Raw genomic sequence first — 144,179 nt, forward strand, 5'->3', positions numbered from 1 at the left:
ATCAGAGGAAAATTAAATTTTTTCCTACAAGTTTTAACCAGTGCTCTCCTGGACGCTGATAGAAGTTACACGACTTCTCTAACTGCTGATGAGAAAAGGTATTTAGCAGTTTATATTTACTAAAATCATTGCATTTCCATGTGCTGTGGGGGACCAAATATTGTGAATGCAGTGTTCTGGGTTTCGTAACACTTTCAGTGGCCCTTGGTGAAGGGAGAAGTGACCAAATAAAAGTATGCTGAGGCATCTTTTGGTGTTTTCTATAAAACACTAGCCTTATTTTGTAGCTTGTCTTAGCCTATTTCCACTACAGGTTAACATTTTGTAATATTACAGACAGATGAATTCTAATGAGCTGATATGGCTTAGTGCAGTTTGTGCATTGTTCTTTAATCAACCAAATAAGTAGATGAATACTATATTAATTAGGGCTTTACAGTATTTTTTCTGATTAGTAGATATGTTATAAATCATCATCCCCGCAACAAATCTGATTACTGTAAGAGACTATTTTGCGTTAGCTAATAATATTATTACAAATTACAGGCCAAATCTGATTAACATTTTTCAATTATCACAGTAAAGTGTACAGAGACACAATGCTAGAAAAACTACATACAGCACACATTCATTTTTTAAAAACAGGTGCCCTGCAAGGTAAGTTTAGTACTTAAGAATATCTTCATTCATTGTGTTTGGTTCCTTTTAACAATGCCTGCATGTTGGCAGGCCCACCCCACACTGTTCCAAAAATCTCTTTCTCTGTCCTCAGAGAATCCTCAAATAACTTCTCTCTTCCAGAAGCTACTACTTTTTTTACAGCTCTGTTCACATCAGCTGCTCCTTTTGTGTAGGATGCTATCCATTTTTGGGCTTCTGCCAATGGTCCATCTGTACCAGAAGACAAAATCTCATCAGCAAGACCAATATTCAGTGCGTATTTAGGATGAACACGGAGAGCACTGCTGAGTAGTTTCAGGGCATGTCTACTTCCAATAAGCTGAATCAATCTTGTTGCTCCGCCCCAACCTGGAACCAAACCCATATGTTTATGGACAAATCTGATTTCACTATCTTCAGTCATCAACCTGCAACAGAATATAAACTTTGTGTTATTGTCTGATGAATGATCTTGTACTACAATATAATGTAGTGTTTTAATGCATGTAATACACAAAACTATACTGTATATCATATTGTTATCAAAGTTGCCTAAAGTTCAAAAATATCTCAGATTACAATGTAAGGGAAAATACAACATTTTGCTTTGTCACCAGTACAGGAAGAGACACCAGGTCTTCAAGTGACATCTGGCAATAGTGAGGGTTCCCCTTGTTTCTGGTAGTTGTCCCATTACTTGTACTACTTACTTACTGGGGACAGAAAAATCTCAGATAGTTTTAGTTGCAATCATTCTATACTCTAAAACTTAGAAATAGAATGGAAGAACTCTAATACCACAATGTACCTTTAGATTGACCCAGTGTTCTGCTGAAGCCCCTATTCCCCATCCCCTGCAGCATAGATATTTGGGAAAGGGGCTCCAGAAGCATATTGGGTTAGTAGGCACTTAGCTCAAAGCAGGGTGCTCAACATTTTGAACAGCATGGGCCACTTAAGTGATTTATTAACCGGTTGCAAACCACAATGAAATGAAATAGTTCAGAATTGAATTTTTTTTATTTTGAATTGCATAATGAACATTTTCCTCCTGCAGCTGCTGAATGCCGGCAGGAAGGAGAGGAGGAGAAGCCGAATTTCACTGGTTGCAGGAGGAAAATGGAGAGGATCGGTTCCTTTATATGCTGCTTCCACCACCCCTCCTGTCCAAGTGTAAAACAGAATGGAGGTTGCACTAGCCCCCTGGAGCACAGGACAGGGTAGCCATTGCAACCCCTGATGCTACATCAGTTGTTGGGGGGGTGGAAAAAAACACATCTCAACAATAGGGTTTTACCACCTTACTAATCAATCCACAAATGCAAATGAGCCCTTACTGTTCTGAGTCCTTCTAAGTCTGCTTTCACACTGATGCACTGCGGTTTACCTGCACCACGGGTACAACACAATGCACCTGCGGCTTTCCTGCAGGGTAGCTGTATTTTGTAACAGACTTCTATTATATCTTGCAGGTGTGGCACACTTTCTGATATCGCACCAAACATGCAGGATATAATACAAGTCTATGGCTCGGTGCAGTTGACCCGCAGGTGCGCTGCGCTGCATCCATGGATCAGTGTGAAAGCAGCCCAATAATTATCCCTTTTTACAGGTGCAAATATGCCCATTGCAAAGCGCAGTGTAATTATTAATACACTTGCCTTCTTTTCCTCTTCCAGTTTCTGCTGACATTTCTCTCCAGGCTGCTAGAAAGGTCCCAGGTGAAGTGCATTTGGTATCACTCTGTATGGGACAGGAGCCAACACTACAGAGGAAGAAACAACTTATGCAATTCCTGCTCCCTCTGTGGCTGCCAGTGTTGGTTCAGTGCACTCTGATGCTGTGCAATGGCAGGTCAGCAACCCCAGATTACAATCAGTGGGTTGCCAACCCTGGGCATGCCCTTCCCTGGTTTGAGGTTGAAGGCAACTTCAGAGGGCTCCGCAGGCCACAGTTTGAGCACCACTGGTTTAAAGGAAGGATATGGGAATGGAGGTGCCTGCTGTACAGCTGCAGACATTGTTTCCAGTTTTAAAAGAGGAAAAGTTTAATTTAGGTGATAAACAGAGTAAATCTAAACTGAGTGAGATTTAGTTTGCTAAACATCCGAGTATCCTAAACATTTTTATTTTGTCACCCTAATTCATCCTTTTTTGCACATCAGCGTTGCTGATCTTCTCCAGCCTCTCCTGTCTACTTGAACACACTCCAGTGTAAATTGCACATCATTGGTCCGGACTGATTTACCGATAGTAACAATAGACTATGCCTGAGCAATGTGCGTCAGCATTGCTGCTTATGGTCGCAACCAGGGGCACATTCAACAGAGTGACATCACAGAAGCACAACTTGTCACTTATAACACAAAGTACCTGGACTTGAACCCCTTCATGGTGGGATCACCAGGTATTATTGAATCCTGCAGGTTTTTGCAGATTAAAAACAATTTTTAAATTTAACCTGTTAAAGCTTGCATTGGATTTTAGTTATATTTAAATCAACTTTCATTTTAAGGATTAAGTTAAGGTTAAATATTATGGAGCAGATTGGATGTTAGGTCTGTTTTTTTTTTTGCAAAGTCCCATTGTGAAGACTTCCCTTTACTTTCAGTCCTGGAGACATAACAAAAAAATGAGAGCAAATCTCTATAAAGTGAGGGAAATCTAGACAGCTGTTAGAAATTGCTGTCTCAAAGTTTTGAATTTTCCCTCATTTTTGCCCTGTGACAATGGTCAACATCACATATAGAGGAAATCTTCCCAGGGGCAACACAGACAGCAGTAAAAACCTGACAGGGTTTCTTCTACACTCTAGAAAACAAATTTCGATTTACCTGTAAATTTCATATCCTGGAGCACAGTACGGGACACTGGCTAGATATTCACAGACTCTGGGTTATAGGCTGCAACCTTCGGGTGTTTGGACACTGGCAAAGCTTTTCTGGGCATACTCCTATAATCCTACCCCACTCTGAAACCTCAGTTTTTTTTAGCAATCGATTCAGAGTTGACCAGTATAGACACATCCCTCTGTGATGTGATGGCTGTTTTAAAGCCTAATCTGAGAAAGTCTGACATAGTTGCAGAAAACTCTAACGTGGTCAGATACACAGCTCACTGTATGCCCAAGATACAGCAACATTGCCTGCCGGCCCCACAGAGTGGGGTCCTGGCACGGTTCCCAAGCTGTTACTGAGGTTGCATGGATTTAGATGTACTCCTTCTATTGTTTTAGTAGAAGACAGTGAGGAGTTAAATAATAAATTAGTAAAATGATTTCTCCTTAAACTGGTTGTAAGGGCTCAAGGTGTTTTACCTTCATGCAATCTTATCTGAGCCTCATCTTGATCCAGTGCTGGCTTGCCCGAGTCTCTCCCTCCTCATTGACTGAGACAGCAGTGGTAGCTATTGGCTCCCACTATTGGTCAATCACAGCCAGTGAGCCAATGAGGAAAGAGCAGGAGTGAGGCCAAGTTGCGTCTGTGTGTTTATGGACACACAGGGCAGTGGCTCAGGAGCGAGCCTGCTCGGGTGCCACCATAGCAATCTGCTTGCTATGGGGGCACTAGACAGGAGGAAGGGGCCTGGAGCACCGATGAGGCACTCGAGAAGAGGAGATTGAGGCTGCTCTGTTTAAAACCATTGCACAGAGTAAGTAGGTATGACATAACATTGTTTTAAAAAAAAAATGAGCAGCAAAAGCTGAAGCCTCATACAGTGCAATAAGGTTATAGGGATACACCCAAACGGCACGTCTAGCAAAGCTTTGCTAATACCCAATCACCTGATGGTAGCAGCCCAGAATTTATGAATATCCACCCTGTGTCCTCTACTATACGATTAAGTGAAAAATGTTGGTGTTAGATGCAATTTTAGGTTTTAGATTTTGGGTGAGAGCAGTGTTAGATGTTAGGGCCATATTATGAAAAAATACATTAGAAGTTCAGAACGTTTGTAAAAATATTTTATTCTCTTTGCTGAAAATCCTGCTCCAAGAACTATCAGCACCAGGCTCTTGCCAAAAACTTGAGCTGGCATTTTTTCTGTTGTTGTTGTTTACTCTTAGTCTTAATAAGTAGGGAAGCCAGGATCAGGGCCACCATCTTGGAGCTTGCCCCTTTAAAACAAGTCAGCAATGGAAGTTCACATACTTTAATAACAAGATCCTTTTATTCTACTTTCACAGCTAAACTAAAACTATGTGCAGAAAATCAGAAACTCAGGACAACATACCTGAAATCACATGCTGTACATAACTCAGCCCCTCCTCCCAATGCTTTTCCTTGAACTAGTGCAACACTAATGAGTGGCAATCTAAAAAAGCAAAAACAAGTATATCAGATTTAATTTAAAGCAGAACTCCAGGCTAAAGCTTCTTTATACGTTCTTGTTGCGGATTTCCTACCTGCACTGAATATGTCATCCATCTTCTGGTTCACTCAGTAGTTGCTCTGAAATAGCCTATTCATTTTCAAATCAAACCATTAATTCTCTTTGGTTTCCTGTTTGTAAGACTGCTATGCCTCCTATTCCCCCAGCCACTGGTGTTGGCACATCCCTTCTGTAGTTCTTTCTCCGGGAGGCAGTGATATAATTCAACCCCACTTTCATAGGTGGGCAGACCGAGACTCTCAGACACATTTAACATGTACAGGCCTAGTGTACCCACCCACATTCAACGCAATTCCCTGTGGTTGATGAGAACTGTAGTTTCCTTTTACTGTAAAGAGAGATGGGAGGATATGATGTAAACCTCTTATGTTACACCTCCACCTTGGCAGTGCAGATGCTGTTATCTTTTAAATTACAGAGATGAGGTCATGAAAATTCAGCTAGACTTTTCAATAGCAAGAAATTTTACAAAATGTATTAACTATTTTGTATAGGGTGTACTAATGGGTGTTTTTTTAATATCCCAGAGTTCTGCATTAAAGTGAACTTGTGCTTTGCCTGTAAAGGACAAAGAAACAGGTTCACGTAACTTCCAATCTCACCAACAACATTGAGCAGCTTACCTTCAGCATTGTCACGTGGGTAAGGAGTAATAGGCTACCCACCTCTGGAAATACCAGGTATTTCTCTTTTCCAGTAGTCAGAGAGTGCAAGGAAGGAAAGTACTGTATGTGCAGCTACAGAGGGTGTACCGGAACCGACCCAGTCTGCGCTTGGGTACTTCCATCATAATACCGCTTACCCGTCCGAACACCGACCACAGACACCACAGCCGACCAAACAAGACTAGATGACACCAGTCTGTCTGAACATGGAACTCTTTATTTGAAACTCGAACTGGCTTTTTATACACTCAGGGGAAAATCCCCCCTCCCTGCATAAGGACACAGAGCTGGACAATCTACACTTAGCAACAAGAGATACACAGGTATTCAAACTTCACACCAATAGACAGTCCCATCAGGAGAGAGGGCTGCTGAAGACACCCCCCCCCACTAAGCTAATATACATAAACACATACATCCCATATTAGTTGGCTCCCAAGCAAGACACACAATAGAACAATGGGATGCAGCCCCATGGCATTAAACAATCAACAACCCCCACTCCAATATTAGGACAGATCACCCTGTACCTCTAACACGCACAGGGTGATTTACACATAAGAGGGATATGGGGAGCTGAGACAGGGATCTCCCCACCTCTCCAAAGTGAGCTGGATTCCATGGGCCCCCCACCCAAAGTGACTCCCATCACAGAGGGGATACATTAAATTTACTGGCTGTGTAGTCCTGCATGGACAAAGAACAGGTTCACTTTGCATCCTAACCATGCTCAGCTTTTAGTCATGAAGCCTCCCACTTTTTAAAATGCTGTATAAAACTACAATATAAAACCTGTGGGTGGGGGTAGTTAGTTAATATATTTACCTTTTGCCCAGTTTTAGTACTGAAGGGGGTGATATCATCATCCTGCTGACAAGATCTCTTGGCATGCTGAGTAGACCAAAATATCATGAGAATATACTGCAGCACAGTGCTTGATTGTGTTCTCACAAGATTTGGGCTACTCAAAACTCCCTGGGCTCTCGTCAGAGAATTACTTGGTGCTGTGGCCAGAAGCCAGGGGATATGTGAGCATATTATCTATTTTGTCCCCCCACAGGTTTTTCTTTTGCCATGAGATGCAGAGTTTTAAAAAGGGGGAGGAGGCCCACACTAAATAACTGGACCTTATTTTATAGTGTCCACTTTGAAATACATAAATGAGCTTGTGTAAATACCTTAATACTTCAGTTAGTTATAACAAAATAAACAAATTGTAGAGACTAACTGCCACTAATCAGTATGCCTACCACTTTTATAAAACATTGTAGCATCGCTAATTTGTACAGAGAAAAGGCAGAATGCTGTGTTGTTTAAGGTAATCATTTTGCCTTGTTACACCTGTGGTTGGGGGGGGGGGGGGTTAGTAAAACCAGGCACATGATTTTTACAGTCCTCCTCAACCATCTTCCACTCCCACCCCTTAAGCTGCAAAGGCAGTGAGACGGAGGTGGGTGGTGTACACATGGCATGTGTAAGCAATCCCTTTCTTTTAATTTTTTTTGGTGCCCACAGACATCAGGGACTGTCTGCTCAGTCTTACTTTGGTCAGGCTTGGAAATGTCTATATTGTATGACTGTACACTTTCCTGACAACAACTCGCACCCCCTGCCTAATTTTAGATGTAAAAGTCAGACAGATGAATTTAAAAAAAAAAAAAACAGTATATAGGTTTTACTAAATAAGATAGATCAAAATGGGCAACACACTTAGCACTTCTGTCCGTCTGGCAGTATTAGGGTCGTTGGTTCAAATCCCAACCACGGCACCACTTGGAGTTTGCATGTTCTCTCTGTGCCTGCATGGGTTTCCCTCTGGGTACTCCGGTTTCCTTCCACATTCCAAAGACATGCCGGTAGGTTATTGGTTCCTGTATAAATTGGCCCTAGTATGGGTACAGTGAAGGAAATAAGCATTTGATCCCCTGCTGATTTTGAATGTTTTCCTACTCACAAAGTAAAAATCGATTGGTAGGTGTATTGTAAGACTGAGAGACAGTATAGCAACAACATTCAAAAGAAATGCATGTCTAACAAATTATGCACTGATTTGCATGTTCATGAGGGGAATAAGTACTGTATTCGATCCCCTTAACAAAACATGACTTAGTACCTGGTGGCAAATCCCTTGTTGGCAATCACAGAGTTCAGACATTTCCTGTAGTTGGCCACCAGGTTTGCACACATCTCAGGAGGGATTTTGGCCCACTCCTCTTGGCAGATCCTCTCCAAGTCATTAGGGTTTGGTGGCTGACGTTTGGCAACTCCAACTTTCAGCACCCTCCACAGATTTTCAATCGGATTAAGGTCTGGAGACTGGCAAGGAACTTACTGTGCTTCTTCTTGAGCCACTCCTTTGTTGCCTTGACCATGTGTTTTAGGTCATTGTCATGCTGGAACACCCATCCATGACCCATTTTCAATGCCCTGGCTGAGGGAAGAAGGTTCTCACCCAAGAGTTGATGGTACATTGCCCCGTCCATCGTCCCTTTGATACGGTTCAAAGTTGTCCTGTCCCCTTAGCAGAAAAACACCCCCAAAGCAGAATGTTTCCACCACCATGTTTGACAGTTGGGATGGTGTACTTGGGGTCATAGGCAGCATTCCTCCTCCTCCAAACACGGCGAGTTGAGTTGATGCCAAAGAGCTCAATTTTGGTCTCATCTGACCACAACACTTTCAACCAGTCCTCCTCTGCATCATTCAGATGTTCACTGGCATACTTCAGACGGGCCTGGACATGTGCTTTCTTAAACAGAGAGACCTTGCAGGCACTGCAGGATTTCAATCCTTGTCGGCGTAGTGTTACCAATTGTTTTCTTGGTGACTGTGGTCCCAGCTGCCTGGAGATCATTGACAAGATCCTCACGTGTAGTTCTGGGATTATTCCTCACTGTTATCATGATCACTGACACTCCACGAGGTGAGATCTTGCATAGTGCACAAGACATAGGGAGACTGACAGTTGTTTTATGTTTCTTCTATTTGCTAATGATTGTCACCTTCTCAACAAGCTGCTTGGCGACAGTTTGGTAGCCAGGTCCAGCCTTGTGTAGGTCTACAATCTTGTCCCTGACATCCTTGGACAGCTCTTTGGTCTTTGCCACGGTGGAGAGTTTGGAATCTGATTGTTCGATTGCTCCTGTGGACAGGTGTCTTTTATACAGGTAACAAAATGAGATTAGCAGCACTCCCTTTAAGAGATTACTTCTAATCTCAGCTTGTTACCTGTATGAAGGACACCTGGTAGCCAGAAATCCTGCTGAATAATAGGGGATCAAATACTTATTTCCCACATGAACATGCAAATCAGTGCATCATTTGTTAGACATGCATTTATTTTGAATTTTTTGTTGCTATTCTATCTGTCAGTGTTACAATACACCTACCATTTGATTTTTAGACTGACCATTTCTTTGTGAGTGCGCAAACATTCAAAATCAGCAGGGGATCAAGTACTTATTTCCTTCACTGTATGTATGAATGTGAGTTAGGGACCTCAGACTGTATACTCCTTGAGCGTTTGGGACTGATGTGAATGTACAATATATATATATGTAAAGCACTGCGTAAATTGACGGCGCTATACAAGTACCTGTAATAAAATGAGATTCCATAGTTGAGAGAGCTTATCTAAATTAACTTTCATAGATGCATTTCCATCAAAGCTTACCTCTAAACTTTAAGTTTTCAGTAGAATAAGGAATAGTTAGAACCCTGGTAAAGTTTTTTTTTTTTAATTTGAAATATGGCTTCAAAATGTTAGTTTATTTCAATCTGCTAATCCATCTAACACTACCCTTCCCCCAAACTGACAATGCTGATGTCCAAATGTTTCTCTGTTGCTCCTTCATCCAGAGTGTACGCATTCTAATACATAAGTTGTGTTATGGACCAGATCAACAGGTGAAAGCAGGGGGGAAAAATCTAACAAAAGAAAACTAATGCAGCCACCTTACCTAATGATTGGTAGGCTGCAATATATTACATTTTTGTTATGAGTTTAACACTGCTTTCGGTTGGCCATAGATACATGAGAGAGTACATGTAGTCAAATTCAATTGACTTCACGCAAAGTGTCTGCAGCTGGGCCCCAAAGTAACTGTTCATGCTTAGACCAATGGAGAAAGAGGAGGAAAGTGTACTAAAGACACCTCCTGCGATGGATTATCAGGTAATGCAAATTTTTTAATCTGTCTTGATGCTCACATGTGATTCATGGTACCCATTCTCACCTCCTTGTCCAAATTATTATTACTATTATTATACAGGATTTATATAGCGCCAACAGTTTGCTCAGCGCTTTACAATATAACGGGAGACAATACAGTTCAATACAAGAGGGATCTGAGGGCCCTTCTCCTTGGAGCTTACAATCTAGGAGATATAACATATTGCAGCTCCTTTCACTCTGGCAAGGCAGAAAACCTGCCAGGTTTAGAAGTATAATTTGTTTTGCCTAGCTTTGGCAATTTACTGAATTTTAATTTTACTGTATTGGCCTGGTGTTTACTAAAGAACGAACAAAGTCCTGGGCAATCTAGTGTTCAAAAGATCAGGAATAACAATAGCCTGTTTTGAACTTGACTGCTGCTTTAAAAAGAAAATTCCAGGTATAATAATCGTAAATAACTATGGAAGGTAAAGACTGAGGGGCAATTGAAGCCTACGAGGCCAACTAATTCAAGTAATGTGCAGGGACCAGAAACAGTCAGTTAATGACAGCACTATGCAACACACTCAGGGTTTTCAGAGTTGTATTTTGAAAAGGACTGCACAGAGATAAGTAATAATAAACACATTACACTTACCTCCTGCAGTCCTTTTCAATGATACATCCTGGAGTTGTCCTTTAGTTACCCCCTAACTATAGTTCTTTACTGATCGTGATCACTCCCTTTTACTGTAACCCTGTGAAACCATTACAATGGCAAAATTTACTGTAACCCTGTGAAACCATTACAATGGCAAAAACAATGCATACTACCTCTGTAGTTTCGTCAGAGTGTTCTGAATGAACATACACATCATCACCCCATCCTAAAAAAAAAGCAAAAAACAAAAAAAACAGCTGTATCTCAAAATGTAAAACTTGTAAAAAGTAACATTTAAGTACACTAATTAAACAGTGTATTTGCCATAGCAACCATAATATTTGGGCACACTGTAGACAGTATTGTAAAACATTAATGCTAACTGGTTGCTACATATTACTGCAATTTGCAAATAGTAGTCATGGCTCTGCAACGCAAAGTAGTTTAATATGTTCACTTGTGTTATTTCTGAATCCAGGCATATATGGGCTAATGTTTTGTTTGATTTGCAAACAATCTGACCATGGAGTCCGGCATAGATTTTGAGGGACCTCATGTCAAAATTAAAAGGAGGCATGAGGCCTGCATGCTCGGATAAAAGTCTGGCATGGATTTTTTGGGGGACCTCATCCATTTTTTTTTTAATTTTTGGCATAAGGTCACCCCCCCATCAATTGGGGGGGGAGAAGTCACAGTAAAATCTTTTCTAAAAAATGGTATGAGATCCCCCACAGATTCCATACCAGACTCTTATCAAAGCATGCAGCCTGGTATGCCAGGAAAGTGGGGAGCACGAGCGTGCCCCTACTCATTCACCAAGAAAAGTCAACTAAAATAAACACACAACACAGTTTTTGACAAGTCCATTACTAAAAAAAAAAAAAAGGTACATCCATCATCAATCACATCATCCAGCGATGTAGGTCCACGTCAATCGCAATGAACTACAGCCACCAACACAAAAAAAAAAAAACATCACCTGCTGAACCCGACCGCTGCCGCCAATGACAGCTCTGCTAACCCACAGCTGAAGTACCGGTAAATGATGACCTTATGAAGTAACTGACCACACACACACATACAATATTGGGAAACCCCTCCAAATTATTGTATTCAGGTGTTCCAATCACCTCCATGGCCACAGGTGTATAAAATAAAGCACCTAGGCATGCAGACTGCTTCTACAAACATTTGTGAAAGAATGGGTCGCTCCCAGGTGCTCAGTGAATTCAAGTGTGCAAGAAGTCCGTCCATGAAATTTTCTTGCTACTAAATATTCCACGGTCAACTGTTAGTGGTATTATAACAAAGTGGAAGCAACTGAGAACAACAGCAACTCAGCCGCGAAATGGTAAGCCATGTAAAATAACAGAGCGGGGTCAGCGCATGCTAAAGCACACAGTGTGCAGAAGTCGCCAACTGTCTGCAGAGTCAATAGCTAAAGACCTTCAAACTTCATGTGGCCTTCAGATTAGCACAACAACAGTGCATAGAGAGCTTCATGGAATGGGTTTCCATGGCCGAGCAACTGCATCCATGGCTTACATCACCAAGTGTAATGCAAAGAGTTGGATGCAGTGGTGTAAAGCATGCCGCCACTGTTTAAGCATGTTCTTTGGCGTGACTAATCACAGTTCTCTGTCTGGCAATGTTTGGAGGTGTCCGGGTTTGGCGGTTGCCAGGAGAACGGTACTTGCCTGACTGCATTGTGCAAAGTGCAAAGTTTGGTGGAGGGGGGATTATGGTGTGGGGTTGTTTTTCAGGGGTTGGACTTGGCCCCTTAGTTCCAGTGAAGGGAACTCTTAAGGCATCAGCATACCAAGACATTTTGGACAATTTAATGCTCCCAACTTTGTGGGAACAGTTTGGGCCTTTTTTGTTCCAACATGACTGCACACTATTGCACAAAGCGAGGTTCATAAAGACATGGATGGGTTTGGGGTGGAAGAACATGACTGGCCTACACAGAGACCTGACCTAAACCAGATGCCACCTTTGGGATGAATTAAAGCGGAGACTGCAAGCCAGGCCTTCGTGTCCGACATCAGTGGCTGACCTCACAAATGCACTTCTGGAAGAATGATCAGACATTCCCATAGACACACTCCCAAGCCTTGTGCACAGCCTTCCCAGAAGAGTTGAAGCTGTTATAGCTGCAAAGGATGGGCCAACTCAATACTGAACCCTACGGACTAAGACTGGGATGCCATTAACCACTACCCGTCCACCCTAAAGCAGATATACTGCTACAGGGCGGCACAGGTGCACAAAAGTGTGTGTGTGTGTGTTTCCGGGTAAAGGGCGCACGCATGCCCTACCTGCACCACCATTTGAGGCCGTCAATGACCGGACCCTGGCCAGTGATTACTCGTCAGCACCCGGTGATTGCTGAGCATCTCCGACGTGGGGGCCAGGGGTGAACTGTTAGTAAACAAAACAGTTCTCCTCCCTTTCAGCTCGTGCATGCAAAGCAGTGTGCTTACAGTGAAGCACTAACACAGGACATGATGTGCACAGCACACAGTTAACCCTTTGATCGCCCCACATGTTAACCCCTTCCTGCCCAGTGTCATTAGTCCAGTGTCAATACTTTTTATTAGCACTGATCACTGCATTGGTGTCACTGGGGATGTCAGTGACACCAAGTCAGTTCCCCCCAGTGTCAGAATGTCCCGCTATAAGCCGTTAATCGCCGCCATTACTAGTAAAAATGAAAAAAAAAAAATCCCAGTATATATACCGCCATGTGTAACCGCTATAACGTTCACGTAAACCAATTAACTTACAGGTTTTGGGATTTTTTTTTTCTAGCAAAGACATGTAGCAGAATATATTTTACTGGACATGTTTAATAGCAAAAAGTCAAAAATACAGTTTTTTTCTCAAAATTACTGTTTTTTTTATTATTATTTATTTATAGTGCAAAAAATAAAAACCGCACAGGCAATCAAATACCACTAAATGAACACTCAATTCAAGGGAAAAAAGAACGTAAATTTAATTTGGGTGCAGCATTGCATGACCGCGCAATTGTCAGTTAAAGTAACGCAGCCCCATAACGCAAAAAATGGCCTGGTCAGGAAGGGGGGGTAAATCCTCTGGAGGGCAACTGGTTAAAGTTCATGAGCGTGTAAAGGTGTCCCAATACTTTTGGCAATATAGTGTGTGTATGTATATATATTTATTTATTTATTTCAGGTACTTATATAGCGCTGTGAATTTTACACAGCGCTTTACATATATATTGTACATTCACATCAGTCCCTAACCCTCAAGGGGCGTACAATCTAAGGTCCCTAACTCACATTCATACATACACATACTTGGGCCAATTTAGACAGGATCCAATTCACCTACCAGCATGTCTTTGGAGTGTAGGAGGAAAAAGGAGTACCCGGAGGAAACCAGAGTACCCGGAGGAAACCCACGCAGGCACAGGGAGAACATGCAAACTCCAGGCAGGTGGTATGTATGTATGTATGTATGTATGTATATATATATATATATATATATACACACACACACACATACATACATACATACATACATACACACACACACACACTATATACATTGACCATATAGGGATATGTCTGGGCGACCCCGCCCCTTTGTTTCCTTTAGCGGAGCTGTCATTGAGTGCTGTTATACAATTGGGTTCGGCTGGATTTTTTTTTTGGGAGGCCCTAGTTCATCAGGATTGATGTGGACCTACAGTTGTGTTCAAAATAATAGCGAATAGTGAATAAAGCTCAAAATCCGTCTAATAGCTTTTATTTTCATACACACAAATGCATTGGGAACACTACACATTCTATTGTAAATCAAAACATGAAGAAAAATATATCAAATTTGTGTTGTTCCTCTAAAAAAATGGAAGAAAAGTGAATATTAGACTGAATTGCTACTACATCCTCCCCACTATCCAAAACACTGTCAAATATCACACTCATTTTATGTTGTCCTCTTACTTTTGTAATAAAAAAAAATTACAAAAAAAATGTAGTTTTATTACTCAAACAAGTACATTATCTAGATCAGTGATCTGCACGACTTTCTTTGCTCAGGGGTGGCCAACCTTTTGAATTTCCTGGGCCACAATGGAAGAAAAAGAATTGTTTTGGGCCACACATAAAATACACTAACGATAAGGATAGCTGACGTTTACTGCTCATCAGCTATCCTTAACGTTAGTGTATTTATGTGTGGCCCAAGACAATTCCTCTTCTTCTAAAGTGGCCCAGGTAAGTCAAGTCAAAAGGTTGGACACCCCTGTATTAACCTATTTGTTGCCTTAAAATGTAAAAATCATGGTATACCAAACTTAAATACACCTTGTTTTTGTGCAACCCAGTAAATAGACTTTACAGAAATCAATGCTACAGAAAATAAATTGCTGTGTAAAATGCCTCAGCCATTTGACTGTTAATTTTGGCTTCCATTGCCTCTCACTGCTGAAAATAACAAACATTATGACAAATTGCTTTGTGAATCAAACCTAATCACTGAGTGGCTTATTGTTTAATTATTTTTCTTGCAGATATCATGCAGCAACAAATTAACCTATAGTGCATATCTGTGTATGAAATATTATACAGAATGGTAAGAAAGTAAAGCACTCATGTACAATTACTTACCTGTGGATTGGTAACAGCTTTAACGGCATTTAAGTCTGAACCAGAACAGAATGTGTTCTCTGCACCATAAACAATAAGTCCTTTCCCTTCCTGCCAGTTCTCCAGATCACTAACACATTCTGATAATTCTATCATCATTGTTCCTGCAACACAAATTCAATATTGGTTCCAAAATCAAGAAAGAGCTCTGGAGAAGACAGTACATAAACATCTATTGAAAACAAGGCTATACTGCATGGTAAAACAATATTTATTTTTCAATTGAAAATTTCTAGTCTTTGGAAAACCCTGGAAAATCAAAGTTATCTCTAAAACCCTGCTAAGTTTATGGAGCTCATAGAAAAGCTGAGAAATTACCTGAAACGTCTGCTTATGATATCTGTACTCCATATGTATATCATACACAATATAGGTGAAGGGTGCATTGGCTCATTTTTGGGAGCTGGTTGTTAGTTTTGCCATTTCTCTGCATATACAGTCCCAGAAGCTTAATAATGCATAAATAAGTCCAACGTATTGCACAGCTTTTATTACAGAACAGATGCCAGTTCATCTTTCTCTGGGTTTGGATCATATATTTTGCTTAAAAGAGAAGTTCACCTTTTAGAAAAAAATAATAAATGCACATTTTTTTGCTAGTAAAAACATGTTCATTTATTATTTTTGTATACAGGAGCCTGGAAAGCATTGCACCAGAGATCAGTAGATCACTGATGTCATGCAGGTCTCCAGCAGACCTGTCAGAACATCTGCTTGCTATACAGTATGTACGAGAGAGCAGATATTATGACAGGAAACCTCATTGAACTACCACAGCGCTCCACAGCCCCATGGTAGTTCACTGAAAACTACAAACCGACAGCCGCTAAGGAAGTCCGTGAACTAATTATTCGGCCGTGTGGCCATGGCCCTGCTGTTTTGACAGATATTACGGGGAAACTTCTTCCCGTGCGGTCGGGGGGGGGGGGGGGGGTGGCGGCTATGGGAACATGTTACATGCTCCACCCTAAAAATGTTCCCAAAGGTGAATTTATTTTTTAAGGTTGAGTTTAAAAAGCAGCTGTAGCAATGGCCCTGCTATATGATAAGTGTAGCTAATGGTTAAAGTAATAATAAAAATAATGGTAAAGTATTTTGATAATACTTGTTTTTCCATGTACATGAAATTGTGCATTACAATGACAAGTCTGTTAATATATACAGGTGCACTTCCGAACAATTACTAATTCTTATTTCCTAGTCTGTGAAGGGTAACCAATAACAGAAATTGATACCACATGCTAATCCTTAGTGGGCAGGGGCAAATACAAAAGGTACAAGTGTGAATACGGACCATAAAATGATCCAATTAATAAATAACATAAAATGCAAAAAAATTATTACAGCAAAATAAACTCTGCAATCTTTATGGGCAGTGCACTTGAGGTCTGGACCCAGCAATGTTGCGGCTAAACTCAATGAACCGGCTGATGGCCTAGGGTTGGAGATGCATATAACAGATATAGACATATGGTTTGTTGTGGAGGCTGATGGTGGACAGATCCTTAGGTGGGACCTTTGTTCTGGTTTGCATACATTATGTTACTTAAATGATGATCCTGATGTACTGATGGCTGATCTAATTTTTTGAAACCCAAAAAATGCCAGGGCAGTACAAATACCTCCAAAATGACCACTTTTCGCTCATTGAAGTTGTCTTTTTGTCATTTTGTAGAAAACGAAGAAATAAGAAATTTTTCTTTTTTTCCCTCATACTTTCACCAATGCAGTACAGTGCCATCATATAACTGGTGTGGCGGTGATCAGGGACACTGACTGGTGACAGTATGTGTAAACAAAAAAAAAAAATTATATATATTTATTTTTACTATTCCTGTGACCAGAGCAAAACATGTAACATTGTACTACTCTGTGCAAGTGATCAGGATTTTCTTTTTCTTTTTTTACATCATTTTTTTACTGAATGAAATTGATTCATTCAGTAGATTTTGTTCTGATCAGCTGTGATTGGCCATAGCTGATCACGTTACCTGCTACAAGGGTTGTGATTGGCCCAGTCTGTACATGTGATCACTTTGACCAATCACAACTCCCAGCACAGTTGTAAGCAGTGAATGGCATTTAAGGAAGCCATTTATTGTTTACACATGATTGGTCACAGCGATCACATTACACTGGCAGCGAGCCAGTGTAGTGATCTGTCATCGGCCGTATCCTGTGGACACAGCAACAGACAGCATGGATTCATGAAATATAGACGTTGTCAAACAAATCTGATTTCTTTTTATGAGGAGGTGAGCAAAACCTTGGACAGACAAGTAGCTGTGGACGTGGCATACTTGGATTTTGCAAAAGCGTTTGACACAGTTCCCCACACACAGCTGATGTGTAAGGTGAAGTCTACAGCAGGTGTATGCAACCTTGGATCTACCTGAACAACATGAAAGAGGTTCAGCGCCATTTAAAGAAAAAAAAAAACTAGTAAGGCCTAACTAAAGAGCAAGGAAAATGTGGAAAAATATAATAAAACAAATGTCACTGTAAAAATACAAACTAAGCCTACCTTAAAATGGACAGTGTCAGCCAGTAGGGCAGTGGATGGTGTCAGTAGAGCAGTGGATGGTGTCAGTAGGGCAGAGGTTGGAGTCAGTCACTAGAGTAGCGGACAGTGTCAGTAGAGCAGTGAACAGTATCAGTAGGACAGAGGTTGGTGTCAGTAGGGCAGTGGATGGTGTCAATAGTTTTTTTTTTTTTTTTACATTTTTATTTTTTTAATATTTTTCACAATTTCTTTAGGAGCCCTGTTGAAAGGGGAGTAGTTGGGGGAAGGACCAGGCAGCAGAAAATAAAGAGGAACAAGGTTCCTCCTGCAGTAGCTGTACGCAGTAGCTGTAAGCTGGTGGGAGGGTGAGGAGGAAAGGACAACAAAGGGGATTGTCGGAAGGCAGGTATTTTAGAAATCTGAATTCCCAGCAATTGGCTGGGGATTGGGATTTTTCTGCACCCCAGCTACCCTAGCAGCCATATGTTGGGCACCAGCATAAGGCTGCTTAGGCAGTTGCCTTAGGGCACCAGGGTGGGGACAGAAAAATCCCAATCCCCACCCACTTGTTGGGAATTCAGATTTCTAAAATACCTATCTATGGGAGGGAAAGGAAGGGGAGGTAGGACACTGCTGGTGGTGGGGAGGGGGGCTAAAGGTCACTGCTATGGGGGTAAGGGGGCCATAAGATAATACTGGTGGGGAGGTGAAGGACGGTAGAGGATAATGCTATTGTCCATAGCAATGTCCTCTGCACATCCTTCCCCCCCCCCCCCAGCAATGTCTTCTGCCCCCCCCTTTCCCCCAGCCTCCTCCGCTGCTGCTGTGATCGTCAGTGCACAACAGAGAGTGGAGGACAGCAAAGCTCAGGATGGAGGGTGGAAGGAGGAGCTGGCCAAATGAACTTTTCATATTAAACCACAGGTGATTGGTTGCTAGTTCGGTCCTAGCAACCAATCACCTGTGGGTTAATATGAAAAGTTCATTTGGCCAGCTTCTCCTCCTGTCATCCATCCTGAGCCTTGCTGTCTTCCATTCTCTGCTCTCTGCTGTGCACTGAGAATGTCACAGCAGTGGAGGAGGCTGGGGGAAAGGGGGGGGGGGGGGCCTGTTTGCGGTCTACCTGTCACCTGCCCGCGATTGACAGGTAGACCAAGATCAGTAGGTTGCTGACCCCAGTCTACAGACTTGGAAAAATCAGTATGTAAATGGATGGAAAACTGGCTAAAAGACTGTATTCAGAGAGTAGTGGTTAATGATTCATACTCTGAACCTTGGGGTACACCACTAACAACCCTAGACCATTCAGTGTTGGGACCCTTAATTTTTAATATATTTATAAACGATATAGGGTCTGGGATTAAAAATACAACTACAGTCTTTGCAGATGACACCAAGCTGTGCAGTGGAATAACGTCCTTACAGGAGGTCTCCAATTTACAAGCCGACCTCAATGCACTGTATAATTGGGCAACTATGTGGCAAATGAGGTTTAATGTTGATAAATGTAAGGTTATGCACTTGGGGGCTAAGAATATGCATGCATCATACATACTGGGGGGGGGTACAACTGGGGGAATCAATGGTGGAGAAGGATCTGGGAGTTCTGGTAGATCACAAGCTTAATAATGGCATGCAATGCCAAGCTGCGGTTTCTAAAGCAAGCAAAATCCTCTCTTGAATTAAGAGAGGTATAGACTCCAGTGAGAGAGATATAATATTTCCCCTGTACAAATCATTAGTAACACCTCATCTGGAATATGCAGTTCAGTTTTGGGCACCAATTCACAAAAAGAACATTGGAGAACTGGAGAAAGTACAGAGAAGGGCAACTAAACTGATAAGAAACATGGAGGAGCTCAGCTATGAGGAACGATTAGAGGATCTGAATTTATTCTCTCTTGAGTAGAGATTATTAAAGTGTTACTAAACCAACAACAGTAAAATTAGTCTGTATATGCAGTAAAGCATGCTTGTTATGCTCACTGTGGAACTTGAGGGTTTCACCTTCTGCATTGCGTAAAAAGGCTGGTTTATTCCTGTCTTCTCTGATCCTCCCCTTCTTTTACTGTCCCCAATCCAGCTGCCATAGTACAAAGCAGCAGTGGCAAATCTGCACATGCTCTGTTTGGTGCTTTTGCTAGACACACATTATAACTGGATACTAACATTTATAGGTAAAGTTGATCCAGGAAATATCCAATTCCCTCTCGGGGGAACAGGAAATAATTTTTTTCCCCTGCAGGAGCAAATTTGATCATGCTTTGCTGGGTTTTTTTTCCTTCCTCTGGATCAATTGTGGGTATAGGATTATAACTTTTTTTTTGGTTGAACTGGATGGACTTTTGTCTTTTTTCAGCCAGACTAACTATGTAGCTATGTAACCTGTACATATTAACATGTCATTTTGTATTCAAACACATAGTGTGCTGCATCCCATTTACAATAATCACAAAAACATCTCTCTATACATACAATTACAAATTTGCATATTTCATAAAGAATTATCCATCTGTACTTGTGAAACTAATATGCAGATCACGCCTGACAAACCACATTAATGAGCGAGCATCCATCATTCATAATTTGTGAACTAAGTCCTCCTACCTGTAAATGCATTCATTCGAGCTGGATTATCAATGCACAGCTCTGCAATTCCATTTTCTCTTTTAATGAGTGCCACTGATCCTCCTGTTAACAGAGCTAGCTTATTTTTAATTTCTTCTTCTTTAAAACCATGGCTGCTGTTATACAGAGACAGGGATCTGTGCAGATGGCATCTTGCTGCAGAGCTGTTCAGCATGCATCTCCATATGGAAAGGGCCATAACTACAAATATATAAATATTTCAAATATTAGGGTTTGGGAGTGTTTGGCAAAAGATATGCAATTATAGTTTTACATTAGAATTCAATATGTACAGAAAAATGTAACAGAAGCAGACGTGCAAGACTTAGTTATGCTGGAAACTTGCCCGTTTTGCAATAAACAAACATGAATCTGAAATGTGTACTGTGATTTGTTTGCAAAGAATGTCATAGTATAAAATACAAGACATAACATAGATGTTCTGAGGGTGATTATAATATAGTAAGTGCTATGGAGAGGTTCGTGTACAGTGCAGTACATTTCATAACAAAATGTGTGTCTGATATAAAATGTCACTCTGGTATGGATGTTATTAGCCAACTAAACAAACATGGTAACCACCCCAATCTATGACAGGCCTTTACAGAAAGGTACACACAACAAACAAATAAAATTATATATATATATATATATATAGCAGTGGATATATTAAAGTATCACTATATCCAGACTATGAAAAACTCTCATTACATGGTATATAACAGAGAGTGCACAATCACAAAACCACTAAGGCATTTGTTTTCTGTAGAGTGAAATATCCTGCCTTCATCTGTCCCTCTCATCTTCTCTGTGTTCCTATTGCAGCCTGAGACTGTGCAGACTAGCTGGTGTCCTCTTCTGAGCATGTCCCAGTTTCAGTTCCCTGATAAAGCTCTTAATATCCTCCTTTCTCTTATCAGTGCAAGCCACATAACTGTAGAGTTACACATGTCAGCGTATACACAGTGGTAAATGACACTCCCCTCCCTCCTTCTCCATGTCCCTCTTTTGGTAAACTCTACAGAAGTGGGATATAGTGTGCCGATTAATTAAATTCACTAAGAAATTCACAAAAGAACTTGGTGTTAATATAATACAGTACTAAATATAATAAATGTAATTGCTAATACCTGTAAAGTAAAAAACAAACCTTGGAAACAGATGCTGTCTGAACAAAATAAAAGCTAGTGTAAAACTTCTTTGACTCGGCTTGCCCCATAATAATGCACAAAAAAAAAACCACACAACCAACACTGCGGCCCTCCACTGATCTGGGCTTTATGGCAGAGTGGCTAGACAGAGGCCTTGCAAACTCCAAGCACAGAGGAAAGACTCTTGTCTAGCCACTCTGCCATAAAGCCCAGATCAGTGGAAGGCTGCAGTGATGGTTGTCCTTCTGGAACTCTGTCCCATCTTCACACAGGATCTCTGGAGCTCAGTCATGAGTGACCATTGGGTTGCTGGTCACCTCTCTTACTAAGGCACTTCTCCCCCAATTGCTCAGTTTAGCCGGGCCACTAGCTCTTGTTAGAGTTCTGTTTGTGCCAAATTTCTTCCATTTGAGAATTATGGAGGCCAGTGTGATCTTGGGAAACTTCAGTGCAGAAGATTTTTTTTTTTTTTTTTTTTTTGTAGCCTTCCAATAATCCTGTCTCTGAACTCTGCAGGCAATTCTTTTGACCTCATAGCTTTTACTCTGATACAGTATGCATTGTCAGCTGTGAGGTCTTTTATAGAGAGGTGTGTGCCTTTCCAAAGCATGTGCAATCAATCTAATTTACCACAGGTGGACTCCAATCAAGGTGTAGAAACATCTCAGCAATGATCATGAAAAATGGGAGGCACTTGAGCCACATTTCAAATGTTGTTGCAAAGGGTCTGAATACTTATGACAATGTGATATTTCAGTTTTTCCTTTTTCATACATTTGCAAACATTTATAAAATTCTGTTTTCACATTGTCATTATAGAGTACTGAGTGTAGATTAATGAGAAAAATAAATGTAAACAACTATAGTATCAGGCTGCAACATAAAATTGAAAAGGGAGAAGGGGGTCTGAATACTTTTAGAATGCACTGTATGTGAATGAATTATGGCAATTAACACTTCTATGTTTAGGATCACTTTAAGGGCATGTATGCCTGGAGGTTTCACAATGATATGACTTGTTATGCATTTTCACAAATTTGAAATCGCATGTTAATTTGCACCCTATTGTCCGCAATGGAACCGTTCAAATCGGTGCAACTCAACTCCGTCAGTCGCACCAATTTTGAAAGTGGTTCCTGCACTACTTTTTGCAGTTTTAGGTGCGATTTGCATAGACATCTGTGCATGAAGTCGCACAGATGTCTTCCAAGTTGCACCTGAAGTAACACTGACATTCAACTTTGAAATTGTGCAACTTCAAGTGAAGTTACACGGTTTCAAAGTCGGATCCGGTGTGAACCAGTGCTTAATGCTCATCCTGTCTGTGCCTGGCAGATTAAATTAGCTCTCACCTGAACCAACACTAGGTTAAGAGACCCAGGGATTGTGGGATATGCAAGATACAATATAATAGATTTTTTTTTTTAGTTTAATAGCACTTTCATTTTTGAAATGCATACAGAAAGAATAAACTACTTGTTTGGTTATCAGTTTTTCACCCACTCACTAGCATGCTATTTCACTACCTTTTGTCAGTAATGTGATGATCTGGAAAATGATTTTGCTTACCTGTTTGAAATGGGTGTGACGTATTCCCAAGTACACCCACTGTAGGGTCCTTGCTGTTCCTTACATGCAGAAATTCTAATTTAAAAAAAACAAACATTTAATAACAATAAAAATATTAGTGATAATGTGGGGAATAACGTTTTAACAAAGTAAGTGGCCTAATTTTGTCATTTAGTCTTGAACATGAGCTGCTTTGACACACTGGGTTATGACCGTTACCTATGTTGTCTTTAAAATGCATTTAATGCTTTAATAAATACACTGCATGCGGAAGCTCTTTTGTGCTGTCTTCCTTGCTTGCTGAGTCATTTATTGCTGGGAGATAACAAAGGATCTGCAGATACAAGGAACAAAAAGGGCAGAGTTCTACTCACACTGCACACACTAGGAGACAGTGTTTCTGAGATTCCCCAGAGAGTGATACTGCCTAGCTGTGTGAGGTCCAGTAAGTGAAGTATATTACAACGCTTGGTGGGGGATCAAGGGATAAACAGGAACACATTTTCCTGCAAATAAAACCATAGAGCAATAATCATTTCCTTTACCTTTAATACTGGTGAGGAGAATGACCTGAAAATGGTCACCTATCAGGTTATGTTTTGCATTCCCATTGGAAAATTAACCCTCAGCTCTTGTTCTGTTGGCAACACGTACATAGTCATTGAAAAAAGACACAAATGCATCTAGTTTGAGCAATAGAAAATAAACAAATAGAAAATGTGCAGTCCTAAACCCACAGTTGATGCAGGGGAAGGCAAAAACCCAAATAAAACATGATCCAACTTACTCCAGGGAGGTAATTCCTTCCTGATCCCCCAGGAGGCAAGTGGATCAAGTACCCTGGTATTATTCACTATAAATGTTAGTTTCCAGTTTGTACATTTAGGAATACATACAGCTTTTTTTTTTTATATTGGAAAATGTCCTTTGTAATGGCCCTGAAAAACTCTGCACCAAATTCACTAAATACACCACCACCTATGTATTTATACATGTTGATCATATCCTCCCTTAAAATATTAGTAAACCCAGGACCCTGCATTCACTATATCAGGTCACAGTACACAAAACATGGAAATGCAATTATTTTGTGAAAATAAACTGCAACATACCTTTTCTCATTAGCAGTAAATGGCAGTCTTGTGACTTCTATCAGTGCCCAGCCAAGCACTAGTTAATCTTGTAGGAGGAGTTTTTATTCTCCTCTGACTGTCCTATGAGGCTGCATGACCCCTGACCCTCTGTCTAGACCCTGAACCCTGCATTTACTATATCAGGTCTTCCACAGTACACAGAACATGGAAATGCAATTATTTTAGTAAATATAACCTGCTAAATACCTTTTCTCACATGCACCCTCCCCAAAAAAAAAAAAAACAAAACAAAAAAAACCTCTCTAGCAACACACACCAAAGAGAGCTTGTGCAGATTTGCCACTGCTGCTTTGTACTATGGCAGCTGGATTGGGGACAGTAAAAGAAAGAGAAGGGTCAGAGAAGACAGGAATAAACCAGCCTTTTTACGCAATACAGAGGATGAACCCTTCAAGTTTCTCAGTGAGCATAACAAGCATGCTTTACTGCATATACAGACTAATTGTACTGTTGTTGTTTTAGAGGGGAGGAGCCTTGTCATGGCGGCGTAGGAGAGCACGGAGCAGGTGCTCTCCGAATCACCTACACCATCCCAGATGCCTGCACAAGAGTGACCCGGGGACTTACCCACGAGCGACGGCTCTAGAGCGGGTCCGGCGGCCCGGGAGTGGAGAGAGGAAGGTGTGCTGGGCGGCGGGGCTTGCTGCAGGAGGTCCGGACTGATGTGCGGGGCTGCTGGGAGAGCGGGGAGTCACGGAGCAGACACGTGGGAAACCGCAGAGCACTACTGGGAAGGGGAGAAAGCCGGCCGGCATCTGAAGTGAGAGTGAGGACGCCGGCTCGCTCCCCCCTTGCAACATACAGGAGAAACCACTTGTTTAATGGATGACCTGCTCCCCGTGTGTGTTAAGTTTATACACAGGGGAGTAGGGTCTGAAGAAGAAGACCCAGAGGAGTCCCCCTGAAGAGAGCAGTGGGAAGCTGAAGCTAGCAGCTGGTGGCTCGTGGCTGCCTCACCAGAAGAAAAGCAACCAGAGGGTGAGTGTGAGCAGCACGATCTAGCAAACTGTGATTATATGGTGACTGTATGTTTAAAGAGGGGTAGACTCCCTGGGGAAGATTGAATATAAGAGGAACTAGCAGCCCTGGAAGAAGAAGGAGAGCATAGTGGGAAAGTAGAAAATAAGTACGTGTTGAAATCTAGATACCTGGTCTGTAGCTGTTAAACCAAGGTGGTTCCTGTATTTAACTGAATAAAACCCACAGAAGAGATGAAGAATAAAAATGTTAATAGTAGTGGGCTAAAGGGGTCCCAAGTAGGCACAATAAAAAAATATACGTCTCAAGGTAATGTGACGCCAGAAAGACCTCAAGATATCGGTGATAAAAGTGAGCTGGAAACGAGCTTGGAAGCTAGCCTGAGACTCTCCCTGGGAATAAAGCATAATAGCCAACAAATATCAGAGAATGTGGAGAGGAAAGATCTGGAAAGTGAACTACAAGTACCAAATAAGAAAGAGATGGCAGATATGTTCAAAAGTCTAGAAAAAACAATAAAACAAGAACTGACAATCATACAGAGTGATTTAGGGCAGTTGCTATTGCGGATGGAGGAGACAGAGGAAAGAATTAATAATCACGCCCAATCTATCTCTGGTTTAGAAAAAAGGACAAAAGATATTAAGAAAGAGCAAAAAAGACTGCTGTATAGGATGGAAGTACAGGAAAACAGGGAGAGAAGGAAGAACTTTAGGGTAAAAGGTATCCTGGAGTCCGTGAAGGGAGAGGAAGTGAGAGACTTTATCTGTAAAATCCTAAACTCCATAAGAGATAGACCAGAAACAGAACAGGTGAATCTGGAAGAGGTTTTTAGAATTGGAAGGATTCAACATGGAAATGGAGAAAAGAAATCCAGAGACATAATTGTCCAATTCCAAAAGACGTGTGATAAAGAAGAGATATGGAGAAAGATTAAGGGAAGATCAAATATTAAATATGGAGAAATAAATATACAGATATTTGCAGATTTGACGACAGAGACACTTAGGAGAAGAAGATCTCTGAAACCCCTGTTAGAGCAAATGAAAAAACAAAATGTGCACTATAGATGGGGTATTCCTGAGTGTCTAATCGGATGGAAGAATGGAGTTACAGCCTACTTGAGATTTCCTGAGGATTTAAGAGACTTTTGTGATAGACTTGATTTGCAAATTATAGAAATTTCTGGTTGGGAGGAGGAGGTAGGAGATAGTGGGGCCAGAGTAAAGGAAGACTGGCAGTTAATTGGGAGAGGGAGATAGAGGAGGATTTTTCTTTTTTTTTTTTCCTCCCTACTTCCTGTTCGCTCGAATGAAGTACATCTTAGTGGAATCATCTTGAGTTTATGAAATAGACAAGGGGCATCTGGGGGGGTGGGAGGTGGGAGAGGCCGTTCATGGGAGGAGCTCAACCCCAAGGTACAAAATCTATGAAGGGTTTAGATCCTCAACAGATTTATAGGCAAACTACAAGCCTAAAATGGGTGGGAGGGAGGGAGGGAGGAGGAGGGGGGAAGGCAAGCTACAGGCCTAAAGCGGAAGGGAGGGAGGGAGGGAATTGGAAGGGGAGGGGGGAGAGGGTTTTTTTAAAACTGACATCTGGCATAAAAGAAGAGATAGAGGGAAATGGAAGAAGAAAGGAGATGGTAAAATAGAAAGACGACAAACAAAATATGGAGGAAATACAGTTCATAACTCATAATGTAAATGGGCTGAACTGTCCAAGTAAAAGATTTAGGTTATTTAGAGAACTACAGCATAGAGCGGCCTCAGTGGTATTCTTGCAAGAAACGCACCTCGAGTTAAAAAAAAATCTTAAGTTGAAATCTAGATACCATCCGGTTTGGTATTATGCGGATTCCCCAATTAAGAGAGCGAAGGGGGTGGCTATAGGATTTGCAAAAAATGTTAGGTTTGAACTAGAAGATAGGAATACCGATCCGGATGGGAGGTTTCTGTTTTTGAAAGGCAAATTGCAAGATATCGAGTTTACGCTAGCAAATATATACTGCCCTAATAGGAAACCAGAGATGTTTTTGAAAGGGGTTCTGAAGAAATTGATGGATTTCTCTAAGGGATATTTAATAGTGGCAGGAGACTTCAACCTATGTATGGACCCACAAATAGACACAACTTCTACAGTGCCGAGAGAGAGAAACAAGTCGGTGAGAATATTGAAGAAGGTGATGAGAGAGAGCCAATTGGTGGATAGCTGGAGAATAGCAAATAACAGAAACAGAGACTATACCTTTTATTCTAACACTCATAAAACATACTACAGATTAGATTATATATTGATAGACCATCGTCTCATCGAAGATTTGTCTAGTGTTAAGATAGAAGTAATGACCCTTTCGGATCATGCCCCCGTTGCATTAAAATTAAGATGGGGAGGGAGGTCGTCGGGAGGACTAACATGGAGGCTGAACGAGGCACTTCTCATGGATCAAGATACTGAACGGAAAATTAGGGAGGAGATAGGGAGATTTTTTGAGGAAAATGAAACGGGAGATGTATCAAGGGCTACAGTGTGGGAGGCGCACAAAGTATACATCAGAGGAATCCTAATTGCGATTGGGGCAAAGAAAAAAAGGGAAAGGAGAGAAAGGATTAGTGAGCTTTTAAAGGAAATAGCTGAGTTGGAACTCCTACATAAAAGTAATATAATGAAAGAGATAGAAGAAAAAATGATAAAAAAGAGGAAAGAATTAGAGAAAGTATTGGAGGAAGAAAAAACGTGAATTTTTCATAAAATCACGGGAGAAAGATTTAGATGGGGAGATAGACCGGGAAAATATTTAATGAGAACTTTGAGGAAGAAAAAAAATAGAAACTATATAGATAAAATAAAAAATTTCAAGGGAGAATTAGTCCACTCAACTAAAGAAATTGCAAACGTTTTTAAGGATTACTATAGTAAATTATATAATATTGCCCCCAACGACCCTATAAATAAGATCAAAAAGGTAAACGAGGAGAAAAGAAGAGAATATCTAAGAAATGCAGGATTACCAAAATTAAGCGAAGAATTATTAAACTCCTTAGAATCTGAAATCTCACAGGAAGAACTAAAAACAGCATTAAAAAGCTTTAAGTCGGGGAAAAGCCCGGGCCCAGATGGGTATACTGTGAGGTACTATAAAAAATATAGTGACTTACTACTACCTAAATTAAAGAGATATATGGATGCGTTGGGAGGAGAGATGGAGATGAGACAGGAATCCCTACAGGCCCAGGTGGTTTTGATACATAAGGAAGGTAAAGATATCTCCCAGTGCTCAAGTTATAGACCGATATCATTGCTGAACACAGATACGAAGTTGTATGCAAAGGTTTTAGCGAATAGGTTGAGGGATCTGATGCCAGATTGGATACATGGGGACCAGGTGGGCTTCGTCAGAGGAAGGGAGGGTCGAGATAATGGGTTGAGATCCCTGATGCTTATTCAGAAAAGTCGAACGGGAAAAAATCCAGTACTGTTGCTCTCAATAGACGCGGAGAAGGCGTTTGACAGGGTTAATTGGAGCTTCATGATGGATACGCTAGAGGCTTTGGGACTGGGTAACAGGATGAGGAGATGGATTGGAAGACTGTATGAAGGACCTTCCGCGATGATAATGGTAAATGGAGAGAGATCAGAGTCTTTTTTAATGACAAATGGAACTAGACAGGGTTGCCCACTATCCCCATTGTTGTTTGTTTTATCATTGGAACCCCTGCTATTAACAATCAGGAAAAATATAGATATAAAAGGGAATTAACGTAGGAAAGATAGAACATAAGGTTGCCGCATTCGCGGATGACTTATTGTTCTATATTGGTAACCCCAGGATAAGGCTTCCTAACCTAATGAAAACATTGAAGGAATATGGAGAATTGGCAAACCTAAAAATTAATCCGAGTAAAACAGAGTTATTAAATATAAATCTTCCAAAGAGCGAAAAAGAAATGATACAGAGAGAGTTCCCCTTTATATGGAAAGATAGAGAAATAAAATATTTGGGAGTGAAACTTACTTCTTCACAGAAAAATCTTTATAAAGCAAATTATATACCATTGTTAAATGAGATTAGGGAGGAATTGAAGAAAATAGGAGGAGGAAATCCTTCGTGGTTAGGTCGTATTAACTTAATAAAAATGGTAATTCTCCCTAAGGTTTTGTATAAACTCCAAATGATTCCCATTAAACTCCCAGGGACATACTTTAGAACAATTAAGCAAATGGTAACAAGATATATATGGAAAAATAAAAAACCTAGAGTATCACATGAAGTGCTAAGTAGAAATAAAGAAAAGGGTGGGGTGGGAATGCCGGATCTCAAAAGATATTATAGAGCAGTGATCCTATCAAGAATTTTTGATTGGTTGTTGTCGTTTTAGTAACACTTTAATCATCTCTTCTCAAGAGGTAATAAATTCAGTTCAGCTAATCTTTCCTCATAGTTGAGCTCCTCCATGCCTCTTTTTGGTCGTCTCTGCACTTTCTCCAGTTCCACAATATCCATTGTGAAGTGGTGTCCAAAACTGAACTGCATATTTCAGGTGAGGTATTACTAATGATTTGTACAGGGGCAAATTTTGTCTCTCTCTTTCTGGAGTCCGTACCTCTTTTAATATAAGAAAATATTTTGCTAGCTTTAGAAATTGCAGCTTGGCATTGCATGCTATTATTCAGTCTATGATCTACTAGAACACTCAAATCCATATCCACCATTCACGGGGGCAGTTGGTGACGGAGTAGGTCCTCCGCACTGTAATATAAAGGGGACTGCACTGTAAAGGGCACTGTATTGATTACAGTGCCCCTTTACAGCACAGTCCCCTTTATATCACAGTGCCCCTAGAAATCTAATCACAGTGCTCCCTATATATTCAGAGATGGCCAAATCCAGCAAAGAGACATCCCCATCCTGCAAAGAGACATCCCCACATCTCAAACTACAAAGAGAGGGGATTTCTCTTTGCTGGACAGGAATGTCTCTTTTCTGGATGGGGATGTCCCTTCTTGGACTGGGCTGTCTCTTTGCTAAGTTGGGTCCAGCAAATAGACATCCCAATCCAGCAAAGAGACAGCCCAGTCCAGCAAAGAAACAACCCCGTCCAGCAAAGAGACAGCCCAATCCACCACTGCTACAGATCTGTCACAGTGTGCCCGCCAGTGAAGGAGAGAGGCCGCCGTTGTCCCTTCAGTGTGGCTGTGTACAGTGGCTGGCCAAGGAGCTGTCTGTATGTCCTTGGCGCAGCTTCCTGCTCTTCACTGGAGCCTTCTCTGCCGCTCCTCCTGTCGGCCTTGCTTTAAGCATAGCCGCACAGTGGGAGGTGAGTGGCGGCCGTGGTCTGTGTTAGTTCTGTCCAGGTCGCGGTCGCTGCTTACCTCCTGCTGTGCGGCTGGTCATCAACAGGTCACTCTTCTAAAGCCCGGCGGCCCCTGCCCACTGAGCAAATGCCCGGTGTGCCCTATGGCCAGTCCAGGCCTGCTTCGATGACATGTGGGTGTAAGCCATCTGGTACAGATGACTTATTCATGTTTATTTTGTGTAAATGTTTCTGGACCATATACATTTTTCAGCCATGTCAATACTATCCCCATTATGGACTTGAGCTCCCCCATTTTCCTTTGTATACACAGAGCTGAAGAAAGTAATAAATTTGCCTTTTCTCCTTTTAAACTCAAAATTATCTTGTAAAGGGTTTACATGCTCAAATGTGACCTTTTTAGTATTAATATATTTGAAGACCTTTGGGGGGTTTACCCTACAATCTTTTGCAACCTGACATTTATTTTGCATTTCTGCGGCATTTATTTCCATTTTACATTTTTACATATTCTGTTGGGTCATCCTGCATTGGTCAATCAGCTGAGGAGGAGATGCCAACACCAAGGACCTCACAGACAGAACGCTGCAGTGAAATAAGTATTGTGACTTTAGGTCCACTTTAAAAGTGCGCTGTGCAACTTCCTGTTTATCTGCTTCCGGTATGACAACTTACATTCAAGCTTCCAAGGTAGTTTTGAATCTGACCAGTGAATCAGTCTTTCTGTATGTGAGACTACAAAATGAGTCTCTGGTGGGGTGTTAGGGAATTCTTACATTGCTTCACAAACAGGGGTTCTCTGAACTACTGATCACCAACAAAGGGGACTGCAAGGAGTGGTACACTACAGCTAAGTATGGATGAAAACCTTTAGCCCTGAGCAAGTCTGTTTAAAGTATATGCCCACCAAAACAATATTTCTAATTTTGGATAGAGTAGGGAAGGGTTAGAACTCTGTTCTTACTGCTGCTAAAACAAATTAGGGAATCACATTTAGAGCATACAACAAACAATAATAGAAAAATTGCATGCAATGAGATTAAGTAAAAAAACATCTGTAATTTAAGTGTTTCTATGGCCATTTTTCATCTCATCAAGCTTTGTTTTGTTTTTTTGCTGTGTCCCTTTGAGGTGATTTTCCTGCACTTCCTATCCTAGAGACCCAACAACATAAAGTTGTTCCTCTGGTGACAGTTGTAAAATTATGGATTCCCACCATTTTCTTTCTCACCAGGACAAACAGATGGTGAAGCTCCTTAGAGGGGACAAAGACTGCAGTAAAACAAACCTGACAGAAGTTCTAAACCCTGTGCACACTATGCAAAATAAAAAACATATTTTGGCCATAGATACTCGTTAGCACTCTAATCTACCGAAAGATTATATCTGAATATCTCATTTAGTCCAGTCACACTAAACTAATGAAAACTGATTTCTTATTAGATCACGGAGACCAAACTCTCTGCATCATATGATTAACTATAACCCACAATAACTGTGTAACGCAGATGTACAAAAACTTGATCCAAAGTAAACTGCAGCAAATATGGAGCTGGTAAAAATAAACAAAGTCATCTGATTTGTTCAACGGAGCAAAAGCTTTAAGTCGCATTCACACTTGTGGTTAGGGCCATCAGTGCCTGTCCACCGTTGTTCACATGTATCCACCCATCCAAAAGTTAATGTACCTGAGGTTAGGGACAGATGATCAGCTCTAAATGCAATCTGTCCCTAACTGCAGGTAACTGCTGGGTGTGCGAATACATGCAAACATATTCAGCTCCTGTCAGCCTGTCTTTACTTTACACAGGTGTCCTGCCCGCAGCTGTTTGCAACTACCTGTTATTACAACCACAGGATTTTGCAGATTCTGGCAGCAGGGATACGCGGATGGCTCCAATTGCACATATGAATGACACCTTAGACTAGTGTTTCTCAACCTTTTTTCAGTCAAGGCACCCTTTAAAATGCTGCATAAATCTCAAGACACCCCAATCTAAAATGTAAAAACCTATTCTTCACACATCCAGTACACCCAATGTTAGAGTTGATTTATTCCTCCAAAGCAAATACACCTTTGAACACTGGTACTGACTAGTATTCCAGTGTTCCTCTCTCATTTCTAACCCCAGTGCTGACGGGGAGGGCCAAACAAGGATGATGTGCATGCACCCAACGTCCTCCTTATCAACTGATGATGTCATTGGTTGTTAGGATGTTGGCAGCTAGAAGGTTATAAAAGTGCACAATGAAATCTTTGCTAAAAGGCAGGATTGATCCACCTGTTGGCTTGTATACAATTTTTCGGCATTTTGCCAAGGCACCCCTGAAGAAGCCTGAAGTCACCCTGGTTGAGAAAGGCTGCCTTAGACTATATCTGTACATTAGCCCTCTTAAGCAACTAGAATTCAACATAGCAAGAATCACTATCGAAATGTTCCTAGCAGTTTAGACGCTGTTGCCACAAACCACCATTTACCCGACAGCTGAATACATGCAGGCATTCTGTATTTCATATACGTATAGAAGCCCACTCTGCGGCTGCAATTCGAGCTACACTGTGATGACATGTATGTAGATGCAGTCAGCCTTTACATTTGAGAAACCAACACCAGAAGTGTCGATTTTATGTCAAAATAGCAGCACCAATATCTCTTCTTAAAGTTACCCTGTCACTAAGTAGAAAAATGATTAAAAAATTATACCTGAAAAAGAAGACTGTAACTACTTACCTTTCCCACTGTCTGTACCACCAAACACTACTCTGAAAAAAACCAACACTGATCCAAAAAAAAAAGCCAGACTTGTAAAAGAAAGTCAAAATATACCTTTGATGCCAGATGCCACTGAACTCTGCTCCAATCAGCCAATCTGAGATTGTGGATTTGGGGTTTTCAAGAGCTGTAAGCCATAATCATCACAATTATGACAAATCACGGCTTGAACTATCTTGCTTTGCATGTAATGAGTCTATCTCATATATTAGTTGCACCTTTTAAGTTGCATTACTGAAATAAATGAACTTTTGCACGATATTCTAATTTTTCAAGTTTCACCTGTAGTTAGTATCAATGTTAGTTAGGCGGCAGGGGAGAAGAGGGACTACTGGCAGCTGCACTATAGGAGCCTATGGGTGACAGCCATGGCTGGCTGACATAGGGGATAAAGTGATTGAACCAGAGCAGGCTGAAAATATGTAAGTATATAGTTAGTTAGTATCAATGTTAGTTAGGTGGCAGGAGAAAGGAGGGACTATTGACAGCTGCACTAATATGTGTAAATTAATTGGTTTACATGAAAGTTATAGAGTTTACAAATGGTGGTATATATACTGGGATTTTTTTTTTTACTAGTAATGGCGGCAATCAGCCACTTATAGCGGGTCTGTGGTAGCCATTCTGACACTGGGGTGAACTGACTTGGTGTCACTGACATCCCCAGTGACACCAATACAGTGATCAGTGCTACTAAAGCACTGACACTGTACTAATGGCACTGGGTAGGAAGAGGTTAACTGTGTGCTGGGTGTTTTATACCATGGGGCTGTGTCTGTGTGCTTCACTGTAAGCACACTGCTTTGCATGTGTATACAGTGAGGGAGCAGTGTAAACAGAGAGGCTGTCACTATATGTCAGTGCCGGTTTTTAAATGCAATTGCCAGCTTTTTTTCTTCACTATAGCTCAGATAATGAGCTGTTACTTTCCCTGAAGCTAAAGGAAACTTTGTTTCTTTTAACTCAGGGAAAGTGAAAGCTCATTCTCTAAGCTATAGTGAAGAAAAAAAAAGCCGGAAATTGCATTTAAAAAACATGCCATTTTTTAAATGTAATTACTGGCTTTTTTTGCCTTCACTATAGCTCAGAGAAGGAGCAGTTATTCTCGGAAGGCTAAAAGAAATAAAGGGACAGGGTCACCCAATGACATTACCCAGTGACCCTGCCCCTGAGTTTCCTTTAGCTTCGGGGAAAGTGACAGCTCATTCTCTGAGCTATAGTGAAGAAAAGAAGAAAAAAAAAAGCCAGTAATTACATCTGAAAACCGCGGCACTGACATATTGACAGCCAGTCATTGTATACACTGCTCCTCTCCTGCCTTTCTCTGCTGCCCCCCCAGATCTGCAGTACAAACAGTCCCCTGTATCGGCACCTGTATCAGCTAAATTTTGTATGCCGATAGGGCTATTTTCTGCCAAAATATGTTTCGGTGGCCGAAATTTCCGTGCATCCCTACTAAGGATGACCAAAAGTTAAGGTACTGAATTAAACAGAGTAGGATGTGGTGACAGGGACACTTTAAAATAAAAATATAATTTAAAAAATAATGAAAAATAAAATGTCGATTTTTTTATTTTAAATAGAGTAAGGGAGGTTTATAACCATTAAAAAACTTTTTTGTGTCCAACTGGGGAGATTTTCCTTCACTTCCTGTCCCATAGCCAAAAGAGGAAGTGGAATGTGAGTGAGGGAATCCCTGGTTGTCACCAGAACTAGTGTCCTCACTGAAAGATTTCCCCTGTATTTCTGTTCTGGCGACAACTAAAAATTCAGGATTTTCTTTCACTCTCAATGATAACAGTAAACTTTACAAATAGAGAGCACCCCCCCTAAATGGAGACAAAGCCCCCTAAAAACCTGACAGGAGTTCTAACCCCTCTCCACTCTATCCAAATCTTAAATAAAATACCTTTAGTTGTGCATTAAGGGGAGCTCCACCCAAAAGGGGAAGTTCCGCTTTAAAGACTTGTCCCCCGCTCCCCATTAAGGATTGGCACCTTGGGGGGGGAGCCGGTACCCGAATTTGACAGGTAACCGCTCCCACTTCCACTCCAATCGCCTAGATGATCGAAAGTGGAAGGTGTCCTCCCTCTCCGTAGTGTTTTGGGGCACGTGACAGGTCCCAGAAGACTACAGGCCCATCCAGGAAACGCAGGGCTACTACGGCATGCGCAGTGGGCACCCAGCTGTTGAGCCACAAGCTGTCACAGCCGGGTGCCCACACTGAAGATGCTGATGCCCAGGGAGAGACAGCTGGTAAAACAGGCTGCAAGGGACACACCGTGGGACCGAGGGACAGGTGAGTGTGTGTTTTTTAAAAGTCAGCAGCTACAGTTTTTGTAGCTGCTGACTTTTATTTTCGGACAGCATGAGTGGAACTCCGCTTTAAGATATAACTAAAGGCAAAACTTTTTTTTAGTTTTGGATAGAGTGGTTAGAACCCATCAGGTTTTTATTGCTGTCTGTGCCCCTGTTAGAGAGAGTTGCCCTATTTGTTCTGTTCACTGTTATCATTGAAAGTGAACAGAAAAGAAAATTCCACATTTTGGGTTGTCCCCATAAATGTGAGGGGGAAGTCTTCCAGTGGAAACACTACTTCTGGTGACCTGGGGAGATCCCAAGGGATTCCCTTAATTTGCAGGAATTTCCTCTCACTTCCTGTTTAGGTATGGGACAGGAAGTGAAGATAAATATCCCCAAAGGGACACAGATGGCAAAATATAAACTGACATGAGTTATGACTTCCCCTTACTCTATCCAAAATGAAAAAAAAGCTTTTGCTTATAGCTTTGCTTTAACACATTTTCTTAAATGCTGTCCCATTACAGAATCCTAAGGAGTAATATGAAGTGCCTGCTATCATTATGGCTGCACAGAGTAGATGAGGGCTCCAGCGTGTAATGCTGCCAGAACTGACACCTTTCCTTGTCACTATTACAGCTAAACAGCACACTATGATCCTCATTCCAAAGTCAAAGCACAATCCTGCCCTCTTAGCCCAAACACTCACCGCGGTGCAGCAGAGAAATGTGTCCGGCTGGAAACTTGCGGTGTACAGAGAGTTCCTACTGAACACTGACTGTCCTCGGGGAGGAGGTGTGTGTGCTGCAATGCTGGCATAGTGCTGTCAGGGGCATGCTTCAACCCTCACACCACAGGAATGGGAAAGGAGCATGCTCTGAATGTTATTCTATTCAATATCTTTTGTTTAACCCCTTCATGCCTAAGGGTAAAACAAATCTAAATGCCTAAGCACAATTCTGCAACATTGACATGCTAGTAAAACTACATATCATCACAACTACTTTGTACATCCAGGTGGATTATACCGCGTTTTTTCAAGACAAATTGGGCTGTCATTTAGTAGTAAATGGTAATGGATAGCTCCTGATTTTTTTTTTTATTATCAAAGGAAAACTGGCCCAAAAAAGTAAAAAAAAAAAATCATTTTTTTTTATTTAGCTCTGTGTTTCTTGTTACTACCATAGCCTACCACCAAAGAACAACACAAAATAAATTCTCCAGCTCTTGACGATCACAGCAATACCATATATGTGTATGTTATTTGTTGTTTGTACCCATAGCACAGCCCAGAAACAATAGTGCACATTTTGTTTTTGTCCTTTTTTTTTTACCTAAAACACATTGACACTGACACCAATTTTTTTTAATCCTGACCTTTGACCCTGACCTTGACCCAAACACTACCCCTGGCACTGAACTAGATCAAACCTTGATCTAGGCATTTTTCTTTATTCTTTCTTTTATTTTTTTATATTTATTTATTTTATTTTTTTTAACCTCCTTAGCCGTTTTCCCGAGTGTAGCTCGGGGTAAAATTTGAGTACCAAGAGCGGTAACCCCGAGCTACACTCGGGTTTACCATGCGGCGTTGCACAGGGGATCCCTGCAGCACTTACCTTGTCCTTCGCTCCCGCGATGTGTCCCCTGCAGCATCCCCGGCCATCTCCTCCGGCCGATGCCGGCATCCGACTTCCGTGTTCCGGTCTCTGTGATGTCGGGATGTACGGCGCCGGAAAAAATGTCATTTTTGCTGTCATTGCTGTTTCAATGCATTTCATATATATTTTGTCCCTACTGCTTTGTCCTGTGCCCTGCCTGCATTTTGACTGTTCTTTCTGCCTGGAAACTTAGAAAAGTCCATGGCGTTCAAAAAGCGTCCCTTTACGCCAAAAGCAGTTTTAGAACAGCGATAGTAAATCAGAACCACTTGCAGAATTGAGTGATAATGATTCGTGGGGAAATTCGTCATCAGACACTGAAAACGATTTTGCGACTTTGCTCAGCGATGTGCGAATTTGCCTCTGTATTTCAAATTTCAGTGTTTTTGGTTTGATTATATTATTGAATTAAATTTATTATTATTCTATTATTATTTTTTATGATTATTTATTAAATTATAATTTATGATTTCGTGTTTCAAGTTTTATCATACCCGGAATGTTTAATAGACTCTTGTTCGGACAGATTTCAGTGAGTTATTCCTAAAAATTACAGCCTACAATAAAAAACTACATATTTCCATGCAAAAAAATGGTACCGCTTTCAGCACAAAAAATCGGAAAGAATCATACCGCCGAAGAGGTTAACAAACATTTTTTTTTCTCTCTATGCCAGGAGTTAAAGAGATACAATATATCTCTCTCCTCCATTCATAGAGAGAGAAAAAAGCAAGGGGGCCGGGCTGTACAGTAACTGATCACTGTGATAGCCAATCAGCAGCTATCACAGCGATCATGTGACCTGGAATCAGGAGTACCGGGTGCCGATCGTTAGAACGGGACCCGGGGCTCTCAGTGACACTGTGGTCTTTGTGCTGGGAGCGCGCCGAGCGGTGCGCTCCCAGCACAAAGACAAGTACGCAAATATGCAGCCCCACGGAAAAAAGCCCAGTTCCGTGAGGCCACATATTTGTGTGATGTCGGCGTCAATGGGTTAACCACGTGCCCTCCTGAGGATTTACTCCCCTTCCTGACCAGGCCATTTTTTGCAATACGGAACTGCGTTACTTTAAATGACAATTGCGCAGTCATGCAATGCTGCACCCAAATGAAATTTTGTCCTTTTTCCCCCACGAATAGAGCTTTCTTTAGGTGGTATTTGATCGCCTGTGTGTTTTTTATTTTTTGCACTATAAACAAAAAAAGACCGTCCATTTTGAAAAAAATTAACATTTTTTACTTTTTTGCTATAAAACATCCAGTAGAAAAATTTAAAAAATCTAATTTTGTCATAAATTTAGGCCAAAATGTGTTCTGCTACATGTCTTTGCTAACAAAAAATCCAAATACGTGTAAAATATTTGGTTTACGTGACAGTTACAGTGTCTTCAAATGGCGGTATATATACTGGGATTTTTTCTCTCTTTTTTTTCTATACTAGTAATGGCGGCAGTCAGCGACTTACAGCGGGACTGCGGCAGGCATTCTAAAACTGGGTGGGAACTGACTTGGTGTCACTGACATCCCCAGTGACACTAATACAGTGATCAGTGCTAATAAAAAGCACTGACACTGTACTAATGACACTGGGCAGGAAGGGGTTAACATCTGGGGTGATGAAAGGGTTAACTGTGTGCTGTTTTACTGTATGTGCTGTGTGTGTTTTACTAGGGACACATGCTGTTGTGTATTTCTCAGCTGTGCAGAGAAATACACAGCAGCATGTCCATGCTGGCAGGGCCTGTATTGTTTACAGACAGGTCTCTCCACTGTCACTGTTTCTCGGCATTCGCCGGGTGTGGGCAGGGAATCTCCAGCAGGAACCTGGTGATCGACATCTGTAGCCGCCAATGGCGGTGCAGGTATGGCAGCGTGCGCACCTCCTACGCGGAAATGCAAAATCACGTATATATACATGATTTTGCACAGCCCTGCACCCCTGCAGCAGTTAAGCGTTTAATGTGATAGACATTTCTTTATATTGTTCTTCCCGTTTACACACTGAGCAGCTAAGTTAAATTGCTTAGCTCAAACTACAACACTGACAGGGGTACTTACAATGCCTTTAAAACCAGCTGCAAAGGACTAAATGTATAAGTCCTGAGATTTATATAGCCACAGCACATAGATATGCTGCCATGAATAGGTACCAGGAAAGATAAAGTGTTACTAAGCCACAGCACATAGATATGCTGCCATGAATAGGTACCAGGAAAGATAAAGTGTTACTAAACCCACAACAATAAAATCAGTCTGCATAAGTATTAAAGCATGCTTGTCATACTCCCTGTGAAACCTAAGGGGTTAATCCTCTCCATAGAGTAAAAAGGATGTTTGATCCTGTCTTCTCTGATTCTCCCCTTCATCTACTGTCCCCAATCCCTTTGCTGATAGAACAGAGCCTTGGGGCAAGCTACACATGCTCAGTTTGGTGTGTATTGCTAGAGAGTTTTTTTTTCTTGGGGGAGTGCATGTGATCAGTACAGGGCCAATTAGCACTGTCCAGACACAGGTCAGGGATCCTGCAGCCTCATAGGACAATCAGGGGAGAATGAAAACTCCTCCTACAAACTTTAACTAATGCTGTGCTGGACACTGATAGAAGTCACACAACTGCTCTAGCATATGATGAGAAAAGGTATGTAGCAGTTTATATTTACTAAAATAATTGCATTTCCATGTTCTGTGTACTGTGGGAGACCAGATATAGTGAATGCAGGGGCCTGGGTTTAGTAACACTTTACGCAATTTGGAATTTACACAGCTTTTACTTTCTGACTACCTTTCTGATCACATTTCTTGAGGTACTAAAGTCCAAGTACTAAAGTACTAGGTCCATGGAATATTTTATTTTTTTCCGCAAATTTTTGGAAAATTACACATTTTTTTTTTACACAAAGTTGTCACTTAAATGATATATTGCTCATGCATGCCATGGGTATATGTGGAATTTCACACCAAAACACATTTTGCTACTTCTCCTGAGTATGGGGATACCACATATGAGAGATTATTTGGCACCATAGCTACATACAGGCCCCCAAAATCCAATGACCACGTACAGGCTTTCAAAGGACATTTTTCCTCATATCACTTCCTCATTACCTATCACAATTTTGGAGGCCCTAAAATGCCAGGATAGTACAAACACCCACCCCAAAGGACCCCTTTTTGGAAAGTAGACACCTCAAGGAATTTGATCAGAGGCATGGTGAGTAATTTGCAGATATCATTTTTGTCACAGGGTTTTGAAAAATAATAAATTAAAAGAGAAAATACATTTTCGTTTTCTTTCTTCATTTACCAAAAACTTGTAGCAACAAATGTGATCTGCAAAATACTCAGTATGCCTCTTAGCAAATACATTGGAGTCAGGCCTGGACTGCGACAAAAAAATAGGCCTGGTCACAGTGCTCCCTATATATTCAGAGACATCCCAATCCAGCAAAGTTACATCCCCGTATATCAAAGAGACATCCCCATCCAGCAAAGAGACACAGCCCGTTCGGCAAGGAGACAGCCTGTCCAGCACAGAGACAGCTCAGCTAGCAAAGAGACAGCCCATCCAGCAAAGAGACAGCTCTTCCAGCAAATTGACATCCCGACTAGCAAAGAGATAGCCCATCCATCAAAGAGACAGCTCAACCAGTAAAGAGACTGCCCATCCATCAAAGAGACAGCTCAACCAGTAAAGAGACAGCCCATCCAGCAAAGAGACAGCTTAATCAGAAAAAAGACAGCCCATCCAGCAAAGAGACAGCTCAACCAATAAAGAAACAGCCCATCCAGCAAAGAGACAGCTCAACCAGCAAAGAAACAGCCCATCCAGCAAAGAGACAGCTCAACCAGCAAAGAGACAGCTCATCCAGCAAAGAGACAGCTCAACCAGAAAAGAGACAGACCATCCAGCAAAGAGACAGCTCAACCAGCAAAGAGACAGCCCATCCAGCAAAGAGACAGCTCAACCAGCAAAGAGACAGCCCATCCAGCAAAGAGACAGCCCATCCAGCAAAGAGACAGCGCGTCCAGCAAAGAGACAGCGCGTCCAGCAAAGAGACAGCTGTTTTACCTGCTCAAAATTAAGACTACAGCTCACTCACTATCATACTAGATAGGCAAAGACTAAGTCTTTTGAGATAAAATATAAAAAAAGTATATTTATTGATATTTAATATTCCCTATTACAGGTTATAGCTAATCATATATAGAATAAATCATAAAGCGTAAGCATCAATACATCACCGGATATTGTCGCATCACTCGTCGCCTCGATTGGGGGACTTCCAGCAATCAGCGAGGAGGAAACCGGGAAAACACCACAAGACACGTCTGCCGCACCAAGATGAAGTCTCGTTTGCTCCTCAGAAATCCCCCCTTCTTATAAGACAAAATTGTTATTTTACTTGTGTATATGCGCAGTGTGTAAGTTCCGCCATGTTAACACAGCATGGGTTCATGTTCAGTTGCTTGTTCTCACGGTGTGTCCTATCTCATGACAATCAGTCATAATTACAGATAAAACCAGTTTCATCCACCTTTGCACAAATAAGCCTGAATTGTAATAACCTGTTATACCTATAACACTGCAAAACCAAGACCTGTAAAAACCTATTATACCGGTAACAGAAAAACCAAGTGTTCAATTATAATCTATACACTCATTCTATACAGGCTTGTCACACACGTATCACAATAGGTCCTTAATTGAACACTTAGGTTCCATATGTTACCATTAATACTCTTGTTTTTTTACAAAACAATTTATAGGCTATAAAACAATTCTAAAGTGATAATAAAATTACTATAATATAAATAATTAATACAGGGTGTATAAAAAAATTTAAGATTCGTGTTGCAGAAGGAGAATAACCAGTAAATAAATTTTATCAATGGTGTGAAGTTGCATCAGCTATGCTAGAGTCCACCTTGACAAGCTTATCTTTAACAATAGTAGTCCCTATCACATGCAATTCATTTGATTTGTTTAGCAATTTAATATGTTTCCTAACTTCAGATGATTGGTTAATAATCTTTTCCAACTTTGATAGGTTAAAATTCCAATTAGGCACTTTTAAACTAATATGTCTCCAATATGTCTGTACATCCACTTCAGTGTCCGCTTTTAAAATAAAGGTTTCATTTTTCCAATGTACTATTGTCATATTACTTATACATTCTGAAAAGGGGACTTGCATATTCGGTACGGCGGGCACGTTTGTGATCATACAGACAGTTTGGGGTGCAATTTCAATCATATATTTATATGTCAAAGGTAAAATGATCTATATACAAATATTTACAGTATTTTGCAATAAACAAGGTTCATATATAGCAGACTGCAACTTACATATCTTTCCCTCTAAAATATTATCACAGAAGGAAAGATCGTGCGTTCTATTTTTATTATCCATATGTGTGCCATAAAATTCCGAAGTCTAATAATGTAAATCTCCGGGAACTCCTAGAATCAAAGGCATTACTACAAATTTGCACATTATATTAGATTTGGTTACATTATACATATGGATTGTTCCCGAACAGAATGGGGTTTATTTACTAAAGCTGGAGAGTCCAAAATCAGACTCCCTTCTGCATAGAAACCAATCAGCTTCTAACCTCAGCTTGTTCAATGAAGCTTTGGCAATGAAACCTGGAAGCTGATTGGTTTCTATGCAGAAGGGAGTCTGATTTTGGACTCTCCAGCTTTAGTAAATAAACCCCAATGTGTCATTGCAAGCCATCTTTTGAGATTCCAAATGTATCCAAAACTTTGGATCAATCGATTGATTAAACACGGTCCTCCATATTTGTTCATTTTCGGCCATCAGCATGGCCTGAAAAATTGCTTTCTTTCTGTTGTAGTTGATATATTGTTTGCAGTGAATATACTGTCTAGTTTACAAAATTAGCAACATTTTAATCAAAACCATAATTGAATATGTTAGAAGCAGCTTGTAAATCGGCCATTATAGTATCTACTCCGGCACTTATTTTAGCTGGCTGCCATATAGTGGGCATCCATGTAGTTTGTAATGTTAAAACATAATTTAATTTGTTACCAGCATTATGTAATCTATTGGCTAATGTTTCTATATTAAAACCATTTAAAGTCTCTGCTAATGTCCCATAACCTCCAAGTATGGTATCATACCACGTCCGTTTAGTACGTGCAGGTTTTGGACAGTTCATAATCCGTGGAAAAACAACTTGAGCATGTATTATAGTCTTTTGGGCATGTTGCCCTACTTTTTCACAAGTAGATGGGAGTCTTTTGATATGATCTGAATCAACACGAGATGTATTAATGTTAACACACACCAGATGTTGTGCCTACCAAGTTCTGTATGTTTTGTATGACTGTGCTGTTGGTACACGTTATTATTTTAGTTTCATTTAAATAGAAAAGAAAATTAGTTCTGTGCTTAGTACAATTCTTATACAAGATGTCTTGGACAGTCTTATTGTGAAAAAGGAAAAGGGAAGAATGTTGGCAACAACTAATATTTACTTGAGCCGTTATATTTACTTTTCCACTTTCTTTATGTAATGCATACGTTGGATGGTATCTGCTTCTGGCCGGATTAGGAGTCCCAGTCCACATGCTTTCGTCGAAAATAATATTTAAAATATTGCAAGCTTGATTAGCAGGACAAGAAAAAAAAATCCTGTTGCCGGTTTTTGGTTGAGTTTTTCCATCTCCATCCCACCTTACTTTGATGAGTGTCAGTCATTTTAATGGTGTAAACTTCCTGCGCTCTGAATAAAACCTAAACTAATCAATGAGAAGCTGCTGAAATGAAATCATATCCCAATGATCCATCAATAACTAAAAGTGTGAACACAATGCTGCGCTACTCAAACACATAAATACACCCTTATAGTGAAAAACTAAATAAACAAATAAGTGAACTGAAAAACACTCAGTGCTGGTATCAATAAGTGCAATCATGCAAACCACAACTAAATAAAAGGCCACATGTAAATGTGATGAAAAACCAAAACTGGAAGTGATAAAAAACTCAATATGTGAATGTTAATACATATACAGAACACTCTCCTCCAACTAAAACATCAACTAGGCTGAAGGAAAAAATAGGAATAAATAACTGCTATATACTTATAAATTTAGATCAATATAAACCCCAAATACGTGAAACATAAGCATAATCAATGTGCTACAGTGAATAAAAAGTGGTGTAATCACACACAATAGACGACCTACTATATAGGTCTGTGCTCAAAACGTCCACAAAACATGGATCACAAAAAACTTTGCATGGAGATGACACTCGTACTGATAGTGTGACAGTGGGCACAGCTGTTGACAGACGACACTCCAACCACTGGCTAGATGAGCCTCTCACCTTAGAAATTCGACCCTTGCGGGTCAAAGGGCTTTAAGGATCCCTCACTCAGATCCTCCAAGTCTGCAGCAACTCCACTGATCTGCCTCCACCGCACACAAATCCCCCTCACCAGGTCAGCACCCAGCTAATGGCTCCTCTCCAGATAGGGTCAGGTACAGTGCCAACAACTCATCCAGAATAAAAAGCATATGCTTCCATAGTATATGGAATGAGGAAGCCCTGAGGAAGTCACATGACATTGTGACACAACGTGTCAGCCTGACGTAGTGACGCACTTCCGGCGTGGATGCCATCTTGGCACACCCTGCAGTACACCCATGCCTACAAACTACACCCAAAAGCATGAGGTTTTTTGGGCTGTGATTACTGCAATTACATATGAGTGCGCATTTTATTTGTTCTATTTTAACTATGGGAAATTAAACTTATTACACTATGGAAGAATATGCTTTTTATTCTGGATGAGTTGTTGGCGCTGTACCTGACCCTATCTGGAGAGGAGCCATTAGCTGGGTGCTGACCTGATGAGGGGGATTTGTGTGCGGTGGAGGCAGATCAGTGGAGTTGCTGCAGACTTGGAGGATCTGAGTGAGGGATCCTTAAAGCCCTTTGACCTGCAAGGGTCAAATTTCTAAGGTGAAAGGCTCATCTAGCCAGTGGTTGGAGTGTCATCTGTCAACAGCTGTGCCCGCTGTCACACTATCAGCACGAATGTCATCTCCATGCAAAGTTTTTTTGTGATCCATGTTTTGTGGACGTTTTGAGCACAGACAGTTGGTCTTCTATTGTGTGTGATTTCACCACTTTTTATTCACTGTAGCACATTGATTATGCTTATGTTTCACGTATTTGGGGGTTTATATTGATCTAAATTTATAAGTATATAGCAGTTATTTATTCCTATTTTTTCCTTCAGCCTAGTTGATGTTTTAGTTGGAGGAGAGTGTTCTGTATATGTAGTAACATTCACATATTGAGTTTATTATCACTACCAGTTTTGGTTTTTCATCACATTTACATGTGGCCTTGTATTTAGTTGTGGTTTGCATGATTGCACTTATTGATACCAGCACTGAGTGTTTTTCAAATCACTTATTTGTTTATTTAGTTTTTCACTATAAGGGTGTATTTATGTGTTTGAGTAGCGCGGCATTGTGTTCACACTTTTTGTCAGTCATTTTAGTTCCTGGTGTCTAGGCTTCAACGGATAAGGTGGCCGATCACCCGATACCAAGGATTCCAAGGGCGATGACATGTTTTAGCTTGATCTGTAATCAGAAACAAATTTTAGCTCTATTCTTTTAAATAATATTTTTCCTGAGAAACATATTTCTATTTTTTTATTCCAGGTCTCATGATTACAGGGTTCGGTCCTTGCCAATTGCTATTATTTTTGCAGGGGCAGGCGGATCTTTCTCGTCTTCTATTTATATTTCGGCTCCTACATTGATTCGTGGATTTGAATCCTTTATTTTTCTACACTGTCAATTCGGTTGGAGCCTGTCCTTTCTCCAGTTGGGCCACGTATATTGGTATTAATAGCAATGGTGCCATCCTTTTTCCCTTATCGATAGTTAAGGATTTTCTTCCTAGATTGATCATAATTACCTTTATTTCCCCTTGATAATCTGAGTTAATCACTCCTCCGATAATTACGGTTTCTCTAAGTGCAAAATTAGACCTGGTTGATATTTGTCTAAAATGATTGTCAGGTATCTTATAATCTATTTTAGTAGGGATGATATCTACCTTTCCTTGTCCTATAACAATTATGTCTATCGAATAAAGATCCAGACCAGTTGATGTGGATGTTCTTTTGTATGGTTTTTGAGCTTTTTTATTTATTTTCCAATATATTATAGTTTCAATTTTTGCTGCCCCAAGGCTCAAATTAGGGGTTAACATTTGCATTAGAAGTGTCATGAAATTAGTAATGGGTCTATTATTTATTATCTGTAAGACTTCTGTTAAATTATCCTTTTATTGGCTATACGATTTTGTTCCTGTTAACTTCTTCAAAGTGGATTTTAGTAATTCGTTCATTCTCTCTACAAGTCCTGCAGCTTGTGGGTAATAGGGTATATGATATATTCATTCAATATTATGTTTCTTTGCATATTCCTTTATCTGTTGTCCTGTGAAATGAGATCCATTGTCAGTCTGAATCTGTAGGGGAGTACTATAATATTGTGTGATAATTTCCAAAGTTCTCAGTGTACTCCATTGAGTGGCAGATTGACAAGGGAAACCAATCATTAATCCTGAAAATGTGTTTACTGCTGTGCATACATATTTACATTTTCGGCTTTCTGGGAGAGGTCCAATAAAATTAATCTGCCAAATCTGTCCAGGTAACTGTCCTCTCCCTATATGTTTCATCACAGTATGTGGAATTTCCATCTTTTGTGTATGTTGACATATTGGACATTGTGCTATTGTTTGCTTAATGATATCTAACGTTAGAGGTAGAGATGAACGAATCGAAGTAGGTGAAGTGGAATTCGAGTCGAATATTGGAAAATTTAGGGCCGAATCCGAAAAATAGCCTACTTCGGACGCGCGAATCGAAATTTTTCCTAAAATGGCGGCGGACATGTGCGGCGACGGAGCGGGGATGTCTGGGAAGGCGCGCAGACAAGGCGCGCTGACCCATAATGCATTCCTTAATGACATGTGATCGCATTAGCCAATCAGCAGCCAGGCAGCCAGCACTGTGTAATGGTCGAGCTATAAATAGCGGCCATTTTAGAATTCTTCATTTGCCTCCAGTCATTCAAGAGAGGCAGACCGCTCTGTATTAGGGACAGAGTTAGGGCCACAGAAACGATACTTGGGGACAGAGAAACGTTACTTAGGGACAGAGAAGCATTACTCAGGGACACAGAATTGTTAATGAGGGCCACAGAATCGTTACTTAGGGCCAAAGAAACGCTAGTTAGGGCCACAGAATTGTTACTCAGGGACAGACAGAATTGTTACTGAGTGCCAGAGAATTGTTACTTAGGGCCACAGAAACGTTAGTTAGGGCCACAGAATTGTTACTCAGGGACAGACACAGAATTGTTACTGAGGGCCACAGAACTGTTACTTAGGGCCACAGAAACGTTAGTTAGGGCCACAGAATTGTTACTCAGGGACAGACACAGAATTGTTACTGAGGGCCACAGAAGTGTTACTTAGGGCCACAGAAACGTTAGTTAGGGCCACAGAATTGTTACTCAGGGACAGACACAGAATTGTTACTGAGGGCCACAGAATTGTTACTTAGGGCCACAGAATTATTACTCAGGGACAGACAGAATTGTTACTGAGTGCCAGAGAATTGTTACTTAGGGCCACAGAAACGTTACTCAGGGACACAGAATTGTTACTGAGGGCCACAGAACTGTTACTTAGGGCCACAGAAACGTTAGTTAGGGCCACAGAATTGTTACTCAGGGACAGACACAGAATTGTTACTGAGGGCCACAGAATTGTTACTTAGGGCCACAGAATTGTTACTCAGGGACAGACAGAATTGTTACTGAGTGCCAGAGAATTGTTACTTAGGGCCACAGAAATGTTACTCAGGGACACAGAATTGTTACTGAGGGCCACAGAACTGTTACTTAGGGCCACAGAAACGTTAGTTAGGGCCACAGAATTGTTACTCAGGGACAGACACAGAATTGTTACTGAGGGCCACAGAATTGTTACTTAGGGCCACAGAAACGTTACTCAGGGACACAGAATTGTTACTGAGGGCCACAGAACCGTTACTTAGGGCCACAGAATTGTTACTCAGGGACAGACACAGAATTGTTACTCAGGGACACAGAATTGTTACTGAGGGCCACAGAACCGTTACTTAGGGCCACAGAAACGTTACTCAGGGACACAGAATTGTTACTGAGGGCCACATAACCGTTACTTAGGGCCACATAATTGTTACTCAGGGACAGACACAGAATTGTTACTGAGGGACACAGAATTGTTACTGAGGGCCACAACCGTTACTTAGGGCCACAGAATTGTTACTCAGGGACACAGAATTGTTACTGAGGGCCACAGAACCGTTACTTAGGGCCACAGAATTGTTACTCAGGGACACAGAATTGTTACTGAGGGCCACATAACCGTTACTTAGGGCCACATAATTGTTACTCAGGGACAGACACAGAATTGTTACTGAGGGACACAGAATTGTTACTGAGGGCCACAGAAATGTTAATCAGGGACACAGAATTGTTACTGAGGGCCACGGAACCGTTACTTAGGGCCACAGAATTGTTACTCAGGGACACAGAATTGTTACTGAGGGCCACAGAACTGTTACTTAGGGCCACAGAATTGTTACTCAGGGACAGACACAGAATTGTTACTGAGGGACACAGAATTGTTACTGAGGGCCACAGAAACGTTAATCAGGGACACAGAATTGTTACTGAGGGCCACAGAACCGTTACTTAGGGCCACATAAAAGTTAATCAGGGACACAGAATTGTTACTGAGGGCCACAGAACCGTTACTTAGGGCCACAGAATTGTTACTCAGGGACAGACACAGAATTGTTACTGAGGGACACAGAATTGTTACTGAGGGCCACAGAACCGTTACTTAGGGCCACAGAAACGTTAATCGGGGACACAGAATTGTTACTGAGGGCCACAGAACCGTTACTTAGGGCCACATAAACGTTAATCAGGGACACAGAATTGTTACTGAGGGCCACAGAACCGTTACTTAGGGCCACAGAATTGTTACTCACGGACAGACACAGAATTGTTTCTTGAGGGACACAGAATTGTTACTGAGGGCCACAGAACCGTTACTTAGGGCCACAGAAACGTTAATCAGGGACACAGAATTGTTACTGAGGGCCACAGAACCGTTACTTAGGGCCACGTAAACGTTAATCAGGGACAGACACAGAATTGTTACTGAGGGACACAGAATTGTTACTGAGGGCCACAGAACCGTTACTTAGGGCCACAGAATTGTTACTTAGGGACACAGAATTGTTACTGAGGGCCACAGAACCGTTACTTAGGGCCACAGAATTGTTACTTAGGGACACAGAATTGTTACTGAGGGCCACAGAACCGTTACTTAGGGCCACAGATTTGTTACTTAGGGACACAGAATTGTTACTGAGGGCCACAGAACTGTTACTTAGGGCCACAGAATTGTTACTCGGACAGACACAGAATTGTTACTCAGGGATACAGAATTGTTACTGAGGGCCACAGAACCGTTACTTAGGGCCACAGAATTGTTACTCAGGGACACAGAATTGTTACTGAGGGCCACAGAACTGTTACTTAGGGCCACAGAATTGTTACTCAGGGACACAGAATTGTTACTGAGGGCCACAGAACTGTTACTTAGGGCCACAGAAAGGTTACTCAGGGACACAGAATTGTTACTGAGGGCCACAGAACTGTTACTTAGGGCCACAGAATTGTTACTCGGACAGACACAGAATTGTTACTCAGGGACACAGAATTGTTTCTGAGGGCCACAGAACCGTTACTTAGGGCCACATAAACGTTAATCAGGGACACAGAATTGTTACTGAGGGCCACAGAACCGTTACTTAGGGCCACGTAAACGTTAATCAGGGACAGACACAGAATTGTTACTGAGGGACACAGAATTGTTACTGAGGGACACAGAATTGTTACTGAGGGCCACAGAACCGTTACTTAGGGCCACAGAATTGTTACTTAGGGACACAGAATTGTTACTGAGGGCCACAGAACCGTTACTTAGGGCCACAGAATTGTTACTTAGGGACACAGAATTGTTACTGAGGGCCACAGAACTGTTACTTAGGGCCACAGAATTGTTACTCGGACAGACACAGAATTGTTACTTAGGGACACAGAATTGTTACTGAGGGCCACAGAACCGTTACTTAGGGCCACATAAACGTTAATCAGGGACACAGAATTGTTACTGAGGGCCACAGAACCGTTACTTAGGGCCACGTAAACGTTAATCAGGGACAGACACAGAATTGTTACTGAGGGACACAGAATTGTTACTGAGGGACACAGAATTGTTACTGAGGGCCACAGAACCGTTACTTAGGGCCACAGAATTGTTACTTAGGGACACAGAATTGTTACTGAGGGCCACAGAACCGTTACTTAGGGCCACAGAATTGTTACTTAGGGACACAGAATTGTTACTGAGGGCCACAGAACCGTTACTTGGGGCCACAGATTTGTTACTTAGGGACACAGAATTGTTACTGAGGGCCACAGAAATTGTTACTCGGACAGACACAGAATTGTTACTCAGGGATACAGAATTGTTACTGAGGGCCACAGAACTGTTACTTAGGGCCACAGAATTGTTACTCGGACAGACACAGAATTGTTACTCAGGGACACAGAATTGTTACTGAGGGCCACAGAACCGTTACTTAGGGCCACATAAACGTTAATCAGGGACACAGAATTGTTACTGAGGGCCACAGAACCGTTACTTAGGGCCACATAATTGTTACTCAGGGACAGACACAGAATTGTTACTGAGGGACACAGAATTGTTACTGAGGGCCACAGAACCGTTACTTAGGGCCACAGAATTGTTACTCAGGGACAGACACAGAATTGTTACTCAGGGACACAGAATTGTTACTCAGGGACACAGAATTGTTACTTAGGGACACAGAATTGTTACTGAGGGCCACAGAACCGTTACTTAGTGCCACAGATTTGTTACTTAGGGACACAGAATTGTTACTGAGGGCCACAGAACTGTTACTTAGGGCCACAGAATTGTTACTCGGACAGACACAGAATTGTTACTCAGGGATACAGAATTGTTACTGAGGGCCACAGAACCGTTACTTAGGGCCACAGAATTGTTACTCAGGGACACAGAATTGTTACTGAGGGCCACAGAACTGTTACTTAGGGCCACAGAATTGTTACTCAGGGACACAGAATTGTTACTGAGGGCCACAGAACTGTTACTTAGGGCCACAGAAAGGTTACTCAGGGACACAGAATTGTTACTGAGGGCCACAGAACTGTTACTTAGGGCCACAGAATTGTGACTCGGACAGACACAGAATTGTTACTTAGGGACACAGAATTGTTACTGAGGGCCACAGAACCGTTACTTAGGGCCACAGAATTGTTACTCAGGGACACAGAATTGTTACTGAGGGCCACAGAACTGTTACTTAGGGCCACAGAATTGTTACTCAGGGACACAGAATTGTTACTGAGGGCCACAGAACTGTTACTTAGGGCCACAGAAAGGTTACTCAGGGACACAGAATTGTTACTGAGGGCCACAGAACTGTTACTTAGGGCCACAGAATTGTTACTCGGACAGACACAGAATTGTTACTCAGGGACACAGAATTGTTTCTGAGGGCCACAGAACCGTTACTTAGGGCCACATAAACGTTAATCAGGGACACAGAATTGTTACTGAGGGCCACAGAACCGTTACTTAGGGCCACGTAAACGTTAATCAGGGACAGACACAGAATTGTTACTGAGGGACACAGAATTGTTACTGAGGGACACAGAATTGTTACTGAGGGCCACAGAACCGTTACTTAGGGCCACAGAATTGTTACTTAGGGACACAGAATTGTTACTGAGGGCCACAGAACCGTTACTTAGGGCCACAGAATTGTTACTTAGGGACACAGAATTGTTACTGAGGGCCACAGAACTGTTACTTAGGGCCACAGAATTGTGACTCGGACAGACACAGAATTGTTACTTAGGGACACAGAATTGTTACTGAGGGCCACAGAACCGTTACTTAGGGCCACATAAACGTTAATCAGGGACACAGAATTGTTACTGAGGGCCACAGAACCGTTACTTAGGGCCACGTAAACGTTAATCAGGGACAGACACAGAATTGTTACTGAGGGACACAGAATTGTTACTGAGGGACACAGAATTGTTACTGAGGGCCACAGAACCGTTACTTAGGGCCACAGAATTGTTACTTAGGGACACAGAATTGTTACTGAGGGCCACAGAACCGTTACTTAGGGCCACAGAATTGTTACTTAGGGACACAGAATTGTTACTGAGGGCCACAGAACCGTTACTTAGGGCCACAGATTTGTTACTTAGGGACACAGAATTGTTATTGAGGGCCACAGAAATTGTTACTCGGACAGACACAGAATTGTTACTCAGGGATACAGAATTGTTACTGAGGGCCACAGAACCGTTACTTAGGGCCACAGAATTGTTACTCAGGGACACAGAATTGTTACTGAGGGCCACAGAACTGTTACTTAGGGCCACAGAATTGTTACTCGGACAGACACAGAATTGTTACTCAGGGACACAGAATTGTTACTGAGGGCCACAGAACCGTTACTTAGGGCCACATAAACGTTAATCAGGGACACAGAATTGTTACTGAGGGCCACAGAACCGTTACTTAGGGCCACATAATTGTTACTCAGGGACAGACACAGAATTGTTACTGAGGGACACAGAATTGTTACTGAGGGCCACAGAACCGTTACTTAGGGCCACAGAATTGTTACTCAGGAACAGACACAGAATTGTTACTCAGGGACACAGAATTGTTACTCAGGGACACAGAATCGTTGAATTAAAGAGTATGTCAGACAACATGCAGAGGAGTGGCAGAGGAGGCAATGTTTTAGGAGCGAGCAGACGTGGCAGCAGAGGAAGGGGTCGAGGCAGCACTATTCGCAGCCAGAGGCCAGTGCTCCCGGTGTCATCCAGCGGTCGTGTCTCCACCAACAACCCTGCCGTCATCGATTGGTTGGCTCGGTCGTCTTCCTCTTCCCAGGTCACCTCTGACACCTACAGCCAACGGTCGGTGGGTACGTCAGACACAACCGTTAGTTGGCATGGCCCGGGACCAAGCCCACTGAAATCACGTGTCCTCTACCTGCCCCTGTCCTTTGGTGTTCCCTCACCAAGCGAAGTATCGCATGCTGTGGGCTCAGCCCCACTGTACAGTGAGGAAGAGCTAACAGAGGGCGGTCAGGAACGGGGGGAGACATCCGCCTTTTCAGCAGCCAGGCGAAGAAGTAGTGGCGAGGAGAGTGGCTCGGTAGCCGGTCTAGAGACAGGTCTGTCTCCTGACCCACACGCAGCCGAGGGGGCTAGTAGTGAGGCGGAGACCCTACTTGATGATGAGGAGGTTGATCGCACTTGGCAGCCTCGTCGTCATCAGGCAATTTCTTCCGCATCATCAGGAGAAGAGGGTGGCAGCTTGGCAGCGAGCAAAACAGTCGGTGGGTTGCCCAGGAGACAGCAGCAGGGTCGCAGCAGTGTCAGTGGAGCCAAACGGCCACGGAGTAGAGCACCAGCTCCACTGCAGCCTACCACCACGGCCAGTAGTGGTGCCGGTGTGCACGGAGGAAGCAGCAGTCAGCCAGTGAGGAGTATCGGGGGCAAAGTTTCCTACTCGGAGGTGTGGCAATTTTTTGTCAAGCCGCCCGAGGAAGTAAACGTAGCCGTATGTCGACTATGTGGCCAGAAAGTCAAGCGTGGCCAGGGGGCCCATGTTGGGACTACAGCGTTGCGGCAGCATATGCAGCGTCGCCATTTGGTGGCCTGGGAAAATCGTGATAAAGATACGGCGGTTCTGCCCGCCCCAGCCCCCGCTCCATCACCCGCTCCGTTACTTGCTCCGTCACCTGACGTCAATCGCCCTCCATCAGCCAGTCAAGGCTCCAACACCTCTGCTGAGGGGAGTTGTCGCTCGTTGGCATCTTCCGCTCGTTCAGATGCTCCTTCTCCTGCTACTCCTCTTCACGGATTCCGTCAGCAGTCTTTCTTGGAATCCGTTTCCAAGAGACAACAGTTTGCGAGCACACACCCGACGGTGCAAAAGCTGAACGTCCTCCTGTCCAAGTTGCTGGTGCTGCAGTCCCTCCCTTTCCAAGTGGTGGACTCAGCACCTTTCCGAGAAATGATGGCTTGTGCCGCGCCGCGGTGGAGAGTGCCAAGCCGTCATTTCTTCGCCAAAAAGGCAGTGCCAGCCCTGCATTCACATGTAGAAGAGATGGTGGGCCAGTCTTTGAGCATGTCGGTCTCTGCCAAAGTGCACGGCAGTGCCGACGTGTGGAGCTGTAACTACGGTCAGGAACAGTACATGTCATTTACGGCCCACTGGGTGAACGTGGTGCCGTCACAGCCGCACCAGCAACTTGGACAGGTCACGCCGCTTTTGCCTCCACGTTTGCACGTCCTTGGTCCGGCAAAGATGTCCGCCTCTACCACCTCTTCTTCCGCCGTGTCCTCAGCCGCCACCCCCGTGCCAAGTCCCATTACCCGACCGGCATATCACATGAGCAGGGCGCAACGGTGTCACGCTGTGCTGCACCTGGTATGCCTTGGCGAACGTAGTCACACAGGGGAGGCACTTCTCAGTGTAATGAACAGAGAAATCGACAGATGGCTGTCTCCGCGCAAACTCAAAATCGGAACCATGTTGACCGACAACGGAAAGAACATGTTGTCTGCTCTGCGTCAAGGAAGGTTGTGCCATGCGCCATGCATGGCTCACGTGTTCAATCTGGTTGTCAAGCGGTTCCTAAAATCCACCATCCCACTGCAAGACATCCTTAAAATGTCACGTAAACTTTGCATGCATTTCAGCCATTCCTACACCGCAAAGCACACCCTCCTTGAGCTGCAGCGGCAGAACGGAATTGCACAGCATCGCCTGATCTGCGACGTTGCAACAAGGTGGAATTCAACCCTACACATGTTAGACCGCCTTTACGAACAGCGAAAGGCCATCACCGATTTCCTGATGTTACAAGCGGATAAAGGTACTCCCCTGTGTAACTTTGATGTCAGCCATTGGCAGCTCATGCGTGACACCTGCCGCTTGCTCAGGCCCTTTGAGGAGGCCACGCTATTCGTGAGTCGGCAGGACTATGGGATGAACGACGTCATTCCTCTGTTGCACGTCCTGGAACAAATGCTGTTAACAATGGCTGGTCAGGGTGCGGTAGACGTGGCGCACAGATCTCAACGCCACATGACCCCTGTGGGGGCAGGACAGGAAGAAGAGGAGGAGGTAGAGGAGGACATTTGTGCTCAGGAATTATTGAGTGAAATGGGTGGTTTTTCCACTCAGCGGACAGGAGTGGAGGAGCAGGAGCATCTGGTAGAGGAGGAGGAGGAGGAGACAGAGGACCCAGACGCACCGTGGCAGTATGCTGTGGAGATGGAGGCAGGGAGTCCCTCGCATTCCTTGGCACAAATGGCCCATAGCATGCTCGCTTGCTTGCGTAGCGACAGCCGAATAATAACCATCAGACAGAGGGATGACTTTTGGCTGTCCACCTTGTTGGACCCTCGCTACCGTTCAAAAATGGTGGCCTTTTTCACACCTGCTGAGAGGGAGGCCAAAATAACGTACTATAAAAACCACCTATGTAGTCAGTTGGTCTCTGCCTTTGTGCGCCAACGTCCATCCTCAGACACTGTGGGCCCTGTGCGCTCGCGTTCCGCTGCCATGGCAGCAGGGGAGGGGTGGGGTGGTAGGAGCAGTGGCAGCTCCACCAGCAGCGGCTGCCTCAGTCTGCAGTCGATGATGAGTAGCTTTCTTCACCAGCGCAGTGAGGAAACTATTAACCAGCCGCAGCAGCAGCAGCAGCATGTTATGATCCGCCAGGTGGTGCCTCAGGCTGCCAACTGACAGACCTACTCAGAGCGTGGGGTCTAAGCCCGGGCTGTGCTTTCACCAGAGCCCCTGATGGTGGGGATGGACTTGAAACAGTCCCGGGCCAGGTCACGACCTCCGAGCAGGCCCGCCAGTGGCTGAGGAGACCCTTGGGGACAGGTACCGGGAGAGCCAGATATGAAGAGGATGGCGGCCCCAGCAGGGTAGTAACGGATTGTGGGCCCGTGGGGGTAAGCGGGGTACAGAATCGGTAGGCGAGAGTAGTCGGGTCACACGCAGGGTCAGCAGGGAAGTCAATCCGTAGAATGGTCAGGGCAATCCGGGTCAAACGCAGGAGCAGGCAGAATAGTCAGGACAATCCGGGTCAAAACGCAGGAGCAGGCAGAGTAGTCAGGACAATCCGGGTCAAACGCAGGAGCAGGCAGAATAGTCAGGACAATCCGGGTCAAAACGCAGGAGCAGGCAGAGTAGTCAGGACAATCCGGGTCAAACGCAGGAGCAGGCAGAATAGTCAGGGTCAATCAGGGTCACAGGATAGGTGCAGGAACTCAGGATCACAGAAGACCTTGCGGCAATCTGTGACAGTGCAGGGCATCTTTAAATAGTGCGCCCTGCACTGTCATTGGCCGGCTAGGACGCGCCCCCGGCTGTCATTGGACGCCTGAGGCGCGCCCGCGGCTCCTACTGCGCATGCGCGGCGTCCTGTCATCTGCGGCTCGCCGGGACCTAGTGCCCGTGTCCCGGCGCGAGCCGCCGCCACTGCGCATGCGCGAGGGACGGAGCCGCGATCGCGGACCCTGGAGCCGTGGTCCCTGACATTGCCCCCCCCCAATGGGCACCCTCCGGGAGCCCCACTGATCTCTCCACCGCGGGTGAGCACGAAAAAACTCCCGGATGAGCCTGGGTGCGTGGACGTTCTGGGCGGGTTCCCATGAGTTCTCCTCAGGGCCATACCCCTTCCATTTTATCAGGAACTGTGTCTGGCCCCCCCTCCTTCGGCAACTGAGGATAGTCTCCACTTCAAATTCCTCCTGGTCACCTATAGTGACTGCCTCGGGAGGTCTGGATTCACGGTCCGGGAAGGGATCTGGTCTGGAAGGTTTCAGGAGAGATACATGGAAGACAGGATGTATTTTGAAGGTCTGCGGAAGCTCGAGCTCGTAGGCCACCTCGTTAACCACTCGTTTTACCGGAAAGGGGCCGATGAACTTGGGTCCCAGCTTCCTTGAAGGACATAGCATCTTCAAGTTGGTCGTTGCCAGCCAAACCTGATCCCCTGGTTGAAGCAGTAATTCTCCTCTTCTCTTTCTGTCGAATGCCCTCTTACTGTCCTCTTGGGCTTTAGCGATGGCTTCCTGAATTGTCTTGTTATTGACAGAAAAGAAGTTCAAGATGTCTTGAGAAGCTGGTACCGGATTCTCAGGCATCAGATCAGGGAGGAATGTGGGATGATACCCATAATTGGAAAAGAACGGGGATTGACCCGTGGCTGAGTGACTCGAGTTGTTGTATGCGAATTCCGCGGAAGGCAGCAACGACAGCCAGTCGTCCTGAAGGTAGGATGTGTAGCACCGTAAGTACTGTTCCAGCGTCTGGTTTGTCCTTTCAGTTTGGCCGTTGGTCTGTGGGTGGTAGGCGGATGAAAGCGACAGCTTGATTCCCAGCGATTTACACAAGGCGTTCCAGAACCTGGAGGTGAATTGAACCCCCCGATCTGATACTATATCTTCGGGAACACCATGAAGCCTAACCACTTCCTTGATGAAGATCCGTGCCGTTTCCGGTGCTGATGGGGTCTTCTCCAGGGGCACGAAATGTGCCATCTTTGAGAAGCGGTCAACGATCACCATTATTGCAGTGTAGCCCTGGGATGGTGGAAGTTCGACCACGAAATCCATGGCTATCATTTGCCAAGCCCGCTTGGGTATGGGTAAAGGACGTAACAATCCCCATGCCCTGCTCCTGGAGGGTTTGTTCCTTTGACAGGTGGAACACGTTCGGACGTACTGCTCACAGTCCTTGATCATGTCTGGCCACCAGAACGAGCGCCGTAGCAGATCCAGCGTCTTCGTTACCCCGAAGTGGCCCGCCATAGGATGGTCGTGGCAGTGCCCTAGAACCAGGGTTCGCACTTCTTCTGGGACCATGATCCGGTCTTCCTTCCAAATTAGCCCACCGTGGCTCTGGAGGGGTGATTCTGACGGAACTGGTAGTCCTACAGAAGCATCAAGAAGTCGAGAGCGAAGTTCCGTTTGTAGAGCGAGGAAACTCCCAGAAGGTAAGATGGTGTCGGGTGGCACAGCGTCGTCGGGGTCCTCAAACATGCGGGACAGAGCGTCTGGCTTAGTGTTCTTAGTACCGGGTCGGTACGTTATATGGAATGAGAATCGAGAGAAGAAAAGCGCCCATCTCGCTTGGCGAGGTCTCAGTCGTTTTGCCGTTCTCAAATATTCGAGGTTTTTGTGATCTGTGAATATTAGGATTGGGTGTGTGGCTCCTTCCAGTAAATACCTCCATTCTTCTAGAGCAGTTTTAATGGCCAGGAGCTCCCGATCTCCAATGTCGTAGTTGCGTTCCGCTGGAGTCAACTTCCTGGAGAAGAACGCCACAGGGTGCAGAAGTTCCTTGGTACCATTCCTTTGGGACAAAACCGCCCCTACAGCATTTTCGGAGGCGTCCACTTCCAACACATATGGGAGAGAAGCATCTGGATGGCAGAGAATGGGAGCAGAGGTGAACAATTCTTTGAGCTTTTCGAAGGCTGCCTGCGCTTCGGGAGTCCACTTAAAGCGGACCCCTTGTTTCGTCAGTTGCGTGATCGGGGAGACCAGACCGGAGAAGTTCCTAATAAATTTCCTGTAAAAATTGGAAAAACCGATGAAACGCTGTACCCCCTTTTTGTCGGCGGGTATTGGCCAATCTAAGATCGCCGTGACTTTCTGGGGATCCATCGCGACCCCCGCGGAAGAGAGAACCAGTCCCAAGAATGTGGTTTCGTGCTGTTCGAAACAGCATTTCTCTGCCTTTGCGTATAGCCCGTGTTGACGCAACCGTTCTAATACCCGTATCACATGACCCCGATGAACCTCCAGTGAAGGGGAAAAAATTAAGATGTCATCCAAATAAACCACCACAAAAATGTCAAGAAGGTCACGAAAAACATCATTGATAAAGTGCTGAAAGGTCGCCGGTGCATTACAGAGCCCGAACGGCATCACCAAGTACTCGTAGTGACCGAATCTCGTACGGAACGCCGTCTTCCACTCATCCCCCTCCCTGATACGGACAAGGTTATAGGCCCCCCGCAGGTCTAACTTAGTGAATATCGTTGCCGATCTCAATCTCTGGAGGAGCTCGGGGACTAGGGGTAAAGGATAACGATTCTTTACCGTTATTTTGTTCAGGTCACGGTAGTCTATGCAGGGCCGTAATGACTTGTCCTTCTTCTCTACGAAGAATAACCCGGCCCCGGCTGGGGATGTGGATGGACGAATAAATCCCTTCCGAAGGTTCTCATCAATGTATTCCCTCAGTACTCCTGATTCTGCTTCGGACAAGGGAAAGATACGGCCGAAAGAGATTTCAGATCCGGGTAGGAGGTCTATGGGGCAGTCGTAGGAACGGTGCGGAGGGAGAACGTCAGCTCCTCGCTTACTAAAGACGTCTAAGAAGTCATGGTAGGCCGGGGGAATAACCTGGGAAAGATCGGTGTCACCATCCAAGCACAGGAGGAACCGGGGGACTACGGATCCTGTGACGTGGCAGTGACTTAAACAGTAGGGTGAGCAAAATTGAACTGTTCCCTTTTCCCAGTCAATCTGGGGGTTATGGGCCCTCAGCCAAGGGAGGCCCAGAATGACTGGAAAAAGGGGGGATGCGATGGCATCCAAACGGAGGAGCTCCTGGTGATGGTCTGCCATCGTGGTGAGAATGGGTGGTGTCTCCTGGTCCACCACCCCTGATTTTATACGAGACCCATCTGCCAAGAAGATATTGAACCCCCTTTCTTTGGTCTGGAGAGGGATTTTTTGCTGGTGGGCAAAAGTCAGATCGATGAAGCAACTACAGGCTCCTGAGTCAACGATTGCGGTCACCGACAATGTTCCTCCGGGGAGCTGTAAAGACACAGGAATGGCCAGGTAACTCGACAGATCATCCCTTCCTGCGGGTAGAGAAAAAGAAACGGGCGTGGACTTACTCATTTTAGCAGGACAGGAGCGCACCTGATGACCAGCTTCCCCGCAGTACAGACATAGGTTCTGTGATAGCCTCCTTTGACGTTCCTCGACCGATAAGTGAGAACGGGCCAATCCCAGCTGCATGGGTTCCGGGTTGTCCCCTGTTTCCGTGCTTCGCGGATGGTTCCCTGGGGTTGGAGCTGTATCCCTGGAAGGAATCCATGCCACCCTTTGACCCTGACCGCTCCTTTCCAGCCGACGTTCCCTTAGTCTACGGTCGATTTGAATGGCCAACTCAATCAGTTTTTCCAGGGAGTCAGGTAGGCCTACTCGCGCTAGTTCGTCCTTGAGAGGCTCAGACAGCCCGATGCGGAACTGGTGGCATAAGGCCGCATCGTTCCATCTGGTGTCGCCCATGCAGCGCCTAAAATCGGACGCGTATTCTTCGGCTGTCCGGCGGCCCTGCCGCAGGGAGTATAGAGTCGCTTCAGCGGAAGCAGCTCGCTGAGGGTCGTCATACAAGACGGCCATGGCCCGAAAGAATTCGGTCACGGATTCAAGATGGGGGTCGTGCTTCTCCATCAGACGGTGAGCCCAATCCTGGGGCTCATCCTGAAGGAGGGAGACTATAAACCCCACCTTGACGGTCTCAGTGGTGAACGTGCGGGGTTGTAAGTCAAAGTATAGGGTGCAGGCGTTCCGGAAGGCCCGGAAGCGGCTCCGATCACCACGGAACCGTTCCGGCAGAGGAACGCGGGGTTCAGGAGCTGGGGATGTGGCAACCGCTCCGGATACCGGGTTAGCGGGAGGTCCTGCAGGTGGAGGACTCTGAGCAGGGGGAGTCAGGGGGGCTATTGACTCCATGCGGTCCTCCAGTCGGGCGCAGCGACTGTGGAAGTTCTGAAAAGCCTGGGTCAAGGTGGCCAGGTGCTGACAAATATCCTCTAGGGACGCCGGTCCACTTCCTGGCTCTGTCATGGCCGCAAGGTACTGTTATGATCCGCCAGGTGGTGCCTCAGGCTGCCAACTGACAGACCTACTCAGAGCGTGGGGTCTAAGCCCGGGCTGTGCTTTCACCAGAGCCCCTGATGGTGGGGATGGACTTGAAACAGTCCCGGGCCAGGTCACGACCTCCGAGCAGGCCCGCCAGTGGCTGAGGAGACCCTTGGGGACAGGTACCGGGAGAGCCAGATATGAAGAGGATGGCGGCCCCAGCAGGGTAGTAACGGATTGTGGGCCCGTGGGGGTAAGCGGGGTACAGAATCGGTAGGCGAGAGTAGTCGGGTCACACGCAGGGTCAGCAGGGAAGTCAATCCGTAGAATGGTCAGGGCAATCCGGGTCAAACGCAGGAGCAGGCAGAATAGTCAGGACAATCCGGGTCAAAACGCAGGAGCAGGCAGAGTAGTCAGGACAATCCGGGTCAAACGCAGGAGCAGGCAGAATAGTCAGGACAATCCGGGTCAAAACGCAGGAGCAGGCAGAGTAGTCAGGACAATCCGGGTCAAACGCAGGAGCAGGCAGAATAGTCAGGGTCAATCAGGGTCACAGGATAGGTGCAGGAACTCAGGATCACAGAAGACCTTGCGGCAATCTGTGACAGTGCAGGGCATCTTTAAATAGTGCGCCCTGCACTGTCATTGGCCGGCTAGGACGCGCCCCCGGCTGTCATTGGACGCCTGAGGCGCGCCCGCGGCTCCTACTGCGCATGCGCGGCGTCCTGTCATCTGCGGCTCGCCGGGACCTAGTGCCCGTGTCCCGGCGCGAGCCGCCGCCACTGCGCATGCGCGAGGGACGGAGCCGCGATCGCGGACCCTGGAGCCGTGGTCCCTGACACAGCAGCATCAGGTGGACCTGGAGCAGGACCTCAAACAACAGGCTTGGGCCTACTTGGACAGCACCCTGCCAACCGAGGTAGACAATCCCCTTGACTACTGGGCAACGAAACTTGACCTTTGGCCCCAACTAGCTGAATTTGCCCTTGAAAGGCTGTCATGCCCGGCCAGTAGCGTGGCATCGGAGCGCGTGTTTAGTGCGGCAGGAGGTATTGTAACTCCGCGGAGGACACGACTGTCCACCCAAAGTGTGGAGAGACTCACGTTTGTGAAAATGAATCAGGCGTGGATTAGTCTGGATTTCAAACCACCAGTTCCTGACACAACTGACTAAATCCGCCATGAATCATGCCTCAAACATGTGCCACTTTCAGGTCTCCTCACACACTGCTGGTGTGTTCCATTTTTTGTCATAGGGTGCTGGCAGATTACGGGCCTCCCATAGCTGCTGCCAGGCCCCTAATCTGCCATGGGCCCCTATATACCGCCTCCTCATGCTGCTGCCAAGTCCAGAGTCTGTCATGGGTCCCTGTACGGCCTCCCATTGCTGCTGTCTCCATCGCCACACTCTGCCATGTGCCACTTTCAGGTCTCCTCACACACTGCTGGTGTGTTGAATTTTTTGACATAGGGTGCTGGCAGATTACGGGCCTCCTATAGCTGCTGCCAGGCCCCTAATCTGCCATAGGCCCCTATATACCGCCTCCTCATGCTGCTGCCAAGTCCAGAGTCTGTCATGGGTCCCTGTACGGCCTCCCATTGCTGCTGTCTCCATCGCCACACTCTGCCATGTGCCACTTTCAGGTCTCCTCACACACTGCTGGTGTGTTGAATTTTTTGACATAGGGTGCTGGCAGATTACGGGCCTCCTATAGCTGCTGCCAGGCCCCTAATCTGCCATAGGCCTCTATATACCGCCTCCTCATGCTGCTGCCAAGTCCAGAGTCTGTCATGGGTCCCTGTACGGCCTCCCATTGCTGCTGTCTCCATCGCCACACTCTGCCATGTGCCACTTTCAGGTCTCCTCACACACTGCTGGTGTGTTGAATTTTTTGACATAGGGTGCTGGCAGATTACGGGCCTCCTATAGCTGCTGCCAGGCCCCTAATCTGCCATAGGCCCCTATATACCGCCTCCTCATGCTGCTGCCAGGTCCAGAGTCTCTCATGGGTCCCTGTACGGCCTCCCATTGCTGCTGTCTCCATCGCCACACTCTGCCATGTGCCACTTTCAGGTCTCCTCACACACTGCTGGTGTGTTGAATTTTTTGACATAGGGAGCTGGCAGATTACGGGCCTCCCATAGCTGCTGCCAGGCCCCTAATCTGCCATGGGCCCCTATATACCGCCTCCTCATGCTGCTGCCAAGTCCAGAGTCTGTCATGGGTCCCTGTACGGCCTCCCATTGATGTTGTCTCCATCGCCACACTCTGCCATGTGCCACTTTCAGGTCTCCTCACACTGCTGGTGTGTTGAATTTTTTGACATAGGGTGCTGGCAGATTACGGGCCTCCTATAGCTGCTGCCAGGCCCCTAATCTGCCATAGGCCCCTATATACCGCCTCCTCATGCTGCTGCCAGGTCCAGAGTCTCTCATGGGTCCCTGTACGGCCTCCCATTGCTGCTGTCTCCATCGCCACACTCTGCCATGTGCCACTTTCAGGTCTCCTCACACACTGCTGGTGTGTTGAATTTTTTGACATAGGGTGCTGGCAGATTACGGGCCTCCCATAGCTGCTGCCAGGCCCCTAATCTGCTATGGGCCCCTATATACCGCCTCCTCATGCTGCTGCCAAGTCCAGAGTCTGTCATGGGTCCCTGTACGGCCTCCCATTGCTGCTGTCTCCATCGCCACACTCTGCCATGTGCCACTTTCAGGTCTCCTCACACTGCTGGTGTGTTGAATTTTTTGACATAGGGTGCTGGCAGATTACGGGCCTCCTATAGCTGCTGCCAGGCCCCTAATCTGCCATAGGCCCCTAAATACCGCCTCCTCATGCTGCTGCCAGGTCCAGAGTCTCTCATGGGTCCCTGTACGGCCTCCCATTGCTGCTGTCTCCATCGCCACACTCTGCCATGTGCCACTTTTAGGTCTCCTCACACACTGCTGGTGTGTTGAATTTTTTGACATAGGGTGCTGGCAGATTACGGGCCTCCCATAGCTGCTGCCAGGCCCCTAATCTGCCATGGGCCCCTATATACCGCCTCCTCATGCTGCTGCCAAGTCCAGAGTCTGTCATGGGTCCCTGTACGGCCTCCCATTGCTGCTGTCTCCATCGCCACCCTCTACCATGTGCCACTTTCAGGTCTCCTCACACTGCTGGTGTGTTGAATTTTTTGACATAGGGTGCTGGCAGATTACGGGCCTCCTATAGCTGCTGCCAGGCCCCTAATCTGCCATAGGCCCCTATATACCGCCTCCTCATGCTGCTGCCAGGTCCAGAGTCTCTCATGGGTCCCTGTACGGCCTCCCATTGCTGCTGTCTCCATCGCCACACTCTGCCATGTGCCACTTTCAGGTCTCCTCACACACTGCTGGTGTGTTGAATTTTTTGACATAGGGTGCTGGCAGATTACGGGCCTCCTATAGCTGCTGCCAGGCCCCTAATCTGCCATAGGCCCCTATATACCGCCTCCTCATGCTGCTGCCAGGTCCAGAGTCTCTCATGGGTCCCTGTACGGCCTCCCATTGCTGCTGTCTCCATCGCCACACTCTGCCATGTGCCACTTTCAGGTCTCCTCACACTGCTGGTGTGTTGAATTTTTTGACATAGGGTGCTGGCAGATTACGGGCCTCCTATAGCTGCTGCCAGGCCCCTAATCTGCCATAGGCCCCTATATACCGCCTCCTCATGCTGCTGCCAGGTCCAGAGTCTCTCATGGGTCCCTGTACGGCCTCCCATTGCTGCTGTCTCCATCGCCACACTCTGCCATGTGCCACTTTCAGGTCTCCTCACACTGCTGGTGTGTTGAATTTTTTGACATAGGGTGCTGGCAGATTACGGGCCTCCTATAGCTGCTGCCAGGCCCCTAATCTGCCATAGGCCCCTATATACCGCCTCCTCATGCTGCTGCCAGGTCCAGAGTCTCTCATGGGTCCCTGTACGGCCTCCCATTGCTGCTGTCTCCATCGCCACACTCTGCCATGTGCCACTTTCAGGTCTCCTCACACTGCTGGTGTGTTGAATTTTTTGACATAGGGTGCTGGCAGATTACGGGCCTCCTATAGCTGCTGCCAGGCCCCTAATCTGCCATAGGCCCCTATATACCGCCTCCTCATGCTGCTGCCAGGTCCAGAGTCTCTCATGGGTCCCTGTACGGCCTCCCATTGCTGCTGTCTCCATCGCTACACTCTGCCATGTGCCACTTTCAGGTCTCCTCACACACTGCTGGTGTGTTGAATTTTTTGACATAGGGTGCTGGCAGATTACGGGCCTCCTATAGCTGCTGCCAGGCCCCTAATCTGCCATAGGCCCCTATATACCGCCTCCTCATGCTGCTGCCAGGTCCAGAGTCTCTCATGGGTCCCTGTACGGCCTCCCATTGCTGCTGTCTCCATCGCCACACTCTGCCATGTGCCACTTTCAGGTCTCCTCACACACTGCTGGTGTGTTGAATTTTTTGACATAGGGTGCTGGCAGATTACGGGCCTCCTATAGCTGCTGCCAGGCCCCTAATCTGCCATAGGCCCCTATATACCGCCTCCTCATGCTGCTGCCAGGTCCAGAGTCTCTCATGGGTCCCTGTACGGCCTCCCATTGCTGCTGTCTCCATCGCCACACTCTGCCATGTGCCACTTTCAGGTCTCCTCACACTGCTGGTGTGTTGAATTTTTTGACATAGGGTGCTGGCAGATTACGGGCCTCCTATAGCTGCTGCCAGGCCCCTAATCTGCCATAGGCCCCTATATACCGCCTCCTCATGCTGCTGCCAGGTCCAGAGTCTCTCATGGGTCCCTGTACGGCCTCCCATTGCTGCTGTCTCCATCGCCACACTCTGCCATGTGCCACTTTCAGGTCTCCTCACACTGCTGGTGTGTTGAATTTTTTGACATAGGGTGCTGGCAGATTACGGGCCTCCTATAGCTGCTGCCAGGCCCCTAATCTGCCATAGGCCCCTATATACCGCCTCCTCATGCTGCTGCCAGGTCCAGAGTCTCTCATGGGTCCCTGTACGGCCTCCCATTGCTGCTGTCTCCATCGCCACACTCTGCCATGTGCCACTTTCAGGTCTCCTCACACTGCTGGTGTGTTGAATTTTTTGACATAGGGTGCTGGCAGATTACGGGCCTCCTATAGCTGCTGCCAGGCCCCTAATCTGCCATAGGCCCCTATATACTGCCTCCTCATGCTGCTGCCAGGTCCAGAGTCTCTCATGGGTCCCTGTACGGCCTCCCATTGCTGCTGTCTCCATCGCCACACTCTGCCATGTGTCACTTTCAGGTCTCCTCACACTGCTGGTGTGTTGAATTTTTTGACATAGGGTGCTGGCAGATTACGGGCCTCCCATAGCTGCTGCCAGGCCCCTAATCTGCCATGGGCCCCTATACCGACTCCTCATGCTGTGACATTGCAACAAGGTGGAATTCAACCCTACATATGTTAGACCGCCTTTACGAACAGCAAAAGGCCATCACAGATTTCCTGATGTTAAAAGCGGATAAAGGTACTCCCTGTGTCACTTAGATGTCAGCCATTGGCAGCTCATGCGGGACACCTGCGCTTGCTCAGGCCCTTTGAGGAGGCCACGCTATTCGTGAGTCGGCAGGACTATGGGATGAACGACGTCATTCCTCTGTTGCACGTCCTGGAACAAATGCTGTTAACAATGGCTGGTCAGGGTGCGGTAGACGTGGCGCACAGATCTCAACGCCACATGACCCCTGTGGGGGCAGGACAGGAAGAAGAGGAGGAGGTAGAGGAGGACATTGGTGCTCAGGAATTATTGAGTGAAATGGGTGGTTTTTCCACTCAGCGGACAGGAGTGGAGGAGCAGGAGCATCTGGTAGAGGAGGAAGAGGAGACAGAGGACCCAGACGCACCGTGGCAGTATGCTGTGGAGATGGAGGCAGGGAGTCCCTCGCATTCCTTGGCACAAATGGCCCATAGCATGCTCGCTTGCTTGCGTAGCGACAGCCGAATAATAACCATCAGACAGAGGGATGACTTTTGGCTGTCCACCTTGTTGGACCCTCGCTACCGTTCAAAAATGGTGGCCTTTTTCACACCTGCTGAGAGGGAGGCCAAAATAACGTACTATAAAAACCACCTATGTAGTCAGCTGGTCTCTGCCTTTGTGCGCCAACGTCCATCCTCAGACACTGTGGGCCCTGTGCGCTCACGTTCCGCTGCCATGGCAGCAGGGGAGGGGTGGGGTGGTAGGAGCAGTGGCAGCTCCACCAGCAGCGGCTGCCTCAGTCTGCAGTCGATGATGAGTAGCTTTCTTCACCAGCGCAGTGAGGAAACTACTAACCAGCCGCAGCAGCAGCAGCAGCAGCATCAGGTGGACCTGGAGCAGGACCTCAAACAACAGGCTTAGGCCTACTTGGACAGCACCCTGCCAACCGAGGTAGACAATCCCCTTGACTACTGGGCAACGAAACTTGACCTTTGGCCCCAACTAGCTGAATTTGCCCTTGAAAGGCTGTCATGCCCGGCCAGTAGCGCGGCATCGGAGCGCGTGTTTAGTGCGGCAGGAGGTATTGCAACTCCGCGGAGGACACGACTGTCCACCCAAAGTGTGGAGAGACTCACGTTTGTGAAAATGAATCAGGCGTGGATTAGTCTGGATTTCAAACCACCAGTTCCTGACACAACTGACTAAATCCGCCATGAATCATGCCCCAAACATGTGCCACTTTCAGGTCTCCTCACACTGCTGGTGTGTTCCATTTTTTGTCATAGGGTGCTGGCAGATTACGGGCCTCCCATAGCTGCTGCCAGGCCCCTAATCTGCCATGGGCCCCTATACCGCCTCCTCATGCTGCTGCCAAGTCCAGAGTCTCTCATGGGTCCCTGTACGGCCTCCCATTGCTGCTGTCTCCATCGCCACACTCTGCCATGTGCCACTTTCAGGTCTCCTCACACTGCTGGTGTGTTCCATTTTTTGTCATAGGGTGCTGGCAGATTACGGGCCTCCCATAGCTGCTGCCAGGCCCCTAATCTGCCATGGGCCCCTATACCGCCTCCTCATGCTGCTGCCAGGTCCAGAGTCTCTCATGGGTCCCTGTACGGCCTCCCATTGCTGCTGTCTCCATCGCCACACTCTGCCATGTGCCACTTTCAGGTCTCCTCACACTGCTGGTGTGTTCCATTTTTTGCCATAGGGTGCTGGCAGATTACGGGCCTCCCATAGCTGCTGCCAGGCCCCTAATCTACCATGGGCCCCTATACCGCCTCCTCATGCTGCTGCCAGGTCCAGAGTCTCTCATGGGTCCCTGTACGGCCTCCCATTGCTGCTGTCTCCATCGCCACACTCTGCCATGTGCCACTTTCAGGTCTCCTCACACTGCTGGTGGGTTCCATTTTTTGTCATAGGGTGCTGGCAGATTACGGGCCTCCCATAGCTGCTGCCAGGCCCCTAATCTGCCATGGGCCCCCGTACCGACTCCTCATGCTGCTGCCAGGCCCGTAATCTGTCATGGGCCCCTGTTGTCGCTTGTTGGCATATTCCGCTCATTCAGATGCTCCTTCTCCTGCTACTCCTCTTCACGGATTCCGTCAGCAGTCTTTCTTGGAATCCGTTTCCAAGAGACAACAGTTTGCGAGCACGCACCCGACGGTGCAGAAGCTGAACGTCCTCCTGTCCAAGTTGCTGCTGCCAGGCTCGTAATCTGTCATGCGCCCCTGTACCGCCTCCTCATGCTGCTGCCAGGTCCAGAGTGTGTCATGGGCCCCCTTACCGACTCCTCATGCTGCTGCCAGGCCCGTAATCTGTCATGGGCCCCTGTACCGCCTCCCCATGCTGCTGCCAGGTCCAGAGTGTGCCATGGGTCCCTGTACGGCCTCCCATTGCTGCTGCCAGGCCCGTAATCTGCCATGGGCCCCCGTACCGACTCCTCATGCTGCTGCCAGGCCCGTAATCTGTCATGGGCCCCTGTACCGCCTCCTCATGCTGCTGCCAGGTCCAGAGTGTGTCATGGGTCCCTGTACGGCCTCCCATTGCTGCTGTCTCTATTGCCACACTCTGCCATGTGCCACTTTCAGGTCTCCTCACACTGCTGGTGGTTTCCATTTTTGTCATAGGGTGCTGTATGGCCTCCCATTGCTGCTGCCTCCACTGCCACACTGTGGCTCCACACTCTGGTTTTGGCCCCGTGACTGCCCAAATGAGTGAAGTGTGCGGTGATTCTAAGATCGACGGCACTCATCTGCATGTCATACTGACTGACAGTATTATTTCTCTTCCCCAGCAGACTCCAAGGACATTTAAATTAAAGGTACAGTGTTCTGCACTAATATTAAGTCTCTCTGAAGCCTAGAAACACCCTTTTTTAAGTTAAATTCACAGCGAATATATTCGACTCGAATCAAAATTTTTCCACGAATTCGCCGAATCAGTCGAATCGAATTTTTGAATACTTCGCTCATCTCTAGTTAGAGGTATGCCTCTCACTTGTGCCCACCTGTAAGTGGCTTTTTTTTTTAAATGTCTATTTTTTTGGTGAGTCTAAAGGGCTGTATTCTGCAGCCATATTTCTTGAATTTCAGCTTCTCTTTCTGCATCGGATGTTTTGGATATAGCTGCAGCAGTGTCTGCTTGAGAATTAAACAAACATTCTAATGAGTCAAAAGAGACATGAGCATCCACATGATAAACAGTTACGGTCATGTTTTGAACAGAACTTTCAATGTCCTGCCACACCTTTTTTCTTCACATTTCTTTACTATGTATTTTTCTCAACATACACATTCATTCCATCCTTATTAAACATTTTTCTAATTTTTATTAATATAGTTAAATCCGGGTTCTTTAAAGACATGTTACAAATGCACATGCAAAATTTAGCAACAACATAGAATAAAAAAAAACAAAATCAGCATATCTACTTTTTTAAACCATCAAGCTTGTAAAACATTTACCAGGTTTCTATGGTTCTCTATGACTTCATAGCAGTCTGGGGTCTCAGCAGATATGTTATGTATTCATATACAATATTTATAGTCAGTAGTAGACTCACACAACTCGGTCAATGCTATATTCATTTGTTTTATTTTCATTTCATTCATGAGCACCTGTTTCCTATGTTGTTTCTTGTCTACATCCTTATGTTCTTTTAATCTTATTTCTGCACTCTTCTTATCAACCTTTCTTGCTGACAGCATTTTTTGCTTATATAATTTTTATAATACTTGTGTATCTTTTTCATCAATGTGTTCGTTAGGAATTCTGGCTTTAAGTAAATCCTGGAACATATCTTTCCAGGACAGGTGATTATTCATATTTTTTTTCTGAGGGGGAGGTGAGTTATTGTTCTCTTTTATCTCCAGAGGAGGAAGATTTAATCCATTCTTCCATATCCTACAATTCAGTCATCTTATCCACTATCTCATTCCATCTACTGTTATTTAATGATATTAACAATGTCATGATTACATATTTATACATGATTACAAGTTTATACATTCCTAATTATCCTATTTTGGGCAGCTGAAGTCGTGGAAATATTCAGATATCTATTAGTTTTATCCATAACCAATGCTACCTTTATAGCTTTTTTTCTTACACCTTTTGTTTCTATTTTCTTTCTCCTAATAATTGGATATACTTTCCAGGTTAAAATGAGGGTTTATTTTAGGGTCCGGGTAACCAGGTCCTCCCGGACAGTCATCCCAATTATCATCTGATGAGGAATTCCATACATCAGCATCCCATTTATCCAGATCCTAATTAATTATGGCTGCTGCTATTGTCCGATGGATTTTTCCATGGTTCACTCTTCCCCTTCTTTACCTATACTTTATTTGGGCCACTTTTACTGCTGCTATCTCAGCTATATTTTGATAATGTTTTAATTTATTTTTCAACAATTTTTGTCTACATTGCAGAAGAACAATTTTACCTTCTTGTCTTATAGTTTTCTGCTCTAGTTGATGGAAATTCTTTATTACCTGATGTAATTTCTTATGAATCTTCCTGTATGCAGTTAGCAAAATCCAACTGCGTCTGCCTACAGCTACTACATCACCTGCCTTGGCAGGGATTCCCTTGAGTACATTTACAACATCAAGGGGTTCTGTCTCTTTTAGTTTATTCTCCTATGATTCAGCCAAACTTTGTGTAATTAATTCTTTAGCAACAGTATTATATGGAGCCTCGGTCCAGCCGGATACCTTCACTTTTTCTTCACTTTGTCTTTATTTTTCTTCCTAAACATTGTTAGTTTTTTTCAAAATGTTAGTTATGTTAGTTATATGTATAGGGGATGTTAGTTATATGTTTCAAAATTTTGGCAATGTGTCAAATGGGCATGACTCTGGTCAGAGGTTCCTTTTTTTTACTAGTTGAACCTCCCAAAGTCTCGTTCCTCTTTTAACATCTATGTTAAAAATATACTAATTCAAAATTTATGGCAAAGTGCCAAGTGGGCATGATTCTGGTCAGAGGTTCCCTTCTTTTACTAGATGAACCTTCCAAAGTCCCATCCCTTCTTTAACATCTATGTTAAAAAATATACCAATTCAAAATTTTTGGCAAAGTGCCAAATGGCCGTGACTCTGGTCAGAGGTCCCACTCTTTTACTAGTTGAACCTCCCAAAGTCCCGTCCCTCTTTTAACATCTATGTGGAAAATATACTAATTCAAAACTTTTGGCAAAGTGCCAACAGGTTCAAATAAAACATCTGAATGCACACTTCCAATTTCCGTCCTTAATTTTTCAATATCACTTTCTGGTGTCCTTCTATAAGCATTTGAACCTTATTGGCAAAAAGCCAATTTTCAAGATTTTGCACGAAGACTCTTCTGCGCAAAAGAGGTCTCCGCTGAAATTCCCAAAACAAAATACTTTAAAACAACAACATTTTCCCCAAATGATCCTGCCGACTACGCATATTTATGTTTTACCTGCTCAAAATTAAGACTACACCTCACTCACTATCATACTAGATAGGCAAAGACTAAGTCTTTTGAGGTAAAATATAAAAAAAGTATATTTATTGATATTTAATATTCCCTATTACAGGTTATAGCTAATCATATATAAAATAAATCATAAAGCGTAAGCATCAATACATCACCGGATATTGTAGCATCACTCGTCGCCTCGATTGGGGGACTTCCAGCAATCAGCGAGGAGGAAACCGGGAAAACATCGTAAGACACGTCTGCCGCACCAAGATGAAGTCCCGTTTGCTCCTCAGAAATTCCCCCTTCTTATAAGACAAAATTGATATTTTACTCGTGTGTAAGTTCCGCCATGTGAACACAGCATGGGTTCATGCTCAGTTGCTTGTTCTCACGGTGTGCCCTATCTCATGACAATGAGTCATAATTATAGATAAAACCAGTTTCATCCACCTTTGCACAAATAAGCCTGAACTGTAATAACCTGTTATACCTATAACAGTGTAAAACCAAGGCCTGTAATAACCTGTTATACCGGTAACAGAAAAACCAAGTGTTCAATTATAATCTATACACTCATTCTATACAGGCTTGTCACACACGTATCACAACAGCTCAACCAGCAAAGAGACAGCCCATCCAGCAAAGAGACAGCCCGTCCAGCAAAGAGACAGCCCATCCAGCAAAGAGACAGCTCAACCAGCAAAGAGACAGCCCATTCAGCAAAGAGACGGCTCGAGCAGCAAAGAGACAGTTCAACCAGCAAAGAGACAGCCCAATCCACCTCCGCTACAAAGCTGTCACAATGTGCAAGCCGGGGAAGCAGAGAGGCCGCTGTTGTCCTTTCAGTTTGGCTCTGAGTGCAGCGGCTGGCCTGGGAGGTGTCTGTATATCCTTGGCAGCACTTTCTGCTTGTCACTGGAGCCGTCATTGCCACTTCTCCTGCTTTAGGCATAGCGCATAGGGGGAGGTGAGCGGCAGCAGCGGTCTATGTCAGCTCTGTCCAGACCGCTTACCTCCCGCTGTGCAGGCCACTTTTCTCAACCCCAGAGGCCCATCAGGCAAATGCTTGGAGTGCTTACTTTCCAAAAAGGGGTAATTGGGGGGAGGGGTGCTTCTACTATCCTGGCATTTCAGGGTCAACATTAGAAGCTTATGCCAGATATCACCCACTTTTCTAACCACATGAAGACCAAGCCTTTTCTAACACTTTGTGTTTACTTGAAAAAAACAGGGTTTTTTTTGCTAGAACATTTCTTTGAACCTTTAAACGTTATATATTTTTTTAAAGCAGAGGCCCTAGAGAATAAAACGGTGAGAGTTTAAATTTTTTATTTCACGCAGTATTTGTGCAGCGATTTTTCAAACACAAATTTTTGGGAAAAAAATAAATTTTTTAGAATGCACAAAAACACAATATATTGCTCAATTGTTTGCTAAAATGTAAAAGATGGATACCAAAACATGATATGCTTTAAAATTGTGCATGCCCATGCAACGGCGACAAATTCCGTACATTACTATTATCCATAGGTGACACTTTCAAAGCCTTTACAGGTCACCATTTTAGGTTTACATATGAGGTCTTGTGCTAGAATTACTGCCCTCGATCTAACGTTCACAGTGATACTTCACATGCATGGTGCAATCTCTGTTTACATACAGCTATGGGACCGCCGTTTGCATTTGTTTTTGCATGTGAGCACGGGGATGGGAGTGGGGATGAATCATATTTTTTTAATTATTTATTTTGCTTTTTTTTATTATTTTTACACTGTCCCTTTCGGGTTTTTTTCAATCACTTGGTACTCTTTTCTGAGAAATCTGGGGTATATTACACTCTAGATCTCTCCTCTGCTGTTAAAGCATCTGATCACACCAAGATCAGTGTGATCAGATGCTTTCCCAGTTTTAAAATGGTGCTGTTTATATCTGGCGAAAAGGAAATGATGAAATGCTCGTAGTCTCTGGTCTCTTAGACCTGGGGTTGCCAAACTTTCTGAACAAAGGGCCAGTTTACTGTCCTTCGGACTGTAGGAGTACAGGACTGTGGTCATTGGGAGTAGAAATTGTCTTGGCGTCTGTGGGAGTAGTCAATGCATCTTTGATATTGGGGGGAGGAATAGTGCTACATTGTTGGCATCATGTTGGTGTTGTTGGCGTCAATGAGAGGTAAAGTGGCCTATTGTTGGTGTCAGTACACAGAATAGTGCCGTATTGTTGGTGTCAGTGGGAGGAATAGTGCTCTATGGTTGGTGTCAGTGGGAGGAATAATGCCTGTTATTGATGTCAGTGGCAAGATTTATGCCCCATCATTGGTGTCAGTGGGAGGAATCATGCCCCATCATTGGTGTCAGTGGGAGGAATAATGCCCTTTGTTGATGTCAGTAGCAGGAATTATGCCCACATGGTTGGTGTCAGTGGGAGGATTAGTGTCTAGTACAGGGGTGGGCAAACTTTTTGACTTGAGGGCCGCAATGGGTTCATATATTGGACCCGGGGGCCGGACCAAGAGTAGATGAATGATGTGTATGTGTCATCCATAGTAAGTACAGTAATATTCCCCCATAGTAAGCATAGTAATTAATCCCCCATATAGTAATTCATCCCCCATAGTAATTCATCCCCCATATAGTAATTCATCCCCCATATAGTAATTCATCCCCCATAGTAATTCATCCCCCATAGTAATTCATCCCTCATATAGTAATTCATCCCCCATAGTAATTCATCCCCCATATAGTAATTCATCCCCCATAGTAATTCATCCCCCATATAGTAATTCATCCCCCATAGTAATTCATCCCCCATATAGTAATTCATCCCCCATATAGTAATTCATCCCCCATATAGTAATTCATTCCCCATAGTAATTCATCCCTCATATAGTAATTCATCCCCCATATAGTAATTCATCCCCCATATAGTAATTCATCCCCCATGGTAATTCATCCCCCATATAGTAATTCATCCCCCATAGTAATTCATCCCCCATATAGTAATTCATCCCCCATAGTAATTCATCCCCCATATAGTAATTCATCCCCCATAGTAATTCATCCCCCATATAGTAATTCATCCCCCATAGTAATTCATCCCTCATATAGTAATTCATCCCCCGTATAGTAATTCATCCCCCATATAGTAATTCATCCCCCATAGTAATTCATCCCCCATAGTAATTCACCCCCCATATAGTAATTCATCCCCCATATAGTAATTCATCCCCCATAGTAATTCATCCCCCATAGTAATAAATCCCCCATATAGTAATTAATCCCCCATAGTAATTCATCCCCCATATAGTAATTCATCCCCCATAGTAATTCATCCCCCATAGTAATTCATCCCTCATATAGTAATTCATCCCCCATATAGTAATTCATCCCCCATATAGTAATTCATCCCCCATAGTAATTCATCCCCCATATAGTAATTCATCCCCCATAGTAATTCATCCCCCATATAGTAATTCATCCCCCATAGTAATTCATCCCCCATATAGTAATTCATCCCCCATAGTAATTCATCCCCCATATAGTAATTCATCCCCCATAGTAATTCATCCCCCATATAGTAATTCATCCCCCATAGTAATTCATCCCTCATATAGTAATTCATCCCCCATATAGTAATTCATCCCCCATAGTAATTCATTCCCCCATAGTAATTCATCCCCCATATAGTAATTCATCCCCCATATAGTAATTCATCCCCCATAGTAATTCATCCCCCATAGTAATAAATCCCCCATATAGTAATTAATCCCCCATAGTAATTCATCCCCCATATAGTAATTCATCCCCCATAGTAATTCATCCCCCATAGTAATTCATCCCCCCTATAGTAATTCATTCCCCATATTAATTCATCCCCCATATTAAGTCCCCAAGTCCCCCCTGTGTCAATTCACTTACCTTTGCTCCACGCGTTCCTCTCGCCGTGTTCCCGCGCCGTTCCGGTGTAGCATGAAAATCTGTCTCCTATGAGGATCTGTCCCCCTCGACGTATCTGCGCATGTGCCAGTTTCAGGCATTAGCAGCCGATCGGCGATCTCCGGCACATGCGCAGATACGTCGATACGTCGAGGGGGACAGATTCTCATAGGAGACAGATTTTCATGCTACACCGGTCTTCAGGGCGGACTGTGAGAGGAGCCTAGCGGGAGCCTAGCTCTGCGGGCCGAATTAAAAGGTCCGCCGGGCCGTAGTTTGCCCATTGATGGTCTAGTATCAGGGGGAGGAAAAGTGCCCCAAGGCCACACTTTGAAGACCAATGTCTTAGACCATAGAGAAGATCGGAGCCTTCCAGTCTGCGATCAGCTCTATTGTTAGCCAGCGTAACTTCCGGCTGCATTTTTGGGTTCCCCAGCAGGACAGGAGAGCCCAAGAAAACCTTGGAAGGCGGTGGGAGGGGTGGGGGAGTCCATTCCTGCTGCTTGTAAAAAGTGACCCAGCAGCTAATTAGCAGGTAGGATTGTTTTTACATGAAAGCCAACCGCCAGCTGAAAAAACTATACCAGGCATCATCCTGGTATAACCACTCAAAGTCCAGCATATATGTAACAGCAGAGAAAATAAATTGGGTCGGTGGACCAATATGACCGCAATCCATTCTTTTTTGTAATGCCCATGTTGAGGGTTAGGCCCTAAAAAGTTTTAAATTCAGAAGCCATGATAGGTTTCCATGTGAATTATCTGGAAAGAGCTGAATTTGGGTGGGCGGCGATGTATTGTGCGTATAAATTGCTTTGGCCCACAATCAGTTCATACAAATCTTCAATGAAAAACAGTGGAGTGTTAAACGCTAGTGCTGGCAGTGAATGGGGCCAATCCTGCTAACACTTCATTTTTGGGGACACTATACAAAAGAGGCACTAGTATAATTTTGTTCGTGATCAATATGTTGATCTGTACAAACACTTTACTAGTAATGGCGGTGATCAGCGATCTATAGTGTGAGTGCAACAGTGTGTGGGCAATCTAACACTAGCTGACCCTGGCTGTGTGGGGCGCTAACTAACCCTGATGCTATCTGATGTTGCTAGTGGGAGTAATATAGTGATCAGTGAAAAATTCTGTATATGACACTGTACTAATGGTCGCTGGGTGATGGGGTGATCAGGGGCGATAAAAGAGTTAAATGTGCTAATCTAACGTGTATGTAAAATGTAGTGCTTTTACTCAGTGCCGTGTACGTCGCTTTGCCCAGATCTGTTGGCGGGCAGGCGGCAAGTAGTTAAATAAAATTGAAAAACATTTCTCTCAGTAACAAAAATTTTTTATTTTTTTTTAAACATTGTTTTTCTTTTTTTAAAAATTTTTTTTTAATTACTTTTATTAGAGTAGCGCAATGTTATGGTAACATTGTACTACTCTGGCGTGTGATCAGGGATTTTTTTTTTTTACACTTGCAATGTAAGGCTTGCTTTGAACTGTCATGGATGTGTTAAGTTTATGACAGTTCAAAATACAGTGATCTGAGATTAGCTCCAGCTGGTCACTTGGTACAGGGTGCTGTGATTGGCCCCATGTGAGAACTGTGGACCAATCACAGTTCTCCAGGAACAGAAGCAAAGCTTTTATTAATCAGATTTATTCATAAAAGCTTTGTTGTCATTGTTGCACGCCCCCTGTGTTGACAAAGCACCAGCGACATAAGATATTTGTTGCTTGTACTGTAGCTGCTGCCCGTCCGCAGTACATTGCGTTGTGGGGGGAGGGTGATCAATTTTTTTTTTTTTACAATATCTTTAGCTGTCATGAATGGAATGGGTTATCCGTTTATGAACAGTTTGCTTATGGTTGTGATCTGTAATTGGCTACAGCTAATCACATGGTACAGGTAGCCAGGTACCATGTGATTGCTGTGGGCCAATCACAGATCGCAACAGTAAGCAAGCTGTTCATGAATGGAAAACCATACATGACAGGTTGTATACATTGTTATTTGATCACTATGACTAATCATAGCAATCACATGATACCCAGTTACTGATTATTAGTAACAGTGATTCGCTGTGTCACATGAGGGGCACAATGTACTCGTAAACCAGAGCAGACACAATCACGTATATACTGTATACATGACTGAGTCTGCATGTGCTGTCCTGCTGGAGTAAATGTACTGTGGTGGGGCGTCAAGTGGTTAAACTCAAATCAATGTGAAAAGTAACATGTGTAACACACAACTGTGCAAACCACATAATATATAAAACACAAAAATCCACCAAATACATGTGTATATAACAATCAGAGACACTTGAAATCCTCCATGAATCCCCTAGTGAGTTCCACCCCCACTGCTACAATCAGCTTCTTTCCAGGCAGGAGCGACCCCAGATTTTAGAAGGTCTTATCTCGCTTATGGATGCCTGAAAACTTCTGCAGCAAAGGCATCAAAGGGATTGGGAACCACAGGGTACACAAGCAGGGATTAAATCGAATAAATACCTCCAGTCCCTTAACCTCTGCACGCTGGCCGAACACAAATGTGTGGCCTCTCAGCGTCTGGGCCTAGACGCCGAGTAGCCGCACATTTGCGTTCTTTTAAAAAAAGATATATGTGCTGAGAACGCGCTCCCAGCACACATGTCCAATACTCACGGAAAGGTCCCGATCTCCTCTTTCGATCAGGACCTTTCCCGATCATGTGACTGCCCTGACGGCGTGTTACGGCGTGTCACGGCGGTCACATGACCCTAAACCCCACCTCCCGGCTTCTGAAACCCTTAAAGGGCCGAGAGGCACCGGCGTGAAGGGGTTAAGAATGTCTTATACGACAAAACACATGCAACCATTTTCAGTACATCAGGACTGATACATTTTCAAATACAGTATATGTACCATAGCTTGTAGACTCTATACCTTTCACACAGACTAAATAATATATGCTGATTTGGCCTATTTTTACCAATGAAATGTAGCAGATTAATCTTTGGCCAAAATGTATAAAGAAAAAAAAAGATTATTTATTTGCAATACTTTGTAACAGAAACTAAGAAGAACAAACAAGACAACAAAGAAAAAAAGCTATTGCAAACTCTAAGTGGGCTTTCATGTGTTTTGCACTGAGGAGAGGCTTCCGTCTAGCCACTCTGCCATAAAGCCCAGACTGGTGGAGGGCTGCAGTGATGGTTGTCCTTCTGGAACTTTGTCCCATCTCCACACAGGATCTCTGGAGCTCAGATTGGAAAACAGGGTCTTGGTCACCTCTCTTACTAAGGCCATTCTACCCCGATTGCTCAATTTGGCTAGGAGACCAGCTCTTGGAAGAGTTCTGGTTGTGCCAAACTACTTCCATTTGAGAATTATGGAGGCCACTGTGCTCTTGGGAATCTTCAGTGCAGCAGAAAGTTTTTGTAGCTTTCCCCAGATCTGTGCTTTGCAATAATCCTGTCTCTGAGCTCTTCAGGCAGTTCATTTGACCTCATGGCTTTTGCTCTGATACAGTATGCATTGTCAGCTGTGAGGTCTTTTATGTAGAGGTGTGTAATCCTTTGCAAATAATGTCCAATCAATTTAATTGACCACAGGTGGACTCCAAACACAGTGTCACGTACCTGATTGGAGACTGAAATGACGAGGTCGGCCTCACTTGTGTCACCCTGACCCCTTGGGAAGTGGAACAGAGGGTGTTTAGGAACCAGGAGAACAAGAGCGACAGCAGATGTTGTTTGCAGCTCTTGCAGTTGGAGACTTTGGAAGGCTGATGAACCTCCGATTCAGGCACAGTAGTAATATGCAGAGCTGGTATGGTAGATTGCCAGGTGTGCACCAGAGCAAGGCAGGAAGCAGGGATGGGAGACAGGAGCAGTGTCAAAGGAATAGCCAGGGTCATCAACGGGCAGACAGTGAGGTACCAAATCATAAGCAAGCCAAAGTCAGGAACCAGTATCAAGCAGGAGAGGAATCAGAGTCAGGTCAGGAACAAGCCAGGTCAGCAACAAGGAAATCACACACAGGAATGAGCAGGAAACAGGGAACAGATGAAGACCAGTCAGCACTCAGCACAGGCAGAGGCACCTCTTAAATAGTCCATCTGGCGCCAATCTTCACTGTGCGTGTGTATGTGCGTGATTGTGAATTTCTGTGCACATGCGCACGTCTATTCACCAGCCGTCTCATGGGAATTCCCTTACACACGGTGTAGATGCAGTGTTGTTGCAAAGGGTCTCAATACTTAAGCAAATGTGATATTATAGTTTTTCCTTCTTCATACATTCACAAACATTTCTAAAATTCTGTTTTCACTTTGTCAACATGGGGTACGGAGTGTAGATTAATGAGAAAAAAAATATGAATTTAAACAACTGTAGTATCAGGCTGTAACATAAGAACATTGAAAAAAGTGAAGGGGGTCTGAATTATGAATGCACTGTATTTTCCTGGTTGTAACATTCAACCATCCTAATGATATGCATACTTACTTTTTACCACTAGATGGAGAAATACAACATGAAATGTAGAAAAGTTGCTGGATGCTAGATCTTGTATCATGCAGAAGAATACCTTCTAACCTTCATTACCATTATATGAGCTATCAGTGCCAAGACTCTAATATTGCCTATAATTGTTCAATCAAGCTGAAGGAAACCTCTTGAAATGTCTTTTTATTATGGGTAAGGCATACACCCATCAGCTTACCCCAGGAGGAACTTTGACCAAACAATTTGTAAAAGCTATTCAAATCACTGTTGTTGTCCCCCAGGAGTGATGTGATGCTGACAGTACATGCCAACACCACTCATCTTCTCCTTCCCCCGCCCTTCCATAGGAATAAAAATGAACATTTAATCAAGATAATGATTAGAGATGCCAGAAAATGTTTGTAATATTTTTGATACATTGGTGTGTATGAGGAATTGAAATGGAATTCTGCAGACTTCAGTTTCCAGTACGGTGGCATTACCTATGTGACTAGACACAACGAATGTGGTTATTAACACTATTATATCCAGAAGACAACGCAGGTGGGTAGGGAAGGTATGCTGGGTTGCCACTCAGAATGAATGACACGCCATGGTAAGTCATACACATTACTGGAGCTGAACTCTGAGGTTGAATTTAAAAAAGTTAATACAAGGATATTTTAATCATGTGACTACAATCTCATTGTAAGCAGCTAAAATAACAGCTACTTTTTTTAACCACTTCCTTACTGGGCCAATTCTGACACGTCTCTCTTATATGCAAAAATCAGTTTTTGCTAGAAAATTACTTAGAAACCCCAAATATTATATATTTTTGTAGCAGAGGCCCTAGAGAATAAAACAGCGTTCATTGCAATTTTTGTCACACTGTATTTTATATTTTTTTTAAACATAATTTAGAAAAAAAAAATACACTTAATAAAAAAAAGCAAAATACAATATATAATCCAATTTATTTGTAAAATATAAAGATGATCTTATGACGAGTAAATAGATATCCAACATGTCATGCTTTAAAATTGCACACGCTCCTGGAATGGCGGCAAACTACGGTACTTCAAAATTTTAATAGGCGATGCTGTAAAAATTTCTACAGGTTACCAGTTTATAGTTATAGCACTAGACCGAGATCTAGTGCTAGAATTATTGTTCTCACTCTGACGTTTGCAGCGATACCTACGTATGCGTTCACCACTGTGCTCGAGCACGGGGGGACAGGGGCACCTAAAATTTCTTTTAATATTTTAATTATTATTTATTTTATTACATGTTTTTTATTACATACACTATTTATTATATACACTGTCCCTTAAAAAAATTATCACTTTTATTCCTATCACAAGGAATGTAAACATCCCTTGTAATAGAAATAAGCAGTGACAGGTCATCTTTATGGAGTGATCTGGGGTTCAATAAGACCCCGCATCTCTCCTCTACAATGTAAAGCATTAGATTTAAAAAAAATTGTTGATCTAGTGTGTAAAAAAAAATGGCCTTTTATACATTAGGCCGGAAGTGACGTCATGATGTCGCTCCAGTCCTCCTAGGCCATGGAGATTAGCAGGGGGCCATCTTTCTTCCACTCCACTCAACTCTGACAAGCAGCCGTGGCGGATCAGTTCTCGGTGCTGTCGATCATCCTGTTAAGCCCAGGAACCACTGGGAAGTGGCAGGCAGTGACCCCCTCCTGTCGTTTCTAAAAGTGATCCAGCTGTAAATTTGCCGCTCGGACCACTTTTTTCAGTTAGAGAAAAACAATACCAGCATACCATATATAGCATATTGCTGCAGCCATAACCCCAGTTCCACTTCCAACCGACGATGTCGTTTGACTATGGCCTGGTTGGGAAGTGTAAGGGTCCTTAGGAACCCTATGTGGCATGTGAGCTTTGTGAATTTCCATATTCAATGTGACCAGAGACCCCAGTATTTGGAGCTGTAGCACCATTCTCCCATCACACCTTACAGGGCACCACTGCTGTGTCAGAGCCAGGGGCGGACTGACCATTTGGAAACTCGGGCACTGCCCGAGGGCCCGGGGTCAGTAGGGGGCCCCATGAGATGCCCCTGGTACCTTTTTCATAGGCTTTCTTGAGTTTGGGCAAGGACACAGGGGCCCCATGATCCCCTATTGCCTGGGGGCCCCATGAGTTGTCAGTCTGCCCCTGGTCAGATCTGATTTTGAACTATAATTCTGTATTCAGAACTGTTGCTGGCTGAGTACAAGAATGTACCCAGAGTAAGTAATGTCATTGTAAAAGGCTTTGCTGGGATCTGATAGGAGATGTTGTAGCAGCTTGGGAGAGAGCACCGACACACCCACATGTGTCAGATTTGTGTGGAAATTACATGTGTAATTACTCTGCTCCCCTACTATGAATCCCTTTCCCTGTAGACCTCCAAATATTCCAGCTTAGCAACATTTCTGTGATTTGTCTGGAGCAAGAGGGAGGAGAGGAGCAGTGTATCTGCACCTGGTCGTGTACGGGTTATGGAAGATGTCACATGCTGATATCATGTCGTCTACCTGGTCCCTCCTCTCTTGGTTTTTTTAGTCATTTTTGTAGGAGGCAAGGATATTGATTGTTTGCTGTCTTGCTCGTCTTTGTGATGGTGACCTGCAGTGCACACCTAGACCTGGAGCTGGTAAGTCAACACTAGAGTACAGGGCCTGAACAAGTGGGTGGATGGGCATCCAGGATCAGCAACTACCCTGTGCACAGTAATAATCACAAAAATAATCATTCAGACAGCTTTCAGAGTAGGTCAATATACAAAACCCATAAAGTAACTAAAAATGTGAAAGTAGCAGCAGCAGTAAATAAAGTATCATTAAAGTGCAACAGTTCATGTCCAAAAAAAGTGTCAAGTTTAAAGTGCACCATATGATAATCCACAAACATAAAGTACACCATATATCAGCCCATGAAGAAGCATTCCTAGAGTGGACTGATATATGGTGTATTTTATTTTTGGCACTTTATGTTTGTGGATTATCATATGGTGCACTTTATATTTGTATTTTTTGCGCATGAACTGTTGCACTAATGATACTCTATTTACTGGTGCTGCAAATTTCATGTTTTTAGTTACCCCGTTAACAGTTTTTTAATGTGGGAAGGGAGATGGACACTTTGGGAGTTATTTACTAACACTGGAGAGTGCAAAATCTGGTGCAGCTCTACATAGAAACCAATCAGCTTCCAGATTTTATTGTCAATGCTTAATTGAACTAGCTGAAGTTAAGCAGGCCATACATGGGTCGAATTCCGAATGATTTTTTGATCGAAAATTGAAAACATCGTTCGTTCTGTAATCCGATGGTGCCACCAATGACTTTGAAAATCAGTAGTTTTTCATGAATTTTCCAGCATGCCCAATAAAGGAAATGGGGAAGAACCACGAAAATCATCTGGTGCCATTGCCCCACTAACAGAGCGAAAATCAGCCGATTATTCTTAGGTCTGATTTTCGAACAAAAAATCGGTCGAAAATAGACTCATGTATGGCCTGCCTAAGAAGCTGATTGGTTACCATGCACAGCTGCACCAGATTCTGCGTACACCAGTTTTAGTAAATTTCCCCCTTTGTGACATTACTATACTGAACTGGATTGTGACTGGAGAGCCCTCTGCTGACAGCCACATCTAAATACACCCTGGGATGTGATCTGCCACATGAGCATGTTGGTGATTGCCTGTGTAGAGAGAAGTGTGAGGATGCTGGAGAGCTGACATGCTCTGTCTGATGCCAGACACTGCTACCTATCCTGCAAGTATATGGAGCCTTCTGTAGCTATACAGGTGTTACCACTGAAGATGAGGGGAGGGAAATCACCAGCATATAGTGGACTGTGGGAACTCTCAACCAAAGCCATGCCAAAGTTCCATAGGTACGTGGGGGGGGGGATTTGTGCCGTCATGGGGGGGTTGTCTTAGGAGGAAGGAGGGGTTGTTAATTGGGAGGTACTTTGTGCTTACTCACCCTTACTTTTGGCTGACCTTTAATTTTGGCCCCTTTTAGCCACACCCAACATTTGGTATAGTGTAGTTTATATAGTTTATGTGCCACTATTATCACTACACCCTGCTCTGTCCCACCCCACCCCAAATAAAAGTGGGCATGGTTAGTAACGTGTCCACAGAATTCAGTTTGAAAATCTGGTCACCCTACTGTAAGCTATTCCATCTTTTGGGAAATGTTGTGCTACAGTATGATTAAGTGAGGAATGAAAGTGAGAGGGAGAGCAGGCTGGAGAGCCGTAATAGAGTAGCAATTGGCTGAAAAAAATGAGACAATGAAGGTAGTAGAGAACTGACATCTGGTGAATAGGGATGAGCTCCACTTTGAAGTTGAACATTTGGAAGCAGTTAAAGATATAACAAGTTGTATTTTAGAATGAAACCCATTGTGGTATTTCATTGCAAAAGGGAGTATATTAATAATCTTCAATTCCATTTTTTTTAAAATACAGCAAACATTCTCATTCCTATGTATTAAATGCAATTGGCTGTGCCAACAATGTAGTATTGGTTGCTAAGCATGGAACATTATTGCTATGAAACATTTATACATCATCAGCATGTTGCAGGATATAAATTTAATCAGCTTTGGCCAACCTTAAAAGAAAATGGCTCACAAGGAATCTAGGTGGGTCTCCCTTAAGAGACTGACTGTAAGATTCCTCTTTTGGACCTGAAGTTATGTTTAGGGAAGAGTTTAGGTGGGACTGCAGCCTGGCCTAGGATGCCTGGCTCATTAAAAGGGCTGGAAAGCTCTCATGGGAAGAGGTTGTTCTACAAGTTTAAAAATTCTACAGATGTAAAGCTAACACTGTGTGTGGTTTTGGTGTTTTGCTTTAAGAATTCCCTCTAGTCTGGGACTGGATGAGGTTGGTCCAAGCCTACAGTATGGACTATGAAACTTGCTAAACTAAGCAGAACGTTTTATTTTGTTCTTTACTGATGTGAAGCCTTTTTTTTTTGCTTGGACACCTGAAAATAAAGTTGGAATAAATACTCCCTTAAATAGTGGTAGTAGTTCCTTACTACCACAGAGCTACCACTTGAGCAAGGAACTACTGTGGTAGTAGTTCCTTACTACCACAGAGCTACCACTTGAGCAAGTCCTCTGTCAATATATAAATCTGTTGCACCTATATTCCTATATTTTTGCCCTATATTCCAATATGGGGTAAGGTGCATGTATCAGTAGTTCCACGATGCATTCATTGGGCAGCCTCGCATACACCACCAATAAAAATCCAAGAAAAGAAGATTGAAATGCTGCACAGTAAGGATGCAATTTCAAAGATTTCTTCAATCAAAAATATAGTTCATAATCAATGCAAATGATGGATGGGGAATTTGGGTTTACACAGCCTTTCTCAAGTTCAGAACAAAAAGTAAAGGTTTTCACATATACACTATATTGCCAAAAGTATTGGGATGCCTGTCTTTACATGAACTTTAACCACGTGCCCTCCTGAGGATTTACCCCCCTTAATGACCAGGCCTCTTTTTGCTACTCGGCGCTGCACTATTTCAACTGATCATTGCGCGGTCATGCAATGCTGCACCCAAACAAAATTTACATTCTTTTTTTCACACAAATAGAGCTTTATTTTGGTGGTATTTGATCACCTGTGCACTTTTTATTTTTCACACTATAAACAAAAAAAGACTACAAATTTTGAAGAAAAACAATATTTTTTACTTTCAGCTATAAAAAATATATAGTAAACTCAAAGTTAGTTATAAATTTAGGCCAAAATGTATTCTGCTACATGTTTTTGGTAAAAAAAATCCCGATAAGTGTATATTGATTGCTTTGTGTGAAAGTTATAGCGTCTACAAACTATGGTATAGATACAGCAATTTACACCATTTTTTTGCTATACAGCACTGCGCTAGTTTAACGGACAATTGCGCGGTCATGCAATACGGTACATAAATGAAATGTATGTCCTTTTTTTCACACAAATAGAGCTTTCTTTCGGTGGTATTTGATCGCCTGTGTGATTTTTATTTTTTGCGCTATAAAAAAAAAGTCTGACAATTTAGAAGAAAAAAAACAATATTTTGGACTTTTTGCTATAAAACATGTCCAGTAAAAGAAATGAAATTTCGTCATAAATTTCAGCCAAAATGCATTCTACGACATGTCTTTGCTAAAAAAAAAAAACCCAAGACGTGTAAATTAATTGGTTTACGTGAAAGTTATAGCGTTTAAAAATGTCGGGAAAGATACTGGGATTTTTAATTTTTTTCTATACTAATAATGGCGGTGATCAGCGACTTATAGCGGCGATCAGTGACTTATGGCGGCGATCAGCGACCTATGGCGGGACTGCGGCGGACATTCTGACTATGGGGAGGAACTGACTTGGGGTCACTGACATCCCCAGTGACACCAATACAGTGATCAGTGCAAAAAAAAAAACACTGACACTGTACTAATGGCACTGGGGAGGAAGGGGTTAACTTTTTTATTTACTGAAAGGGTTAACTGTGTGAGGGGAGTGTTTTACTAGGGGGCGGGGGGGTGTACTGCAGGGGGGGGCATGCTGATTGGGAGAGATAAACTCTTCTCTCCTGCTCAGCATGTCAGGAGCTGACAGGGAACTGACAGAGAGCAGAGCTACTGCAGCCCTGCTCTCTGTCAGTGATTGCCGCTAATCGGCGGGACACAACTGGTAACGACCAGCTGTGACCCGGCGACTGACATCCGCGGCCGTGATCGGCGGGACAGGTAGGGTGGTAGCGCACCTCGCGCGCCCCCTACCTGTTTTTCAAACACACATTTTAAAACGTGGTTTTGCCCAGCCGTGCCACCGTGCCGCCCTGCCGCCGTATTTCTACAGTGACTGGGCGGCATGTGGTTAATGGCGTCACAGTCCGTAGGATTCAGTATTGAGTTGGCCCACCCTTTGCAGCTATAACAGCTTCAACTCTTCTGGGAAGGCTGCGCAAAAGGTTTAGGAGTATGTCTATGACCATTCTTCCAGAAGCGCATTTGTGAGGTCAGGCATTGATGTTGGACGAGAAGGCCTGGCTCTCAGTCTCTTCTCTAATTAATCCCAAAGGTGTCCTGTCCTGTCGGGTTGAGGTCAGGACTCTGTGTAGGCCAGTCAAGTGCCTCCACCCCAAACTCCCTATTCCATGTCTTTATGGACCTTGCTTTGTACACTGGTGCGCAGTCATGTTGGAACAGGAAAGGACCATCCCCAAACTGTTCCCACAATGTTTGGACAATTAAATTGTCCAAAATGTCTTGGAATGTTGACCCTTTAAGAGTTCCCTTCACTGGAACTAATGGCCCAAGCGCAACCCCTGACAAACAACCAGTCCGCCCCTGCAAACAACCCTACATCATAATCCTCCCTCCACCAAACTTTTCATTTGGCACAATGCATTCAGGCAAGTACCGTTCTCCTGGCATCCACCAAATCCAGACACATCCATCAAGTTGCCAGACAGAGAAGCATGATTCGTCACTCCAGAGAACACAGCACTGCTCTAGAGTCCAGTAGCGGCGTGCTTTACTCCACTGCATCTGACGCTTTGAATTACACTTGGTGATGTAAGGCTTGGGTGTAGCTGTTCGGCCATGGAAACCCATTCCATGAAGCTCTCTACACACTGTTGTGCTAATCTGAAGCCCGCATGAAGTTTGGAGGTCTTTATCTATTGACTCTGCAGACAGTTCTGTGCACTGTGTGCTTCAGCATGCACTGACCCCGCTCTGTCATTTTATGTGGCCTACTACTTGGTGGCTGAGTTTCTGTTGTTTCCAGTTGCTTCTACTTTGTTATAATACCACTAACAGTTGATTGTGGAATATTTAGTAGCAAGGAAACCTCATGGATGGACTTATTGCACATGTGGCAACCTATCACGCTACCACACTTGAATTCACTGAGCTCCTGAGAGCGACCCATTCTTTCACAAATGTTTGTAGAAGCAGTCTGCATGCCTAGGTGCTTGACTTCATACACCTGTAGCTATGGAGGTTATTGGAACACCTGAATCATTTTTATTTATGCTTCATTCGAGGGCAGCAATACTGTCTTGTCAATATGCTGATTTTTAAATTTTATTTTCTGCTAGGCCTAAAGTATAATATCAGTAAAGCACTGGACATGCAAGTATCATAGCGGACTTATTCAGTAGGGCAAAGGACAGGGTCAATAGAGCAGTGAATGGTTTCAGTAGGGCAGTGGATGGTATTAGTAGTTTTTTTTATTTTTGTTATTTTATTTAATTTGTGTTATTTTTAACATTTTATTTTATTTTGTTTTTCCATTTTTTAAAACTATTTTTTACAATTTTTTTTTAGCAGCCCTGTTGCTTGAAATATCAGGAGCCTAAGCAGACCTCTGATGTTTCACTTTTGAGACAGCCCTCAATCTCCATCTCTGCAGCCTCAACTGCACAGAATGAATGAATAAGAATAGCTCTGTAGAGAGCTTCCCGTTCAATCACAAACCAAAGCATAGTAAACATAGAACACTAAGCATCCACTATTCTGGGCCCCTTCCTGACCAGGCCATTTTATGGGTGCATTACTTTAACTGACAATTGTGCGGTCATGCAACACTGCACTCAAATTAAATTTATGTCTTTTTTCCCCACAAATGGAGCTTTCTGTTTTGGTATTTGATCGCCTCTGCGGTTTTTATTTTTTGCGCTATAAACAAAAAAAGATTGACAATTTTGAGAAACAATATTTTGGACTTTTTGCTATTAAACATGTCCATTTAAAAAATTTTAAAAAATCAAATTTCGTCATAAATTTAGACCAAATGTATTCTGCTACATGTCTTTGCTGAAAAAAATCTGCATACATGTAAATTAATTGGTTTACATGAAAGTTATAGCGTCTAAAAATGGTGGTATATATTGGAATTTTTTTTTCTTTTATAATAGTAATGGTGATTTATAGCAGAACTGCAGGACTGCTGCGGGCATTCTGACACTGGGGGGAACTGACTAACTCTAACTGACATCCCCAGTGACACCGATACAGTAATCATTGCTAATAAAAACACTGACACTGTACTAATGACACTGGGCAGGAAGGGGTTAACATCTGGGGCGATCAAAGGGTTAACTGTGTGCTGTGTGGTGTTTTACTGAGTGCTGTGTGTTTGTTTTACAGTGTAAGCAGGCTGCTTTGTATTGCTCTGCTATGCAGAGCAATACAACGCAGTGTGCTGGAGCTGACAGGGGAGAGATCTGTATTGTTTACATACAGACCTCTCCCCCAACAGTGATACTCGGTAATCGCTGGGTGCCAGCAGGGAATCACCGCCTTGGCCCAGTGATCGACAGCTGAAACCGCCAATGGTGGCGCGGGTACCCGGAAATCCGAAATCACATATATATATATATATATATATATATACGTGATTTTGCACAGCCCTGCTGCCCTGTAACAGTATTTCTGCTATAGGGTGGCAGGCAAGCGGTTAACCTTGCTGGGACATTGAGTAATATTCTCAAAGTATACAGTAATACTCTCATACTTTCTTCAGTTAGAGAGACCAAAAGTCATACATATTAATGTGTGATAGATACAGTATGTATTTAAATTTTTCAATATATCTGACTGTATATTAATGGCCGTAGAAAAGAAAAAAAACATTTTTTTCTTTATAGGCCCGATGTTCTAGAGCAGTGGTGGGCAACCTTTTTTTTCAACTGAGCCAAATCTCGCCAAAACCACGATTGAAATTTATTTTGAGAGCCACATTTTTAAAACTGAAAATACATCCCCCATATAGTAATTCATCCCCCATAGTAATTCATCCCCCATATAGTAATTCATCCCCCATAGTAATTCATCCCCCATAGTAATTCATCCCCCATATAATAATTCATCCCCCATAGTAATTCATCCCCCATATAGTAATTCATCCCCCATATAGTAATTCATCCCCCATAGTAATTCATCCCCCATATAGTAATTCATCCCCCATAGTAATTCATCCCCCCTATAGTAATTCATCCCCCATATAGTAATTCATCCCCCATAGTAATTCATCCCCCCTATAGTAATTCATCCCCCATATAGTAATTCATCCCCCATAGTAATTCATCCCCCATATAGTAATTCATCCCCCCTATAGTAATTCATTCCCCCTATAGTAATTCATCCCCCATATAGTAATTCATCCCCCATATAGTAATTCATCCCCCCCTATAGTAATTCATTCCCCATATTGTGTCAATTCACTTACCTTTGCTCCGCGCGTTCCTCTCGCCATGTTCCCGCGCCGTTGCGGTCTTCAGGGCGGACTGTGAGAGGAGAGGAGTTCGTCACGCTGCCCCGCCTACATCCTGACAGCCAATGTTTGCCACGCTCCGCAGGCTGGATTAAAAGGTCCGCCGGGCCGTATACGGCCCGCGGGCCGTAGTTTGCCCATTGCTGGGCTAGCTGCAGAGTCCTGACTTTTGGGGCGGCCACCCGAGAGGAGGGAGGGGAGTGGGCGCCCGGCACACAGAAGAGCCGCATGAAAGTGTGTAAAGAGCCGCATGTGGCTCGCGAGCCGCGGCTTGCCGACCACTGTTCTGGAGCAGCCTTTCTCAACCAGGGTGCCCAGACACCCCGGGGTGCCTTGAGGTTTCTTCAGGGGTGCCTTGGCAAAATGTCTAAATATTGCCCAAAACATGTATACAAGCCAGTGGGTGGAACAAGCTTGCCTTTTAGTTACACAAAGTTGCAGGTTTTTCATTGCACACCATTTATGACCTTCTAGCCGCCAGCGTCCTGACAACTAATGGCATCATCAGTTGATAAGGAGAATGTCAGCTGCCTACACAGCATCCTAGTTTGACCCTCCCCATTGGTACAGGGGCCACATTAGTTTAGTGATGGAGAAAAACTGAGGGGGAAGAGAAACATTGGAATACTACTCAGTACCAGTGTGCAAAAATGTTTGCTCTGGAAGAATAAATCACCTAATGTTGGGTGTCCTACATGTGTGGATGTTGCTGCGTTATATAAAACTATTAGAATAGTTTTTTATATTTTAGAATGGGGTGCCCTTTTAAGATTATAGATAGCCCGAGGCAGCCTTTTAAATTATGGACAGTCTCGAGTAACTCCATTCTAAAATTAAGTGACTCAAGACCGTCCATCATTTTAAAGGGTGCCTCGAAACTGTCCATAATTTTTAAGGGTGCCTTGATTGAAAAAAGGTTAAGAAACACTGTTCTAGAGTTGGGTATTAATAAGGGATGATAAATACATGACAAATGCATCTCTAAAGCAACTTCATATACCCTAAAAACACCCAGAAACCTGCACCTTGTGCCTCCATATGATTGAATCTAAGTCTGATACCCATGTACACTTTACCCTCAGAAGGATAAAAAGGTCTCCATGACTCTGATGCTACCAGTAAGGAGAGATTCTTGAGTGGGAATGTCTCTTTGAAGGGGGTTTCAGGATTTTGTAATGGAAAAGACAAAAGCAGGGGCGGACTGACCATTTGGAAACTCGGCACTGCCCGAGGGCCCGGGGTCAGTAGGGGGCCCCATGAGATGCCCCTGGTACCTTTTTCATAGGCTTTTTTTAGTTTGGGCAAGGACACAGGGGCCCCATGATCCCCTATTGCCCGGGGGCCCCATGAGTTGTCAGTCGGCCCCTGGACAAAAGACTTGTAATTCATTAGGTTCAGACCATTCCAATGGCTGCTGATTATAATGCTGCTGAAAGACATAATGTTTGCCATTACATTAGTTCTTAGGGGATTAGTTATAAATTTGATTGGTTACAAAACATTACGTGTGAAAACTGCATACCATTTACAGCATACAAGATTTGTGGTCCTATCAGAAGATATAAACTAAATACCAGAAGGCATTAAACAGGGTACAGATTATCATGAAGCTCCTACTCATGTTTGTATGTACAGTATGTGTATATACTGCAGGGGCGGACTGACAACTCATGGGGCCCCCAGGCAATAGGGGATCATGGGGCCCCTGTGTCCTTGCCCACACTCAAAAACGCCTATAAAAAAAGGTACCAGGGGCATTTCATGGAGCCCCCTACTGACCCAGTGCCCGGGTGCTCGAATGGTCAGTCCGCCCCTGATATACTGTGTATGTGTGTCAACTTCTTACCAGCTAGGAGGCAAGCCTATGTGGGTTACATACATCTGACCTCTGCACTCTGTAAGACACATACTCCTGTCCAATGCACTCTGTACGTTACATATTCCTGACACCTGCACACTATATGTTACACACGCCTGACCCCTGCACTCTGTCTGAACTTTACCTACTCCTAACCCCTGCTTGTATGTTGCATACTCCTTATATTTGCATTCTGTACACTGGGCTGTACATTACTTTACTCTTGGCTAGTGCGCTCTGTTTGCTGGGCTGTATGTTAATTTTATTCTGGTTGCATTCTGTGCACTGAGCTGTACATGATACTCCTGGCCACTGCACTCTGTGCATTGAGTTGTACTTTATGTTTTACATTTGATCAATGTGTTCATTATCTCAACAGTTGCTGGTTGTTATTTTAATGAAGGTTTTATTGAAGGTAGTCTCAGATATGGTGTTCGCTGTCTGCCAGAAAAGCATATGTGATTAAAGTGTTTCATTTTTTTTTTAAAAGAATCCATTACACCCTATTCGCACTTGTGTGACTTGTCATGCGACTTTGGACATCAAAGTCGCATGACAAGTTGGACCCCATGTTTTCCAGTGATAACCATTCACTGTATGTGCTACTTAAAGTTGCAATGACTTCAAATGAGTTCATGCACTACTTTAATCTGACTTTAATGCAACTTGAGGGCCGTAGACTTCAATGCTTTCAGGCTTGAAAGTTGTACCTGAATGTTTTACATGCAACAGTGGGTCTGAGTTTGCAATTGCACCCATCCAATGTTGCATCAAAGTTGCACTCCAAAGTTGCACGACTGTGTGTGAATGGAGCCTTAAACTGGGGTTTAGTTACATCTGTGGGACTGTTGCTTGTAACACAGTAATTAAAGTATATAAAAAAACAGCACTTTTTTTTTGTAGAATAGGGATGGGTTAAAACTCCTGTCAGGTTATTTTTTGGTGCTTTTGCCCCCTCTCCATCAAAGAGACAAAACAGGAAATTCCCATCCTGGAGATTTCTCATAGGAACAGCTGTTCCTATTGGTGTATGTTCATTCACCTTTCACTCTAGTGACAACTGTATACATTTGGATTTGCCATAATTTTTTGTTTTCGTGACAGAGGTCACCAGAAAAAAATAAGGAGGTTAATTTCCCCAGAAGCGACACAGCCAGCAACAAAAACGTGACACCGCTCTCAATGTAAAACTAAAAAAAAAAAAAGTCTTTGCACACTTTAAGTAGATTTTGTTGGCATTGTATGCCTGTACTTTTTTAATATTTTTGGTACTATTTAAGCTTTCAAAGTCCCAAGTCCTTGGGGGTCCCTCCTTCTTCATCTAATTGTTATTTTGGGGATGGTGGCTTATAATCAGGAATTTTTCCTCTTTTCCTTGTATGCTTAGGATATACATTAAGTAGACTTTCATTAAGTTTACCTGCTCGCCATTATACAGGTGCGACTTGGCCACGTCCACTAATTGATTGCACAACCCTGAAATATTGATTTGCTTGCTATGTTACTTTTTAAAATGATACTTAACACACACGGTTTAATTTTCATTGTCCCATCTATTTCTGTATGGGGAAGATGGCATTGTAATTATTTTAATTAAAAAAATCTAAGCACCCACCTTTTTCCTAATCGATAATTAGCTGTCGTATGACCCAGATCTTTCCCAGCCTATCTGCAGGGAAACAAACATTTTCCCCTCTCATACATATCCACTCATCACCCACGTCATTTAGTTTTTTACCTTCCAATGCCCCTCTACAACGTGATCTCTTTTGTCTCCCATCCCAAATAAGTCTTTATAGTTTGGCACCAATTATTTTCATGTCATCAGTCCAGGGGCGGAATGACAACTCATAGGACCCCTGGGCAATAGGGGATCATGGGGTCCCCGTGTCCTCGCCCACACTCAAACCACACCCAAAAAAGCCTATGAAAGATACCAGGGACATCTCATGGGGCCCCCTACTGACCCTGGGTCTTCGGGCAGTGCCCGAGTGCCCGAATGGTCAGTCTGCCCCTGCATCAGTCATAAATTCTAGAGCAGCTTTTGGCAAGCTTTTTTTTTAACAGTAAGGAACCCTTAAACTAGCTTTTAGGTGTTAAGAAAACCATGTTAATAATTATTATGCAGCACAGTGGCTAAATGGTTAGCACTTCCACCTGGCAGTACTAGGGTCGTTGGTTCAAATCCCAACCACAGCACCACCTGCCCGGAGTTTGCATGGTCTCCCTGTGCCTGTGTGGGTTTCCTCCAGGTACTCCCGTTTCCTCCCACACTCCAAAGACATGCTGGTAGGTGAATTGACTCTTGTTTAAATTGACCTTAGTATGTGCATGTATGAATTTGAGTTAGGGATCTTAGATTTTACGCCCCTTGAGGGTTAAGGACTGATGTGAATGTACAATATATATGTAAAGCATTGCATAAATTGATGGTGCTATAGTAGTACCTATAATAAATAAATTATCTATGCTTATGGTACATTAGTGTGACCACTGAGTTGTGGATAGAGGAATAAATAAAATAAGAAATGTGCCGTACCTGACAACCAGGGATGCTCTATATGGCAACATTATTTGAAGAAATAAGAATGAAATACAATTACTATAAAAATGTCAGAAAGAAATGCAGGCTATGAAAATATTAGTGCTGCCTCACACTGGTAATCAGTGGAAAAATCTCCCTTACATTGGCAGTCACTGGAAGAAGGGCTGCCTGACATTGATGTTTGTTAGAAAAAAATGCTTCTTCCATTAGTGGCCAGTGGGAACAATGCCTCTCTTACAGATAGCTGAAAAGATCATTGGTGTCTGTAACAAATCTGAGCAGCAGAAATTGCTCATTGTTCAAGGATCCCCTGGCAGCTTCTGTAGGAATCTTAGGGTTCCATGGAAGCCTGATTGAGAAAGGCTGTCCTAGAGAATGACACAACAATAAAGCAAAAGTAAGCCACCAAAAATGACACTAATTGTTAATGTCATAAGCACCTCTCCGACTCACTTGTACAAGTGTGGATACATAAACCCAGGGGACAGCATACTAAACAATATGATAGTGTGACAAGAACACGCCTATCTGAAAAAGAAGGTTTCTAAAAGATCCACGCGGAGTAGTATGAATTCAAATGAATTTAACAATACTTTATTTGATCACATAGATCATGGGGAGGTTAAACATAAGCACGGTGTACATATGAAAAAAATAAAATCATGTTTAAAAACACTTAGCGTCTTCAATTAAGGGTCATCTTAGCCAACAGAGCACCATATAAGGCAGAGTAGTGTAATGATGGAATAGTTATCCTGGATTTCCGTAGGTTTCCTGCTTAATATTTGTGTGAACCGTATATTCAGTGGGTGTGTTCCCAGTATATATCAGGGACCTCCTGGAATGTACAAGCTGGAACACAAAAATACATGGTATGTATCTAGCAATATGGAAACCAAATCACATCCAAAATTTACCAGGCCTCCCTCCACAATAGTCAATGGATGTTGCTGTTACCTTCTCATAGGTGAGACTATCATACCCGCCTCTCAAATGTAGGGACTTCCTGGATAGCCACCCCAAATGGAACAGGGTCCACAGTACCAAATGATTCTGAGGATATATATAGAAAAAGATAATAAATGTGTAGAACATGGGCATCAGGTAATCCCGAAAACAAAACACACATAGAGATGTGGATATATTACCATCAATAAGGATCAAGAAGACTCCTGTCGACTTGAACTAAGATCAGGTCCTTGATGCTTTTCCAAAAATGCATATAGGGGGTGAGGGACCAGGTATACACGATGCGTGGATTTCAAACACATATAGTGTGTATATAGCATATAGCAGGCCGTAGATACCTGAATTTAATATACCCAGTAAAGGGTTTCCAAAAATTGCTCAATTTGAGAAGGTTATTTGCGGTTTTATAAGGATGTGGCTATGTCACAGCAAAAAATACCTGAATAGGATAGCGTATGTATATATATATATATATGTAGATTCTCCTCCTTAGAGGATTTCCAAAAAATTCCCCGAGTATACAGGGTAAATTAGGCCCATACAACATGCCCTATGAACACCATGTAGGCTCTGTAAATCTCAACAGCCGTAAGCTTTTAAATAACTTGCCACCGGTGGAAGATATATTTCCCTGAGGGATTGCCGTTTGCGAACCGCTGTGATAATAGCCCACTGGTAGTTCTCAAAAGGTCTTGGGCCTACCTAGCAGGGAGCTGTGACACCGCCGTTCCTTCCCGCCTCGTGGGCGCCGCACCCTGTGAAGACGCCGAGCGTAGTGACGTCAATACGTTGACGCGTTTCGTCCGCCAATCACCGCAGACTTCGTCAGAGCTGGGAGGGGACTTCAATCCTTTGCCTTATATGGTGCACTAATTGCATACCAAAGAGTCTCCACCTCGCCATCTTGTGTTGAAAGAATATCACTACATTGGGAATATCCAGAAGTGAATTAAAACATATATCCTGAATTTAAAAATGATTGCTGGATATGGGAGAGGAGCCTAATTACTATGGACCAAATCATCTTCCAGGAGAATGATAGACGGGAGACTATTATTAGCATATTTCACTTTCACATAGGGAAACATCAAGACCAAGTACAGCTACCAAGATTTCAAAAACAGTCCTATTGTTCTATATGCTCACCACCTAATTAGAGTAGAAAGAATCGAACAATTAGGTTCATATTTTGTCCACAGAGGCCCATATTTAGTGCATATATAGGGTATCGCAATGTAGATTATAACTCATGATATATAGAGAGTTCAAGGGAATTTATTTCAAAAACACCCCAAAGTTAAGTTCTGTGTTTAGTCCAGATGGGACAAGTGCTCCTAGGGTATAGATCCAGAATTTTTCTTTTTGTAGGAGGACTTTATCAAAATCACCCCGACGAGCCGAAATATTCAGCAGAAAGATCCCTTTTACTTTTAGACCATCTGTTTTGCCCCCGTGTACTTCTTTAAAGTGTTGCGCCAATGGGTTCACTTTTTCTCCCTTTCTTACATTCCTGTTTTCATTTCTAATGTCTCTCAGATGTTCACCAATCCTAGTCCTAAGGCTTCTTTTGGTTTTTCCTATATAAATCTTTTTACATGGGCATTCTATCATGTATATCATTTTACTACTAGAACAGTTAATGAAGCTTCGTATTTGAAATATCCTAGAGTTATCATTGTTGAAGAACTGATTAGACTTATGTACAAATGGGCAAATCTGACAATGACCACATGGAAACATACCATATATACCAGTCTTCCTAGTTAGCCAGTTTCTCTGTGGTACCCTCTGAAATTCTGATTGTACTAATATATCATTTAGATTCCGAGTTCGTTTTGCCACCATATGGGGGCTCTCTCCTACCACTTTCGCTATCTGCGGATTTTGAATTAGTAAATGCCAATGGGAGTCCAGGGCCTTCTTGACTTCATCCCATTGTTGTCCGAATTTAGTTATGAATCTTACCGGTTGGTTTTCAGTATTCGCAGCTGCCTTTGGTTTTGATTTATTAATTAGTTCCTCTCTTGATTTACCGAGGGCTCTGCCTTATATGGTGCTCTGTTGGCTAAGATGACCCTTAATTGAAGACGCTAAGTGTTTTTAAACATGATTTTATTTTTTTCATATGTACACCGTGCTTATGTTTAACCTCCCCATGATCTATGTGATCAAATAAAGTATTGTTAAATTCATTTGAATTCATACTACTCCGCGTGGATCTTTTAGAAACCTTCTTTTTCAGATAGGCGTGTTCTTGTCACACTGTCCTAGAGAATGTCCTAGCACTGCTAGTTCCCATGGGTGGTATAATAGTGTGTTGCACTTAACCAATAGCAGAAGAGTATAAAGTACAGTATAAACAAAACATATATTGACTGTGCCTACATTGTAAATGTAAATTGCTTTCAGTGTGGAAAATGCATTATGTCTATTTCTTATGTTATGTTTTTAATTTTGTGATGAGTTTTATTTTTTTATACAAACTTTTTTTCTGCTCTTTGTCCTGTCTGGGTGAGAAAAGATAACAAGTCTTATATATTTTTGTGTTTAGAGCTGGGTGCGGTTTCCAGTCTGGCTATGTACTGAGATTGAGGATCAGCATTTATGCGGGCTGTGTGGGTAATGCTATCTAATAAACTGGCTTGATCAGTATCTTGTAAACCAAAGGGAGACTTGGTTCTAATTTGGAAGCAAATGATATGGACACATACATCAAAGTGAGGCTTGGTCCTACTGGATAGTGTATTTAGACGCGATGATACAATATGGCGCCCATTGCACCGGAAGACGTCTTCAGATGACAAAACGCATTGGGAAGAGCTTCCTACTGACGTCATCACATTCCAGGAAGTAAATGTCCAATGCCGGCTTGGGGTTTTTTTCTACATGCACAGTGTTTTTAATCAAAAGTGAGTATATCTCTTTAATTAATAAATGTTTTAAAATATTTTTTACACTATGGAGCCTCTTTCTGTTTGCTTTACGTGAGTGGTATCGTTGAGAGTTCGGACATGATTTACCTGATCAGCGGTGTCCCCTTTGAATAGAGAAGAAGTCTGGAAGGAGACCTTGATGCCCATGGAGATTGCTTAAGCACTTTTTGACCACTCTTAAGAAGGGGATCATGGAGAACTGGTAAGCGGATTATCACTCCGGGTGAAAGTGCATGTTGGTGGCATCACAAGGTTAAAGTTCTCTGAAGAGTTGCAACTTTATGCATTTGGCACTTGTGGATGGGACGGTTTGTTGACACGTTATTTGATTCAATTCAACTTTAATATTTAGTATTTATGTTCATTTTTTCGAGATTATGTTTGGGATTTACAATTACTGCACAGTGATTATATGTTTTGTTTATATTTTGCTGCTATTGGTTAAGCGCAGACCACTATTATTCCAGTCACGTTTAAAAGAAGGGATATTTTCACATATCTTGGTTGGGGGCCAAACTGATGAGAGAGCGTCCCTTGCGGCTCTGGTCCGAGCACCCATGAAGGTGGTGACAGAATCACAAATGTTCAAAGAAGCACAGGTAGCAGCTAACTGCCGGGGTTAGAGTCAGGGTCATACTCGATGAGGCAGAAGTATGGTAAGATAGCAGGCCAGGGTCAATACCAAAGAAGCAGGCAGAGTGAGGTCTAGTAGAAGGCCCAGGTCAGAACTAAGGAAGCAGGCAGAGAATAGAGGCAAGTCAAGGTCGGTGTCCAAATCCACAGAGCAAAGTCAGGAACTAGCCAGGTCAGCAACAGAAGATCAGGCAGCATAAGCAGGAACACAGGAGCTGAAGAACATCCAGAGATTAGCATACACCGGGGTCTCCTTCAACCACTTGCTTACTGGGCACTTTTACCCCCTTCCTGCCCAGGCCAATTATCAGCTTTCAGTGCTGTTGCACTTTGAATGACTTTGCGCAGTCATGCAACACTGTGCCTATATGACATTTTTATAATTTTTTTTCACACAAATAGAACTGTCTTTTGGTGGTATTTAATCACCACTTGATTTATTTTTTGCACTGTACATGAAGAGCGAAAATTTGGGAAAAAAAAGGTTTTCTTTGTTTCTATTATAAAACTTTGCAAACAGGTAATTTTTCTCCTTCACTGTTGTGCGTTGATGAGGCTGCACTGATAGGCAGCACTGATGGGCACTGATAGGCAGCACTGATGGGCAAGGGCGGACTGACAACTCATGGGGCCCCCGGGCAATAAGGGATCATGGGGCCCCTGTGGCCTTGTCCAAACTCAAAAAAGCCTATGAAAAAGGTACCAGGGGCATCTCATGGGGACCCCTACTGACCCCAGGCCCTCAGGCAGTGCCCGAGTTTCTAAATGGTCAGTCCACCCCTGCTGATGGGTACTGATGAGGCAGCATTGATGAGCAGCACGGATGGGCACTGATAGGCTGCACTAATGAGGCAGCACTGATAGGTGGCACTGATGGGCACTGATGGGCACTAATAGGTAGCACTGAAGGGCACTGAATGATGGCAATGACTAGTGACACTGACTGGCTGCACTGATGGGCACAGATTGGCAGTACTGCTGGGCAGCACTGTTGGGAACTGATGGCCATCACTGTTGGGCACTGATAGGCAGCACTGCTGAGCACTGATGGGCATCACTGTTGGACACTTTTGGGGCTGCACTGGTAATCAGAGCCCTGATAATCAGTGCAGATGTTTCCTTTGACAGTTGCCCGTTATCGTCAGTACTTTCCTCATGTTGTGACAGCATGAGGAAAGTACTGCAGATAACTGGTAAGAGTATTTTCATGGTGGTCAGCTATGATTGGACACAGCTGATCATGTGGTAAAAGGCTGCTGTGATTGGCCTTTTACCATGTCATGTGATCAGCTGTGTCCAAAGGACACTCACTATACACTACAAGAAATGAAATGTCATACCTCAGTGGAAACGTTTGTAGGAAAGTTAAATGACCGACTATGGCTCCTTTGGCCTTGATCATAAACATAATTTTAGCATATGGTAAGAGTTTTTTGGTAAGAGTAATTTGCATCAGATCACACTTAATATATAACCGGCAGGTCAACATAGCACTTTCAAATGGAGAGTTCAATAATCGCAGCTTCCATATTATTTTCAGTACATTTTCTCTGCAATATTTTCCTACATCTCCTCATAAAACACCATAAGCGTACACCTATAATACATTTATAGATTTATGCTAGAAAACTGTAAGGTTCATCAAAGGTTCTTGCTTATTACTAGCGCGGATCCTGGGTAAAGTTTACTTTTATGAATGAAGCTGCAATGCTGTGTCATGCTGAGGAGCTTTAGCTGTATAAACATTGCCTTTCTTTGTGCTATATCTCCCCTTTGTTAAGTGTCATATCAGCATATCCTGTACTTGATGGGTTGCTGCATTCCCTATGCCCTTATTTAGTAAAAAGCTTGAGAGAAGAAGTAAAGAACATTAATTATGTAGTGGCAGGTTTATTTAGTACAGGCTGCATAAAGGTAACCACTGGAGCATGTGAAATCTGGAATACGTAAATCTATTGTACTAGCTCTGTTGTATAAAAGGTGCATCAAATGTGTACCACCTGTTATTGTACTGTATTATAAAGTGAATATATAGAATGGGCCTGAGTTATGTCAGCGCAAGGCCAGTTTGATCTGAATAGTTACCACTACATATTGTCATGCATGGTTAACCAAATTGGATGCTCACAGTAATACTCTGCACACATGATACATGTAGATCAAGGTGCCAACCATCCGTAAATATGTGTGAAGGGTAATGCTGTGGATTTTAAGGGGGGGGCAGCTTACATCAGAGTTCCCCTTTACATCATGTTCTGCAGTGTCCCCCTTACATCAGAGTTCCCCTTTACAGCAGAATCTGCAGGGTTCCCCCTTACAGTACTCCCACCCGCCTTCGTCCTCCAGGCCCCCAGTCAGCCTGTCCTTTGGGTGGCGGGCATTACTGTTGATGCTGGAGCGTAGAGGAGGTTGGAGGAGTCCAGGTCTGGGGAGGCACCAGGGATGCTGCGCCTACTGCTCACCTCGGGGTCAGGGAGGAACTTCTCTCTCTCCTGGGCTCTCAGGCCTAGCTGCCCTTGCTGTCCACCTTCCCTGCGGCTTCCGTCTGTGAGGCTGCCAGCATCTTGAGGATGCCGCTGTTTGCTGCCATGCAGTTTGTAGCTGCTTGCACCCCAGAAACTGTGGCAAGAGAGAGGCACAGAATTCTCTCTCCAGATGGACACGGCGGGGGCTCCTCTATGAAGGCCGCTTGTAGGCACATGCTTACAGTGCCTAATGGGAAATCCAGCCCTGGTCATGATGCCACTTGGCGCCTTTTATGAATGAGAAAGGAGTCAAGACAAGGACTCGGAGCCGGAAGATGAGTGGAACGGGAGCCAAGAGCAGGAGAATACAGAGGATGGAGTAGAAATGATGGTAGAATACAGAGGATGGAAATGATGAAATATATCTGCTGTACCGAGGATGGGTTCGGTGTTGTGAGGTAGTTTAATCATTTTGTTTCCTTCTGTACTCTTTTTTGGGATGAGATGAGGGGAGGGGGCAGATAAAGAGAAGAGAGGGCAGTGAAAGTCCATGGAAGGGGAGGGGGAGAGAGATCCCGCTATGGACAGAAAGATGCCTCCAGAGATGATTGTTGGAATATGGGGAGGGGTAGGGACAGAGGTGAGTGGTGGAATGAGAGAGAGGTACAGAGATGAGTGGTGGAATGGGGGGGGGAGTGCAGAGAAGAGTGATAGAATAGGGAGTACAGAGGTGAGTGATGGAAAGGAGGTAAATAGGTGAGTGATGGAATGGGGGGGGGGGGTGCAGAGTTAAGTGATGGAATAGGAGTAAGGCCCACCGCCCACCCCAGTTGGGACTGTGTCACTCACTGGAGGAATGGACATGGACTCTGGAGATCTTGGAGAATAGCACAGAGGTGGTGATGAGAGGAGCTGCCAGGGGGACTGTGCCTGACTGCCCTGCACACATGCCAGCAATGGAGGAGGTCAGTCACAGGCAGCTCCAGCACCCAGTGGCCACACAAAGTCTGCAGTGGGAGTGTCACTGATGTAAGGGGGAATGAATATACTAAGGTAAGGGGGGACACTAATATAAAGGTTCCCCCTTATATCAGTAACCCTCCCTTACCTTAGTTTATTTATTCTGCAGAAGATGGCCACCACCTTACATCAGCGTTTGCAGGATTCCCCTTAAAGTGCAAGGGGGAACTCTGTGGACCCTAATTTAAAGGGGAACTCTGTGGAGTGTTATGTTAAGGGGTACTCTGTTAACTCTAATGTAAGGGGGGGGGCTTTGGTGACACCCTTACATCAGAGTTTACCTTTACAGCAGAGTCTGCAGCATTCCCCCTTACATCAGAGTCTTCAGAGTTCGCCTTTACATCAGGGTCTGCACAGTTCCTGTTTACATAAGGCTCAGCAGAGTTCCCCCTTACACTGTAAAGGGAAACCCTGCAGACTCTGATGTAAGGGGGGACTTTGTGCTGGGTTGTATTAACTTGATCTTCATGTCAATAGAGAAATATGTTTTTGCCTTTTGTTATACCTTAAATGCATCACTAATAGCACTAGGCAGGGGTGGACTGACAACTCATGGGGCCCCCGAGCAAGATGGGACCATGGGGCCCCTGTGTCCTCACCCACACTCAAACCACACCCAAAAAAGCCTATGAAAAGTACTAGGGGCATCTCATGGGGCCCCCTATTGACCCCAAGAGCCCGAATGGTTAGTCCGCCCCTGGCACTAGGTACATTTTTGTAGCTTAAATATTGATATTTGTACTGTTTTGCACTGAAAAACGGTCATTTTTTGTACTTTTTTGAAGTGGCAGTAAAAATTTGACTCTGTCAGTAAATTTCATGAGTTTTGCCATTAAAAACAACTGATGCTGTTAGTACATTTTTGGCATTCTGTCTGTAAATTTCACTTCGGGAGGCTGAAAACACTTTTAGGTTTTAGAATTAATATAATTTATTGATGTTTATTAGATAATATATGTCTAATTAAAGGTATGGATTAGGTCAGTCAAATATGGGGGGACTTTCAGAATGTTAGTATGTAGGCATGAAGTAAAATATCTGATGCTGCTAATGATGATAGTTAGGAGATGGTTAAGAGTGAGGACATATGAGAATAGAAATTAGAAAGACTGATATTAATACTGCTGGGTTGCGAGCTGATTAAAAAATATTGTTTTTTGTTACTTGTTGGTATAAGAAGCGATAGCTATGGTATAAAATATGAAATTTTGTATTGTATTTTGTATGTCTACCCATTTTGCGAATATATGTGGGCATTCTTCCATAAACTAAGATGGCGCCGATGGCTTCCTGTCTGCATATGCGGATCAATATAAAAAGAACGATCGTCTAGACGTCCGAATCCCTTTGATGACAAAGTCCAGGAAGTGACGAAACGCGTTGGGACACGTGACGTATGACGCAATCACGCTAGACCGGAAGTAGGTGTGCGGCCATCTTTGATTAGGGAAAATGCGATTTTCTCCAGGAAAGTGCCTGTCCATGTGCTAAACAAGCCGAAAGCTGGAGTTTTCTATGTAAGTGGATGAAATAAAGTGTTGTACCCTTATTACTCAGCCTCTAACTGCCTGTTTCACCTTATGAGGGATATGGAGATATACTTAAAGGATATGGGTATACGCATAATGGAAGTTTGAGAAAATTGGAGGTGCAGTTATCTACCATTCCCGAAAGCGGATTATTACCTCCATAGGGTAATTGTTCATTTGCAGCACTAGTTTGGAGTGGTCACCTTTACATTGGTTGATTTGATTCACATTTTGAGCATTGGTTGCAGTGTGTTGAGTTCACTGTCACATTATATAGATGCACTTGGAATGTACTTTGAGACATATTGTTGGTGCACATTTAGAGCATATATATAAATAATTGGAATTTTTTTTTTTTTCTCTCACTGTTTGAACACTTTGTGTTGGAGTGTGCATGACACATAGTGCACAAAAAATTTTTTTGTAATAAGATAATGCACTATTTGCGATTTATATATTTTTTTGAGGTTTTCTACTGGATCATCGTATTTGAAATTTCATACAAAATATCACAAGGAGAAGCTATTGAAATGGAGAAAAAGTGATTTGGACCTGGTTTAAAAAAAGACACTTTTTGGACACTAAAGTTTTATTTATTTATTTTATTTTTATTTTATTTTATTTTTTGTTGTATATAGATGTGTATTTGGGGTAATTAGCATTGCACATTTGGGTATGGATATTTTATTTATATTTATAGATTTATTTAAGAAAGGGGATATAGGGTAAATGAAAAGAGCAATTTGTTTATTATATCACTTTCAAGGGTGAAAGTAGTTTATCTTTTCTGTTGAGGTTATTGTTTATTTTGGGAGTGTTCGCATTATTTATATAGGTTGACAACACTGATGTAAATATTGAATTTACTATGGAGTGCGTTTTTATATGGAGTGTATGCTTCAGTGTAAAAATAATCTCCAGCAAAGTGATACAATTATATTGTGGTTTCTTTAATGTTTTTGAATCTATCTAATCACTGTTATTGATGCATATAACACGCAGGAACAAAACTGCATCACATGCATACTGATGTCTGTAGCCAGATGCTTGGTTAGGGACAGAGAGACATTGTGCTGCATTGCTGTGTCTCCACTGGACTTCAGGCTGAATAGGTTAACATTACTTTGCCTCCATTCAGCAGGGGGAACTGACAAGCAGAAGGAGCTCAAGAGACCTGATGGTTGGCAGCAGAGAACCATGGGAGATAACGTTCAGGAAAGCAACTTTACTATAACAGTCTATGGACCATTGGAAGTGTACTTCAATGCCCTATGGGCTAACAAAATATATCCCTCCTGCTCAGTGACTAAATCGTAAATAGGGAACCCAATATATATACTCTGCGTGCTCAAACAACAATTGTGCTAAAAAATGAATAATTGCAAATATAACAATACCATCAAACTATACGGACAGTGCACTTATATGCAAAAACAGTATATATATTAAAGTCCCAATCATTGTGCGAACATATAAAAGTTCCAATGTGAAAAAATCCCCATCCTCATCCAATGTGAATACTAAGTGATACAATGGTTAATCTTCTTATCCATAACAATCTTCTGTGTTGAGTGCTCCAATTAGCCCCCTCCAGAGCCCCACTCACCGCAAATAATTGACCACCTAAATGGTAGGTCAAATAGCGCATTGGATGTTGCAGCACTCTCCTGCAGCAAGTTTGTTGTCTGTATGATCTTGATGCCTCTATCCACTGGTAATGGACTCCATATGTGAAAACACCTCCAGATCAATCGCTTGTGAAAACACCTCCAGATCAATCGCTTGTGAAAACACCTCCAGATCAATCGCTTGTGTAAACTCCTCCAGAACATCAACAGTACTCCACCACCGTAAAAACATCAAAGGAAAACTTCCATAGCGTAACACTGTTTTTTTTAGGCAAAAAACACTTAAAATTGCACTTACATAAAAAACATGTGTATGGCACTTTAAATCCCAGCACAAAGCAGTTCCTTCTCAGAGGACAAGTGCAGCACTATCAGGCCCCGCCTGCAATTCCCAGTGCATGCTGGGTATAAGGAGAGTGAGCTTTATTATTACAGGCTGACCCATATGGAAGAAAAATATATTTGAAATATATTTTAAAAATATTCTTCCTAAATATATTGCCATATATTTGAAATACTACCATTTTGGCCATATTCAATATAAAAAAAAATAATATATTTATATATATATATATATATATATATATATGGTGATAGAGGCCAATGGAGAGAGAGTATCCGTAAGCCAAGCTGAGATCAGATCAGGGGTAAATCAGAGTAGACAGGTCCAGGAGCAAGCCGAGTCGGTAACAGGAAATCACAGGTAAGAATCTCAGGAAATAGGAACAGGGCACAGGGAGCTAGAGATCATCCAGCAACTTGAGGAAGTGATGAGAATCCTTATAAAGACCGTCTGGCACCAAACTGAGGTTAATGTGTACTCCTGCGGCCATGCAGAGTACTGGCAGAAATGCCATTTCTTCCAGAACTTCTGCCATGGACAGGACCCTGACAATAAATATATATATATATATATATATATATATACTGCATGTTGAAATGCATTTTTATTACAAAATATATGAAAGATATTTTTAAAAAATATATCTCAAATATACTGTGTCTTTAAAAATACAACTCTATCTTTTTGGAATGCATTTTCAAATATATGTAAAAATATATGTTTTTTAAATATAGGGCATCGGAATAGTGGGACCCATTTTGCTGTATTGCTGGGACTGGTGAGAGGACACTGCTGCCATTAACCTATGGTAACTAGCAGGTCTGAGCACATAGGAACTAGCCATCTAAGTAGCAGGATTATTAACTGCAAGCCTGTACTCATATGCACCACTGTAAAGATTGTGCCCCATAGGTAAGCGGCTGAAGAAGTAGGGTTAAAGACTGCTCACTCAGATAGCTCCTTCACAAGAACTTTGCCTATTGTCCATAGTAAGAGGTACCTCTTTAGAGAGCTTTATTTTTCATTACTGCCATTCATATAGAGTGCACTCTAAAGTGGATGCAGTCTACTGTTTACAGAGGAGATATTGGAGTAGTGATTATCATTGCTGACTGTTTTCTAATGCAATTACTTATTGCTGATTTTGTGGATTACCAGGTTTACTCTAATTTAGCTGCATATAATTCCATTCTATGCTGCTGTAGCCTAGTGAACATATTGTCTAGTGAACTGTGATTGACCTAAACTGTTAATTTTATGTGCATATTGCCATTTACTGCAACCCATAGAATATATTGGATCCATTTACCTCTACCTAGCCTGATGTTTGCTTTTAGATACTTCACCTTAGTTGTGTGCAGGATATCTATATTTTTACTCCCAGTAGCAATGCAGTATCCATTTGCTTAGGCTGGTGTGTCAGTGGGGCTGAGATTGTCAAGGCAGAACAGGGAACCCAATCTACCAAGCTGCTCCTGCGAAGGTAGTGCTACATGTCATTAAAGGCAAGTATAAAGAGCTCTAAAAGTACAAAAGAAACAAAAAAAAACCTGTGTTGGCTACAGTGTGTATGCACAGATTTGCATGCTGTGACAGTTTTATTGGGGAATGATGGTTCCAACAATAAATACCCACGCATACAGTTCCTATTTGCTCCAACAGCACTGCATGGGTTTTTTGCCCACAGATTTCCATGGTGCATGCACATTTCATTGGTTAGTGGATTCGTTAGTGCACCTTATCCAAACAGAATGCACACTGTACTCAACGATAATAAAATAGGTTAGTTAGGTCATCGCATTTGCCAAGGGTTGCTTAAAGCAGAGTTCCACTCACACTGTAAAAAAATAAAAGTCAGCAGCTACAAAAACTGTAGCTGCTGACTTTCAAAAAACAGCCACTTACGTACCTGTGTCACGATCCCACTGTGTCCTCCCATTTCACTGGCCATCCTTTGTTCCAGGCGCCGGCATCTTCAGTGTAGGCACCAGCTGTGACAGCTTGCGGCTTCACAGTCGGGTGCCCACTGCGCAAGTGTGAGTAGCGCTGCGCTTCCTGAATGGCCCCATAGTCTTCTGGGACCTGTCATGGGAAGGGAGGGTAGGAGGATAACTTCCACTTCCAATCACCTAGGTGGGAGAAGGTACCTGTCAATTTCCATTATCCACTCCCCAAAGGTGCCAATCCTTATTGGGGAGTGGGCAACCAGTCTTTAAAGGGGAACTTCCCCTTTTTGTAATCAATTTTAATACCTATTTAATGACTGTTGAAATTCTATCTTGTAATTGACCTACTGTACATATGGTATTTTGCAACAAAATGAACAAATTAGATGGCCATATCCCACAAGTCTTCTTCTCAATCTCACCTTGGGTGATTGGATTGTTAACAGCAACGCTGTGCAGATTGCACATCCAAGTCTGACTAGGAAAGCTGTTCTGCTGAGCATAATGCAAGTGAATTTCAAGGAGGCTCAGGGTGGGGTTAATCATAGTGTTCAAGCAGGTTTGGATTAAAGCCCAGGTTTTTCGGAATTTATCTTCTGTGTTTTTGAGGGGGACTATGAGGTCTTCCATCTGTTTTATGTCTTGTATTTTGGTGAATCAAAGTGAGAGGTTGGAGGAGGGGGGTTCTGTTTCCAAGAGGATGCGTGCTCTGGCTGCATCTCCTAGATGTTTGGTTAGTGACCATTTGCAGTACTTGTTTTTATCAGTAGATGCCCTCTGATGACCAGCATCATGTAACCCATTTACTTTGAGCCCAAGTTGCTTTAGACCTACCCCAGCCTGTGACTGGACAGTGAAATAAGAAACAGCTAATTTCTCTGCTACTCTCTTCCTGTTAACATGCTTCTTGTCAGTACATTATTATTATTATACAGTATTTATAAAGCGCCAATGGTTTGCTCAGCGCTGTACATTACAGAGGGGGACAGAACATGTGACAGAACAATACCAATACAATGCAAAACATGAGGGGATTGAGGGCCCTGCTCTTTCGAGCTTACAATCTAAGAGGGAGGGGATAGTGGTACAGGAGGAGATAGCTGTGGGGGATGGAGTGGTAGGAAGAGTGGAGAAGGTCAGCAAGTTAGCAGGGGGTGGGGTAGGCTTCCCTGAAGAGATGGGTTTTCAGGGTGCGCCTAAAGGAGAGGAGAGTAGGTGATAATCTGATGGGTTGGGGCAGGGAGTTCCAGAGGATTGGTGACACCCTGGAGAAGTCCTGGAGGCGGGCATGGGAGGAGGAGACCAGGGAACTAGAGAGAAGGAGGTCTTGTGAGGAGTGGAGTGTGCGTGCTGGGTGGTACTTGGATATTAGGTCAGTGATGTAGTTCGGGGCAGTGTGGTGGATGGCTTTGTACGTCAGTGTTAGGATTTTGAATTTGATCCGTTGCGCAATCGGAAGCCAGTGGAGGGATTGGCAGAGGAGGGTGGTGGAAATGGAGCGGTTGGAAAGGTGAATGAGTCTGGCAGTCGTATTCAAGATCGACTGAAGCAGGGATAGTCAGCGGCGAGGCAGGCCAGTGAGGAGGGAGTTGCAGTAGTCGAGTCGTGATATGATGAGGGAGTGGATGAGCTGTTTAGTGGTTTCTGGGGTTACATGAAGTGGTTTACTTCTTGTGTTGTTTCTTCTTCTTACACTCAAGCCCTGCTATACAGGGACTGCAAGAGTCTAATACCAGCTCAAATTCAGGTACTTACTCTGCTTGCATTTTAACCACATGCCGCCCAGCCACTGTACATATACGGTGGCAGGGCGGCACTCACAGGCAAAACCATGTTTTAAAACGTGTGTTTTGTAAACAAATAGGGGGCGCAGGCGAGGCGCGCTGCCGCCCTATTTGTCCTGTGGATCACCACCGCAGATGTCAGTTGCCGGGTCACAGCTGCTCATTAGCGGCTATGTCCCGGCGATCGGCGGTAAATGGTGACAGAGAGCACAGCTGCAGTAGCTGTGCTGTCTGTCACCTCTCTGTCAGCTCGAGGATGAGCTGATCGAGAAAGAATAGTTTCACTTTCTCGATCAGCCTTGTCCCGCCCAGTACACACCCTCGCCCCCTAGTTAAACACTCCCCTCACTCCTATAACCCTTCCCTGCTAAATAAAGTTAACCCCTTCCTCCCCATTGCCATTAGTACAATGTCAGTTTTTTTTTTTTTTGCACTGATCACTGTATTAGTGTTTTTGGGGATGTCAGTGACCCCAAGTCAGTACCCCCCAATGTCAGAATGTCCGCCGCAGTCCTGCAGTCCCGCCATAAGTCGCTGGCCGCTGCCATAAGTCCCTGATCACCGCCATAATTCGCTGATCGCCGCCATTATTAGTATAAAAAAAACCTAAAAATCCCAGTATCTTTCCCGCCATTTGTAAACGCTATAACTTTCACGTAAACCAATTAATTTACATGTATTGGGGTTTTTTTTAGCAAAGACATGTCGCAGAATGCATTTGGGCAGAAATTTATGACTAAATTTGATTTTTGCTTTTTTTTTTTTACTGGACATGTTTTATAGCAAAAAGTTCAAAATATTGTTTTTTTTCCTCAAAATTGTCAGCCTTATTTTTATAGCGCAAAAAATAAAAACCGCACAGGCGATCAAATACCACCGAAAGAAAGCTCAATTTGTGGGAAAAAAAAGGATGTAAATTTCATTTATGTACCATATTGCATGACCGCGCAATTGTCCGTTAAACTAGCGCAGCGCTGTATAGCAGAAAAATGGCGTAAATTGCAGTATTTATACCATAGTTTGTAGATGCTATAACTTTCACACAAAGCAATCAATATACACTTATTGGTATTTTTTTTACCAAAAACATGTAGCAGAATACATTTTGGCCTAAATTTATAACCAACTTTGAGTTTACTATATATTTTTTATAGCTGAAAATAAAAAATATTGTTTTTCTTCAAAATTTTTGGCGTTTTTTGTTTATAGCGTGAAAAATAAAAAGCGCACAGGTGATTAAATTATACCGAAAGAAAACTCTATTTGTGTGAAAAAAAGGACGAAAATTTCGTTTGGGTGCAGCATTGCATGACTGTGCAATTATCAGTTGAATTAGTGCAGCGCCAAGTAGCAAAAAGAGGCCTGGTCATTAAGAGGGGTAAATCCTCAGGAGCTCAAGTGGTTAAAATACATTTGTACTAATGATTACAGAGCCATACTATTTGTGTCTTTTATATCTTCCTAAACATAAGTTTTAAGTATCTATACTTGTTGTGGCCCAACTTATTTTCTGCTATTGCTTTACATTGGAATCATGCTACTAATGTTCTGATCTATACTGACATCTATGGTTAGAGTAGCACCAGAGCTACGTTTTCATGTTGCATTCAGTATGCCCTTCTATATTCCTCTCCTGTCTAGTGCTACATGGTACAGCCCAGTTGGTCCCTCCCTACATTTTTCTATGCTCTGTCAGTTTCCATTCTTCATAGCAGACACTAGGGTGAAATAATTATTTTCTTTTACACTTCAAGAGACAGGAAAAACATCCAAACTACTCTGGACTCAACTTCCATGTGTTATTTGAGAGCTTAACCTTTATCTTGTGTATCAATACTGAAGAGTCTCTGCAAGGGTTCGAGCGGTTGTAAACCTCAGACATGAAATATGCACAAAGCATTTATCTCTATAGTGTGTACAGGCGTACCTCGGTTTACGAACGCCTCGGTTAACAGAATTTTCGGTTTACGAATGAAAGTCCATTGAAAATAGTGCCTTGGTTTACAATTTTTTTTCACAATACAAAGCAAGTTTCCCCAGGATGCATTGCGCCTGGGAGGTTTATAGCACCGGCCCCGTGCCTTTAAAGTGCACTTTATAAAGAGTTTTGAACAGGTAAGACTTTTGTTTACTTTTTTCTGACCTATGGAACAGATTAATTGGTTTTCAATGCATTTACACATTTTTTTAATCGTGTCCCTGTACAGTATTTATGCCTTTAAACTACACTTTCTAAAGAGTTTTGAACAGATAAAAGACTTTTTTAAACTTTTTTCTGACCTCCGGAATGGATTAATTGTTTTCCAGTGCATTTACGAATTCATTTTTAATCATGTCCTTGTACAGTATTTATGTTGTTAAAGTGCACTTTATAAAGAGTTTTGAACAGATAAAATACTTTTTTTTAAACTTTTTTCTTATCTCCAGATTGGATTAATTGGTTTTCAATGCATTCCTATGGGAAACCGCATTTTGGTTTACAAATTTTTCTCAATATGAAACATCCCGGAGAACGCATTAAATTCGTAAACCGAAGTACGCCTGAACTTGTCTCAATAAAGAGCACTAATTGTAATTTCTGTCTGCTGCTTTATTCTTCTGCTATCAGCATAATTCATGATAAGTTTTCCTGACACCAAGAGAAAAATGACGACAGGAGAGGGATCTCCAGCAAATTGACAGCCTCAGCTTTGTTTCTGTGAGCATGTGGAAGGGGTGTGTCTCTTCCCTCCAATCAGCTCTCAGAGTTCTCCTCACGGAGCTCTGCTGTGTGTAATATCAGCTCCTTCTGATAGCTCAGACAAGCTTTATAAATTCAGCCCTTCGAATGGATCTAAAGAAGTGAAGAGTGCAAATAGACAGGTACAACTCATGTAGGAGGATTTGTTTCATCTCTGTGTATCCCCTGAGGCCAGTCACTTCACTGGGGTTATCTAAGGGTTTACAACCACTTTAAATAATTTTTCTTCTCTCATCAGAGAAAGATACATAACATTCTTGAATGTCAAGTACCAGGAAAATCACAAGATATCACCAGTGGATGAAACTACATCTCACTGCTCAATATCTACCAACACACTAAGAGATCTTCAAGCTCATCCTGCTCAAACTGTTCTTATTAGAGTTCATGAAGATGCAGAGACAGAAAAAACGCAAGCTAGCTGCATAAGGAAGGAAGCAGCTGTTACGGAACAAATCACAGAGGCCCAGGCAATGCAGGCCAAAGCAGAAGCAAAGTTGGAAGTCTGTCAGAAAGAAAGAGAAGAAGTGGCAGCTATTGCTTAGCTAAGAATTTTAGAACAAACTGCTACTGCGAGTGAATAAGTCAGTGTCAGTCTTTAATTTAGAGGATCTCATAGAGCTCACTAACAACTATGTCTTAAGGTGGAATTCAATCCTAACACTAACTATTCTTAAAAAATGTTCCCTCCCTCCTCCTTCCACCTAAGATCTGTATACTTACCTTTTTTGAGTCCGATCGGGTCTGGTCTTGTGCTTCTGCAGCTCTGGCTCTCCTGTGTCATATAGTGCTTGATAGTGGCTGGCAATTGTTGGCATTCAGTCCTCTCCCCTGCAGCAGCTCCCATTGACACAGTACAGCCGGAGCTGCAGGATCACATAGGAGTAGGAGGGAGGAGGTAATGTTTTTAAGAATAGTTAGTGTTAGGCTTGAATTCCACTTTAAACCTGAGCAGCAGAATCTCAGTTAACTTTAACGCCACTGATGACACCGACATTTCTTATAATTAGAAGTTTCAAAAACTGTGTGTCCTTTCCATAGTTTTTCTATTGCACTGATTTCATTAGATACATTGCATTAACAGAAAAAGTGCTTTATTTTTATGTATAGAGAGCTTAGCACTCAGGGTCCAATATCTACCAAAGACAAGTATCCTCACAATAAATTCAGAGACTCTAGAGTGCTTTTATCCATGAAAAAAGACTAATATGCTACCAAGCCCCATAAAAAACCCTGAAAAAACAAAAATCCTTAGGTTCTGCAATAAACCCCCACAAAGGATGCAGAGAATTTATAAACAAAGTTAGGATTTATTGTAAATGTTGTTCTTCTACAGAACATCTTGCAAAGGACTGTAAACCTGTAATCAAGTGCATAGTGTATGGCAGCATTACTCATGTTTAATGTGTCCCAGTTCAGCTAGGGAGTTTGCAGTGCAGTGGTGGCAACTCTGCACATGCTCAGTTTTCAGTGAGTTTTTATGCTGAGCATTTCCTCCCTATCAAATCTGAGCAGTCCATGTGATTATATAGTCACACATGTGGGTGTGTACACAGTGGTAAATGACAGCCCACTCCCTCCTCCTCCATGCCCACTAACCAGCTAAACACAATGGAGGTGGGATATTACATGTAGATTGATGGTGGCTTTGTCTTCCTCTTATTCTAAGACACAAGCTGGAGGGGCGTGACACAGCCTGTGACTCAGAAATCCGCCCACATCATGTTATTGCCAAAAAATAATAAAAATTTGAGTTCAAATATATATTTATATGCCAATTTTAAACAGTTTATTGATATTAACCACTTGCCGCCCAGCCACCGCATATAAACGGCGGCAGGGCGGCGCTCGTAGGCAAAAGCACGTTTGAAAACGGCTGCCTTCAAAACAGGTAGGGGGTGCGCGCGAGGCGCGCGCCGCCCTACCTGTCCCGCGGATGTCAGCAGCGGGTCTCCGCCGCCGGGTCACGGCCAGTTTTTACCGGCCGTTTTCCCGTGATGAGCGGTGATCACTGACACAGAGCAGGGCTGCATTGTTTACACACAGCCCTGCTCTGTGACAATTCGCTGACAAGCTGCAGAGGGAGAGAAGAGTTTCTCTCCCTCGATTAGCTCCCCCTCCCTCCCCCTGTCCAATACACACCCCGCCCCCTAGTAAAACACTCCCCTTACACAGCAAATTCTAAAAATGTTAACCCCTTCCTCCCCAGTGACATTAGTACAGTTTCAGTGTTTTTTTTTCACTGATCACTGTATTGGTGTCACTAGGGATGTCAGTGACCCCAAGTCAGTTCCCCCCCAGTGTCAAAATGTCTGCCGCAGTCCCGCCATAAGTCGCTGGTCGCCGTCATATGTTGCTGATTGCCGCCATATGTCGCTGATCGGCGCCATTATTAGTATAAATAAAAATTAAAAATCCCAGTATCTTTCCCGCCATTTGTAAACGCTATAACTTTCACGTAAACCAATTAATTTACATGTATTGGGTTTTTTTTTTAGCAAAGACATGTCGCAGAATGCATTTTGGCAGAAATGTATGACTAAATTTGATTTTTGCATTTTTTTTTACTGGACATGTTTTATAGCAAAAAGTCCAAAATATTGTTTTTTTTTTCCTCAAAATCGTCAGCCTTTTTTTTTATAGCGCAAAAAATAAAAACCGCACAGGCGATCAAATACCACCAAAAGAAAGCTAAATTTGTGGGGAAAAAAAGGACATAAATTTCATTTATGTACCGTAGTGCATGACCGCGCAATTGTCCGTTAAACTAGCGCAGCGCTGTATAGCAGAAAAATGGCGTAAATTGCAGTATTTATACCATAGATTGTAGACGCTATAACTTCCACACAAAGCAATCAATATACACCTATTGGGATTTTTTTACCAAAAACATGTAGCAGAATACATTTTGGCCTAAATTTATAACCAACTTTGAGTTTGCTATATATTTTTTATAGCTGAAAGTAAAAAATATTGTTTTTCTTCAAAATTTTTGGCCTTTTTTTGTTTATAGCGTGAAAAATAAAAAGCGCACAGGTGATCAAATTACACCAAAAGAAAGCTCTATTTGTGTGAAAAAAAGGACGTAAATTTCGTTTGGGTGCAGCATTGCATGACCGCGCAATTATCAGTTGAATTAGTGCAGCGCCGAGTAGCAAAAAGAGGCCTGGTCATTAAGGGGAGGTGAATCCTCAGGAGCTCAAGTGGTTAATGATTTATTTTTACTCTGTATTCCAAAGGCTGTTTTTTATTTTGTACATGTGATGAGCAGCAGAAGACTAGATGCTCCTCCTGTCACTGTTTCCCTGCTAACAGGCTGGGAAAGAGCAGGGTCATGTGACAGCTGTATATTGATTAGGAGAAAAGAACTTTGATTTATTTATTTTTTATTAAAATAAATACAGTCCACATCATCCACATACAGAAATAGACAGGACAAAGAAAATGATACAGTGTGCGTTTAGTATCACTTTATGCACTATATCAAATTCAACAGAACATTTCTCCTGCAGATCTTCCTACTCTTGCGTCAGATCATGCTAGGGAAAGACATGAACAATCACCTGCAACAGTCAAGTCAAAGTACAACCAAACAGAAGATACATTAAGATGTATAGTGACTCTTGGACGACTAACGCATTCATTTACTTGTGAATATGTTCCATCCTATGCACTACATACCTGCACTGGTTCAGTGAAAACTTCAGAAAGATCAGCTTGTTCTTATAATTTTATCATTGTGTCTTTAGAATTAAAATTCCTCTTCCTGTGCTTATCGAGAGTAATCAGATATCTAATGAGAGAGAGGAAATCCCTACACCAGAAAATGCACTTACACAACCTCACCTGAGCCATTTAGCTGACTTCATCCCACTACTTGAAAATTATGCCAAAATGCTTGCTCCTGTTGTGAAGAAACATCTTGAGAGTATATAAGGTATGTGAGCAGATGGTTGGAATGGTGATTATGCCCAAAGGCCTATCCTAGGTTGAGTTATTGGAATCCACTTTCCCTACAACACTTAAGCCTCAGGAGATGTGCATTCCCATAAAATTATCATTCAACGTTACCTTGAAGAACTGCTTTATCATACCCTCAGTAATACAACACTCCAAACTACTAGTAACACCAGCAAGCCTGGAGCTTCAACCACTAATCAGGAATTTAACAACACTGAAATCCTGCACAACAATATTGATATTCCCCATTTCATGCAATGTATAACTAGCAAATCTAAACCACTACCTACTTCAGTAGATGCTACAGAGTTGCTCAGAAAGGACCAGCTGTAACCTCAGGCTTGTCTTACCCTCAATGAAAGTGCACATAGCAACTGCAAAACAGTAACATCTCTTTACTGGGACAATTCCAGTGAAAGCTCCAAGACTTTGATACTACATTTAGGCAACAGAGCTTTGACCTGAGCTGGAACTTAGCTGCAGATTCATCTGTCAAGGCCCAAACTGATACAACTGACAGCTAGAGCATTACACCTAGCACACTGCCAGAAAAGCGAAACCTAAGTAGCACATTAGTCATCATAGAACATCCCTTTCTTCACAAGCTGGAAGTAGAGTCTCCTGCACTTGTAAAAAGATTTCTTCAACCAACTATAGAGACTACCCTGCTATGATCCACAAGGAACTCTACCACCCTTGAAGGGGTGACTTGAAGTTTCAAGGACTTTTCTAGAATGACTAGTCCAGAACATCAAAGACTTACCTGGACAACATTATCTGTTTAATTTATTCTGTAGGCATTGAGTCACTTGAGCTTTTCAGCTTGACATTTTTTATGGCCTCTCTGCATGCTGGGTCTGAAGATTCATCTCAGACTTTATTCTTCTTAGGAACTCATTTTGTTTCCATTGAATGTTGTTCTGTATTTCTTATATCTTACAGCAAAGGACAAATCTATGGACTTATGTCATATTGTACAATAAAATTCAAAGCTTTCAAGTGAGGAGTGTTGTGTGCCACCTGTGATGTTATTTTCTGCTTTTGCTATGTATTACAGTTGTTACTAATGTTCTGATCTATACTAACCAACTATATAAGACTACAAACTATGGTACTATGGTAAGAATCCAACAGTACCATGGAAACCAAAGTATAGATTAGTACCATAGCAATTTGTTTAACAAATGTAACATTTGTTTATGTAACATGCTATATGATATAGTCTTAGTTGGTCCTTCTCTGTCTTTTTCAATGCTCCCTCAGTTAGTTTGCAGTCTTCATAGTGGACCAGAGGCGTAAGTAGAACCTTCAGGGCCCTGGTGCAAGAAACCATGAAGGGCTCCCCTCCCATTGGTCCCAGGACTATTAACTCTGGTCCCATGGCCCTTCCCACTAATCCCTGGGGCTTTTATCCCATCACACAGCCTTTTATTACAGTCCCACAGTGGGACACTTTCACATGTTCTGCAGCAGGCTCCCTTACAACCGTCTTGGGCCCCCCTCCATGGTGGCAGGCAGCAAGAGATATGTAACCAGCACACCAGGGAACTCCGGATAAAGGTCCAACGCAGTGACAAAACTACCAGGGTCATAAAGGCCACACTTGTGACCAGACCCTGGCATTCCGCCACTGTGGGGGGTCTCAGCCTTCTCTTGCTGTCCTGTCCCTGCTATTAATAGTGCTGGTCCAGTGTTTCTGTCTGCATGGCAGCTGCAGCAGCATATTAGGACCCAGTGCTGGATACATTATGGGGCTGATGGGTGTGTGCATTAGAGGGCCAACTCCATTGGTTGTGCACAGCTAAGCTCCCCGCCGGTCACCTAACAGAGGTAATGCTGCATAACCTTCTCTGTTGACATGCCAATCAGGATGCGATCCTGTTGATGCTCCTAATCAGATCTGATAAACACAGTACTTATTAGAATCAAGTGTGCAATCACATATATATATCGACCATATGTTCAGAATCCATGTGGGCTCCTTGCCAGTAAGGTGGGGGCTCTGATCAATAAAACCACTATCATATATATTATTATATCCGACTGAGAGCATCACCTAAATGGCATCTCAATCAGCATGTCAACAGAGAAGGCTATGCAGTGTCACTGCTGCTACATGACCGGCTGGGGGCTCAGCTGTCTACAACCAATAGTGTCGGCCCTCCCGTACATGTACCCATCAGCCCCATAATGGAACCAGCACTGTGTCCTAATGTGCTGCCACTGCTGCCATGGAGATGGAGCTGCCAGACCAGAACTATTAATAGCAGGGGCAGGACAGCAAAAGGTAGCTGGGGATCCCCAGAGTGGTGGAACGCCTGGACCCAGTCTCAAGTGCGGCCTTGGTAGTTCTGCCACTGCCTCCATGGGAGGTTCCCCCAATCCACCTGGAATATGTAGGTGGTTGAACGAGAATAAAAAAAGCGATCAATGTATGGGCTGCCTAAGTGCAAAGTGAAACTGAAAAAGTTGGTGAAACTCTTGAAAGAACAGAAAGGAGGGAGACCAATGGGGGAGAGAAGGCAGGCAGCCATTGGTACCTAAATTTACAGGCTGATTCTCCTGTCTTACGGACAGGAGAAATCAGGCTGATTTTTTCGAACTGTTCCTAAAGTAATGGGTGGTTTTTAACACTGCTCAGGGCCCCCCCCACAGTGGTGGAACTCAAGGGCCCGGTCGCAAATGTGACTTTTGTGACCCTGGTAGTCTCCCCACTGTAATGGACACTAGGCTGGTGGAATCATTGGGGTAGATTTACTAAAACTGGTGCACTCACAATCTAGTGCAGCTGTGCATGGTCGCCAATCAGCTTCTAATTTCAGCTTGTTCAATTAAGCTTTGGCAATAAAAACTGGAAGCTGGTTAGTTTCTATGCAGAGCTGCATCAGATTTTGCACTCTCCAGATTTAGTAAATAATCCCTATTGTCTTTTTAGACTTCAAGGGACAGCAAAAACATCCTTTGTATTGTACTCTGAGCAGTAATATTGCATTACATTCAACTTCTGTGTCTTACCGGAGCATTTAGCAGTCTGTGGATTGTGCTGATTCAGCAAGTAACCATACTGTCCGGACAGATCAAGATCTATCGAGGTATGTCAATGAATAAAGCAACATTTGAAACAGAATAAATTATGAGTAAAAGCTTTGACATTCCCTGAAATTCATTTACAGATGTACACTCTAAGCATGTCAGCCAATCTCTAAGTTATAAGCCATTATTTCTTTCCATAGTTCTCTGTGAGAGTGCAGGTCCCATACCAGCTTATCCTGTTGATTTTGTTGGTTGTTTATTACAGGTACTTATATAGCGCCATCAATTTATGCAGCACTTTACATATACAGTATATTGTACATTCACATTAGTCCTTAACCCTCAAGGGGTGTACAATCTAAGATCCCTAATTTACATTAATACACATACTAGGGCCAATTTAGACAGGAGCCAATTAACCTACCAACATGTCTTTGGAGTGTGGAAGGAAACTAGAGTACCCAGAGTAAACCCACGCAGGCACAGGGAGAACATGCAAACCCCAGGCAGGTGGTGCCATGGTTGGGATTTGATCCAAGTACCCTAAATTGTCAGCTGGAAGTGCTAACCATTTAGCCACTGTGCTGCCCTAGTTTTTCCCAATGTCGTATGCTTACCATATAGTTTAACTCCATTGGACAACATCACATGTAAACAGACTGTGACAGAAAATAAACATATAATCATCAGTCTATGATTTAGAGAAACCTGTCACGTTCTTCCGTTCTGGCTTAAACGCAGTCTCCACTTAAAATAGAGTTCTCCATCAGTATGTTGGTTGGCAGCAGTAGCTACATTTAGACTTGACAAGGTCATCAACATGCCAAGTGATTCCTTTTGTATGACCAAAAAATGTGATGAACATAGATAAGATATCTTTGCTGTGGCTCCAAGACCAAATGACAGTAGCCTGCCAGGGGGCATTCCTGCCTCTCTGCTGGAAGCCGTCATTACATCTGAACTTAACCACAGAGGGATATTTGAGATGAGAAGCACATGCCTTGTAGAATATATATTATACGGGAGATATATGTAATAAAATACGCTACCTATTAGTGGAAACACTGACAGCATACTCAATCTTCCTTTAAACTTTGAAGTATTAGGTGTCTTTTCATTGCTCAAACACATTCAGATGTTGTTTAAAAGACTAGTAGCGTCAAGATATAATTGTAACTCACCAGAACATAACATCAGGATCGTATTGATTGTATGGAGCACCAGTTCTGCGGGATTCCAATGGACTACAATAAAAAGCATAGATTTGGAGAAGGAATTCAGTGTACTTCAGGCTTCAGTAAAAAAAATTATTCTAAAAAAAGAACTGGTCCAGACCATGTTTTTGTTGGAAACAAAGAAAAGTGATGGCAGAAAATGACCGAGTGGTCCATTGAGTCTGCCCTTTTTTTGTGTTGTTTTTTTTAAGGGGGGGAGGGGGGTTTGGTGTGTTCTTTTTTTCCTTTTTTTTTTTTTTTAAGTTTTTTGTCTGCGTATAGAGTTATGCTTGTCCCAAGCATGTTTGAAGCCACTTACTGTTCACTGCCTCACTACCTCTGTTGGAAGTTTATTCCATGCATCAACTACTCTTTCAGTAAATTAGTACTTTCTGAGATTAGTTTTGAACTTTCCTCTAGTTAGTTTAAAGTCATAGCCCTGTGTTCTTGATTTTGGTTTCATGTTGAAAATACTGCCCTCCTGAACCTTATTCACCCCCTTGATGTATTTAAAGGTTTCAGTCATGTCTCCCCTTTCCCTTCTTTCCTCCATACTGCACATGTTAAGTTCCTGAAGTCGCTCTTGATATGCTTTATCCCCCTGACCTTTCACCATTTTTGTTACCCGTCTCTAGACTCGTTTTGTCTTATCAATAACTTTTTGTAAGTGAGGTCTCCAGAACTGGACACAGTATTCTAAATGAGGTCTAACTAAAGATCTATGGGATCTCTGCCAAATTGAGGTTTTGTTATCTGTCAAACCCAGCTCTGATGAAGAAGGAATCACCCTTCAAAACGCGTTAGCTTTTATCTCCCCTTTGGATGGAATTTGCATGTGACCTGTAACCCTGTGTGGACTATGGCTATTGTATGCCTGTTTTATCACTACTCTTGTGAGTATATTTCTTTAATAAAATTATTCATTGTTTACTGAGGTAATGCGCAAGGTTGGTGCACTCTTTCTTTTATCCTCTCCTATATATGGTTGAATCAGGACCTCCTTCCTCCTGCTGGTGACCCTTCTAATGATGCATCCTAGAATTCTATTCACTTTCCCCACTGCCTGGCCACACTGCTCATTTTGCAATCGTCTGAAATAACTTCCCCCAAATCCTTTTCCTCTGAAGTGCTGGCCAACACTGTACCCCAATGTTGTACTCTCTCAAGGGATTCTTTTTCCCTAGGTGCATTATTTTACATTTAGAAACATTGAACTGCAATTTCCACTTTTTTGACCAATCTTCCATGCCAAATCATGTTCCATGTTACATACACCTCCAGGGATATCAACCCGATTACACACCTTTGTATCATCAGCAAAAAGACATACCTTACCCAACAAACCTTTAGTTATATCACTTACATGGTATTAATTTGTATGAAAATTCTCAGCTGAGAAGGGCAGACATAGGCAAGCGTAGCTTTGTACTAATGTAGAAGAGGGAGTGGTGCAGTGTAGTGTAGGGTTGTTCTTTGCTTTTGGTCATGCATGTTTTTTTTCTATTTGATTATTTCCGTAAAATTACTGTACACATGGAATGAAAGTCGGATGTTGTGTTCACGTACAATAAAAATTCTCTAGCTTGCACCTTTGTTTTTATTTTTTTGTCTGAACAGTAGGAATCGGTTGTTGAAAGCATTACACTAATGATCAGATAATCGACTGATCATTATCCATGTGAAAATTTTCATACGATTTTCTTATTGTGTGTATGAGCCTTAACCACTTGCCGCCCAGCCACTGTAGAAATATGGTGGCAGGGCGGCACGGCTGAGCAAAAGCACATTTTAAAACGCACTGTTGCAAAACAGGTAGGGGGCGCGCACGAGGCGCGCCGCCGCCCTACCTGCACCGCCGATCCCGGCCGCGGGTGTCAGTTGCCGGGTCACAGCCAGTCATTACTGGCTGTGTCCCGCCGATTAGCGGCAATCACTGACAGAGAGCAGGGCTGCAGTAGCTCTGCTTTCTGTCAGTTCCCTGACAGCTCCTGACACGCTGATCGGGAGAGAAGAGTTTATCTCTCCCGATCAGCGTGTCCCTGTGCAATACACCCCCCCGCCCCCTAGTAAAACACTCCCCTCACACAGCTAACCCTTTCAGTGAATAAAAAAGTTAACCCCTTCCTCCCCAGTTCCATTAGTACAGTGTCAGTGTTTTTTTTTTGCACTGATCACTGTATTGGTGTCACTGGGGATGTCCCCCCCAGAGTCAGAATGCTGCAGTCCCGCAGTCCTGCCATAAGTCGCTGATCGCCGCCATAAGTCACTGATTTCTTCAAAATTTTTGGTCTTTTTTTGTTTATAGCGTGAAAAATAAAAAGCGCATAGGTGATCAAATACCACCAAAAGAAAGCTCTATTTGTGTGAAAAAAGGACGTACATTTCATTTGGGTGCAGCTTTGCATGACCGCGCAATTATCAGTTGAATTAGTGCAGCGCCGAGTAGCAAAAAGAGGCCTGGTCATTAAGGGGGGTAAATCCTCAGGAGGGCAAGTGGTTAAAGTGTTACTAAATCCAGGCCTCTGCATTCACTATATCTGGTCTCTCACAGTACACAAAACATGGAAATGCAATTATTTTAGTAAACATAAATAAACTGCTAAATACTTTTTCTCATCAGCAGTTAGAGCAGTCTTGTGACGTCTATCTGTGTTCAGCAGAGCACTGGTTAAAGCTTGTAGGAGGAGTTTTTTTCTGCTCTAGGCGGATGCAAAACCCCTGACCTCTGTCTGGACAGTGCTGATTGGCTCTGTGCTGATCACATACACTCTGCCAAGAAAAAAAAAACTAGCAATACACACTAAACTGAGTATGTGCAAATGGCTATGGTTCAGTTTGTCTTATCAGGAAATAAGACATGGACAAAACAAGAGGAGGAGCAGAGAAGTCAGGATCAAACAGCCTTTTTTACACAATGCAGAGAATTAACTCCTTTGGTTCCACAGTGAGTATAACAAGCATGCTTTACTGCATATGCAGACTGATTTTACTGTTGTGGGTTTAGTAACACTTTAAGTGGTAAAAAAAGAAGTGTATGCATTTTTATTTAGAGTAATTTAAATCACACTATGTTGCCAAAAGTATTGGGATGCCTGCCTTTACACGCACATGAACTTTAATGGCATCCCAGTTTTGGTCCGTAGGGTTCAATATTGAGTTGGCCCACCCTTTGCAGCTATAACAGCTTCAACTCTTCTGGGAAGGCTGTCTACAACGTTTAGGAGTGTGTCTATGGGAATGTTTGACCATTCTTCCAGAAGCACATTTGTGAGGTTAGGCATTGATGTCAGATGAGAAGGCCTGGCTCTCAGTCTCTTCTCTAATTCAACCCAAAGGTGTTCTGTCAGGTTGAGGTCAGAACTCTGTGTAGGCCAGTCAAGTGCTTCCACCCCAAACTCGCTCATCCATGTCTTTATGGACCTTGCTTTGTGCACTGGAGCGCAGTCATGTTGGAACAGAAAGGGGCCATCCCCAAACTGTTCCCAAGGTGGGAGCATGAAATTGTCCAAAATGTCTTGGTATGCTGATGCCTTAAGAGTTCCCGTCACTGGAACTAAGGGGCCAAGCCCAACCCCTGAAAAACAACCCCACACCATAATCTCCCATCCACCAAACTTTATACTTGGCACAATGCAGTCAGGCTAGTACCGTTCTCCTGGCAACTGCCAAACTCAGACAAGTCTATTGAATTGCCAGACAGAGAAGCGTGACTTGTCACTCCAGAGAACACATCTCCTCTGCTCTAGAGTCCAGTGGCGGCGTGAATTACACCACTGCATCCGATGCTTTGCATTGCACTTGGTGATGTAAGGCTTGGATGCAACTGCTTGGCCATGGAAACCCATTCCATGAAGCTCTCTATGCACTTTTGTTGTGCTAATCTGGAGGCCACACAAAGTTTGGAGGTCTTTAGCTATTGACTCTGCAGACAGTTGGTGACTTCTGCGCACTGTGCGCTTCAGCATGCGCAGACCCCGCTCTGTCATTTTATATGGCCTACCACTTTGTGGAGAGTTGCTGTTGTTCCCATTTGCTGGATGGACTTATTGCACAGGTGGCAACCTATCACGCTACCATGCTTGAATTCACTGAGCTCCTGAGAGAGACCCATTCTTTCACAAATGTTTGTAGAAGCAGTCTGCATGCCTAGGTGTTTACTTTTATATATCTTTGGCCATGGAGGTGATTATAGCACCTGATTCCAATGATTTGGAGTGGTGTCCCCATACTTTTGGCAATATAGTGTATGTCCTATTATTATATATATTTAGGTTTATAAGCCAATTCCTTTTTTGTTTTGCTTTGTTTTGTTTTAAGAAAAAAGAAAATGCACATTGTAGGCATGTTTTCAGCAATTCTTTGGTGCCTAGGTAAAAATTGAAGCAATAGCATTTGTCTCTTTAATACTTTGGTGTTATTTCAGAACAGAATTAACCTGAATGCAAGCATGTCATTTTAGAAACATGTAAAATGTTTTTTTTTCACTTATAATAATGTGGGTTAAAGTGACCCCCAGATTGACAAAGAACTTTATTTCTATTCAGACAGTCCTGATTTTAACATTGGTAACTGGAATATTCTCTACTGAAGTTTGGCTAATAGGGCTAGATCATCTCCCTGCTCACAGCCAGTAACTGGCCCTAGTGCTAACCTTCCCTCACCCCATCTGATTTCTACTGTACAGGGATTACAACAAGTTAATAATAAACCAAATTCAACTATTTCACATTTTAAAATGCATTTAAATATTTTTTATAATAAATTTATATTTGCATTGATGGGTAATATTTCAAGGTCCATTCACACCAGTAGCTGTGCTGGATGCACAGTTGCTGGTGTGCGTTGGGAGGACACCACATCAAAGCACCAATGCGCTGCACTGTCTACTTTTTTTTGTTTAAACTTTATTAAAATGTCAAAAGTTACATTTCAGAAGTTCTAGTCACACAGTGGTGTTGGGATGTGGTAGTTTCTGGTGCAACTTGCTGCGATTAAAAAAAGTACTGCATGCAGCACTTTTTTTTAGCATCACCACTACAACAAAGTAGTGTGAGCTGACACCATAGGAAGCAAAGCAAGTTTCCTCAACTCTCTCAACAGTAGATCCCTCCCAGCATCAAATGAGCCTCCCCCCAGCAACATAAGACCCACCAGTAGCAACAATAGATCCCCCACCAGCAGCAATAGACCTCCCAAACAACAATAGACCCCCACAAAAATAGACCCCCTCAAGCAACAATAGATCCTCCAGCAGTCATCATCAATAGATCCTCCAGCACACACCCCTTGCCATTACATGCATTCAGTGCTGAAAGTGCTGGAACTGCGTTCCCCCGTGTGCTGAAAAAAAAGCCCTGTGGACCCTTATATGTGATTAACATTCAGCTTTAAATCACTAGGATGGAGAAAAGGAATGTGAATTGCTCTCTTTATTTGCACTGTGCCATATTTATGACTTAATTTGCAAAGCCTTCATACATTTGGAGCATAACTAGTGCCAGAAATCATGCTTGTGTCAGAAATGCAGGTGCACTGCTTACACTATAATTGATTAATTTAGGTCTGTGAGTACAATAATATTGTATGTATGCTACTATGTAACATAGAAGTTATAAATCACTACTAATCATGCTCAAGCCAGAACATAGTGATGATGTTTAGCAGTTCCCTTCAGGGACCATCCATTGTGTGTACATCTCAGTAGATGTAGAATTGTGGTGGGGCTGTATATACTGTATGTTCTAGAGCAGTGGTCACTAAATGGCGGACCACGGTCCGAGAACAGCCCCAGCAGCGCTCCCTTCTGGACCGCCAGCCCGCAATGACAGATCCACCGCTGAGCAGTCATCATGCCAACCGATGACATTACGACAACCAATGACATCACGTGTGCGCCCCGCCCCTTGCAGCTCACTGTCTCTCCGGCTCTAGCTCCCTGCCTGTACCCAAGCATCCTTCAGCAATGATCCCGGCACATCTCCTGTCTGCCCTCAAGGTAGGGTGTAGTCTTACAGGAGCACTCTGATGGGCACATTTAATGTTGAGGTGCACTTTAATGAGCACATTTATATTAAGGGGCACTCTGATGGGCACATTTATATTAAGGGGCACTCTGATGGGCACATTAATATTAAGGGGCACTCTGATGAGCACATTTATATTAAGGGGTACTCTGATGGGCACATTAATATTAAGGATCACTCTGATGGGCACATTTAATGTTGAGGTGCACTCTGATGGGCACATTTAATGTTAAAGGGTCATGCTGATGGGCACATTGAATGTTAAGGTGCACTCTGATGAGCACATTTATATTAAGGGGTACTCTGATGGGCACATTAATATTAAGGGGCACTCTGATGGGCACATTTAATGTTGGGGTGCACTCTGATGGGCACATTAATATTAAGGTGCACTCTGATGAGCACATTTATATTAAGGGGTACTCTGATGGGCACATTAATATTAAGGTGCACTCTGATGAGCACATTTATATTAAGGGGTACTCTGATGGGCACATTAATATTAAGGGAAACTCTGATGGGCACATTTAATGTTGAGGTGCACTCTGATGGGCATATTTATATTAAGGGGTACTCTGATGGGCACATTAATATTTAGGGGCACTCTGATGGGCACATTTAATGTTGAGGTGCACTTTGATGGGCACATTAATATTAAGGGGCACTCTGATGTGCTCATCAGAGTGCTCCTTAACATAAATGTGCCCATCAGAGTGCCCCTTAATATAAATGTGCCCATCAGAGTGCCCCTTAGTAAAAAGGTGCTCATCAGAGTGCCTCTTAACATAAAATGTGCCCATCAGCATGCCCCTTATTTTATGTTAAGGGGTACTCTGACGGACACATTTTATGTTAAGGGGTACTCTGACGGCACATTTTATGTTAAGGGGCACTCTGACGGGCACATTTTATGTTAAGGGGTACTCTGACGGGCACATTTTATGTTAAGGGGTACTCTGACGGGCACATTATATGTTAAGGGGCACTCTGACGGGCACATTTTATGTTAAGGGGTACTCTGACGGGCACATTTTATGTTAAGGGGTACTCTGTCGGGCACATTTTATGTTAAGGGGCACTCTGACGGGCACATTTTATGTTAAGGGGTACTCTGACGGGCACATTTTATGTTAAGGCACACTCTGATGGGCACATTTTATGTTAAGGGGTACTCTGACGGGCACATTTTATGTTAAGGGGCACTCTGACTGGCACATTTTATGTTAAGGGGTACTCTGACGGGCACATTTTATGTTAAGGGGTACTCTGACGGGCACATTTTATGTTAAGGGGCACTCTGACGGGCACATTTTATGTAAAGGGTTACTCTGACGGTCACATTTTATGTTAAGGGTCACAATGATGGGCATTTTTTATGGTGAGGGGGCACTCTGATGGGCACATGTTATGTTAAGGAGGCACAAATGGGCACCTACTGTTGAAAGTGGCCCTATGATGGGCACATGTGATGGAAAGGGGCACTCTGGAAAAATATGATGGAAAGGGGTATTTTGAGTGTAAGGTGGCACTGTGATGGGGATACCTGATGTAAAGGGGCACTTTGATAGGGACAACTGATGTAAAGGAGCATTCTGATGGGCACACCTGATGTGATGGGGATACATGATGTAAAGTTGCACTTTGATGGCGACACCTAATGTAAGGGGGCACGCTGATGGGCACACACCCTCTCTCTTTCTCTTCCCTCTCTCTTTCTCTCTCTCTCTCTCTCTCTCTCATTCTTTCTCTTCCCCCTCTCTCTCTCCCTCTCTCTTCCCCCTCTCTCTCTTCCCTCTCTCTCTCCGTTCCTCTCTCTCCTTCCCTCTCTCTTCTCTGTCTCAGATCATATGGGACTGCACCCCTCTCTCTCTCTCTCTCCCCTTTCTCTCTCTCTTCCCTATCTCTCTGTCTGTCTCCCCCCCCTCTCTCTTCCCTCTCTCCCTCTCTATCTTCCCTCTCTCTCTCCCTTCCCTCTCTCTTTTTTCCCTCTCTTTCTCTTCCCTCTCTCTCTCTCTCATTCCTTCTCTCTCTCCTCCCCTCTCTCTTCTCTGTCTCAAATCGTATGGGGCTGCACTCTCTCTCTCCCCTCTCTCTCTCTCATTACCCCCCCCTCCCACACACACACACACACCTCCTCCAAGGGCTGCTTATCTCCAGGCAGCAAGAAATGTGGGCAGGGGGTGGTAATCATACTGTGTGTGTGCAGTCCCATATGATATGTCAGTGATCGTGTATCGTGTGCTGGATGGACAGGAGGGAGAGCCCAGAGAACACATCACAGCTCACTTCCTCCGGGCTCTTTCCTCTCCACCATTTCTCCTCTCCTGGCTCTGAGTGCGGATGGGAGAAGGAGCTCAATGGAGAGCGGCCACTCAGGAATACCAGGGCACCCCCTCCAGGTTTGTCTCTCCTTCCAGCAGCAGAAAGCTGACGGTAGGGAGAGGGGGAGAAACCTCAAACCGGCTTTCAGCTGCTGGAGGGAGAGATACACAGTACATCCTTCTGCAATTGCCCTCCCCCACCACACCGATCCTCCTGCTGTCTGGGCCACCTACAGGAGTATCGGTGGTACCCCTCTGATGGCTAACCTATATGGCTCTGTCCGCCGCTACCCTCTAGGTCCTTCTTTCTGGCCCCCCTAAAAATTGCTGCCTTAGGCAAATGCCTTGTAGATACGCCCCTGCATATACCAAGTGAAGTGATTGGCCTCGGGTGATGAAACAAATCCTCCTACATAAGTTGTATCTGCAGCCCTATCTTCTCCAGAGCCCTTCAAAATACAAAATTTAGACAGACTTTCTCAGCTTTAGAAGGTAGGGATCTGATGTCACATACTGAACAGCAGAGCAAGTAGCTGAGTTAATCTGAGACCTGAGTGGAGGGAAAGGACACCCTCTCTATACAAAGCCTCATTGGGAATCATGCACAGCTGAGGCTTTTAATCACTTTCTGTGTGCTGGGAGGGGGGGGGCATCTCTAGGGATTGTCTGGTTTTGGCAGAGACTGTCAGAAGTGATTCAAACACATAGCAGAGGAATACGAGAGCAGGCAGAAATCACAGTAGCTGCTTTGGACCAAAGCTATTACACACGATAGAAGAGAATGCTTTGTTCATTATTCATTTACAACCACATTAGAGCACTTTAGGTTCACACTGCTGCGACTTTAGGTGCAACATGCAATTTAGTAATTGCACCTGAAGTAGCATCTAATGAAATTCTATTGCACTGTCTTAATATAAGCGACTTCAAGTAGCGCAATTTGAAAAATAGTTCCTTCATTACTTTTTCACCACTTCAGTGCCATTTAAAGTGTTGCTAAACCAAAACGCTGTTTGATCCTGTCTTCTCTCATCCTCCCTTTCTTCCAGTGTCCCCCTCTTATCTCCTGATAAGACAAATTGTGTGGAGACACTCTGCACATGCTCAGTTTGCTGTGTATTGCTAGAGAGGTTGTTTTTTTTTCTTGGGAGAGTGCATGTGATCAGCACAAGGCCAATCAGCACTGTCCAGACAGAGGGTCTGTGGGTCTGCATCCTCCTACAGCAGAAAGAAAACTCCTCCTACAAGCTTTAACCAATGCTCTGCTGAACACTGATAGAAGTCACAAGACTGCTCTAACTGCTGATGAGAAGGTATTTAGCAGTTTATAAATATAAATAAACAGCGCAAACATAGACCTCTATATCAAATCAATATACAAAGTGCAAACATATATAGAAAATTATATTAATAGTGAAGTCCATCATGATTAATAGACAACAAAAGTTCAGAAATCTCAAAAAAATATTTTGTGCAAAAAAATTTTTTTTCAAATTCTTCTTCTAATTTTTTTTTTTTTCTTTACATTAGATTCTAATGTAAAGGGAAAAAAAAAAAAAAAACTTAGAAGAAGAATTTGAAAAAAATTTTTTTTGCACAAAATATTTTTTTGAGATTTCTGAACTTTTGTTGTCTATTAATCATGATGGACTTCACTATTAATATAATTTTCTATATATGTTTGCACTTTGTATATTGATTTGATATAGAGGTCTATGTTTGCGCTGTTTATTTATATTTATCACATTTTGTGTTCACCACATTGCACAGCAGCAGGATAGATCCTGTAGTAGGGTGTTTCACTTGGCGCAGGAAGAATTTTTTAGTTTATTTAGCAGTTTATATTTACTAAAATAATTGCATTTCCATGTTCTGTGTGCTGTGGGAGACCAGATAGAGTGAATGCAGGGTCTGGGCTTAGTAACACTTTAACTCTCATAGACTATAAGGTAAATGGCACTGCAATTGCACCTGTGTATATATCAACGCTACTGTGACGTCACACTTTAAATGGGACCGAATCGCACCACTTTGAAATCACATTTGGTATGAACCAGGGCTAAAGCACAGCAGAACTAAGGAGAATTGCTGAGTGGTCGTTAACTTCTGTAACTCATAACCAGACCTGTATCCTGTGTTTTGGCCAGCTTGCCTCCTGACCCTGTGTTATTCCGAGCTTCTGTTGCTGACCATGGATTGTGTCCTGACTTCGTCTTTTGCTGGCTGTTTTTGTACTTCTGCTGTCAGTCTGATATTGACTTTGGCCTGTCTTCTGATCCTGCTCCTGCATTCTGATTTGCTATCACTGTTACCTGGTTGTTGCCGACTCTGGCTTGTCTTGACTACAGCTTTGATTCCTGCATATGCAAGTTCTTTTGCTTCACCTGTATGTCAGCATTCTGCATCAGTTCCAGTTTTAGCATCAAACACAGCATTCCAGCAGAATGCAGACTGTCATCTGACCACACATTGGGGTTGATTTACTAAAACTGGAGAGTGCAAAATCTGGTGCAGCTATGCACAGAAACCAATCAGCTTCCAGGTTTTATTTGCAAAGCTTAGCTGAACAAGCTGGAGTTAGAAGCTGATTGGCTACCATGCACAGCTGCACCGGATTCTGAGTGCTCCAGTTCTAGTAAATCTCCCCCATAGTGTCTGGACCTACCGCAGGCACCGTGCCATTCCTTTCCTGCTACATACTACCACCAACTCTAGGTGGCATTGGACAGGAGGTGTAAGGGGAGCCCTTTCATCAGCTAAACCTCTATCAGGTACTTGAAAGTTGTATTCATTTGTGTCCTTTATATTCCTGCCTGGAGTTCAGATTTAAAGGGGCTTTGTACATAGTTTATTATGGTCAAAACTAAAAATAATCCTCTCCAAACAGGATATTATGCTAAATCTGTAGGTAAATAGGAGAACCAGAACCTTCGCTAAGTGGAAGAGTGGGTTTGATAATAAGGTTGTCAGTGCCTCCACCTAGGACAGGGCCTCTGTAAACAGGGGGGATTGCCTTCCTGGGAAATTGTCCAGCTATCTATTAAAAGTAAGGCCTCACACGCACTAGACATTTGCCTAGCTCCATTGAATGCCTTTGCTCTTGGCAAAAAAAAATCAGCTTAAAAAACTTCAGGCAAACTTGATTAGGTGTATCAAGCATCTTGGCATTCATTCATTCCATTGAACAGAATATTCATTTATTTTCACTATTGGAATTAATAAATACTAGCAAGCATTTAGGCACATTTACATGCATTTAGGCGCATCAAGGGTTTGTTCTGCTCAAATGCTCCTATGATGAAGTGTTTTTTTTTTCAGCTTATAAACACTCCTGCCTGTAAATGTGTGCATGGACACAAAGGCCAACATAGAGGGGCATTTAGAGTTAGAGAAAAAATTCCAGATGCCTGTAAAACAGTGTTTTTGATGACCAGTGTGCATTGGGAGCAAAGGAATGACTGCAAACAGCATATACTGTAACATTAACCATAAGTATATGCAAGGGTTAGACAAAAAAATGGAAACATTACATGATTTGCAGGTGTGAACGTGACATGTTTCACATTGAAAGCAGAAGCGGTGTAACATTCTTTTGCTTCCGCTGTGTGATGGGACACCTAGCTAACAGGTGGGAAGCCTCACTGTCATCATTCACTGCATGCGCTGTTAGTAAAACAGAGTCATGTCAGAGCTTACTAAGCTTCAAAGAGGGCAAATTGTTGGTGCCCACTTAGTTGGTGCCTCTGTGACTTAAGTTTCCAATTAATTTGTCGTGTCGCAAGGAGTATCAAAAGTTAAGATGACATATACAGTTTCCGGGAAAGCTATGAGCAGCAGAATTTAAACTATTAGAACACAGAAATACTTGTCTCTGCTTCTGGTCTGGGTGAAAATACAACAGTAGCAGCCTCCATGTGTACAAGACCAAGTTTCCTGTCTCACTCCACTTGCTCCTTCTGGGGTTTTTTACCCAACAACCCAGAGAAAGGAAGTACATACATGATATATTTACAGGCATTTACAAATACAGACAGCAGAGGGCAGCAGATTCCTGCAAGATCATTCATTTATTGACAGTGTTCACTATGAGCTGCCACTGATTTCCATGTTGTATCACTGTTTAGTGACACACAATGGCATCACCTGCAAATATCTTGTTGGACGCAGGGCCTACTCTGTTGCTCCCAATAAAAATCCTTCCAGGTTTCCCTAAAGCTAATTTGGTAGTCCTTCAACCAACATTCTTCTTTGTTTTTTCTTACAAATACTTTTACAAATATTTATATTTTGTGCATTTAGAAACACATTTAGACCATTTTGAAGCATTTTAATGAGTTGCAATGAACAACAAACACCTTGTATTTCCACTTTTGTAGCCAAATTGGAATAACACTGGTTTATAACTGTTACATGTTTTTATTCACATAGCATAGCTTAAATAAATATTGTTTTTTTTGTCCCATATATAGATTTTACTTATCTGCTTCTGTTCGTGTATGAGTTCTTAACAGTTACAGCTGTCCACCTCTCCTACTCCTTATGAGAAATGCCATACTTAGTGCCTTTTTGAATACATATGAACCTTGCACAGTATCTAATTTTGTGATTCTCGTTATCTGATTTTATTTCTTATGCATGTTGGATACAATTCTTATTGTCTGCTCTTAATTTATTTGCTGAAGTTCTGTGTTAGGTTTAGTAACTGTCCTCAAAAAATAAATATTCCTTTGATGCTTTGTGCTGGAAAAGGGGCATGTAGTAAGAGACATTGGAACAATTTGTGTTTTATGGGGAACAAAGTGTGCCTGGGGGCCCTCCTATGATATGTTTATCCATGACCCACTAATGGCTTTAATCAGGCCAAAGCACTATTGTAGCTTAGTACCAACTTCATGAAACTCAAGCGACATTTATTGTGACTACTGATGCCTGCAACAAATGCATATCGTTTTTATTTGCAACACTTTTACTGTCAGTTGCTGTTGTTGCAATAAATTCTGCAAGAAATGCAACCATATATGCAGGCCCAGACTGGCAATAGCACACACCGGCCATTTTCCTGGTAGGCCGAGGCTGTCGGGCCACATGTCATTGGGGCTCGAAGCAGCTAAGGCAACTAGGATGCTACTTGAGCCTGTGCCGCTCACCCAGCCCCACCATGACTGGCTGGCATCCCGCCCATTTAGTTCCCTGGGGGGGGTGGAAAGTACAGGTCAGTTGACCAGTGACCGTGTAGGGGCTGGAGCTGGAGGTAACCCCATGCCCTGATGTTGATGATGTTGGGGATAGTTGTCACTGCTGCACCTGCAGCAGACACCACGAGCCAGGGAGAGAAAGTAAATACCACTGTCAGTCGGCTGTTAGAAAAAAAGCCAATTTGTGAGTTTACTGTTTGGTGTGCTGATATAGAGCTCTGTGTCTGATGCTGGCATTCTAGCTTCACTTTACCTTGTTATCTTCTGTTCAGTATGTTCAACAACCTCTAGCAATCAGACAGCGAGCAGTAGTGATGTGCAGTAACCTCTAGAATCCAATCCTGCTTACTGAATGGCTGCTTGAGGTTACTGCACTTCACTACCACTCACGGATTGGTTGCTAGACGTAACTGCACATCCTAACAGATCACTAATGATATGCAGTAAGCTCTAGCAACTAGTGAGTGGTAATGATGTGCAGTAACCTCTAACAACCAATCAGTGAGCTGTAAGGATGTGCAGTAACATCTAGCAACCAATCAGTAAGTGGTAAATATGTGCAGTAACCTATAGCAACCAATCAGTGAGCTATAATGATGTGCACTAACCTCTAAAAACCAATTAGTGAGTGCCAATGATGTGCAGTAACCTCTAGCAACCAATCGGTGAGCTGTAAGGATGTTCAATAACCTCTAGCAACTAATCATTGAGCGGTAATGATGTACAGTAACCTCTAGCAACCAATCAGTGAACAGTAATGATGTGCAGTAACCTCTATCAACCAATCAGTGAGCAGGTAAAAGTTCATTAAAGTGCATTTTTTCCAAAAAATTTGGGTTTAAAAAAATGCACAAATATTGTGTGACATATTGTGTGACTTCCTCAGGGTCCCTGAGGAAGTCTTGTGATAATGGGACATAACGCGTAGGAAAGTGGTGATGTATTTCCTACATTAACGCCATCTTGCTACACCAAAACCCATGCAAGTACACCCATAGCATGTGGTTTAAATGCCTATATATTACTGTGAAAATGTGAATGGGAATTTTGGATTTTACTAAGATTTATAACAGATTAAAAAAGGTTTTACACTATGGAAGATCTTCTTTATGTCTTTTAATGTGAGTTGGCTGTGTTACACCTATACTTACCTGGAGAGGACCCTGTTATCAAAAACGCATATTATTGAAGGGGATACCATCACTTTGAGTGGATATCTTCCGCAGAGGAGTCTCTTGATGCGGAGGATCTTTTTTGTGATCCTGCAGGCGTTTTGGCCCGTTTGGGTTGCTGCAAGGAGGTGAGGGGGCATTTCAGCCGTTTTGGGATATCTTTCGCATTAGTTGGCATGCACATCCACTTTATCACTTGCACGTTTGGAAAAGTCATTGGATCACTTGGCGTTTATGCACCTTTGAACTTTTTACTTATGTGTTTCCTATTTATTTAGTGATTTATTATACATTTTTTTCTGACACATTTTTTCATCTTGTGCATTTTTTTCAAACCTTGCATTTTTTGGCAAATGTTTGTAGATTGGATTTAAAAAAATTTTTTTTTATTTTTATGTTGTTTTTTTATATATATTTTATAATTTAAGAATTTTTTGGGGGGGATTATAATTATCCAAATTTATGGGATAATGATGTTTTCTATGGAGTGCTGTGTTTTGAGTGGCATTTAGGGATTTGTGACACTTCTATATTCATTGTTTCACCTTTATTCAGTCCTATTTTTTGCTGTTTGTCACCTTTATCCAGTCACATTTGGACTGAATTCATTTATAGTATTCTTTATTTTTATGGTCCTTTTCACCTTTTGAATATCACATTGGATCCCTGAGTGGATCAGTCCATGTTACACACTTAATTTCAGTCCTTCTTTGGACCTGGTTGATTATAGCACTTATTGATATCACATGGGATCCCTAGTGGATCAGGACACTTTGTACACTTGTTTCTTGTCCCATTTGGACTTGGTTGATGTGACGATCGTGGTGTCAGACCCCAGCCCTTCTCACTAAATTCGTGACCGAAGGACTAGCCAATCTTTTTTTCACACAAATAGAGCTTTCTTTTGGTGGTATTTGATCACCTGTGCACTTTTTATTTTTTACACTATAAACAAAAAAAAGACAGAAAATTTTGAAGAAAAACAATATTTTTTAATTTCAGCTATAAAAAATATATAGTAAACTCAAAGTTAGTTATACATTTAGGCCAAAATGTATTCTGCTACATGTTTTTGGTAAAAAAAATCCCAATAAGTGTATATTTATTGCTTTGTGTGAAGGTTATAGCGTCTACAAACTATGGTATAGATACTGCAATTTACGCCATATTTTTGCTTTAAAGCGCTGCGCTAGTTTAACGGACAATTGCGCGGTCATGCAATACAGTACATAAATTAAATTTATGTCCTTTTTTTCATACAAATAGAGCTTTCTTTTGGTGGTATTTGATCACCTGTGCACTTTTTATTTTTGTCGCTATAAACAAAAAAAGTTTGAAGAAAAAATTTTTAAAATAAACCCCAATATTTTCTCGTTTCGGTCATAATAAATATCCAAAAAAACCTAAAATTTTGTCATAAATTTAGGCCAAAATGTATTCTGCTACATGTCTTTGGTTAAAAAAATCCCAGTAAGTTTATATTTATTGCTTTGTGTGAAAGTTATAGCGTCCACAAACTATGGTATAGATAATGGAATTTACTTTCTGACTGCTCATCACATTTCTTGAGGTGCTAAAATACCAGGATAGTACAAACACCCCCAAATTACCCCTTTTTTGGAAAGTAGACATCATAAGCTATCTACTGAGAGGCATATTGAGTCCATGGAAGATTTATTTTTTTTCCACAAGTTTCTGGAAAATGACAAAAACATTTTGTTTTTACACAAAGTTGTCATTTAAATGATTTATTTCTCACACAAGCCATGAGTATATGTGGAATTACACCCTAAAATACATTCTGCTATTTCTACTGAGTATGGGGATACCACATGTGTGAGACTTTTTGGGAGCCTAGCCACATACAGGAGCCTGAAATCCAATGACCACTTTGAAAGCCTGAAGGTGCGTAACTTCCTCATTTCTCTTCCTCAATACCTATCACAGTTTCAAAGGCCCTGACATGCCAGGATAGCACCAACCCCCCCCCCCCCCAAATGACCCCTTTCTAGAAAGTAGACACCCCAAGGAATGTAAAAAGAAGCATGGTGAGTATTTTGCAGATCTCATTTTTTTCTCACAAGGTTTTGAAATATAAAAAAAAATAGAAAAATTATGTTTTTGTTTTTTTTCTTCATTTTCCAAAAACTTGTGGCAACAAACGAGATCTGCAAAATACTTACCATGCTTCTTATCAAATTCCTTGGGGTGTCTACTTTCCAAAAAAGGGTCATTTGGGAAGGTTAGGTGCTATCCTGGGATTTCAGTGCCTTTCAGCAAATATTATGGGGTGTCTACTTTCCAAAAAGGGGTCGTTTTTGGGGGTGGGGGCGTTTTATGCCCAGCATTAGAAATTTATGCCACACATCACTCACTCTTCTACCCACCTGAAGATCGAGACTTTTTTGACACTTTTTGTTCACATGAAAAAAATCTGTATTTTTTGCTAGGAAATTAATTTAAACCCCAAACATTATATATTTTTTTAAAGCAGACACCCTAGTGAATAAAATGGTGGGTACTACAATTTTTTAATGGCACATAGTACTTGCGCAGCAATTTTTCAAAAGCAATTTAAAAAAAAAATACACTTTTTTTACTTTTAATGCACAAAAACACAATATATTGGCCAATTATTTGGTAACATATAAAAGATGATGGCATGCCGAGTAAATAGGTACCAAACATGACATGCTTTAAAACTGCGCATGCCCCGTGCAATGGCGACAAACTGCATACATTTTTAATATCCATAGGTAACACTTTAAAGGCCTTTAAAACCTACCATTTTAGATTTACAGAGGAGGTCTAGTGTTAGAATTACTGCCCTTGATCTGACGTTCACAGCGATACCTCACATGTATGGTGCAACCGCTGTTTACATACCGACACAGGGTCAACGCTTGTGCACACAGGTGTGCGTGCCTTCTTTGGGGGGTTGAGGTTTTTCTTTTAAGTTATTTTGATTTTTTTTAATTATTTTTACACTCTACCTTTCATTTTTTTTATCACTTTTAATGCTATCACAGGGAATGCAAATATCCCCTATAACGTCAATGGGCATTGTCATACTGTATATTCTTTTTTGAGAAATCTGGGTTCTAGATATCTCCTCTGCCCTTACACTATCTAATCAAACCAAAATCAATGTGATCAGATGCTTTCCCAATTTACAAATGGCACTGTTTATATCCTGTGAAAATGAAGTGATGAAATTCTCATAGCTTCCGGATTCTTAGACTATAGAGATGATTGGCACCACTCTGGTCTCCAATCAGCTCTATGGTCAGCTGGCAGAAACACCGGCTGCATTCTCAGGTTCCCCCAATGGCACGGGACTGGCCGAGAAGGCCGTGGAAAGCAGTGGGGGAGGGGGGGACATCATATTCTGCTGCTTGTAAAAGCAATCCTGCAGCTAATTAGCCACTATGATTGCTTTTACATGAAAGCCTGTATAACCATTCAAAGTCCAGTGATGTACCAGTACATCGCTGGTCCTTCTTGGATGTATATGCTATGTTCTTTTTTTTTGTATGCAGCCTGTGGACTGAATGAAAAAAGAGAAGAAATCTCTGCCAGAAAAAGTGTGTGGTATACCGACCATTAGAATATACCGCCCTGCATCCGCCCACTTCTAATGGTGGGCACACATTAGGTCACACTTTGCCACAAGCGCCAGTTCCAAGATTGAATAAATGTCTAAATAGTGGCATACTTGAATAAAAATTATCCACGTATAAGTAGTACCCCTTATGGAAAAAGGATGACACCAAGTCCCAAACTATCTTGCCACTGCTCCCCATGTAGTCTGGGCATCCGGGGGGCTCTACGTGACTATCTATTCCCTCGTAAATCCGAAACTTATAAGTATAGCCTGTTGTCATCTCACAGGTTTTCTACATCTTGACTCCATATCTGGCACGCTTGGTGGGGAAAATTGTTTGAATGCAAGGCGGCCAAAAAATTAATCAGGGACTCATCAACGCAGATGTTTTGCTGGGGAGTATAGACATCTGCAAATTTTTGGTTAAGGTGATTTGCGAGGGGCTGAATTTTGTGGAGCCAGTCAAATTCAGGGTCACCCCGAGGATGACAGAGTGCATTGTCATTGAAATGCATAAAACACATTATACTCTCATATCTATGCCTGGCCATGGCAGCAGAGAACACGGCATATGATAAATCGGATATGCGGACCAATACAACCACAATTCATTTCTTTTAGTAATGCGTTGAGGGTTAGGCCCAATAAAAATGTAAATTCGGAAACCGTAATGAGTTTTCATGCGACTGGTCTGGCAAGGTTTGAATTTGGGTTTGCGGCGATAAATTGTTGTGCGTATAAATTGCTTTGATCCACAATCAACGCATGCAAATATTCTGTGAAAAACAGCTCCAAAAATTAAGGAGGTATGTGAAAGACCAAGATGTACTAGACCGCTGGTACTCGACATTTCACCAAAAGGTAGAGCGGCACTAGTACTGGCACTCTGCTGCATATGAGAGTCATCAAAATTTACCATGGCAAAACCTTCAGTTTACGCCTCTTGATGTAATTCCCTCGTGGATTTCGAGGTGTGTTTAGGATCATTATCCATTTGTAGAAGCCATCCTCTCTTTAACTTCAGCTTTTTCACAGATGGCATCAAGTTACCATCCAAAATTTGCTGAAATTTTATTGAATCCATTTTCCTTCTACTCGTGAGATGTTCCCTGTGCCACTGGCTGCAACACAACCCCAAAGCATGATTGATCCAACCCCATGCTTAACAGTTGGACAGAGGTTCTTTTCATTAAATTCTGTGCCCCTTCTTCTCCAAACGTACCTTTGCTCATTCCGGCCAAAAAGTTCAATTTTAACCTCATCGGTCCACAGAACTTGTTTCCAAAATGCATCAGGCTTGTCTATATGTTCATTTGCAAAGTTCAAATGATGATTTTTGTGGTGAGGACGTAGAAGAGGTTTTCTTCTGATGACTCTTCCATGCAGACCATATTTGTACAAGTATCTCTTTATAGTGGAATAGTGTACCACAACTCCAGTGTCTGCCAGATCTTTCTGGAGGGATCGTGCAGTCAAACGTGGGTTTTGAATTGTTTTTCTCACAATCCTGCGAGCTGTTCTGTTTGATATTTTTCTTGGTCTTCCAGATCTTGCTTTAACCTCCACTGTTCCTGATGACTGCCATTTCTTAATTACATTCCGAACAGAGGATATTGACATCTGAAAACGCTTTGCTATCTTCTTATAGCCTTCTCCAGCTTTGTGAGCGTCAACTATTTTCAGTTTCAGTTTTCTAGACAACTGCTTAGAAGAACCCATGGTGCTGATTGTTGGGGCAAGGTCAGATGAGTCTGGGCATTTAAAACCTTTGAGATTGACATCACCTGGTCTTCCCAGACGATGATTGAGAACAATCCATGACACTGGCAGGTCTCAGCTTTGCAAAGGGGGCAGTGCATGCTATAAATTCTGCAGGGTGCCCAAACTTTTTCAGACTCCATGTTTTTGTTTTCTGTTATTTTGAAAGTGTAAATGATGGAAATAAAATCTAACTTTTGTTGACATATTATAAGAATGTCTAATCTGTAATTTGATGCCTTTTGGAGATTTTTCCATCTTTCCTTGGCTTCTTTATGCACATTAATACAAATTTTTAGCTGGGGTGCCCAAACTTTCGATCCCCACTGTATATATATATATATATATATATGTGATTTTGCGCACCCATGCCGCCTTGTAGCAGTATTTCTGCTATAGGGCGGTCAGGAAGCGGTTACAGAAGCGGTTTGTGTTACGTCACTGCATTACTTTAACTGACAATTGCGCGGTCATGCAACACTGCACCCAAATTAAATTTACATCCTTTTTTTCCCACAAATTGAGCTTTCTTCAGTGGTATTTGATCACCTGTGCATTTTTTATTTTTTGTGCTATAAAAAAAAAGGTTGACAATTTTGAGAAAAAAAACAATATTTTGGACTTTTTGCTATAAAACATGTCCAGTAAAAAAATTTAAAAATCAAATTTCGTCATAAATTTCATCCAAAATGCATTCTTGACATGTCTTTGCTAAAAAAAATCCCAATACATGTAAATTAATTGGTTTAAGTGAAAGTTATAGCGTCTACAAATGGCGGGAAAGATACTTGGATATTTTTTTTATACTGATAATGGTGGTGATCAGCGACTTATGGCGGTGATCAGCGATTTATGACAGTGATCAGCGACTTATGGTGGGACTGCGGGACTGCGGCGGACATTTTGACACTGGATGGGGAACTGGCTTGGGGTCACTGACATCCCCAGTGACACCAATACAGTGATCAGTGCAAAAAAAAACACTGACACTGTACTAATGGCACTGGGGAGGAAGGGGTTAACTTTTTTTAGGCAATGAAAGGGTTAACTGTGTGAGGGGAGTGTTTTACTAGGGAGTGGGGGTGTGTACTTCACAGGAACATGCTGATCCGGAAAGATAAACTCCTCTCTCAGGATCAGTGTGTTAGGAGCTGACAGGGAGCAGAACTGCATTGTAAACAATGCAGCTGTGCTCTGTGTCACTGTTTGCCGGGTAATGACCGGCCGGGACCCGCTGATTGACACCTGCTGCCACGATCAGCACACGCCCCCTACCTGTTTTGCAAAATGACATTTTAAAACGTGATTTTGCCCAGTGGTGCCACCTTGTGGCCGTTTTTCTACAGTGGCTGCACCATTGTATTTATGATTTACACTTGTCACATGGTATATGATTAAGTGTTAGCTCCTCCCAAAGGTTAGGAGGTATTTTAGTTAGGAGCACAGGAGGATCACACCATTACTGATTTGCTCTGTGTTTATCATGTATATTCCTTTCTGCTTAAAGCAAATCTAAAGGTACATTTTTTTTGGGGGGGGGGGGGGGAATAACAAACATGCTATACTTGCTTACTGTGTGCAGGGATTTTCCACAGGACAGCCTAGATCCTCCTCTTCTGGGGATCCTCGCAGGCTCTCCTTGCCCCTCCCTCCTGTTGGGTGCCCCCACAGCCAGCAGCTTGCTATTGGGGCACCTGCTGCTCCGTGTATTGGAAAAAGGGGCTGGAGCATAAAGGATCCAATTTAAAGGGTACTTTTTATGCTTTTTATGACCTTACACTATATATGTGGGTCATAAGAACAAGGCGAGGGCACAACTAGTGTTGATATTTCACAAGAGGTAGAGAAGTGGAGTGTGTCGCTCTGCATTCCCCAGGAAATCCTAAAAGGATGGCTACATCACACCCAGTGATTGGGGGGGGTGTAAGGTAAGTATAAGTCAAATTTTTTTTACACGTATGATTTTTAAAATGAGAGGTGTGGGGGGGCTGGACAGTACTGCAATGTCTGCTTTAACATATTATGAGAATAGCCATTTTTTACACGATAGACCAAACTCCCATTTCAAGAATAGTGCTTCAACTACAGACATATGTGGGGAGATTTACTAAAATTGGTGCACTCAGAATCTGGCGCAGCTGTGCAATGCTAGCCAATAAGCTTCTAACTTCAGCTTGTTCAGTTAAGCTTTGCAAATAAAACCTGGAAGCTGATTGGTTTCTATGGAGATCTGCACCAGATTTTGCACTCTTCAGTTTTAGTAAATAACCTCCTTTCTTTCTGAAAACCGAAGAGGCCACACTAGTAAATACAACTCTATTGGTGACTTAATTGAGGACTGCTCATAAAAACACTACACTTGGTTCTCTAGCACCACCTTTCCTTGTTTCCAAGGCTATTCAGGGGAAAGGAGACAAAGGGGAATTTTGCACAATAAAGTCCCATATATTGGTCACATG

The 144,179-nt window shown here is 43.1% G+C and overlaps 1 protein-coding gene across 5 annotated transcripts; it reads right to left on the minus strand.

Annotated features, from left to right (window-relative positions):
• Window positions 1–361: 361 nt before the first annotated feature.
• ECHDC1 (ethylmalonyl-CoA decarboxylase 1) lies at window positions 362–72,614 on the minus strand. 5 transcript variants are annotated; one of them, XM_089686459.1, is made up of 7 exons: window positions 72,505–72,614; window positions 23,058–23,132; window positions 20,317–20,538; window positions 15,168–15,310; window positions 10,704–10,756; window positions 4,893–4,973; window positions 362–1,088 (listed from the first exon to the last, which is right to left on the minus strand). In XM_089686459.1, the coding sequence occupies exons 3-7, from the start codon at window positions 20,534–20,536 to the stop codon at window positions 683–685; spliced, it is 903 nt and encodes a 300-aa protein (XP_089542585.1). In that variant the 5' UTR covers window positions 20,537–20,538; window positions 23,058–23,132; window positions 72,505–72,614; the 3' UTR covers window positions 362–682. The 5 variants fall into 5 exon arrangements, with proteins under 5 accessions (XP_089542585.1, XP_089542582.1, XP_089542581.1 ...); XM_089686456.1 differs by lacking the exon at window positions 72,505–72,614 and adding an exon at window positions 41,483–41,688; XM_089686455.1 differs by lacking the exon at window positions 72,505–72,614 and adding an exon at window positions 36,289–36,365.
• Between the last annotated feature and the right edge of the window lie 71,565 nt (window positions 72,615–144,179).

Source organism: Staurois parvus, unplaced genomic scaffold, assembly GCF_062004578.1.
Source record: "Staurois parvus isolate SC_StPar_1 unplaced genomic scaffold, SC_StPar_1.0 ptg000397l, whole genome shotgun sequence".
Lineage (NCBI taxonomy): Eukaryota > Metazoa > Chordata > Amphibia > Anura > Ranidae > Staurois > Staurois parvus.

What these genes read in the sequence shown, in the direction of transcription:
- ECHDC1 (XM_089686459.1), bottom strand. Translation starts at nt 20,536, where the DNA reads ATGGCCCTTTCCATATGGAGATGCATGCTGAACAGCTCTGCAGCAAGA. An exon ending in TCGAATGAATGCATTTACAG is followed by an intron (nt 15,311 to 20,316) that starts GTAGGAGGACTT and finishes TTTGTGTTGCAG; the next exon opens with GAACAATGATGATAGAATTA. An exon ending in AAGCTGTTACCAATCCACAG is followed by an intron (nt 10,757 to 15,167) that starts GTAAGTAATTGT and finishes CTTTTTTTTTAG; the next exon opens with GATGGGGTGATGATGTGTAT.